The 144,179-nt window shown below is 38.8% G+C and overlaps 4 protein-coding genes and 1 long non-coding RNA gene across 12 annotated transcripts; 2 read left to right on the top strand and 3 right to left on the bottom strand.

The window, feature by feature from the left end:
• The first annotated feature begins 87,939 nt into the window (after positions 1-87,939).
• On the top strand, positions 87,940-104,604 carry LOC107798569 (MADS-box transcription factor 23). 2 transcript variants are annotated; one of them, XM_016621582.2, is made up of 9 exons: positions 87,940-88,082; positions 88,625-88,877; positions 90,456-90,534; positions 101,913-101,974; positions 103,533-103,632; positions 103,726-103,767; positions 103,848-103,931; positions 104,074-104,228; positions 104,338-104,604. In XM_016621582.2, the coding sequence occupies exons 2-9, from the start codon at positions 88,696-88,698 to the stop codon at positions 104,351-104,353; spliced, it is 720 nt and encodes a 239-aa protein (XP_016477068.1). In that variant the 5' UTR covers positions 87,940-88,082; positions 88,625-88,695; the 3' UTR covers positions 104,354-104,604. The 2 variants fall into 2 exon arrangements, with proteins under 2 accessions (XP_016477068.1, XP_016477069.1); XM_016621583.2 differs by lacking the exon at positions 87,940-88,082 and adding an exon at positions 88,143-88,316.
• Positions 91,579-108,423, bottom strand: LOC107798570 (uncharacterized). Of its 7 annotated transcripts, XR_012707032.1 has the most exons (8): positions 108,236-108,420; positions 105,704-105,801; positions 104,065-104,237; positions 95,599-95,734; positions 95,069-95,468; positions 93,689-93,756; positions 92,421-93,216; positions 91,579-92,289 (listed from the first exon to the last, which is right to left on the bottom strand). It is a non-coding gene; the product is annotated as an uncharacterized LOC107798570 (long non-coding RNA). The 7 variants fall into 7 exon arrangements; XR_012707028.1 differs by having other exon boundaries at positions 93,689-95,468; positions 108,236-108,423; XR_012707029.1 differs by having other exon boundaries at positions 92,421-93,756; positions 108,236-108,421.
• Positions 108,424-110,740: 2,317 nt separating this feature from the next.
• Positions 110,741-118,639, top strand: LOC107798573 (uncharacterized). Its single transcript, XM_075248561.1, has 10 exons — positions 110,741-111,134; positions 111,552-111,653; positions 111,799-111,958; positions 112,064-112,246; positions 112,725-112,859; positions 113,163-113,245; positions 113,478-113,571; positions 113,763-113,929; positions 115,921-116,637; positions 118,202-118,639. Exons 1-8 carry the CDS (start codon positions 110,782-110,784, stop codon positions 113,850-113,852), a joined length of 1,200 nt encoding a protein of 399 aa, XP_075104662.1. The 5' UTR covers positions 110,741-110,781; the 3' UTR covers positions 113,853-113,929; positions 115,921-116,637; positions 118,202-118,639.
• LOC107798572 (oligopeptide transporter 4) lies at positions 114,510-123,892 on the bottom strand. Its single transcript, XM_016621585.2, has 6 exons — positions 122,774-123,892; positions 122,123-122,220; positions 117,052-117,615; positions 116,468-116,720; positions 115,941-116,123; positions 114,510-115,260 (listed from the first exon to the last, which is right to left on the bottom strand). Exons 1-6 carry the CDS (start codon positions 123,272-123,274, stop codon positions 114,646-114,648), a joined length of 2,214 nt encoding a protein of 737 aa, XP_016477071.1. The 5' UTR covers positions 123,275-123,892; the 3' UTR covers positions 114,510-114,645.
• A 9,958-nt stretch (positions 123,893-133,850) lies between these two features.
• On the bottom strand, positions 133,851-139,956 carry LOC142178808 (uncharacterized). Its single transcript, XM_075248529.1, is given in 8 exon segments — positions 133,851-134,281; positions 134,369-134,738; positions 134,844-135,484; positions 135,542-136,078; positions 136,081-137,050; positions 137,183-137,327; positions 137,510-138,299; positions 138,489-139,956. Coding segments are annotated over 8 exon segments (5,352 nt in total).
• Positions 139,957-144,179: the final 4,223 nt, after the last annotated feature.

Raw genomic sequence — 144,179 nt, 5'->3', positions numbered from 1 at the left:
TATGTTAGTCGTACCTTAGGTGAGGCCGAAACTAGATATCCACACTTAGAAAAATTAGCGCTCGCTTTAATAAGCGCCTCTAGGAAACTAAAACCATATTTCCAATGTCATCCAATATATTTTGTAATAACTTATCCTCTTTGAAATATTTTGCACAAACCAGAGCTTTCGGGTCGATTGGCAAAATGGGCCGTAAAAATCAGTAGGTATGATATTGAGTATTGACCCCGAACCGCCATCAAGTCTCAAATATTGGCGGACTTCGTGGCTGACTTTACGCCGGCCTTCGTACCCGAGATTGAAATAGAGCTACTGATAAAATTGGGTACATCTTCGGGAGTTTGGACCCTCTTTACGGACGGTGCTTTGAACGCGAAGGGGTCCGGACTAGGCATCGTGATAAAATCACCCACATGTAATGTAGTTAGACAATCTATCAAAACTACAAAATTGACTAACAATGAGGCCGAGTATGAGGCCATGGTTGCAGGTCTTGAACTAGCTAGAAGCTTGGGAGCGGAGGTCATTGAAGCTAAGTGTGATTCTCTCCTCGTGGTAAACCAAGTTAACGGGACTTTTGAAGTCCGAGAAGATCGAATGCAGAGGTACTTGGATAAACTACGGGTGACTTTACATCGATTTAAGGAATAGACCTTGCAACATGTACCACGAGAACAGGACAAAAAGGTCGACGCTCTTGCAGACTTAGGTTCATCGGTCGAAGAAGACGAACTCAACTCGGGGATTGTCGAATAACTCATGAGATTGGTAATTGAAGAAGGTCATACCGAGATAAACTCCACAAGATTAACCTAGGATTGGAGAAACAAATGCATAGAGTACTTAAAGAACGAGAATCAGATCCAAAGGAGTAGAGAGCTCTGCGCACAAAGGCATCACTGTTCACTTTGTCCGAAGATGGAACGTAGTTTAGAAGGACATTCGATGGACCATTGGCAATATGTTTGGGACCGGGAGATACTGACTACTTCCTACAGGAAATTCACGAGGGCACTTGTGGAAATCATTCTGGTACCGATTCGCTGGTCCATAAAGTAATCAGTGCAGGGTACTATTGGACTGATATGGGCAAGGATGCAAGAGAGTTCATTCGAAAATGCGACAAATGCCAAAGGCATGCGCCCATGATTCATCAACCTGGGGAACTACTCCACTCGGTCCTGTCCCCATGGTCCTTTATGAAATGGGGAATGGACATCGTTAGCCCTCTCCCGCCGGCCCCAGGTAGGGTTCAGTTTATTTTGTTTATGATTGATTATTTTTCTTAAAGGGTTGAAGCACAAGCTTTCGAGAAAGTCAAAGAAAAGGAAGTCATGGACTTCATTTGGGACTACATCATATGTCGATTTGGGATTCCCTCCGAGATTGTATGTGATAATGGAAAACAATTCATCGGCAGCAAAGTAACTAAATTTCTCGAGGATCACAAGATCAAAAGGATCCTATCAACACCTTATCATCCCAGCGGGAACGGACAAGCCGAATCGACCAACAAAACCATCATCCAAAATCTTAAGAAGAGATTGATCGATGCCAAAGAAAAATCGAGAGAAATACTACCTAAGGTTCTATGGGCATACCGCACAACATTGAAATCCATTACTGGAGCAACACTATTCTCGTTATTTTATGGAGCTGAAGCTCTGATCCCGGTCGAGGTCGTAGAACCTAGCATGAGGTTTTGATACGCAACATAGGAGTCGAATAACAAGACCATGAATACGAGCCTAGAATTGTTGTACGAAAGACGTGAAGCCGTTTTTGTCTAATTGGCCGCCCAAAAATAGCCGATCGAAAGGTACTACAATCGAAGAGCCAATCTTTGACATTTTAGCATCGGGGACTTGGTGCTAAGAAAAGTCACCCTCAATACCCAAAATCCGAATGAAGGGAAACTGGGTCCGAACTGGGAAGGACCATACCGGGTTCTTGAAATTATCAGAAAAGGATCCTACAAGCTTGGTACGATGAACGGAACAACTGCCGAGCAATTGGAACATATCGCACCTAAAAGGATACTACAGCTAAGGTACGGCCCCTCCCACTTTCATTTATATTTTAAACTAACCCTTACAGGTGTTAGACCTGAAACAATGATGGATTCTTCGACACGAAGCCTTTAGGTCTGAAAGCACGCGTTGCACTCTTTTCCCCTTAGATCGGTTATTTTTCCCAAATGGGTTTTCCGATGAGGTTTTTAATGAGGCAACCATTTATCGTGCTAACTTAGAACAATTCAACAGTATCCGAGGCTTCTTTACAATCAACCTCGAATACTGGGGGGCATTGCCCTCGAATATCAACTTTGATGCTCGGAAGTTACTTCATGGCAGCAGGGTCTCAATAGAAAAAATTTGTAAGGGCCAAACGGTCAAACGAACCATGCATGCATAGTTTGCTCGAGCCTTGGCTCAGAACATGTACATATGTATAATCATTTATAAAGAGAAGTATTTTTCTTTAACGATATCTCGTGCCTTAGAAATACTTTTCTACTTTACAATTTCATACTCCCGATCTATTATGTTAACACGCTTAAGGGCTGACCATGACCAGAGTTCGGATGATTACCCCCACGTTCGGGGACTGCCGTCCGAAAAATAAACCAGATCAAATTATTAAAACTCCGAGATCATAATACCTTATAGGCAACCCTTGATTTCTATAGGCCATGGCCACCTCATTCCGGGACTGACACTTCGGGCAAGCTCGAAGTAAAACGGGAAAATAAGCCCAAGGGGCAAATCCCGAACTAAAGAGGCTACGACTGAATTAACACGGGTCGGAGACGTCCGAATTTCATAACAAAATAGGCCTTCGAATTCTTTCATAAACCGGTTAAAAAGGTTATCCCCGGCAAAATCATAAAAGGCTTCGATAATATCAAGCCTCGAAAACTCTAATGAGTACGAAATTGTTCGAACTCTCGAACAATTCCTTATTTCATGCTAAGGCATTACAAGTTTAGCAAATACAAATGATAAAAAAATCTTTTCAAGCCAAAAGAGAAAGCCATAAACAATATTTTTACAAAAGCCTAAGGGCTGTTTTTTGCTATGAGTTCGAGAGACCATCCTCGCTCAAATAAAAAACCTAAGGGTTACCTTACTTCGAGTTCGAGCAAGCGCTCACTCGATCGTAAAGCCTAAGGGCTATATAGTTCGGTTTCAATCAAATTGTCTAGACCTCGAACATAATTTTATGCTAAGTCATTTTTGACCTTTGTAAAATACAGAAAAGCAAAGGATAAACACAAGAACCAAAAGGGCAAGAAAATCCTTATATTTAGATTCAAAAGTTTTTACAAAAGGCCGAATCGTCCCCAGAAAATATACAAAAGAAAAAAAAGATACCTAATTTCCTAAGTGGCTTGATATTCATCGGAGGCTGCGTCCTCGGGATTTTTTTCGTCTTCGGATTCGCTCGAGCTCTCAGAGTCTTTTTCAGGGAAGGCCAGCCTTCGGGCTCTGGCTTCTCCGCCTTGGCATTTTCAATTTCGGCCACAACATCGAAGCCCTGAGCACTGACCCTCTTAAGAGCTTCCCCCCGATCCCGCCATTTAGTATGGTCGACCATTCTCTTGGCCTTGGCTTGGCTGACCTCAACATCGATCCTGAACTGAGCCAATTTAGAATAAGCTCTTTTATTATCCTCGGCCACCTCATATCTGGCTACGACCACTTCGGATCTGGCTACGGCCACCTCGGATCTGGCCACCTCGAGTTCATCGGCCAATCTTGCCTTATCAGAAGTGGCCAAATCCAACCGATGCTGAAGCTCTTTAATCTTCTCGATCCGCACCGAGGCATTTTCTTTTGCAACCCGGAGCTGGGCCTCATTCAACTCCAATTACGCTTGAACGACCTTCTTTTTCGAGGTGAGGATGTCCATATGCTTTTTGAATTTTTCCGCCTTGGCCAGTAGCTCATCTACCTGCAAAATGAGTCGTCCAATCTGTTCGAGCCTCTGCCGAACCTGTAGAATCGGATCGTTAGTGGTTATCTCCAATTCATCTTCATTATCGTGAAGAATTCAGAATACCTGCTCTGCCAACTCCTCGTGCTCATCCCGATCCATTGCCAAATCTACCCGAAGCTTCTTACTAAGAAGTTTGTAGGAGTCACTCTTCTCAGTGAGGTTCCGAACTTCAGCCTCATGCTCCTCCCGGATTCGGAGAAAAGCCTCATGGTGCAACACTGAAGCCTACATACATGGAAAAGCATGTTAGAATTATCTACAACTCTAAGTGTAAAAGAAACAACAGAGATTCCATCGAAGATACCCGATTCAGAGCATGTTGGGCCTCGTTGAAAAGGCAAGCGGGTCCTACCGCATTCATCATGGCTTAATCCTCTTCGGTCACCAAGGACCGAAGGTAACTATAAATCCCCACGGGGGGGGGGAGAGAAAACTCGGGCATCCTCTGGGACAGAGAGTACTATTTTCCGCCTGCGATCGGGATTAACACTCAGGGCCGGGAATCGTTCCGCAAATTTTGGGCCCGATAAAGATCCGACAACACCCGGGCATGATGTTTTCTTTGGTATCGATAATCCACCGAACCCGGTAATATCCTCTGAATCAGCGGACTCGAGCCCATCCAAAAAGCCATGGATATCAATCAAATCCTGAATACCCTCTTAAGATCGACCTTCCAACATATTGGCCTCACGGATCATAGCATCCGAAAACCGAGGGGAACCAGTAATATCGATTATCCTGAGCTCGTCCCTCGAAATATATTTTGCTGCCCGAGAAGTCTTGCCCTCGGTTTCTCCTTTAACCATCTCAGCTCAAGACAGAATAGTCTCGGCTTTTCCTTATTCAGGAATTATGGCTAGAGCTCCCTTATCTACCTCCGCCAATTCGAAGGATTGTTGTATTATAACATTAGCCCATACACAAGCTAATTCCTCTTCTCCTTCTTTGGGCTCATCCTTTAATCGGCGGATTGAGTTCGGAGGCATGATACTGGAGCCCCCCGGGCTTGATTTCTTCGCCGGTTTTTTCTTTTCTAAGACCGGGGAACTCGGAGCATATTTTCTCTTCCTCTCTTTAACCTGCTTCGGGCCAAGGACCTCTTCATCACCAGATGGGGGCATCATGGCAACGTCCTTTCCAAGTCCTACAAAGGAAAAGGGGGGGGGGGAAGAAAGTAAAAAAGATCAAACGACAAACAAACTAAGATAGAGACTTACCATGACTGTGGGCCTCCTATCAACCCTTTGATAGTTCCATCTAAGCGCTCGAAGTACGGTTTCTGCAGCACCAGACCTTCAACCCATTGTTTAAGTTCCAAAATCAGTTCCGGCTTCCGAGTCACAACTGTAACAAGAAAGAAAAAGTGGATCAAGGAAATGAAAGGCAGAGTCACAAATTAAACACTTGAAGGGAAATAATACTCACGGTTCATATTCCATTTCTTAGGAAACGACATGTGATCAGCAGGGATCAGGTCCGAGGTGTTGACTCGAACAAATCGGCTCATCCAACCTCGATCACGAGTCTCATCTATACCCGAGAACGGCGCTTTGGTGGCTCAGCAAGCAAGCTTGATTAACCCTCCTCGATAGAGTCGGGTACTATAAAGGCGCATAAGGTGATCGAGGGAGAAAAGACACCCCTCGATTTTGCTCGAGAAGAATCGGAGGAGAATCACTATTCTCCAAAAGAAGGGTGGATCTGGCCAAGGGTCACGTCGTATCTCTTACAAAAGGCGACGATGATAGGGTCTAATGGACCCAACATGAAAGGATAAGTATAAATACTTAAGAACCCTTCCACGTGGGTAGTAATCGATTCTTCAGGCGATGGACTACCACGTGCTTGTCTCCCCAGTTGCATTCTTATTTTACTTTATCGAGAATTTTATCGGTGATTGTACACTGGTACCTCGAGATCGGCTCACATCGGCCTGGTACCGAAGAAGATTTTTCAACCTTAAAATCGATGATAGTTGAACACCCTACCAGAACGAATTCCTCGGGGCGAGGCTCCATCGCATCCTCGCCGCCGGTGGGTCGTGATGAAGAAGCGGCCTCTTTTGCGGTACCGTTTTGGAGGTTTTTGCCATTGATGAACAAAGGAAAAGAGAACTACGGTTGTATGCGATGTAAAATGTATGAAGTAAAGGGATTTTCTGAAGAAGATGCAAGAATAGAGAAGAACCTTTTGAGTGAAAAGTTTGAATGAGGATGAAAGTTTGAATATTTATAGCCTGGTGATGACGGTTCAGAATTGGTAGTGGCCGACCAATGACTGACAGGCATTTAATGCCTTGGTAACTGGACCGACGGAACGTTTGTTATATACGTCATAATCAGGCTTATCATTGACATCATCATCCACCAAGTCGGAATTCGGAAATTCACATCGTTTCTCGTCATCTTCTTTCAAAGAAACGGGGGGACTATCTGTATATGGTCAAAACCGAATTTTCCTTTCGTATGACTAATCGAGATTGGAACGTGATGGTCCGAGGTCCATCATTGTAATATCGAGCCATGGTGCGAAGTTAGGTTGTCGAGCTCGAGCCCCAGAGACCGATCAAGATCGAGATCGGCCAAGACCGAGGTCGAACAAATAGGGACCAATCAAGATCGAGATCGGCCAAGATCGAGATCGAACCAAGAAACAAAAAAGCCGTTATAGCCGCAATTAGGGGGAGAATTTCGGCGGAAATTACGGCGCAAATCAAGAAGAGAATAATTAATTAATCTATCATGGGATCCCCACTATGTATTTTTAATTATATCCAAAATAGAATTTCTCCATTATATTAAGGGTTGCTATTATTTGTAGAAGGGAGAGAGATTCATTGAGATTTATAGAACATAAAGAAAATACTATCTTTTCCTGGCTTTGATATTTAGTCGGATTATTCTCCTATCAATCACTCTCCATTCAATTGGAATGTGATAAAACTTAAAGGCTTAGGTTAACTAATTCATTCGATTTGCATTCATTTCTTTTATAACTAATTTCGATATTCATTTACTTATTTTTTCCAATTTGCACCAAGTTATACCATGTATCCTTATAATTTCGTATAAATTCAATTGCTATCCGTTTTTCGGGTAAACAAACTTAACATTGCATAAATCTTGTGCTGATTTTTTATTTTAAGTGTTATGGTTGTAAATATTATACAACATAAATACAATATAATGCCGATAACTGAAAGACGTAGATGCTTCTTTACTCGATTTAAGTGATGAATCGACATATCCTAATATCATTTTTCTCGCACAACTAAAAAATTAAAAGAAATTCTCGAACTAGAAATTGACATGTTGCCAAGATTTCATAATATTCCAAAAGCAACACTGATTGTTGTTGAAGAGAATTAGAGTGACACAGTTGTGGTTAATTTCCCACTCCATTATACTCAAGGGTTAATGGAAAAAGTCAAAGATGCCAAGGAATACATCCTTAAGACTGTCGCCAAAATAGTGAATGATAACACAGAAAATAGAGAAACTCTCACAAGCTATTTTTTATGACCAACTAGTTAATTTAATTTGTCTGCTCTTCGCGCGATCATATAAGTTATTTAAATGTGCCTAAATAGCTACATTGTACGAATTTATAATTAAAAAGATCAGTCTTTATGTATACGGTCAGGTCTCGGCCCTTGCGTGACTAATCGAGACTGAAATATAATAGGTTAAAGTTCGACCTCAAATTATATCGAACCGAGGTGCGAGATCATATCGTTAAGTTCGAGACCCCAGAACCAAACTTAATCGAGATCAAGCGAGATCGAGGAAAATTTGCCTAGCCGGATAACAGAAGGACGAAATATCTGTGATCGGTTATAGATCACGGTGAAAATCTCGGCACGTACCAAGGATAGGTCGATTAATTAGTTAATCATGAGATTTCTTACCTCATATAGAATTGTATCAAGAGTAGGACTCCCCTACTATATAAAGGGGGTCTGATCATTTATAAAACATAATACATAACGCAATATAAAGCAATATACTGTCATTTTCTAGCTTATCATCTTGTTATTCTGTTCATACATCAGTTGAGACATCTCTTGGTTCAAGGGCGATCGAACTCGAGGGCCAAGGCTGTTCGATTTGTGTGGTTTGCATTTATTCTTTTATCGTCAATTTGAATTCTAATTTATTTCCTTAATTTGTATCAAGTTATATCACGTATCCTTAAAACTGCGTATAAATTTAATTGTTATCCGATTTTTAGGGTAAACAGTTTGGCGCCCACCTTGGAGCTAAGGATAATAGTGATTACCTGGTACAAGCTTCCATAACACACACTATTTTATACTTGTTCTTTTAAGTATCTTTGATTCGAGGATCAAAATGTCAAACTCTCAGTCAGCACCTGTACATGTGGACCATGCTTTCGGTCACCACGACGAAAATGATAACATAGCACCATGGAACGACATACCTCCAGTTGTCCTCGATGGAGTCTCGGTTGTAGATCCAATCTACGTCATCTCGCATGTAGCCATCAATGCAAATTTGGTCGTCGATCCCGAGAGCAGCATCCGTAGGGATATTCGATCAACCGCTCAAATCACACATGGAGGCGAAGAGGGAGGGATCAGCCTTCGGGTGATCTTTGAAATGTTGTAGGCTCAACAAGCAGCGATAGCCCAGCTCCAAAAACAGAATCATCCACCAAGCAGAATCGAGCCCGAGCCATCCCAGGAAGTTGTCCACAGGTTCGAATCAGTTTCAAGGAAATTGAACGAGAACGAATCGGGGGCTGATCTTGCAATCTTGAAGATGCTCGAAGAACTAACAAAACGAGTTGAGTCGGAGGAAAAGAAGATCGAGGCAAACGACAAGAAGGTGGAAACTTACAACTCCAGGGTCGATCAAATCCTTGGGACACCACCAATATTGAAGGGTCTGGCTTCCAAAAAGTTCATGCAAAAACCCTGCCCCCCGAGCGCGGCTCCAAAAATGATTCCCAAGAAGTTCCGCATGCCCGAGATTTCTAAATACAATGTAACGACCGACCCGAATGAGGATGTCTCCTCTTACACATGTGCTATTAAAGGGAATGGTTTGGAGGATGACGAGATCAAATCTGTCTTGCTAAGAAAATTCGGGGAGACCCTGTCAAAGGGAGATATGATATGGTACCACAATTTATCGCCTAATTCTATTGATCCGTTTGCTATGCTTGTAGATTCTTTTGTAAACACGCATGCTGGGGCCATCAAGGTCAAAACTAGAAAGTCAGACCTTTTCAAGGTAAGGCAGAAGGATAACGAAATGCTTAGAGAGTTCGTGTCTCGATTCCAAGTGGAACGAATAGATCTACCACTGGTCGCCGATGTCTGGGCTATTCAAGCTTTCACCCAATGACTCAACGTACGAAGCTTAGTGGCTTTGCAGCAGTTGAAGCAGAATTTGATAGAATACCCCGCTATTACTTGCGCCGATGTGCATAATCGGTATCAATCAAAGATCAAGGTCGAAGACGACCAGCTTGGGGCTCCTTCTGGGTCCGTTTATCCTATCAGGCCCGTTGATAGAATCAGAAGGGACATTGATCGAGAACCAAGGTTGAAGAGGGATCGGTACCAGCCGTATAATGGAGATCATAGGAGTGGTGGATCTAGGTGGAATCCTGTACGAAATGAAAGGAGAAGTGATTGAGGCTAGAGCTCTCGAGGGTTCATGAGCAATAATGGCTTCGACAAGCCTATCAGACCCAAAGAAGCACCTCTATTATGAGAATACAACTTTAATATTGACGTAGCCACCACCGTGTCGGCTATCGGACGTATCAAAGATACTAAATGGACTCGACCTTTGTATTCCAATCCAGCCCAGAGAAATCCTAACCAAATGTGCAAATTTCATGGCACACATGGCCACATAACGGAAGATTGTCGACAATTGAGAGAAGAAGTAGCCCGGCTATTTAACGACGGGTAACTTAGGGAGTTTCTAAGTGATTGTGCCAAGAATCATTTCAGAAACATGGATTCCAATAAACAAAACGAGCAAGAAGAACCTCAATACATTATTTATATGATTATCGGAGGGGTCGATATTCCCCAAGGGTCGATGTTAAAATGCACCAAGGTATTGATCACTAGGTAGAAACGAACTCGGGACAACGTACCAGAAGGAACCTTGTCTTTCAACGACGACGATGCGGAAAGAATCATGCAGCCCCATAATGATGCACTGGTAATATCTGTACTCATGAATAAAACTCGAGTTAAATGTATGTTAATTGATCCAGGTAGTTCGGCCAATATCATTCGATCAAGGGATATAGAACAGCTCAGCCTACAGGACCAAATTGTGCCCGCAATCCGAGTGCTAAACGGATTCAACATGGCTTGTGAAACTACTAAGGGGGAAATAACGTTACCAGTAAACGCAACCAGGACCATCCAAGAGACCAAGTTTTATGTGATCAAAGGGGACATGAGATATAATGCCATGTTCGGGAGACCGTGGAACCATAACATGAGGGGTGTGCCCTCGACCCTTCACCATGTGTTAAAATTCCCAACACCAGAGGGGATCAAAAAAATCTATGGGGAGCAGCACGCCGCGAAGGAAATGTTTGTCGTCGATGAATTGATTCAAATATCGACACTCTCATCGACAAAGGAGTCAGATTCAAAAGCAAAACAGGAATCCAAATAGCAATCACATACGTCGGCCTCGACCCAACTAGGTAAGCAGGGGACTGACGAAGATGATGATTATGGGGTTCCCCGATCCTTTATAGTTCCCAATGATTCCGATGCTATCAAATCAACGGTCGAAGAGCTAGAGCAGATCATACTGATTGAATATCTACCCGATCGAAAGGTATACCTGGGCATGGGGTTAAATCCCGAGCTTATAGCTAACATGGATTATTTTCCTTGGTCCCGTTTCGACATGACAGGAATTCCACCAGAGATCACCAATCATAAACTGAGCTTGGACACGAAATTTCATCCGGTGAAGCAGAAAAGGAGACCCCAGTCCGAGATCAAGCATCCCTTCATCAAAGACGAAGTAACTAAGCTCCTTAAAATAGGGTCCACCCAGGAAGTAAAATACCCCAAATGGCTAGCAAACATAATAGTAGTCCCTAAGAAAAGGAACAAACTAAGAATGTGTGTGGATTACAAATATTTAAATAAGGCATGCCCCAAGAACTCTTTTCCTTTGCCTAACATTGATCGTATGATTGATGCCACGGTCGTCCACGAGATCCTCAGTTTTCTCAATGCCTATTTCGGATACAACCAAATACAAATAAACCTGGATGATCAGGAAAAGATCTCCTTAATCACTAAGTATGGCACGTACTACTATAACGTAATGCCATTTGGATTAAAAAATGCTTGTTCCACTTACCAACACTTAGTAAACCGGATGTTCGAAGAATAAATAGGGAAATCTATGGAAGTTTACATTTATGACATATTAGTTAAGTCCCTGCGAGTAGAGGACCATTTGAAGCATTTGCAGGAAACCTTCAGTATATTGAGGAAGCATAATATGAAATTGAATCCAGAGAAATGCGTGTTCGGAGTCGGGTCAGGTTAATTTCTCGGATTCATGGTATCCAACCGAGGAATCGAGATCAACCCTGACAAGATCAAAGCTATCGAGGATATCACAGTAGTGGATAACTTGAAGGCCATGCAGAGGTTAACCGGCCGCATAGCTGTCTTGGGGCGATTCAACTCGAGGTCCTCCAATAAGAGTTATCAATTTTCTCGTTGATGAAGAAGAAAAATAACTTCACATGGACTTCGGAATGCCAACGAGCCTTGGAAGAACTTAAGCAATACTTTTTGAGCCTGCCACTGCTTTATTCGCCGAGGGCGGACGAACAACTGTACTTATATTTAGAAGTATCGGAGATAGCGGTAAGTGGAGTCCTAGTTCGAGAAGAACAAGGTACGCAATTTTCGATTTATTATGTTAGTCGGACCTTGGGTGAGACCTAACCAAGATATCCCCACCTAGAAAAATTAGCGTTTTCTTTGTTAAGCGCCTCTAGGAAACTAAAACTGTACTTTCAATGCCACCCTATATGTGTTGTGACAACTTACCCATTGTGAAATATAATTCATAAACCCGAACTCTCGGGACAATTGGCCAAATGGACCGTGGAAATCAGCGGGTACGTTATCGAATATCGACCCCGAATAACCATTAAGTCTCAAATCTTGGCAGATTTCGTGGCTGACTTCATGACGACCCTAATATGCTGAATGAGAGTTTTTGGTAAACTTGGGAACATCCTCGGGAATCTGGACCTTCTTTACGGACGGTGCATCAAACGCAAAAGGGTCTGAACTTGGCATCGTACTGAAGCCGCCCATGGGCAACGTGGTTAGACAATCCATTAGAACTGTGAAATTCAATAACAACGAGGCCTAATAGGAGGCCATAATTGCAAGTCTCTAGCTAGCCAAAATCTTGGGGGCGGAGGTGATGGAAGCTAAGTGCGACTCCCTCCTTGTGGTGAATCAGGTTAACGGAGCATTCGAAGTCAGAGAAGAACGAATGCAAAGATACCTAGATAAGTTACAAGTAACATTACATCGGTTTAAAGAATGGACTTTGCAGCACGTGCCTCGATATAAAAATAGTGAGGTTGATACCCTCGCAAACTTAGGTTCATTGATCGAGGACGACGAGCTCAATGCAGAGGCCGTTGTGCAACTCACAAAGTCAGTAGTCGAAGAAGGTCACGCCGAGATAAAATTCACAAGCTTAACCTGGGATTGGAGAAATAAATATGTAGAATAATTGAAGACTGGGAAATTTCCCTCATATCCAAAAGAATCGAGGGCCATGCGCACAAAGGCAGCCCGATTCACCTTGCCCGAAGACGGAACCTTATTCAGAAGAATGTTTGATGGCCCACTAGCAATATGTCTGGGACTGGAAGATACCGAGTATGTTTTGAGGGAAGTTTACGAGGGCACTTGCGAAAATTATTGATGCGCTGAATCATTGGTTCAAAAGATAATCAGAGCGGCTATTACTGGATCGACATGGAAAAAGAAGCGAAGGAGCTTGTTCGAAAATATGACAAATGCTAAAGATATGCTCCAATGATTCACCAACCCGGGGAACTGCTGCATTCAGTCTTGTTACCATGGCCATTCCTGAAGTGGGAATGGACATCGTTGGCCCTCTTCCATGGGCACCTGGTAAGAGGGTTGAAGCACATGCATATGAGAAGGTTCATTTCATTTGGAACAACATCATATGTCAGTTCAGGATGCCATCCGAAATTGCGTGTGATAACGGGAAACATTTTATCGGTAGCAAAATGACCAAGTTTCTCGAAGATCATAAGATCAAATGAATGTTATCGACACCTTATCACCCTAGCGGGAATGGGCAAGCCGAATTGACCAACAAAACCATAATCCAAAACCTTAAGAAGAGGTTAACCAACGCCAAAGGAAAATGGAAGGAGATCCTACCCGAAGTCCTTTGGGCATACCGTACGACTACAAAATTCAGTGCCGGGGCTACTCCGTTTTCATTGGTTTATGGCACTGAAGCCTTAATACTGGTTGAAGTCGGGGAACCAAGTATCAGATACTGATATGCAACAAAGTTCTCAAATGGCGAGGCCATGAATACAAGCTTGGAACTATTGTATGAAAGGCGTGAGGCCACCCTTGTTCGATTGGCTGCCCAAAAATAACGAATCGAGAGGTACTACAATCGAAGGGCCAACCTTAGATACTTTAATGTCAGGGACTTAGTGCTAAGGAAAGTCACCCTAAATACCTAAAATCCGAACGAAGGGAAATTGGATCCAAACTGGGAAGGACCGTACCAGATTCTCGAGGTCACCAGGAAAGGATCCTATAAGCTCGGAATGATGAACGAAGAACAACTACTAAGCAATTGGAATATATCCCACATAAAACGACATTACTACTAAGGTATGACCCCATTTCATTTCCTTTTTATTTTGGTCTAATACTTGAAGGTGATCAACAAGAAGCGGCATGAAGTTTTTAGGTCTGAAAGCACGCGTTGCACTCGTTTTTCCTTAGACCGGTTTTGTCCCAAATCGGTTTTTTGGCAAGGTTTTTAATGAGGCAATAATGGATCGTGCTACCTTAGATTCAAGTCCGAGCATGAATCGGTATCGAAGATCAATTCAACAATATCCGAGGTCCCTCTACAATCAACCTCGAATACTGGATGGGGGTGAGGGGTATTACCCTCGGATATGCATTACCTTCGGATATCAACTTTAGCCAGGAAATTTCTTCATAAAGGAAAGCTCTCGATAAGTAGGATTTATTGTAAGGGACAAACGGTCAAACGAACCATGCCCACATAGATTACTCGAGTCTTGGCATAAAACATGTACTCATGTATGACTGCTTTGCACAAGAATAAAGAGAAGTACTTTCCTTGCAATAATCTTATGCTTTAAAACTTTTCCTCTTTACATTCCATAAAGAGTTTCATACTTCCAATCTCCTAAAAATAACGAGCCCAAGGGCAGCCTATAACCAGAATACGAACGACCACTCCCTCACTCGGTGACTGCCGTCCGAAAAACTCGAACATGCCCAAGTCACTAGGCCTCGGGGGCATAAGATCTATTAGGCAACTCCCCGGTTTTTAAAGGCCACAACCACCCCACTCGGGGACTATTATCTTGGGCAAGCCCGAATAGCTCGGGAAAACAAGTCCAATGGGCATCTCCCGAACTAAAAGGCTATGGCCAAATTAACACGGCTCAAAGACGTCCAAAACCTGTAACAAAAACTAGGCCTTCGAAAAAGAAAGTTATTCATAACCAGTTCTAAAGGCTACCCTCAGCAAACTACAATATCGACTACCTACTTAGGGAAAAGGTTCCGGTAACACCGAACCCCCAAGACGCCTTAAAACAAAGTAGGGCAAAGGTAAGGTTTGTTTGAACTTTCGAACACAACCTAAATAATTTAAAGACAAAGTGGAAAGAAAGCCTTGTATATATAATCTTTTTACAAAGGCCAGAATGGCCCGATATAGAAATGTACAATGGCCAAAGCAGCCTCAAAAGGATGCAAAAAACAAAAAATATAAACATCTAAAGACCTAAGTGGTCTGGTCCTCATCGAGGGCAACGTCTTTATCTTCGGGATCTTCCCTACCTTCATATTCAATTAAGCTCTCGGACCCTTCCTCGGGAAAAGCCAGCTTCCGAGCCCTGGCTTCTTCTACCTTGGCATTCTCGATTTTTGCAAATATGTCAAAGCCCTGAGCATGGACTCCCTTGAGGGCTTCCCTTCGAGCTTCCCACCTTACATGATCCACCATGCTCTTGTCCTGTACTTGGATAGCCTCAATGTCAACCTTGAATTGGGCCACTTTAGCATCAGCCTTGGTATTGGCCACGGCCACCACAGATTTGGCCACCTCGAGCTCCATGATCAGGCTCTCTTGGACTGAAATAGCCGAGTTAAGTTCAGATTGGAGCTCCTCGATCCTCTTGGCTTGCACTGAGATCTTCTCCTTTACAGCCCGATGCTGAGCCTCGGCCGACTGTAGTTGTGCTTGGACAACATCCTTTTTCAAGGATAAGAGGTCCATATTTTTCTTGAACTCCTCAGCCTCAGCTTGTATCGTATCTACCTGTGCCTGGAGCTGCCCGATCTGTTCAAGCCTCTGTCGGACCTGCAGGGTCGGATAGTAAGCCACTATGCCCTTTTCATCTTCATTATCATGAAGTACTCGAATTATCTGCTCGGACATATCGGCACGTTGCCTCCATGCCGTTTCTAACTTGGCCTGAAGCTTCTCACTCAGAAGCTTATAAGTATCCCTCTTCTTGGTGAGCTCCCGAACCTCAACCTCGTGCTGGGTTAACTCCTCCGGGATTCGGAGGAAAGCCTCATGGTGCATTACCGAGGCCTGCAGGCGTAAAGAAAGGTGTTAGGATTATTTACAACATCAAATTTAAAATAAGTAATGAAGTAATGCTCTAAGTACCCTATTCAAAGCATGTTGGGCCTCATTGAATAGGCAAGGCGCTTCCACCGCATCCATCATAGCATGGTCCTCTTCGGTCACCAAGTAACCGAGGTAGCTAGCAACCCCCACGGGGGCAGAGAAAACCCGGGCATCCTACAAGACAAAAAAAATTATTGAGCGCCTGCGGTCAGTGTTAACAATTGGGGCCGTGAATCAATCCACCAGCATTGGGCTCGATAAAGACCTACTAGCACCTGATGAGGCACACTCCTTGGCACCGGCAAGTCACCTAGCTCGGTGACATCTTCTTAGGCAATGGACTCTAACCCATATAAGAAGTGGTGGATATCAGTCGCCCCCTGAGGCCCCTCATAAGAACGTCTTTCTAACATACCGGCATAGCGAATCATGGCATCTGAAATCTAAGGGGACCCGATAAGGTCGATTGCCCCAAGCTCGTCTCTTGGGCCACCTTCCTCTGTTCGAGAATCGCCGGCCCCTGTCTCTCTCTCAATCCCCCTAGCTTGGGGCGGAGTTGCCTCACCCACTTCTAGTTTGGGAACTTCAGCTAAAACTCCCTCATCGACCTCCTCATGTCGAGACGGGTCAATTTCAGCACTCGCCGGTTCAGAGGGCCCTTGTATCATGACACCTGCCCGCACGCGGACCACAACTTGGAATTTTTTTTTCTTCTTCTTCTTCTTCTTCTTCTTCTTCTTATTCTTCGTACTCATCCCTTAGCTGGTGGATTGAGTCCGAGGATAGAGCGTCGATGTTTCCCTTGGGCTTGCGCGACCTCTTCTTCAATTTTTTCTTTTTTGAGTTCGGGAATCTCGGCGCCCTTCTTCTCTTCTTTTCATCACCCTGCCTCGGAGCAGGGGACTTGAGAGGCATATCCGCATCACCGGATGGAGGCGTCATAGCAACGTCCTTGGGAGATCTACAAGAGAAAATAGATAAGAATTCAACAACGAAAGGAGGAAATCAAACGTTATTACATCAGGAAGGAAAACTTACCATGATTATAAGGCCTCCCATCGACCCTTCGATAATTCCATCCAAGCACGCTTGGAATATGGCCTCTGTGACACAAGGCCCTCGACCCATTCCTTGAGTTAAGGAACTACGCTCGACATCTGGGCCACAGCTGCGACACCAAAAACATCGATAAGAAAGGAGATAAGAGGGAAAACAACAATATTAAATCTTCAAGGCAAAGTACTACTTACATTTCATGTTCTATTTCTCGGAAAATGGCATGTCCTCTGTAGTGATCATGTCTGAAGTCTTTATTCGAATAAATCGGCCCATCCAACCTCGGTCCCAAGCCTCGTCTATACTTGAGAACGGGGCCCTACTGGCCTGGCGAGCAAGCTTGATCAGTCCTCCATGATAGAGTTGGTGACTCTAGAGGTGCATAAGATGATTGAGGGTGAAGGGACATCCCTCGATTTGTTTATGAAGAATCGAAGGAGAGTCGCTATTATCCAGAAGGAAGGGTGAATCTGGCTAAGAGTCAAATCGTACCTCTTGCAGAAGGCAATGATGATCGGGTCAAAGGGACCCAACGTGAAAGGGTAAGTGTAAACACTTAGAAAACCCTCCACGTGGGTAGTGATCAACTCCTCAGGCGAAGGCACCACCACATTCTTGTTGGCCCAGTTGCAATCCTCTTTAACCTTGGTGAGGAAATCATCGGTGATTGTACATATGTACCTCGAGACCGGCTCGCATCGACCCAGTACCGAGGAAGTCTTTTCAACCTTAAATCGGCAACGGTCGGGCACCCTGCTGGAACGAACTCCTCAGGGTGAGGTTCCACTGCAGCCCCGTCGCCGGCGGGTCGTGATGAAGAGACGACCTCCTTTTGCGGTACAGTCTTAAATGTTTTCGCCATTGTTGAACAGAAGAAAAGGAAATTAGGAAGGTGTGCGGTTTGTTAAAAGTTCAAGAAATTTGGGTGCAAGAGTTGCAAAGCAAAGGGATTTTTAAAGAACAAGACTAGGAGGAGCTTTGAACGTAAAGTTTCAATGAAGGAAAGTTAGGGTATTTATAGCTTGTTGATGACGGTTCAGAATCCGTAGTGGCCGACTAGCAACAGACAGGCATTTAATGCCTTGGTAACTAGGCAGACGGGATGTTTCGATACCCGTTTGTCGCTTACGTCATAGTCAGGTGTCTCAGTGACCGTTCATCGCTTACGTCATGGCCCATCGAGATGGGATTTTGAAGTTCATATCGTTTCTTGTCATCTTCTCTCCGAGAAATGAGGGGACTATCTGTATACGATCAAAATCGGGCTCGTCCCTTGTGTGATTAATCGAGACTGGAATATGATAGGTTAAGGTTCGACCCCGAATTATATTAAACCGAGATGCGAGGTCATATCGTTAAGTTCGAGACCCCGGGACCGAACTTAATCGAGATCAGACGAGATCGAGGGAAATTTTCCAAGCCGGATAACAGAAGAACGAAATATCTGCGATCGGTTGTAGATCACGGCGGAAATCTCGGCATGTATCAAGGATAGGCCGATTAATTAGCTAATCATGATATTTCTTACCTCATATATAATTGTATCAAGAGTAGAACTCTCCGACTATATAAAGAGAGTCTGATCATTTGTAAAACATAACACATTACGCAACATAAAATAATATATTATCATTTTCTAGCTTATCATCTTGTTATTCTGTTCATACATCAGTTGAGATGCTCTTGGTTCAAGGGCGATCGAACTCGAGGGCCAAGGCTGTTCGATTTGTGTGGTTTGCATTTATTCTTTTATCGTCAATTTCAATTCTAATTCGTTTCCTTAATTTGTATCAAGTTATATCACGTATCCTTAAAATCGCATATAAATTCAATTGTTATCCGATTTTAGGGTAAATACTTATCAAATAAGTGGCTTAAAATTATTTACACATAAAAGATATTAAAAGTCATCATCAAGATTGAATAAATAATATAATACTTGTATTTTGATATATTGTTCTTTGATATAATTACATTTTCAAAGTTAATTGCTCTTTTCTAAATACCATTAGTTCTCGCTTTCTCTCTCTTTTTCAATGAGATTCAAATGTATAGAACCTTTAATAGCACGGTATACAATATAGTCTTTCTTAGGATCTCATTGATCAATATGAAAACTTAGGACGCCATCCAAAACCATGATATATGGAAATGAAATAAGATAATTAATAAAGATAAAATATTTTTTCGTCAACAACGAATATTAACTATTGACTTTGGTTATACCTTATTGTCCCGTTTGCCTTATTTGGATAATATCTTGTATCTTACCAACAAAATGATACTATCACAATTAAGCAATTCAATTTGAAAAACAAAAGAACTAAAAATAAACATCATGTTACTTTGTAAGACACTGAAATTGAAAATTCAGCATAACGTATAGTGTTTATGTATTTTTATTATATTTTTGTATTAATATAATATAATGTTATTTTCAAGATAATAAAAATAAAAAATCAACACAACATACAGTTTTACATATACTTTTTAATATATTTATACATTCCTTCTTTTGGTTCTCTTTCTCTTCTTTTGTATTTTAAGATTTTTCTATTTTTAAAATAAGGTATACGCTTAAGGAAAAATGAGAGAAAATAATACTTTTAAATACAAATGAACATTGTAAAAACATTACCTTTTTAGTATTAGTAACAACAATGAACATAACATTTTGTTCTCTATGTACTTCTGTAATATTTTGTGATATTATATTTATTAGAAGAAAATTAAATCTAAAAAAAATTGAAATCATTCATTCTTTTACAATAGAGAAAATCTTTTTTTCCATTTTATGATATTTTCAGTTTCATTCTTAGCCAAATTCTCTTTTAAATTATTAATGCTGAAATTTTCGATCAGAAATTTCAAAAGAAATACAATTTTTTTTTATCGTTTTCTTAAAAGCTGAAAAAAAGTTTCCAACCTTTTTTCTTCTTAAGTGACCATCTTGAATGTCAACTAATTGGGTTCAAGTTCAGGTCATATGTGTGGGCTTTATAAACTTTCAGCGGTTTGCTCAAAAGAAAACAAATTGTAGGAACTCCGGAGAACGGAGTACATGAAAGGGAAAAGAAACAGCTTTTTTATTCCGTGGAAGAGAGAGAAGAGATAGTAGCGTCTCGAATTGTCGTGAAGAAACGGTTTTGATAGGTTATGTGCCTTATAATGTTTTGATGATCTAACAAATTTAATAATAAAAATCAGATCGAGAATCTGTTATACATCCTCAAAGTACTCAAACATAACAAGTCTCAAGTCGGGCACAAGTTCCAACAATTCCAACAACTAGAGTCAAAGAGACGACATTAGTTCCCTTGCTGACTGTATCAGACAACTCCCCACGGCTATAAAGTCGCTGCAATTGTTCCTCTGCACACATACAACAGTGCAAACAATGCAACAGTCACTTTATGGGGAATGCCTTGTACCGGATAATTGCTTGCATCATCCAAGTGACATCACTTGTATATTATCAACATGAAGCAAAGAAAAAATATAGAATTGAACATCCAAAAATTGATCAAGTTTTCTCTCTCAAGTGTGCTACTATCTTGCAAGTGACTTCAAACCTTCAAGAAAAACGAACAATAGAACAAGGACCGGTTTCCAGCATTAAGTTACTATATGTCCTTATTGTGTTGTACCTTTGTTAGAGCGATTTAATTATAATTCCTGCTTAGCTTAGCTAGAAGCATTGTGTAGAAAATCAGTTGTAAAACCATAAACCTTGTGTTTGTGTCTTGGCTAGAGTTAGTCGAGTTGTGAGCTTTGTAATAGAATTATTACAAAGAGACTTGTAATAGAGTTATTACAAGTGAGTGAGGGATTAAAAATTTAATTCCTAGGTTACAATAGTGTGTAATCTGAAGTTTGCTCAGTAGTGAAGTTGAAATCCTACAAGTGTAGGTCGTGGTTTTTAATCCCGTGAGCTAAGAGTTTTCTACGTAAAACTATGTTGTGTCATTTGCTTATCTCTTATTGTGTGTGTTCTGTGGGAACTGATAGAGAACCAGGTTCTCTATACAGTTTGGTGGATCCTTAGTTTCTATTAAATGGTATAAGAGCATGTTTTTTCTATCAGACTAACACTTAGAAAGGATCCTCATCGCTGCTCTACCAAACTTTGAAGTAGGTCAATCTACCTACATACCACCAAGATTCAATGGACAATACTACGGATGGTGGAAGACAAGGATGAATGATTTTATTATGGCTGAAAATTCAGAGCTCTGGGATGTTTCTGCGATGGACCCTTCGTCCCTATAAATACCATTGATGAACCAGCAGTGATAGTTCCCAAGACAAGGAAGGAGTACAATGATGTTGATCGCAAAGATCTAGAGAAGAACTTCCGAGCAAAAAGATCCTCGTATGTGGTATTGGTCCAGACGAATACAATAGGATCTCTGCCTGCCAATTTGCCAAAGAGATCTGGGAAGCTCTCCAAATGACACACAAAGGAACAATACAAGTCAAGCAGTCAAAGATCATCATGCTCACCACTGAGTATGAACTCTTCAAGATGAAGGATGATGAGTCCATTCAGGACATGCACACTCGATTCACCTCCATCATCAATGAGCTTCACTTTTTGGGAGAAATCATTCCAAGGAACAAACTTGTTAGGAATATACTGAGTGTACTACCTGGTTATTGGGAAAGCAAGGTCAATGCTATCATAGAGGCAAAGGATCTGCAAAAGTTGACCATTGATGAACTCATTAGAAATCTGAAGACATATGAACTGAAGAACAAGAAGGACCATGAAAGAAGAGAACCCAAGAAGAAGAAGAACCTGGCCCTCAAGGCTGAAAATAATAACTCAAGTGGCGAGGATGCTGACATGGCTTATCTAACAAAAAGATTCCAGAAAATGGTGCGCATATATGGAGGCATTCCAAAAAGGGGTAGCTCCAGCAGACCAAAAGGTTATGACTTGTGTCATAAATATGGAAATCCAGGATATTTCATCAAAGATTGTCCTTTGCACAATCAAGATCAGTACAAGCACAACACAAATAAAGCAGCCAAGAGGAACCCGGTTCCTGACAGAAGATTCAAGAGAAAAGATGTTGCTGACAATGTTGTGAAACAAGCTCTTGCTACATGGGGAGATCCTCCACTGAATCTGAAGGAGATGATGAACAAGGTGATACCTCAATGATCGTCGTTGAAAGCAAAGCAGCTGAGTATGACTCGATCTTTGCCCTGATGGCAAAATCTGATGATGATAAAGACGATGATGACGATGAGATAAACTTTCTGGACGTTCAAAGAAATTTGAAGTCCTATTCTCAAAAGAAGCTTGTATCCTTGGCAAATGTTCTAATTGATACATATCAAAATCTCATTAATGATAAAAATATGATAAATATGGAACTAGGAGAAGTAGAACATGAGAGAGATGATCTAGTAGTCGTAGGGGTCGAATTAAAAGAAACTATTGAGGTTTTAAAAAGGGAAAATGATGCTTTAACTGAAAAAATTGCAAACGTAGAGCATAAGAGAGATGACTTGTTGGTAGTAGTTGTGGACCTAAAGGAAACAATTGAGGAACTAAAATGGGAAAGCAGGTATGGGAACACTCAAAAAGGAAAGGAAGTTGCAAGTGAGGCACACCTTTGAATTGAAAATGAGCTAAATTCAGTGAAATCTAGTCTGTCTGCTGAACTTGAGAGAAACAGACAACTTCAGGAAGATCTAGGCAGAGTTAAGAATGACCTAGAAAAATCTCTTAAGTGGACATGGTCCTCTGATGCAATCACTGCTATGTATAAGAACAATGGGGAGAACATGCAGGGAATCGGGTTCCAAAAGGAAAATACTCATTACAATCCTCATAGAAAGTACGTTATTGTCCCTGATAACTGGTTTTGCACTCACTATGGTAACACTGGCATTTTAAAGAAACGCGTAAAGCTAGATTTTAGTCCCAACAGAAAAACAAAGGTTTGCTAAAAAAGTAACTACTTCTAAAGAACCCGGTACCTCAATTAAAAAAAAGTGTGATGCCTGCTTGGACAAGAAGCAGTTTGATTGACCCTTTTCCTCATTACAAGGGACCCAAACTTGTTTGGGTTCCTAAGTCTAATTCTTGATTTCCTCGTACAGGGAGCAGTGAAAGGAAGAAGCCAAAGATGGTATATGGATAGTGGATGCTCTAAGCATATGACTGGAAGCACATATGATTTTCTTTCACTCAAAGCCCTGCAAGGAGGGAGTGTGCCCTTCGGCAATGGCAAAAAGGGATACATTATGGGAGTAGGTAGAGTTGGAAAGACACTCACTCATTCAATTGAAAATGTGTACTATGTGAATGATTTGAAATACAGCCTACTGAGTGTCTCTCAAATCTGCGACAAAACAAAGTGGAATTCTTATCAAAGACTTGCACGGTTACAAATCTTGTAACTCGTAAAGTGGTTTTGTTGGTAAAATGATTCAAGAATATCTATATTACTAATTTTAAGTCTTTGAACAATGGAGATCTTATATGCTTTAGTGTTGTTGATGATAATGCTGAATTGTGGCACAGAAGATTGGGACATGCAAGTTTTACGTTGCTGAACAAATTGGTCAAGAAGGACCTGGTTCGTGCGCTACTTAAGTCATGTTTCAAAGATCACAAGGTGTGATGCATGTGTAAAAGGAAAGCAAGTCAGGTCCTCCTTCAAGACCAAAAAAGAAGTAAGCACCTCAAGGCCACTTTATCTCCTCCATATGGATTTATGCGGACCTATAAGGGTGACAAGTATAGGAGGAAAGAAGTACATTTTTGTCATAGTGGATGATTACTCCACTTTATCTTCTTTTCCAGTGTTGGCTGCTATTGTGAAGAAGATCCAAGTGAAGATGAGCCATAATGTTGTGAGTATAAGATCTATCATGGCACAAAGTTTGACAATGCAAATTTTGACGAAGTATGTGTTGAAAATGGAATAAGTCATAATTTTTCATCTCCAATAACACCCCCAACAAAAATGATGTTTTGGAGAGGAAAAATAGGACTCTTGAACACATGGGAAGGACAATGCTGATTGATAGTGGTGTTGCAAAACGTTTCTGGGTAGAGGCAGTTAACACTGCGTGCTACTTGGTGAACAGGTGCATGATCAGGTCCCTCCTGAACAAAACTCCGTATGAACTACTGAATGAGAGGAAACCCAAGCTAACACACTTGAGGACGTTTGACTACAAATATTTCGTCCTCAATTATGGTAAGGAAGCACTGGAAAAATTTAATGCCAAAAGTGATGAAGGAATCTTTCTTGGCTATTTATCACAAAGCAAAGCTTACAAGGTCTACAATAAAAGAACTCAATGTATTGAGGAAAGCATACATGTGATCTTTAATGAATCATACCACCTATGTGGGAAAGATCCACATGACAAAGTTGATTAAGACGGAGAGCAGTCAAAGGTTCCCAGTGAAGTCATTGATATGGTAAATGGAAAGGATAACATGATGAATCAGGTCAAGGAATCAAATGAAGATGGTGCATCTGAATCTCCAACTGATACAGAGGAACCTGGTCCCTCAATCACAATAACTGAAGCAGAGAACAGAGTTGTTGATGCCGTACAAGGAACTCCTAATGCTGAGTTGAGAAGTGGCACTCATGTCAACGATGAATCTTATTCAGAGGAACCTGGATCATCTCACAATGAGATTCAGGTGTCTAATTGGAAACACAAAAGTTCACACCCTCTTCAAAATGTAATCACTCCTCTTGACTTAGGAATTCAAACCAGATCAAAGTCAAGAAACTCACTTGCCTTCTCAATCTCCTTCTCTAAAATTAAGCCCATATTTATCAAGGAAGCATTGAAAGATGTCGACTGGATTATTGTTATGCAAGATGAACTGCATCAATTTGAGAGGAACAACGTATGACACCTGGTTCCTCGACCCTCAGACAAAACTATTATAGGAACTATATGGGTGTTCAGAAACAAACTGGATGAGTTTGGGAACACACTAAAGGAACAAGGCAAGGTTAGTAGTTTAAGGCTACAATCAAGAAGAAGGGATCAATTATGATGAAACTTTTGATTCAATTGCTCGAATAGAAGCCATCGGAATCCTTATTTCCTTATGATCTCATATAGAATTCAAATTGTTCCATATTGATGTCAAAAGTGAATTTCTGAATGGATATCTAAAAGAAGAAGTCTTCATCAAACAACCACCGAGTTTTGAATGTCATGAGAATCCTGAGCATGTATTCACACTTGACAATGCATTATATAGAGTGAAGCAGGCCCCTCATGCATGGTATGAAAGGTTTTCCAAATTTCTCCTTCAAAATGGCTTTACAAGAGGAAAAATCGACAACACCCTATTTTTGAAGAAACGGGGGAGGAACCTTCTCATCGTGCAAGTCTATGTTGACGACACCATCTTTAGTGCAACAAATGATTCCTTGTGTGAAGAGTTTGCAAAGCTCATGGGAAGCGAGTTTGAAATGAGCATGATGGGGGAATTGAATTATTTTCTTGGGGCTGCAAGTTAAGAAAACTCCTAAGGGCACGATGATAAGTCAGCAGAAGTACATTAAAGAGCTCCTAAAGAGATTTAAGATGGAAAGTTCAAAGATCATTGATACCCCTATTGTCACTGCCATTCGTCTGGACATGGATGAACCTGGTTCTCTTGTGAACGAAATCATGTATAGAGGTATCATTGGTTCACTCTTGTATCTCATAGCTAGTAGACCTGATATCGTATTCAGTGTGGGATTATGTGCTAGATTTCATTCTAGTCCAAAGGAATCTCATCTAAAGGGTGCCAAGAGAATTCTAAGGTATCTTAAAGGAACGTAGGACCTGGTTCTCTACTACCCTTCATGAGACAATTCAACTTAATTGGGTATGTTGATGCTGAATATGTTGGTTATCTGGTGGATAGAAAGAGCATATTTGTCATGGCACATTTTCTGGGATCGTGTCTGATTTCATGAGGTACAAGGAAACAAAACTCTGTGGCTTTTTCAACTGCAGAAGATGAGTTTGAGGCAGCTGCCTCTTGTTGTGCTCAGCTGCTGTGGGTCAAGCAGCAACTGGAGGACTTTGGTGTATTTTCTGATTGTATGCTATTACTGTGTGATAACACCAATGCTCTCAACATGGAAAAGAACCCAATTCAGCATAGGATAACAAAGCACATTTATGTGCGACATCATTTTCTCAGAGATAATGTTGAAAAAGGTCTTATTTGCATAAAGTTTTGCAAAATAGAAGACCAAGTAGCAGATATCTTCACCAAAGCACTGAGCTGAGAGCACTTTGAAAAGAATTGATTAGTATTGGGGTTGATAAAATCAAACTGATCAACAGGTCCCTCAAGGATTGGCTATGAAAGAATGAATAAGTAAAATAGCTAATCCTATACCGTTACAGGTAGACACGCATGGCAATTATAGAGCAAACAAGCAGCTAATGTCATTGTATCTTGGTAAAAGGATGAGGCTCACACTTATAAAACTAAGTTAGGGAACCCGGTTCCCTTGACTTAGTTAGTAGTCCCTTTGTACTCTCATGCACATCTTTTTAACAGATGTAAAAGTGACACATTATTAAAATTTCAGTTTCTCTTCTTCAGATTTTTAGAACCCAAACGTCATACCCCTTACTAAATGACCCGTCTACCTAGCAATCTATACCCATTTGTAATCGGTCCCCTCATTTTCTCTAAATAAACCCAAACATTGTCTCTTTCTTCACTATCCACATCAAAGCCAAAAATTCCCTCTTCTCTCTCAATACCAAACATTTTTTTTCTTGTGTTCTCACTGCAAATCTTCACTATGTCCGAAAATCCAGAAGTCTCAAATGTTTCCAGTATAGTCCCCACTAAGTCTTCGTCTCACGAAGCATAGGAGCGAGAGTGTGAGTCCTCTCTGTCACCAGTCAAAATCCCATACCAAACCCCCAACCACTTACTACTTCCTCTCCAACCCAATCGAGTTTTGGTTCTCAACTGAGTCATAAGACTTAGAACCCCAAAAGGTTTTTTGTTGCGACCTCACCTTCTGCCTCGCCAGAAAAAATGGCAGAAGGAGAAATAGTAGACGAAGACGAAGGTGAGGAAGTTTCTAGTCAGAAAGTTGGGGAGAGTGTTGAATCCCAATAAGATATGGTTCATAGTAGTGAAGGTTCAGCAGCGACCATTCCAAGCTTCAATTTGAATATTGCCAACCCTACGAGTAATGTTTCTCTTGTATCCTCTAAGTCTACTTTAAGGGTAAAAGAATAAGAAGTCATTAATAACATGTTGTTAATCGATACAGGGGGAGGTTTTGTTGGTGGTTATGAGGTTGTTAATGAGACCATTGGTTCTCAGGGGGTAGGTGAAGGTCATCAGGAAGAAGGTAGGGAACTGGTGCCCCTCGAAAATCTGGCACCTAACAGTACTACTTGGGAAATAATTGAGGGGCCTGATCCCTCAGCCCAAGAGGAGCGCTCTGCTCCTACTTTGGATAAAATTCCCTGCTCTTTGAAAGAGCCCCAGGTCAATACTGATCCTTCTCCCTCTCCTCACTTCAATGCGGAGCCATTAAACATCGTCTTTCCTGAGATGAGATCTCTTTCTGAGGAAGAAAATGAGAACAATGAGGAGAATTACGACCATGTGTCTGTTGCAAGCTTTATTGCCGCTAGGAGTAGAAGGGAAACTATCAAAGAGCCCACTCTTAAAAGACCTACTACTAGACTACAAAAGAAGGAAGCCATTGAGTCAGTTTTGAATAAAAATAAAGAAGAGAAGAATAAGAGGAGGTTGGTGAAGGGTGGAAAGCTGGTGAAAGAATAAGAAGTGCCTCCAACCCTTATTGTTGATGTTTATGAAGGGGAGAATGAGGAACCTGATTTCTTAATTCGTAAGTCCTCTAAGAAACCTGCAGTTCCAAGACCTAGGAGAGAGTCATCTGTGAAAATGGTAAAAGTGAAAAAGTTTGAGGTACAAGAGTCTGGTGAGAAGGTGTCTGAGAAGTCTGGTGAGAAATTGTCTGAGAAGTCTGCAAAGAAAGAGAAAAGTGTGAGAAAGTTTGTGAAAAAAAAGGATGGTGACAATGAGGAACCTGGTTCCTCCAAGAAGGCCAAGGTGGGTGTGGCCAAGGATATGGTAAAAGAAAACCTGAGAAAATAGAGAGTGTTGTGGAGCAGAGCATTTTCTCATGATATTCTTGACATGACAGGGATGTGCCAACTGGTTGATATTTGTGAGTTTCAACAGTGGACATTCTTGTTCACTAATGAGAGCCCTAATATGAATGAGGAAGAGGTGCGTAGTTTCTATGAATACATGTTCACAGTGGAAGAGAATAACATCTGTTTGAAGGTCAATGGTGTAGACTTTGTGATGGACGAGGCTGTGTTGGGAACATTTTGGGAGTGTCTACTGGAGGAATATCATCCATTGACGGGACTTGTTCTCCAAATTTTAAAAGTCTCATTCTGAAGGATGATGTAGTGCAGCAAGGGGAACGGGTACACAAGAAGGCCCTACTTCCAGTGTATCAACTGTTGTTCGAGATGGTGAACAAGGTTTTGCTTCCACGGGTAGAAAGGCGTTCTATTACGTCAAGAGAAGACCTATTCCTAATGGAAGCACTGGATGCCTACACCACTATTAATCTACCTGGTCTCATGATAGAGCATATGAAGAAAGTGACAAATTTTAAGGATGGCAATCATGGGTTGCCTTGCAGGTTCTTACTCACTAAGGTGTTTAACTTCTTCAAAGTCCCTTTGGAAAAAGCAACAGTGGGAACTCGCAAGCAAACCTTATCCAAGATCACCTTAGAAGAGTATGAGTGCATTGATAAGAAAGGAGGGGTTGGCAGCAGTTCCACTATCTCTCAATTGATTGAGGCTTAGAATGCTGCCAATGAAGAGATAAGGAAGTTGAAGGCACAAAATGTTATTTTTGAGGGACAGCTTAGTCAGGCCCAGGAGGAACCTTGTTCCAGCAGTGCACAAGGCACAGAGGTTGCCCGTCTGACCAAGGAAAATGTTGATCTCAGGAAAGAGGTCGAGGACTTGAAGGAGAGGTTGTTTAACGAGCAAGTGTCGACAAATGCTCGAATGGATATCCTCTTTAGAACCCTTTTCTCTTCATCTCTGCCTCCCTCTTCCAGTACTCCTTAAAATAGTTCCCTTCCCAATATCCGGTTAAAAGCTATATGTCCTATATCTTGGTCCCTTTGTTTTGTTTTTTTTGGTAGCTGGTATTTTTTAAGGTTTTATTTTGTGAATGGTTGTGTAACAAATGGTACTGCTAATTTTTTTCTCTTTTATTTAAAATTAATGAGTATCCTGTTCTTTTACAATGCATGCTATACTCTTATGCTTTGTTTTTAGCCATGTTTGTGTGCACACATGTGGCATGAGTTAACCCTGCTAGACTTATTTTTTCTTATTACTTGTGAATAATCTTTTTATGATGCCAAAAGGGGGGAAATTAATTGAGGGGGAACAGGTTCATGGGAATACAACAAATATTATATGGTAATCTGGTTCTCAGGGGGAACTTCAATTACAAGTTTGTCATCATCAAAAATAGATAAATTGATAGGTTATGTGCCTTATTATGTTTTGATGATATAATAAACTTAATGATAAGAACCAAATCGGGAAACCTTTACACTTTCTCAAAGTGCTCGAGCACAACAAGTCTCAAGTCAGGCACAAGTTCCAACAATTAAAGTTAAAGAGACGATAGAGGGAACATATGGACATCAGTTCCCTTGCTGACTGTACTAGTCAACTCCCCACAGCTGTAAAGTTCTTGCAACTATTCCTCTACACACACGTAAAAAGGCAAATAGTGCAGCAATCACTTTATTGGGAATACCTTGTACAAGATAGTTGCTTGCATAATCCAAGTAACATCATTTATATATCATCAACATGATGCAAGAGAAAACAAGTCACTTGAACACTTAGGAAAATTATCAAGCTTCTCTCTCAAGTGTGCTGCTATCTTGCAAGTGACTTCAAACCTTCAAGAAAAAAGAACAATAGAACAAGGACCAGTTTCCAACATTAAGTTACCATATGTCCTTAGTTGTGTTGTATCTGTGTTAGAGCGATTTACTTGTAATTCCTACTTAGCTTAGCTAGAAGCATTGTGTAGGAAATCAGTTGTAAAACCATAAAACTTATGTTTGTGTCTTGGCTAGAGTTAGTCGAGTTGTGAGCTCTGTAATAGAATTATTACAAATAGGCTTGTAATAGAGTTATTACAAGTGGGTGAGGGATTAAGAGTTTAGTTCCTAGGTTACAATAGTTTGTAATCTGAAGTTTGCTCAGTAGTGAAGTTGAAACCCTACAAGTGTAGGTCATGGTTTTTAATTCCGTGAACTCGGAGTTTTCCACGTAAAACTCTGGTGTGTCATTTACTTATCTTTGGTTGTGTATGTTCTGTGGGAACTGATAGAGAACCAAGTTCTCTATACAGTTTGGTGGACCCTTAGTTTCTATCAGGATTGGTAAAAAACAGATGGACTATCACTGTTTTGGTAAACTCAAAATCATTCTTTTACATTAGAGAAAATCTATTTTTTTCATTTTATGATATTTTCAGTTTCATTCTTAGCTAAATTCTTTTTTAAATTATTTACATCTTAATTCTTAAAAATTGAAGGAAACAAAATCAGTTCATTTTGTATGGGTCGAAATCTGTCTCAGTATTTGGTGGGAAGTAACTTCGAGAAAAGAGTCAGCCGAGGTCGACCAGGAGATGGTGAAGCTTGTGGTCGAGATGCAGATGCAGGTTGATGTCGAGCACAGTGGAAAGAACCGTAACGGCTAATCTACTAGGGTAGGATATTAAAGAGAATATATTTTTGGGTATTCTTTAAACTTGTTTTATTAGAGTTTATTGGGGGTATGCCCCATATAAATAGGAAAAAAGACAACGAATAGAGATATGTGATATTCACTTGATAAGAATATTTTTCAGAAGAAGAATCTCTCTCTCTCTCTCTCTCTAGAAAAGATACAAACATTACCTTTTCATCACGATTCTTGCTCATATTATTCCATACTTTTCCATCAGATCCGAGAATAGTTCGAACATTCTAGGGTTTATTTGTCACACATCATTGTAAGGAGGAACAATCATCTAACTCATTCATTATTGGGTGAATCGTTCCCGTCTATTTACTTAAATACCATTTATTGTTATTTATTGCTAGTTACTGCTCTATTATTGCTCATACTTTTAGAATATTTAATGCACGATATTATTAATCCCCCACTGAATCAGCGCCACATTATTCGTATTTTCAAGATCCATGTTTAGGAATATTATAATTAACTAGGTTTAACCCAACATTACATAAATATAAAGGTTTAACCGAAAGTTATACTTTTTTATCATATCGAAGAAATGATATCAGGAGGGACCTCGCAGCTCCACAACTTAACAGGGAGCGACATCTACCATATGTCAGAACTGCCATTGCATCATCTTCCAACCACGAAGAGGGCCCACCCCGATCAAGAGTAAGGACTCACCGGAACGAAAGAGGTATGCCCCCTATTATCCGCTCACAATTTTTTTTTGTCACCTACAAAAATAGTCTACGCCTTGGAGAAGCTCGAAACTAAGATGAAGTGGCCACAAAAGATGAGGTCAGACCTGAATACCAGAAAATCAGATGCCATTTGCGAGTTTCACCAAGAGCGAGGACACAAAACTAAGGATTGCATCACCCTAAGACAGGAGGTCGTAAACATGCTACGATAAGGACACCTTAAAGAGTTGTTGAGCGATCGAGGAAGGACCAATTTTTCCAGATGACGTGAACAAGGACCACCGAAACCACCTCGTCAAACCGCACCGTCCAAATTATCATTGGCGGCAGCGACGATGTTTCTCTCAACAGTCTGAAATTCATGACAACCCACAAGCTCAAATGGTCAATCACCCACGAACAGTATGACGAACTCAAAGAAAGTATCATCTTCGACAAGTCGGATACTAACGGTTTGGCTTTCCCTCACTATGATGCCATTGTTATCACTTTATGAATTTTAGATACCGATGTGAGACGCATTATGGTAGATGAAAGCAGCGCGTGCATTATCCACCCTCGAGTACTTGCACAAATGAAACTCGAGGATAAGATAGTACCGCACTGCATCACGCTAACAGGTTTTAACATTGCAATTGAGCAAACATCCGGCAAGATCACACTCCCCGTCCTAGCCGGTGGCGTCACTCTAGAAACCACATTCCATATCATGGACCAGCACAGCATACAACGCCATAATAAGGTGACCATGGATACACACCATGAGAGCCTGATCGCATTCAATTGCACACATCAAAAGAGGTACGAAACGGTCGTTTGCAATAATAAAACCCAACTAAGAGTCAGGGTCGAATCCACAAGGAGCTAAGATGAGAGTTAGGAGTATATATTATAAGGCGCGTGATTGAATTATATTAATTTGCACTTCCATAAAAAAAGTTTGTTTTTCTTTTTCAAATTTTACACTAAAGATTACAAAATAAAGAAAGAAGACTAGGATAACTGTTTTTGAGGTTTTTCAAATTAATAAAAATCCTAGGATTGTGACCATTACCTAGGTGTTTGGCTAATGGGATAAAGACCTTAATGCTTGTTTTGTTGATCGGGGTGTATTATAGCTATCAACTCTCAATTACCCACCCAATACCTCTTGATCAGAGAGTGGTTGTACCCAATTTGGCTTTCTCAAGATCAAATGGGTATCACACAAAATAGTTGATAAAGGCTCAAGTCAGATTATTACTATCTCTAGGTTTAACCCTTTAATTGGTTTAATCAATCTCTCGATTGACCCAATTCCTTGCTAGCCAAGTTTTCCTAGATTAACTCTCTCTTTCTCAAGTAGAGACTAAGTCAAATAGGCATGAATTAATGTTTTCAACCATTAATTCCACAAATTAAAGCATGAACTATGCTAAATAATAAATATCCAATCATAAACAAGCACTAAATTAGATACCCATAAGATTTACACACTAGGGTTGGGTCACAGCCCTAGCAGAAATCTAGCTACTCATGCTTGAGGTTGAAGAAAAAGAAGAAGAAAGACTAATTAAACTTATAATGTAAGCTTAAAATAATGAAATCTATTGTAAAATACACAAAAATATAGTAAACTTCCAAAAGAGGCAAAGAAAAATGATTACAGTAGTTGTTGATGTCAAAACTTGACCTAATTTAGTAAAACTTTTCTATTTATACAAGTCTGAAAATATCGGACAAAAATGCCCCTCGAGAGGTTCTCTGGCTGCACAATTCCATGTGCGGTCTGTAGACTTCTTCATCTGGTAGGAGTTGGGATCCTGCGGCAGCACAATTCTGAATTGTGGTCGTGAGGCAACATTTTTGCGGTCCACCGATTATGTCTACGGTAGCAAACCAGTCTTCTGTGGTCCGCACATTTATGTCTACGGCCGCACAATTCTTGTGCAGTCTGCAATTCACAAGGACTCGGGACTTGGAAATTTGCACACTCTCTGAAATTTACACAATTCTTCTGCAACCGCACGGCATTGGAAATTTGCAAACTCTATGAAATTTGCACAATTCTTGTGCGGTCCGCAATTCACAGGGACTCGGGACTTGGAAATTTGCATAATTCTTCTGCGGACCGCACGTTGCGTGCTCTTGTGCCCTTTTGTTGACTAGTGCTTGGACTCCTCCTCTTTGAGTCGGATTTCATCTCGGGAGCCCAACTTCTAGCATTTATGCAATTTTATACAAATTCATCAGTTCCGGGAGCATAATTCAATGCTTTTAAACTAAAACAAAAGTTAAAAGGCACTAATAAGTAGTCAAAATCCCCACTTATTAACTCCCCCAAACTTAATTCTTTGCTTGTCCTCAAGCAAATAATTTAGTTTCCACCTCCAAAAGTTATGGGTCATTTCAATGAGTCGAAGGTGAGCCATCCACACCTCAATTGGGACCAACAATTACCCACACTACTTATGTATTATCAATAAGGTGATAATTTAAACATTTATGCACATATAGTTCTAAAGTGACATTTGAGCATCAAACATTGTCTTTACTCATCAAGGACTCTTTCTCTATTAGGTACGTCATTGTGGATTCTAAACTCTTCCTCCTCTCATCTCCGCTTGCCTGGCTCACTTAAGAAATTTAGCACTCAATTCAAAGATTTATGAAAGATTCACTCGTCTCTCTCAAGGGAATGTCGCAAGTATGGCTTCAAGTACCACAGGATTGTCCCTCATGTAGATCGCCACTAACGTAAGCTCACTCGGCTTGAATCAGGTAGGACTTCTTTCGGGATGTAATGAAGGCTTTTAGATTAGGATTTGATACAATATGGGTAAGTGGTTACACCTTCTTTAAGCACTCCATCATTAATTTATCGGCTCACACTTTGCCAATTCCTTGAGGCACTTTCTTGATCACTCTTCCTTGGGGGAACTAGAGATACTTAACATCACTCTTTCTTGATCATTACATTCATATTTCTTCATGTTTGGTATCATTGTGTTTCTTTGAATCCCTTCAACTCTTCTGCTTATTCAATTTGTTGCATTTTTCTTTTTGTTATTTTCTTTTCTTTGCCTTTTCTTCTCATCATTTCTTTTTCTCTTTTTGTGCCTTGATACCTTTTTTAATTTTCTCATCTCTCCCCCAAACTTATATTTAAGAAAAGCTCGGGTGCCAAGAGAGGGTCACAATAGAACAAGTAAAGGCTTGTAACCTGGTTTTCAAATGAGAAAGGATAAAGCCTCGAAGAGATTGATTAGGGATGACATCATTGGTAGGGAAGAAAAAAGTTAAACAGACCAAGGAAAGCCTATAATCATTTCTCAAGTCTAGCAAAACTTAGAATTTTTCCTTGAAACACATTCGGGGCAAGTTCTAGACCTTTCGCACGGGTACTCGGACTAACAACAAAGCAACTCACCCCTTACATAACTGGATTGTTAAAGAGGATAGAGTTGAGGGCCCACAATGACTACATTCAAGTTTGAAAATCACTATGGTTCAATTAAATCATTCGATGGTTGTCAAAGTCAATACAAGAGTTACAAAGTCACTAACTAGAGCTATTTCTGTTAAAAACCTTGTTTTTAACCATAAGTACATGGTTAAGTGTGTTGGTACTAAATGAAGCATGATTGACTCTTTGAGCATGACTCCATTAGGTCTTTTTATTCATTACTACTGCTATCATTACCAAAATACAAAACTGACTCATTCCCTTAAGAAGGTTGTCACGCTATCCATCGCTGGGATGATTCACCCGGTTCACACAATAACTACATTTGGAAAGAACCATGGCATTAAAAATACCAAAGGATTATTATCTACTAAAACATAAAATGAAACTACTAAATTAAATACTAACTAATAAGAAAACAAACATAAAGAAGCTACAAAGCAAAAACTATCGAAAGCATAATGAATAAATATAATGAGAGAGAAAGAGAAGATATTTATAGAATGAGAGAAGAAGAAGAAAATAGTACCAAGTTATTACAAACCAAATGTATTAGAATCATCAAATAAACTCCACCCCACCAACCATCCCCCGAATAAAAATAAGCATTGTACCAAATGCTTAACAAAATAAGAGTAAAGGAAGGGAAAGAGTGAAGAAAAACTCCCTATGGCTCTTTGGACATCTTTGTGTCCACAGCAACGTCACCGCCCTCAGTCTCATCCAACTGGAGAGCATCATCCCCAACTATAGGAGTGACTGAGTTGGTGAACATCTGACACACTACCTCGGTGGTGTCGGTAGTATGGTCTGGCTCCCTAGACTAGCCAGATGGTGTCACCAGTGCTGATGGTGTTGCAGGATCTGGGCCTAAAGGGTGTGGGTCAATCACCATGTCAAATGGAATATCTCCGGCTTTAGCAAGCTTGGTAACCTGTCTCTGGATCTTGTCCACTGACTTCTTGGAGGCCTGGGACTTTCTCATCTCCTTTACTTCTTTTTCCAGCTCTTCGATCACTGACTCATGTTGTACCAAAGTAGCCATGATGGTGTTCTGGTTCTCCAAGAGCTTCTTCAATATTTCTTCCACAGTCGGGGGAACCTAAGGTGCCTGAATAGAAGACTGTGTTGTAACAGTACTGGATAAGTCAGACATCTTTGCAGTGGCTATCTGCATCTAGTTCTTGAGGCTCGCCAATATCTGGGAGACTCGCAATACAGAAAGTGGAGTAGTAGGTATGGGAACTGGCTTTAAATCCGAGGTGGAACCTGTGGCAGGAACTGCAGTTGGAACTGAAGATGGTGGTGGGGGCATAGTTTCGGCACTAGATGAAGGCTCGGCCAAAGTGGATGGAATATCATCTGCCTCTGCAACTGCAACTGATGGCTCATCAGACTGGCCTGTGGTGGTAGACGGCTGACCCTTTTTGTTGGGGTTGTGTGTATCTATCTATGAGTACCATGAGAAAGGCTTCTTTGGCCCGCACCTTTGTATCAAAGTCCCTCGGCTCAACCCTCGCATCAGTGAGATACTCTATAATCGTGTTGGGATACGGGTAGGACGTGTCAGCTTGTCGAGCGATCACAGAGATGTTGGTCGACATCACGGCACCTACATTGATAGGGTACCCAACCATGATAGAAGCAACTAGAATCACCTGAGGAATCGGGAGATAGGTCTCATTATGGCTCGGTTCTATTCTGTTGCAGATAAAGGTTTTCCACCCTTTTGCCTCAAAACTCAAAGTGTTCCTGTGAATAGAAACCACTGATGTGATCCATGGTGGTGGTGGCATAGGAGCTGCTAGAATCTCTACTAGCCAAGGACGAGCATCATCCCCAAATTTACACTTCTCTAATTACTCTGTGGGCTCGACATCATCAAATCCCAAGTATGTGTTCATTGTGTCCTGATCAAATCACACTTTGAGGTTTCTTACTTTCGTCACCTTTGTCCCTTTCTTAAGATGCGCCACATTGGCGTAAAATTCCCGAACAAGGTACTCCTTAGCATCCACCACGCTCTGAGTAAACCACACCCACCCTTTGTGTTCTCTAAACTGTCTCAACACTGTCGGGTTATACTTCTCAAGAGTGAGTGACCTCACTGCCACCACTGACGGAACCTGGTGAAGGCTGCCAAAATGACAAACCGGTCCTCCTAAATCTCCTTTTTCTTTGACCTTTCTAGGCCGGTGACTATAACATCTCCCCCTCTACCATCATCGGGGATGTCCTGAACTGATGTCTCTGGTGCCTCAGGGACAGGTGTAATGGAAGGCTCAGAAGCCTTACTAGAACTTTCCGAACCCTCAGAAGTGTTGTGTGATGATGACGGCTTGACCCTCAGTTGAAACCTCCCTGATGGCGTGGACTGTACTACCAGTTGTTCCTGAACAGAGGCTGAGTTTCCCTCTGAAACGTCCCTAGACGGGGCAAATGAACGTGTCTCAGAGAGGTCTGCACCTCTCTCTCTCCTGGCTGTTGTTTTTTTTCTGATTTTATGTTGTTGGACACTAGGTAAGGGTCTATTCCCTCGTCTTCGAGAAGGGTCGCCCCTTCCTTTCGAAGTGTCATCTCTTCCTCTAGATCGAACCATTTTTAGTACCAAGCAAAGGTGATTGTTAGTTGCAGTTTAAGTTCAGACATGCAATGAGTTTAAGTTGAAACTGCGGTCCACACATTTTTCATTGCGGACGCAGATTTGGCCTTGCTGACCGCATAATTCTCTTTTGCGGCCGCAGATGAGGATTGTCGTCCACATAATTCCTATTGCGGCCGCAAAGCAAAAACCAAAATTATTCCAACTCACTAAAGACAGAGAATTGGCTGATGTGTGGCCGCAACATGTTTTCTGCCGACCGTACATTTTGTCTTGCGACCGCACATTGAATCACAAATATGCACACTTCTCTTAAGACAGTAGAATGTCTATTTTGCGGACGCAATGAAAATTCTGCGGTCCGTAGAAATTTCCCTACGGCCGCAGACTCATGCTTGAATAAAGGTTCCCTAAACCCAACTTCTGCGAACCGCACAATTTCTTGTGCAGCCGCAGATTTCAAACAATTACGAACAGATAGAATTTCTAACTAGGGCTTCCAATTTTCTGACATGTTAACAACATCAAAGCATGAAAATACATTTACCCAGTCCCCAATTAGTAAGTACTAGTTGACTCACTATAGATTTACCCCCACAAGTATGTACAACTAAACCCAACATATAAATGGCCTAAAATTTGACTAAAAATCAAAAAATTAAAAGAAAAAGATTAAAAAGATTGTGAAACATACCAAATGAATGAATGTGAAGAAATGAGTGATCAACAGTTGCTAGATGTGTGGGCAGATGATTTAACAAGAGATTTTAAATTAGTATCAGTTGTGTGCTCCGAGAGGGAAAAGGGGAACAATGGCCCTAGCCTCTATTTATACTTATCGATTGCCCAAGGGGAGGAGAAGTGAGTGTAGCCGCAGAATTCCAATTGTGGTCCTCACTATGTTACCTGAGGGCTTAGGTGCCCTTTTGTTCTGCGGTCCGCATTATTTTATGTGCGACCGCAGATTCCTTATTGCGAACCGCAGATTTGTAGTTGCGGTCGTAGATCGACCCATTTTCTAACGGACTAACTTCAGATAATTGGTATTTTTCACATTCCACTTATGCAGTCCGCAAGATAATTATGTGGCCACAGAGCACTTTTACTGCAACAACTGGAAGTGTGCGGTCCGTACAATTCAGCTGCGGTCCGCATAATTTTGCACACCTAACCATATTTCTGTCCACCATTCCTGTAAGGCACACTCATTCCTGTAGCACACTTCAAATCAAGTTATCACAAAAATAAATCTTAACTACAAAAGAAACAAAGAAATGAAAAGCACATGGGTTGCCTCCCAAGAAGCGTCTGATTTAACGTCGCGGCACGACGTAGAATACTATCAGTTGAAATGAATCACCGCCACGACGTGGCCATCTCCAACTTTTCCCAAATAGTGTTTGACCTGTTGACCAGTGACTCGGAATACCTCATTGTTTTTGTTCTTCAAGTCCAATACACCAAAAGGTGTCACACCCACAATTTCAAAAGAACCACTCCTCAACCTCGAGTTGAACAACAATACAAGATCATCCACCTTGAACTATGAAGAAACATCGTTGCTCTAGCAAAGTTAGCATCACATTGGTGATTTGAAAGTTGCATGCCCTAATACGGGGAATGACTATTGCACTTGCATATCCGTCGTTGGGTAACACCCAGTGTGGAGTCGTTTGTGGTGGACGTGGGGGTAGAATGGGCACATTTTCATGTGGCACTCGGCCTCTTCTATTGGCTTGAGGTTCAAAAGGAACCTCATCCACTTGGTCATCCTCAATGTCTACATACCCCAAAGCAATATTTCCGAGCTCATTGTTTGCCATGGTTGCACCTACAATTTCTCAAACAAGTTAGTAACAAGTAAGGAAAAGAATATATTCCATAAACACACCCAAATATATAGCTAACACCATTTTAACTCCCCGGTATTGGCGCCAAAAATGGATCGCGTCCAATTGCACACATCAAAAGAGGTACAAAACGGTTGTTTGCAATAATAAAACCCAACTAATATTCGGGTCGAATCCACATGGATCTAAAACGGGAGTTAGGGTTATATATTATAATGTGCGTGATTGAATTATCTTGATTTGCACTTCCACAAAAAGGTTTGTATTCTATTTCTAATTTTACACTAAAGATTATAGAATAAATAAAGAAGACTAGGATAATTGTTTTTGAGGTTTTCAAATTGATAAAAATCCTAGGGCTCTGACCATTACCTAGGTGTTTGCCTAATGGGATAAAGACCTTAATGCTTGTTTTGCTGATCAGGGTGTATTAACGCTATCAACTCTCAATTACCCACTCAATACCTCTCGGTCAGAGAGTGATTTTGCCCAATTTGGCTTTCTCAAGACCAAATGGGTATCACACAAAACAATTGATAAAAGCTCAAGTCGTGTTATTACTATCTCTAGGTTTAACCCTTTAATTGGGATAATCAATCTCTTGATTGACCCATGAACTAACGTTTTCAACCATTAATTCCATAAATTAAAGCATGAACTAGGCTAAATAATAAACACCCAATCATAAACAAACACTAAATTAGATACCCATAAGGTTTACACACTAGGGTTGGGCCACAACCCTAGTAGAAATCTAGTTACTCATGCTTGGGTTTGAAGAAAAAGAAGAAGAAAAATTAATTAAACTCATAATGTAAGCTTAATATAATGAAATCTATTGTAAAATACACCACTATATAGTAAACTTCCAAAATAGGCAAATAAAAACAGGTACAGTAGTTGTTGATGTCAAAACTTGACCTAATTTCGTGAAACACTTCTATTTACACAAGTCTGAAAATCTCGGACAAAAATTCCCCTCGCTAGGTTCTGCGGCCGCACAATTCCATGTGCGGTCCACAGACTTCTTCATCTGGCAAGAGCTAGGATTCTACGGCCGCACAATTCTGAACTTCAGCCACGAGGCAACATTTCTGTGGTCCACAGATTATGTCTGCGGTCGCAAACCAGTCTTCTGCGGTCCGCACATTTATGTCTGCGGGCGCACAATTCTTGTGCGATCGGCAATTCATAGGGACTCGGGACTTGTAAATTTGCACTCTCTGAACTTGAGTCCTAGCCAGCTCTTGCGGCCGCACAATTTATGTGTGGTCAGAAATTTGCACAAATATCTACTGAATTTTTCTTCTTCTTTTTTTGCGACCGCAGGTGGAATTCTGCGGTCCGCAATTTCTTCTGTGGACCATACATTGTGTACTCATGTGCCTTTTATTTCCTTGTGCTTGGACTACTCCTCTTTTAGTCGGATTTTATCTCGGGAGTCCAACTTCCAGTATTCCTGCAATTATAAATTTCATCAGTTCCGTGAGCATAATTCAATGCTTTTAGATAAACAAAAGCTAAAAGGTGATAATAACTAGTCAAAATCCCCACTTATCAGAGTCATCCCCGCCAGCTTGTACCAAGTCATCAAATTCCCAACTCCATAGGGAATATTCAGTTTACGAGGGGAACAACGCACATCCCAGGAATGCTATCGCATCGTTCTAGACTGGACAATCACTCAAAAAATGAAGGACAAAGAAAAAGAGGCATAGCAATCAACAGGGTCGAGGTCCAATGAGGACGTCATCAAAGACCCTGATATGGTTGAAGCCGCGAGATCGACCATAGAAGACCTCGACCCCATTCAATTAGATACCAATGACCATAGCAAGAAAGCTTACATCGGTTGCAAGCTTTAAGAATCAGGTAAATTTCATCAATTCTTAACTACTAACGCAGACTTGTTTTCTTTTAGCTATGCAGATATGACAAATTACCCGAAGGAAATTGCCATGCACAAGTTGAACGTCGACCCATTCCACCCCCCGGTAAGGCAGGTTAGGCGTAAGTTCAACTCCATAATAAATGATACGGTACGCGAAGAAGTCAAAATATTATTGGAAACGGCTCCATCAGGGAGTCAAAATACCCCCAACGGGTGGCCAATGTAGTCATGGTGAAAAAGAAGAACGGGAAATGGAGGATGTGCGTAGATTTCATAGATTTGAACAAAGCATGTCCCAAAGATTCATTCCCGTTACCTCACATCGACCAACTCATTGACGCATCGGCCGGGCATGAACTACTGAGCTTCTTAGACGCCTACTTAGGCTATAATCAAATCCTCGTGGAAAAAGAGAATCGGGAGAAAACCATTTTCATTACCCATCAAGGGGCGTACTACTATAGGGTCATGCCCTTCGGGTTGAAAAATGCAGGGGCAACTTACCAAAGTTTAGTGACGAGGATGTTCAAAGACAAACTCGGTAAAACGATGTAAGTCTACATAGACGACATGCTGGCTAAGTACAAAAGGAAAGAAGATCACATCGACCACTTGAGAGAAACCTTCGATATACTCAGGCAATACGGAATGAAACTGAACCCGGAAAAGTGTGCATTCAATGTGGACTCAGGAAAGTTCTTGGGCTTCCTAGTGTCATAGCGAGGTATTGAGGTCAACCCTGACCAAATTAGAGCCATCGAAGGGATACCACAACACTTTCCCACTAAACAATAGGTTCAGAGGTTGACTGGCTGTATCACCGCCCTTTCGAGGTTCATTTCGCGATCATCTGATAGGTGCCACAAATTCTTTGGCATACTCAAAATGGATAACGACCTCCAATGGACCTCTGAGTGCACCCATGCCCTGAAGGAGTTGAAGGCTTACTTGTCATCACCACCATTGCTTTCAAAACCAGAATCGGGGGAGCGCCTCCTCATCTACCTCGTTATATCCGAAGTAGTTGTGAGTGTGGTCCTAGTCCGAGAAAATAAAGGTACGTAATCTCCTATATATTACATTAGCAAAATATTAGTCAACGTCGAGACGAGATACCCTCACCTCAAACAACTGGCGCTGGCCTTGGTCGTAGCTTCCCGAAAGCTTAGACCATGCCACCCCATCTCGGTAGTCACGACTTTCCCCCTAAGAAGTATTTTGCATAAACCCGAGCTATCGAGCATGATATCACATATCAACCACGAATAGCAATAAAGTCACAAGATCTTGCTGACTTCATCACCGACCTCAGCAAAAAATAATGCCTGAAGTCGAAAAAGAAGCAGCCCACGTTTCTCTCCAAAAACAGGATCTCTGGGTCCTGTACACCGATGGCGCATCTAACGTGTCAGGGTCCGGATTGGGACTCGTACTTGAAGTTCTGACTGGCGAAGTGATTCGCCAGTCCATAAGATGCCCGAACATGACTAACAACGAGGACGAGTATGAGGCCGTAATTGCAGGGTTAAAGCTGGAACTCAAACACGGGGCAAAACAGTTAAGACTACGCTGTGATTCCCAACTCATTGTCAACCAAGTCAAAGGGACTTTCAAGATCAAAGAACAAAGGTTACAAAAATATCAAATCGAGATCTGTAAGTTGTTGCAAGAGTTCGATGAATGTCAACTCGACCAGATCCCCCGAGCACAGAATACCGAGGCGGACAGCCTCGCCAAATTAGCAGCAGCCACCAAAAACATTACAATCGAAGAAAGAAATATGGTCCACCTCCTCAACTCATCGATAGATCAAATCGAGCTAAGAATCATAAATCTAACTTGGGACTGGCGTAACTTTATTGTTACATATTTGCAGGATGGCGTACTCCCAGATGATAAAAAAGAGGCCAAGAAACTGTGAATGCAAAATCCAGATACAACACCATTCATAACTATATGTACAAGAGGACGTATGGCGCCCCTCTAGCGAAATGCTTAGGCCCAAATCAGACGCGGCGCGTCATTGAAGAAGTCCACGAAGGCCATTGCGGAGCTCATTCCGGCAATCGAGCTTTGGTCAGATGCCTCATACGAGCAGGATATTACTGGCCCACCATGAAAAAAGAGGCCACAGATTTTGTGAAAAAGTACGAGCAATGTCAAAATTATGCCCCAATGATTCACCAAGCAAGCGAACACCTCCACTCAGTCACCTCCCCTTGGCCATTCATCAAATGGGAAATGGACATCATGGCCCCCCTCTCGGCAGGGCGAGGTAACGTACAATTTTCTAGGATTTAACTGACTATTTCTCTAATTGGGTAGAAGCAGGAGCATTCGCCCAAATACGCGAACAGGAAGTGATCGCCATCATATGGAAAAACATCATATGCCGGTTCGGTTTCCCTAAAGAGATCAGCTGCGACAACGGACCACAATTTGCAGGAAAAAAGGTCGCTAATTTGTTTGAAAAATGGCATATCAAAAGAATACTTCCAACGCCATAATACCCCATGGGCAACGGACAAGCGGAGTCCTCCAACAAGTAAATACTTAACATCATGAAGAAAAAACTCTAAGATGCCAAAGGGCTGTGGCCAGAGATATTACCAGAAGTACTCTGGCCCTACCGAACAACGCCAAAGACAAGCACAGGAGAGACGCCATACTCATTAGTCTATGGGACTAATGCAGTAATACCGGTCGAGGTCGGGGAGCTTAGCCTAAGATACTCCCACGAAAGCAGACCCCGAAACGATGACGGCAGAAGGCAGGAGCTCGACGAAGTCGAGGAACGAAAAGATATGGCCTACGTAAGAATGATCACCCAAAAGCAACAAGCTGAATGCTATTATAACAAAAAGGCAAAGATCATGCCACTCAAAGTCGAGGACTAAGTGCTTAAAGCTAAAACAGAAGCAAGCAAAGACCCACAGGAAGGAAAACTAAGAACAAATTGGGACGGCCCTTACAAAATCACGGCAACAGTGAATAAAGGGTCATTCCAACTAGAAACAATGGAAGGAAAGCGACTACCAAATAACTGGAATATTACACACCTCAAGTACTTCAACTTTTAAAAGATGAGGCATCCCCAAAGTCATACTCTTTTTTCACTCACTTGAGTTTACTCCCAATTGGGTTTTCTCTAAAAGGTTTTTAACGAGGCAATGAAGGGGACACTTTAGGATTGAAGTGCGCACAGACGAAGGCACAAGGCAGTTAGTTCATTGCTCGACCTCTAAATACTTCTCCAGGTTGACCAATGAAGGGATTAGATAGACTAGGAGATAGACTGAGACTGCCAACGCCCAAAATTTCTCCAAGTTTATGAACAAAGCACAAATGCATGAAGTTTATTTCTATTTTCTCCAAATGTACAACCAAAGCAATGTTGCCTTAAAATCATACCGCCAACAAATGCCACACCTAATCGGCTCTCGGTCATAATCAAGCATATGTTATATTCGACCTCGTTTGAATCAACACTTAATCGGCCCTCGACCATAATCAAGTACAAGTTATATTCGACCTCATTCGAATCAACACCTAATCGTCCCTCGGTCATAATCAAGCATAGGTTATATTCAACCTCGTTCGAATCAACAATTAATCGGCCCTCGGCCATAATCAAGCATAGGTTATATTCGACCTCGTTCGAATCAACACCTAATACGCCCTTGACTATAATCAAGCATAGGTTATATTCGATCTCGTTCGAATCAACTTCTAATCGGCCCTCGGTCCTAACTAAGAATAGGTTATATTCGACCTTATTTGAATCAATGCCTAATCGACACTCGGCCATAACTAAGTATAGGTTATACTCGACATCGTTTGAATCAATACCTAATCGGCCCTCGGTCATAAATAAACATACGATATATTTAACCTCGTTCGAACTAACATCTACTGGCTGTCGGCCATGATCAAACTTAGGTTTTGTTCCGACCTCGTTCGACCCTACTCGAGCTAAGTTATTACGACTAAGGAAACCAAGGAAACCAAGCAACAAAATCAAAAAGCATACAAACTCGAACATAAGAAAAAAATGAGGTACAAATAAAAAACTGGTATTTCATACTTAGAATATTTTTTATAAAGGCTCGAAAAGACGCCTACAAAAGAATGCACAAGTCTGCGGCAAAACAAAAGAAAGAAAAAGAAAAGCTACTAATCATCGCCTGGCCCGGCAACGCCATCGGCCTGATTGTCTAGGCCATCCCCATCTACCCCTTCACCATCACCATCGCCATCAGGATACTCATCCTCATACCAGGCATCCTCTTCAATCCGATCCACGCCCGCATCGTAATTGTCATCACCAGCCTCCAGTATAGCAGGATCGTAGCCACAAGCGACCCGAGGTCTACATGTCTTAACACGAGCATCCTCGAAAACAGCTTCTGAAATGGTTCCCGCCCTCATCAGATCTCTAAATATATCCAGTTAGGCCTTGGCGTGAATCCACTAATCATACAACTCTCGACGAACATCAGGGAAACTAGAAGTGCGGGAAGAGGATGGTCGAGCCAGTAATTGTGCCTTCTTGGCCTCGAGAGCAGTGACTCGATAACAAAGGCCAGAAGCCTCTTTCTCTAATTCTCCAATATGTTCATTAAGCCGCTATTCTTTGAGCATGGCCGTCTCCAAGGCACTCTCTCGCTCGGAACAAAGAACACAGATTATGATCTCCAAAGCCTCTGCCTTCCTCATAGCCCTCGACCGAGCTAACTCCGCCTTCTCGAGATCAACTGTCTTCTTGGTGAGCTCTCCACTTAAAGCATCCGTTTTGAATTCACACTCCCCGAGCTCGGCGCACAACAAGACCACCTGGGCTTAGAGATCGCCGCATTGGGCTTCGACCCCGTACTAACCTCAAGCTCCTCTTCTTTATCTCTCAGCGCCCCCTCAAGAACGCTGCATTTTTTGATGACCCTCACCAGCTCACCATCCTTTTCCTTCAGTTCGTCTCGAAGAGCCTGGAAATTGCCGCTTTCACCAAACTGCCTACAAATCTCGTGGTGCTTGCTATGGTACTTTTCCTTCATCTTCAAAAAAAATAGCTTTACGCCTCTCCTCTCTTCGGGCGCTTTCAATATCCAAAATCACAGTCTAAAAGAGAAAGACAAAGAAAATGGAGAGTAAGAATGAAGCCTAAACGTTGAACTTGACAAACAAAAAATAGAAGAAATCGAGAAGCTTACCCTGAGAGCGAGGCCGGCTATGCTCCTTGATAAGGTAGCGTCATCTAGGTTTTCAAGGGTTTTACCCTTCACGTTAGAACAAAGGGGATCAAGGGAAGGAAATATGTTCTCCATATTTACCAACAAATCTCGATCCATGGGGATCGCAATAGAGCGTGTGGACCCCTCCAATCTTACTTCAAGTTGGGTAAAACCCTTCCCTATTATCCTCACCTCATCGGCATCAATATTAGAGCATGTCTCATAGCCATCCTCGGCAATATTTTTTCCTTTTCTGTCGACCAGCGAAGAAGGACCATCAACTGGTCGCGAGGCCGATGGCTCATCTTGCCGTGAAATATCAGAGACTCTCACAGACGGCCTTTCAGCTTCTATCGTGACATCGGGAAGGGAACGCCCTCTGCAGCCTCAGCCGATGGCAGAATCTCAGGCGGCGACTCGATGTCATCTTCGAGCACTATTGTCATCGTCTCACGGATGACAAAATTGCCCCTTACTGAATCCATAACCCAGGCGACCCCATCACCCACGTCCACCGATCTTCTCTTACGGGGAACAAAATTCCCACTGTTCGGCAACGACTCTTCCTCCCCATCCACTAAATGACACAAAGGAGAAGTCGGGAGCTCTCCTGTCGATATACCCGCAGGCGGAGAAGAAATTGATACTTAGGCATCAGTAGTTGTGGCCAACAAACGAGTAGACCAAGCACGGCAGAAGAATGAACAGAAGCAGATGACCGAGCAGGCATAGTCGCAGTCACAGTAGGTACAGACTCCGAAGAACAAGCAGCCTTCCTCTTACGAAATGCAGGAAGAGGAGCCCTCGGCTTCCTCGAAGATCCTCGAACTGAAAAAGAACGACTAGAGGTTGTCACTACCGATAATAAACTATAGCGAGCAAGCGACCATGAGGTAAAAACAGTAAAAATAAAAAATAGATGAACTCACCGTCCAAGGAAGAAGCAGGCCTGAAATTCTTGAGAAAGCCCGGCCATTCACGAATCCCCACAATGTGAGGCAGAATCCGGCCAACCCAGTCGGAAATGTCCCTCACCAAAGGAGGAGGCACAACCTTGGCTGTACAAGGAAGAGACAAAATGTTATAGTCTACGACTAGAAACAGACATATCAAATACCTTTCACGAAAAATAGATACTTACAAGCGTGATTCCAAGTCTCCAGAAAGTCGTCCGTGTTGGCTACCACGTCTTTGGTTATGAAAAAAATAGTTGCGCCGGAACTGACGATTTGCTTTGTGTCTATCTTCACCACCAAGAATTTACCTCCTCGGTGGCGAAGGTGCAATGTCGTCCCCCTATAAAAGCTTAGGGTGAAGAGATGCATCAGATGACGGAGTGTGATCTCGACCCTAGCCAACTCTGCGAATTTTATGAGCATCCTAATAAGCTTGTAGATATACGGAGAGAGTTGGGCCGGGCAAACACCATAGTACCGGGAAAATGCTTCCGCCAATGGGAGAAGGGGAGAGTATAGCCAACCTGGAAAGGATACACATAGAACGCGCAATATTCGGGGTGGTGGATTTGCACCACATCACGCCCTGCTGGAACCAGATTGATGTGGGCAGGAATGTTGAATTTTGCCCTAAGCCCAGCCATATCGGCCTCTTTCATCACTGACTCCGAGACTTCGGGCTCACCTTCAGGCGCCTTCGAAAAGTCGGATCTAACTTTCTCACTACGAGGGATTATTTCCTCCACCGTAGGAAAATTCCCATCCTCAATGGCGACAGAGACACTATCAGCATGAGGGGGCATAAGCACCGCTAAAGGGACAAGGTCAGTTGCCATACCGGAACCAGAGGATATATTAGCCATGTTGTTAAGAGAGGATATTCAAGCAAGGAAGTGTTAGAAGCAGCGAGAATCACTAAAACCAGTAAGAAGATACGCGACAATAGAGGAAGGAGAAGAAGAAGGCAAAGGATTTTGATAGGAAGAGAAAGTAGAGGGCAAATAAATCAAGAAATTATGCCATCATTACCTGGCACTGGAGTCAAAACAGCAGCCCCAACTGACAGTCGCATGGGAAACGACACAAAGCATCGGGAAAAGGCGCCATAATGACGCACGATGTCATGACGTCATTCTGGTGCGGAAGGGACACCCCCCAATAGTGCGTTCACAACGATGTCATCTCGTCTCGACTCGCTCGTCCAAGTCTGGCCAACCACAACAAACAGAATCCGCCCATTAAGGTCGCCCGAGGCCGGCCTTAATAAGCGGAGGGACTAACTGTATGGGTTGAAATCTATCTCAGTATTTGGTTGGAAGTAACTTCGAGAAAAGAGTCAGCCGAGATTGACCGGGAGATGGTGAAGCCTTTGGTCGAGATGCAGACGCAGGTCGATGTCGAGCACGATGGAAAGAATCGTAACGGCTAATTTACTAGGATAGGATAAGAAAAAAAAAAGGCCAGCCCGGTGCACTAAGTTTCCGTTATGCGCGGGGTCCGGGGAAGGGCCCGACCACAAGGATCTATTGTACGCTATCTTACCCTACATTTCTGAAAAAGGCTTTTCCCACGGCTTGAACCCGTGACCTCTTGGTCACATGATAACAACTTTACTAGTTACTAGGATAGGATATTAAAGAGAATATTCCTTTGGATATTCTTTGTACTTGTGTTATTAGGGTTTATTGGGGGTATGTCCCATATAAATAGGAAAAAAGACAATGAATAGAGATACGTGATATTCACGTGATAAGAACACTTTTCAGAAGAAGAATCTCTCTCTCGAGCAAAGATACAAACATTATATTTTCATCAAGATTCTTGCTCATATTATTCCATATTTTTCTATCAGATCCGAGAATAGTTCAAACATTTTAAGATTTATTTGTCACGCATCATTGTGAGGAGGAACAATCATCTAACTCATTCATTATTGGGTGAATCGTTCCTTCTATTTACTTAAATGGCACTTATTATTATTTATTGCCATGTATTCCTCCATTATTTCTCATACTTTTGGAATATTTAATGCACGATATTATTAATCCCCCACTGGATCAGCCCAACATTATCCGTATTTTCAAGATCCACGTTTAGGAATATTATTATTAACTAAATTTAACCCAACAATACAAAAATATAAAGGTTTAACCGAAAGTTATATTTTTTGGTCAAACACATTTCTCTCGGTAACTACGTGTAACATTTCACGACTTCCATCCTTCATGTGAAGATCCTGCAGTGCAATATCTACACATTTATGATATTAGCTCTTCAATAGTTATTGTGCTAACTTTGTTTGTTTTTTTAAAGTAAAAAATGGTAGCATTTGATGTATATATCTTTTGAAGGTTTATTTTGTTAGGATTTGTTATGGTCTAAGCTTTAAACAGGAGAACTTTACGAACATTGTTATCACTTGTTGTACTTTTTTTCTTAATATTATTTTTCAAAAATGGAAAACGTCCTTTTTGTCTTTTTAGTTTCTTTTTTATCTTTAATGTGTTTAAGGATGATCATACCCAATATACATACAAATATTATATTTCAACAATTAACGTTCATGAGGCTTATATATAATTTAAAGCAAAATCACATAAACATATATTTTGTTAAAGTGAAAGAGAATGGAGAAGAAATAAACCATACAAAATGTCGTGCGAAGTTTAAAGCGGAAAGAGACTTCTGGTATGAGATGCATAGTACAGGAAAATACATCATTTGCCCAATAAATCATAATATATGCCAAAACACAGAGAAAGAGTAAAACAGATAAAAAGTGAAAGGTAATACCCTATTGAGATGCCACATCACCTCCTCATATCCCTCTTTCGTGTGTATATATATATATATAGAGAACCCATAGGTATATATATATATATATATATATATATATATATATATATATATATATATAGATTGAGTTCCTTGATTTAGATTTCTTTTATATGGGTTCCAAGTGATTTGTTTTCATTTCTGTCACGACCCCAAATCCATTAATCGTGATGGCACCTAACCCAACCCGCTAGGTAAGCCAACTAGTAATTATCTGATTCTAATGATATTAACAAGACAAATAAACGATAGTAATTTACTGAATTTTATACATTTTCCAAGGACTGGTAGTACAAATCATGAGCTTCTTAGAATAGAATTTACAAAGCTGAAATGATATAAATACATCATTTTTTTGAAAGGTACATAAACAGAATTTTATAGATCTAAAGCTACCACGAACAAGGGGCAGCTACAACCGGGACGCAGGTACATCTTCAATCCAGCTCTCATCAAACACAGCAACATCAGCAACCAACATCTGCACGTAAGGTGCAGAAGTGTAATATGAGTACAACCGACCCCATATACTCAGTAAGTAACAAATCCAACCTTAGGTGAAAAGTAGTGACGAGCTAACACAAGGTCGGGTACAATACTAATATTCCACAACAGTTCATAACAGCATAATATAGGTAATAAAAGAGGTATCTCAGTGAAAACTCAAATCTTTTACAAAATATGCCAAAATACGAGTAAGTTTAAAAACTGTGATTTTTCCCAAAAATCCTTTCAACAATAAGTAAGATGTTTCATTTTTCAAATAGCATGAGGAAAGTACGTCTTTATGCCTACATGTCAAGATACAGGTAAAATCATAAATGTCCCAAAACTAGGTAGCAGAAGGAAATGCATCTCTATGCATGTATCTCAAGTACGCATATCAAATGCAATGCATCTCGATGATGAGCTCGTATACTCACACTCTCATAGTACTCAATCTCACTGTCTCGCATCCTCTTTCACTATGCTCAATGCTCAGCATACTCAATCACTCAGTGTTGTACAATACCCGCTGCGACGTGCAGCCCGATTCACATATTTATAGTCGACCGCGCTCACTAGGGGTGTGCAGACTTCAGAGGGGCTCCTACAGCCCAAGTGCTATAATCCGCACGGGCAACTCACGTGCCATAATATCAATATCTGGATCCGCGCGGATAACTCACGTGCTGCACGAACAACTCACGTGCTATAGTATCAGTATCTGGATCCGCACAGATAACTCACATACTGCACGGATAACTCACGTGCTATAGCATCAGTATCTGGATTCACACGGACAACTCACGTGCTACACGGATAACTCACGTGCTATAGTATCAATATCCTCACAAACAGGCCCCCGGCCTCACTCAGTCATCAATCTCTCCAGTCTCACTCACGGGCTCACAATGTCATAAAACTAGCCCGACAACAATGATATGATGTATCAATAAATAACAACTGAGACTGAGATATGATATGAATGCATGAATATGACTGAGTACGAAATATCAATGAAATCAGTGAAATGACAGCAAGAAACGACCACTATTATATCGTCATAAAGCTTATCATGATATCTAGCATGATTGACAGCTCAATTAATTTATCACATGGTGAAAATACGGACATCAACAAAGTAAGACCACTATACATTGCCATAAAAGCAACAGAGTCTCAATTCGCATGGTGCACGCTCACACGCCCGTCATCTAGCATGTGCGTCACCTCAATACCGATCACATAACACATATTACGGGATTTCATACCCTCAGCACTAAGTTTAGAAGAGTTACTTACCTCGAACAAGCCAATATCAATACCGAGCAAGCCAAGCGATGCTCCAAAGATGCCATCACACATGTAGCGACCTCCGAACGGCTCAAAACTAGCCAAAAAGCAACTCAAATACATCTAATAATGCCCAAGGAAATAATTCCAAATGATAAAGATCGAATCTTTAATCAAAACTCAAAATTGGACAAAAATCACACCCGGGTTCGCGCCTCGTAACCCAACAAAACTCATAAAATCCGATAACACATTCAATTACGAGTCTAACCATACTAGTTTCACACAAATCCGACTCCAATTCGATGATCAAAACTCAAAAATTCATATTATGAAACTTTAGGCCAAAACCCCCAATTTCCTCTTTAAAATTCCCAATCCAATTACCAAAAACAAAGGTAGATTCATGAAATATAACCAAACCCGAGTAGAGAACACTTACCTCAATCTTTGTGATGAAAATTACTCCAAAAATCGTCGCAATCCGAGATCCATAGCTCCCAAAATGAAGAAAGAACCAAAACCCTCGATAATATAGCTTCTGCCCAGTGATTCCGCATTTGCGGATAACTTGTCGTATCTGCGGCCACCGCTTTTGCGGTAAAACTTTGCTTCTGCGAAAACAACTGACCTAACAATCCCTCACACTTGCGGTCTTTAAGTCGATTCTGCGATCGCGCTTCTGCGCTCTTGAACCGCATCTGCGGTTGCGCAGGTGCGTCCAAGCACCCGCACCTGCGATCCTCATGCCCATCTCCCCTTCACGCTTCTGCGACTCCTCTGTCGCTTCTGCGATCATCGCACCTGCGCAAACCAGCCGCAGGTGCGATCACACTAAAACCAGCAGCTTAGCAAAAATCCAAAAATGCAATGAAAAGATCTTAACCTCGTCCGAAACTCACCCGAGCCCCTCGGGACCCCGTCCGAACATTCCAACAAGTTCTATAATACAATACGGACCTACTCGAGGCCTTAAAACACACATAACAATATCAAAACGGCGATTTACATCTCAAATCTAAATCTATGAACTTTGAAGTTCAAACTTCCACAACCGATGTCGAAACTTATCAAATCACGTCCGATTGACGTCAAACTTTGCACACAAGTCCCAAATGACATAACGAAACTATTCCAATTCCCGAAATCACAATCTGAATCCGATATCAAAAAGTTCACTCCCGGTCAAACTTTTCAAAAATTCAACTTTCGACATTTCAAGCCAAATTCCACTATGGACCTCCAAATCACAATCCGGGCGCGCTCCTAAGTCCAAAATCACCCAACGGACCTATCGGGGCCATCAAAACTCCGTTCCGGGTTAAAATTTACAAATAGTCAAACTTGGTCAACTCTCCCAATTTAAAATTTCAACAATGAAATCCATTCTTCCATTTCGATTCCGAATAACCTGAAAATCAAAACCGACAATTCACATAAGTCATAATATATCATACAGAGCTACTCATGCCCGTAAACTACCGAGCAAAGTACAAATGCTTGACTGGTTGCATCGTTACGGTTTCACATGTTCAGACTATAACGATTGGTATCAGTCACAAAGATCGGTATTTCTTAAAAGGAACAATTGTTATGAATCAAAAGAATCCTCAATCATGGATTGCAAATAATATTGTTGGTATATATTAGGTTATAGGTTGAATTCGAAAGGAAAAAAAGAAGTTATAGATTGAATGGGCTATGCTATGCACTTTCATGTTAGGTTTGTAACGGAAAATGATGAATATCGATCCTGTCAAATGTTTTCATATTTAAATTTAGCCAAAGTAGCAAATAATTGTTTTTATAAAAAGTAGTACGTCTCACGTCCTACATAAAAATAAAATGTTGTTAGGTCTGGCTTTTGCTTCTTTCTAGCAACTTTAGGTCAGAGAACAGGGTTGGGAAGCGGCTAAAATGATCCAAAGATACTCTTAACGTGATGTGATATTATTCATTTTGGGTCAAGCCCGTACAATTTTTCCCAGAAAGTCTCACGCCATTAAAAGTATCAAACTCCTTATAAGTAGCTTCTTTTTCTTTTTTACTTTCCGCGTGGTATTTTGTTCACACACTCACAACAAAGACTGACCTACATTAAAGCATCGAATAGACAAATACAAGATCACATGAATATGTTGTTTCTTAATATAAATGAAACCAGAAATAGGTCAACAACGGTAGTTTTCCATGGTTCATTATGCCTACCAACCATAGCTAAGAGTTCACTTCTACAAGTTAAAGCAACTCCTTTTAACTCAAGTCAAATTAGTCTGGGGTATCTACTTGGCTAGCTAAAAAGGATAAACATGCAGAATAAAGCATGGATGTATCATAAATTATTTTAGTTAATTTGAGGTTTGCATTTTAATATATTAAGGCTGCGTGTGTGACTTTTGCAAAGAATGATCAGTCCTAAGTTTTGAAAGAGGATATCAAATGGTTGATAATCACTAGAAAATTAATCTTACAACGATATGAATTAAATCATTAGGACATGTCTAGCCTAGGCTCACCTGAAATCAATTGGATTTTATGTAATGGAATGAAATACGGATACAGAGAATTCACATAATCAACACTAACTAATTTTGGATTAAGGTTGTGCGTGATTATTGGTTGGTCAATTGAGGTCTGCATCGTAATCAAATGTTCAAATAAAATATTTTCACAGCCACCTTTTGGTACTTACAGTCATAATTTAGTATGAGAGCCTTATGTTATTCAAGTATTTTGGTTAATTCTGAAAACTTCATTATCGCCAAAACAGATTGTATTTATATTTAGTTGACTGTAATTAGGGGTGTCAATTAATGGTTCGATTTCGTCGGTTATTTTATAAAATTTGTACAATATCAATTTTTCGGTTATTCTATTATGTATAACCAAAATTAGACTTTTTGAAACCGTCACAATCATGTCGGTTTCTCTTCGGGTTCGGTACGGTTCGATTAATTTTCGGTATTTTTTTAAATATTATATAAATGTCACTAGTAGAAGTAGAATTCAATAACATACGTACTTTTATTGGACTTAGCAAAACTCTTTAAATATTTTTACAGTTTAAAAGGTGTTGAATTATGAAAATACGAAAGATGGCTAGAGTATAGATCCATCAGTTATTCTATATCAGCGTAAAAGAAACTAAGCAAATACAAAGAAAATATAAATCACACGAGTGGAAAGATATTAACCAAGATGGGATTCAATAATAAAATCTATAGAAGATTAAATATTTAAAGAGATAAATCTAAATTGTCACACCCCAAACTCGCGGAGCGCGACCGGCGCTCAACCGAGTGAACACGGACGAGCAAGCCTGTTAGATTTTCTTCTACCCAAACTTATCCATGAATAAAGAGAAAATATATCTCATTAATTAAATACTGAGGGGATTTCATTAACAACCCTAATTTTCCATTTCCATTATTCAAAAGAGATTCAATTACGATTTCCAAAATATTACAAGTTCATAATTATAATGAAAAATATGTTTGCCAAATACCAGAATTTCTAGTTCAATTTTCCACATCAAACACCATCCACAACCTGTCTACGAAGCCTCTAAGTACAACAGAAGAGTAGTATGGAAGTGCCGCAACAAGACCCTGGCTATACCTCAAAACAAATGTACAACTCAAATGACATCAAGCCCGGAATAGAGTAGGCTCACCAAAACCTGCTGAATAGAGAGTGACTGCTAACGAGGACCAAAGCTGCTTGCTGATGAACCACCTGCATCCATTGAAGATGCAGCGCCCCCGGCAAAAGGGGCGTTAGTACATATGGAATAGTACTAGTATGTAAAGCTAACTGTCCTCTTTCAAAATAGAATGCCAATATAAGAAAGGGAAAACCATAGAAGCAGCAAGTCACAATCAACAATATCCATATGCCTAGTTAAAACATAACAATTTTCAAAATACGAAATTAATATATATTTTGGTTGGGAGATCTTTAGCACCAAAATACCACCATTCACAGTACCAATATTCACAATACCAATATCACACACACACACACACACACACACACACACACACACACCACCATTCGCATTACCAATATTAACAGTACTAATTTCACCATTCACAGTACCAATTTTCACAATACCAATACCACCGTACTTTTAGCACGGAGTCTGATCACGACCCGGTCGGCTAGGCCATCTCATTAGAGACATCAACCACAATCACTCTCAATACCAATACCACCGTACTATTAACACAGATTCCGATCACGACCCGATTGGCTAGGCCATCTCATTAGAGACATCAACCACAATTACAATTTCAAATATAATTTCCAGCACAATCACCAGCATGTGTGCGGCATGGTGTCCGATCACGACCTGATCGGCTAGGCCGTCTCACCACGATGCCATGTGGATCGACATCATCTTTTTCTATCAATTATCTCATCCCAGTTAAGGAGAATAATTTCATCATATCAATCCCATCCCAAATAAGGGAAAGAATTTTATCACATAAATCTCATCCCAAATAAGAAAAATAATTTTATCACATAAATCTCATCCCAAATAAGGAAAATAATTTTATCACATCAATCTCATCCCAAATAAGGGGAATAATCACAATCCATTCTTACACCGGCGCATGTAGTTTCGGGGTTAGGTTATTTCAACCTACCCTTCCTCGTTGACTATAGATACTCCCAAAAATATTTTTGATTTGCATATAAAGGAAACAGCAATACAAATGCATTTACCTCATAACCTTTCACACCATTTATAACCTCATTGGTATTTTTATCCACTTACAACATCATTATTTCATTGGCTCTCTTGGCCATACATATGAGTCTTCATTCATGGCACAATGGCTGTATTTCATATTCCATACTTTCATATCTTTCCTTCTCATGGATCATCATCATAAATATCAACAAATAGAATATTCCGGAATTCACAACTTTAAGTTCATTAGTAATGAAGACTTTAAACACAATGGATTTCTTTCCAAGAAATGAAGTAAAATAATTGGTAATCGAAGCACAAGTTAAAATCATAAACGAGTAACATATCATTTACTACTTTTCCCCAAAAAGGGCAATACACAATTTCAACTCATGAATATATAAGAACGCAAAACACATTGAAAACACTCACAAAGCATAGCATTAGTTAAAACAACCACATTGGGGCATGACTTGAGTACATAAGATTTTAGGCAAATCTACTTTTGAAGTAATTTTGGAACAGTTGAATCAAGGCTCATTTCATAATCTTTCTCACATCATCTCATTTCATTGGCACCTCTAGCCACAAGTATAACTTTCATTCTTGGCACGATGGCCACGCTTTATATCTTCAACTCACTTCTTTCACTTTCGAGCATATTTATAGATTATCAACAACAAGGTATTTTCAATCAAGATTTTAGGTACACATATGAGAAATTAAGAGTCTTAAGCATATTGAGATTTTCTCACACAATTTGGCATCATAACCTTCATTTGAAACACGACTCAAAGACATAGCATTTTATTACACATATCATTCTTGAACATATTCCCAAAAGATAACATAATGTGATAGAAACATTCGGAACATATTTTGAATACATAATTATCGACACTTTGCCTATTCGAGACAATCAAATTTATTGGGAATAACTCGGAACATAAAATAAGGAACTTGAGACAACCATACTTGAAACTTACGGGAACATCATGGAATTCAATTCTAAGAGAGTAGTTTAGCCAACATACCTCAAATTTGTCCCTTAATGATTATACAATGATCCACTACACTAAGCAACTTCAATCTACAATAACAACATCCAATAGGACCAATATTAGTAACAAATTTTATAATTTAGGTCATTTAGGCATTTTATCAAACACCTACTAGGCATGAATCTCTACGCCTCTTAACCATAGAATTAGTTCATCTAAATACTATCATTTACCAATAATTTATCCCTCTATCATTCTTAAACAATTCATAACTTCCAACATCACATACATGACCATCCATCCACACCCAACTAACAAAATTCCATCAAATAATCACCTTTTAATCTCTACAATGGTTATGTATTTAAATTGGGAACTTATGGCTTCCAATCACCATATGATAATTTAAAATACTTGATTCATACTCATATTCCCATAATATATCCATACATTTAAGTCTAAGGGTGTAGGATTACCTTTTGGAAGAAACCTAGCAAAACCCTCCATTGAGTTCTTGAAGAAATTTGTTGAAGATCTATGTATTTTTTTGTGTAGATTTCATCAATACTAGTGTAGATATGATGGAATTTCATACCAATATAATGGAGATGACTTACCTTGAAGAAGGGAGGAGTTGGTAGTCTTGAGAGAGTGGAGAAGAGCTCCAAAATTTGTCCAAATGAAATGGGGGAAATGAACCCCGAATAAAATCCCAGATTTCTGAATTTCGGACGCGGCCCTGGATGCTTCGCATCCCCACTTCACTCCTCTTTGAAGCTCGGATGCGGACCTTGATGCTGTGGCAGCACTTCACTGCCAACCTATCTTTCGAACGTGGCCTCGGATGCTTCGCATCCGCAGACTCCTCTGCCAGCCTTTGGTAATTTGGTCATAACTGCTTGTAGGATTGTCCAAATGACAAACGGTTTGAAGCGTTGGAAACTAGACTCAAAGGGATTTTATTTGATAGGTATATCACCTCCTAAGTCTTTATAGTTTGGTAGAAGAATACGTTTGAAGTAGGATGTTGTGCGAATTGAGACATCCTTTCCACTTAATGTATCCAACTTGTTCCACACAAGTTCTTGCCATTCACAAAACTCCTTAGTATGTTCCAACACACCTTAAACATATATTTTCATTTCAAAATGATGTGGTTCTATCCCTTGGGTCTTCTTTAATACTCGAATTCGTTATTCCCAAATATCGTTGACACACTTTAAAATCTTAAATCATTAGGAAATTTTTAACAGGGCCTTACATTCTCTCCCGCTTAGGATCATTCGTCCTCGAATGAGGAGTAGAGTCCGCCCCAAACACCTAACATAACTCGACTCTTCTTTCAAACATTTCAAGCCCCCAAATTTGACTAACTCCCAAACTTTTCAGAATTTTCAGCAGAATCTCCCTTGTAATTGGGCTTATTCACCTGCCAGAGAATCCAAAAACCAGCCAAACAACATATCCATAACTCAACAAAGCATCACAGTATATATCAACAACATTGATCTCAACATTAAGGGCATTACATTAACAGAAGTGGTATCTAGACATGAGTTGCACATATTTAAATCATAACACATAACAAGTACCCTTTTGAACCATAACCATTTGGTTATACAGGAAAGTGAGAGTATCCTTTACTTTGACAGAAGCAGATATCAATTTTCGGACTTATCTAATAGGAATGACGACTAGGTATCTCTTATAAGCCAATTATCCATTAACTTCACCTTCAATAGTTTCCACCGGAACGATAGGCAAAGGATTTCCAATAACCTTCTGGAACCTAGATACTGTATGCATCGGGTGCATGGAGGACAACGATGGGAAAACATCATACTCATAGTTTGGCCTATTTCCTTTAATATTCCATAAGGCCTAATGTGACTACACATACTTTACCTTCCTTAACAATTCTCTCAATATATTCATAGAGAAAATCTTGAGAATAACCTATTCACTTTCTTCAACTCTAAATCCCTACGCCGAACACCCAAACTAAACCTTTGGCGACCTCCAAAAATTACTCTAAGGTGTGCTAGGTTGAATATTACCATAAAACTTCCTACCCAATATATTTGATCACGGGATGATACTTCTTCTTTGACATGTTTGAACCTTCAACCCCTGACATGTTTGAACCTTCAACCCCCATAGGTTACTATAAATAGGAACAACGAGGTCCGAGATCGGGCTAGAATTTTTTCAAGATACCATCAATGTGTTGAGCATGGCATTTCAGGAGGTTATATCCTAAGAGACATGAAGGTTACTACCAATAATGTTGGAATTTATTAATCATTGTGATGACATCATTGATTCGACAAATGAGGCATAGAGTTGCCTAAGCATTGATAATGTAGGGACCATGTTCATGATTATGAGATTTAAAAGAAATGAGTCATTTTAAACATGTGACATATGGGAGGCATGCTCGGGAGGATAAAGACATTAGCGTCATTTATTATTGGAAGACTATGAGCCATGAAAAGGACATCAACAATTGTTTCATTCCATATGTGCTTTGTTCGGCAATAGAAGGTCTCAAAGAGAAATAGCCAAGTACGTGACACCACTCGCCTCTTGGAATGTAGGAAAATTCAGTTTAACTCGAAATGAGAATATTCTGGCACCCTGAATATGATATGGGTTTCAAAATACATGTCACGACCCCAAATTCCCTCCGTAGGAGGTCGTGATGGCACCTAGTCTCTAAGACTAGGTAAGCCTATCAATGTAGAATAATCATAAATATTTGAAATAAATAAACTACAATTTAAATAATTACAACTCCCAAAACCAGGTAGAAATAAGTCACAAGCTTCTAAAAAATTTATTCTCAATGTTTCTATGTATCAAGGTCTAAAGAAAAATAAGGAAGCAGCATAAAATGATAGAAGGGGACTCCGGAGTCTGCGGACGCTGGCAGATATACCTCGAAGTCTCCGTGCGCAAGCAACTCACTGACGTCTAGACTGGTAAGATGTACCTGGATCTGCACAAAAAGATGTGCAGAAGCGTAGTATGAGCACACCACAGCGGTACCCAGTAAGTGCCAAGCCTAACCTCGGTAGAGTAGTGACGAGGTCAGGTCAGGCCCTACTGGAGATTAGATAATGACATGGAAAAATATTTAAACAATTTAATAAGATAAAATGACTATGAAAATGAATCAGATAGTATGTCACATTTAATGACACCAAATAATTACAAATAATATCTCGTGGAATCAAAACAGAATTCCTTTCAACTTTATGAAAATCACAACAATTAATCGAAGGCAACTATGGCCATAAATCAATATCAACAAGGGCACTACCGAGATACCGCCTCGTAGTCCCAAATCATAAATAAATTCACAATATATCATTTTCTTATCTCACCGCGGGAGCCTTCACAATTTATTTTAAAGAAAATATTTTTTCCGAAATAGCATCCCGCGTTTTAGCCATCCTTATCACACCGCATGACTTCTAGTAATTTCCCCTACTAGCCACACGTATCAAGCCACCCTTATCTCAGCGCATGCATATCAATATCACAATATATCATAATTAGCACCTCAAGTGCCCAAATATTTCAAATTGCCAAAATAATTCAACGATATTTTCCATAATAAAGAGCTCACGGCTCCATCACAATGAGTACAAAAAATCTTACAAAAATATTCAAGAATAAATAATTTAGCAAAATAATATTTTAAATCTTTAATACGTTGCTTCAATACCAAATTTAAAAATATCGAATACTTCATATTAATAATATTTAAATTTAAAAAAATCAATTTCAGGTAATGCACAGAATAAAAGAAATCAAGTTTCAACCAAACAGGTAAAACAATTAGCAAGAAAAGGTCAAGCAAATTTAAAGTATACAAATCAAATCAATGATGGAGAATATAACAAGATTTAATAAATTAATTAATATGCAATAGTGATCTTCACAATTTAAAAATATAATCCTTCACATTTAGTCTGTGTACACACTCGTCACCTCGTGTACACGACTTTCATCACATTATAATTAATACCAATCCTAGGGAAAATTTCCCCCACACAAGGTTAGACAAGTCACTTACCTCGACTTGCTCCAATTTAACCAAGTAGTATATTTTTTCCTCGATTTTCCGATTCCGGTCAATTCGTATCTAGTCATAATTAATTCGATACAATCAACAAAAATTATAGAATTAATTTTGTAAGAAATTACTATATTTTTCAATAAAAATTCAAAATTAACTCAAAAATGGTCTGTGGGGCCCACATCTCGGAATCCGGCGAAAGATACGAAATATGAACACTCATTCAACCACGAGTCTAACCATACTAATTTCACCAAAATCCGACATCAACTTGATTTCCAAATCTCAAATTCTCATTTTGAAATCCCTAGGCCCAAATCCTCTAATTTCACCTCAAAAAAACATATAATCTATTCTAAATATTAAATAATAATTTAATATAATTGACTAACAATGATCACATGTGACTTACCTCAAAATTTTTCGTGAATTCTCGCTCAAAAATTGCCTCACCCGCTTTTGGAAATGTCAAAAATGACAAAATTTCTCGGACCCTTCTGTTTTGTACAGTGTCCAGTGCTTTCGCACCTGCGGACAAAATTCTCGCACCTGCGGTCCCGCATCTGCGGTGAAACGCTGCATCTGCGAAAATTAGTCAGCCCCGCTGCCTTCGCATCTGCGAGCCTTGGACCGCATCTGCGCCTTCGCAGGTGCGAAAAGTTCCATCGCACCTACGCCCTTCCTCACGCTTCTGCGCAACAAGAGTCGCATCTGCGACATCGCACCTGCGGCTAATTTCTCGCAGGTGCGATTACACCAGGAGACATAAATTTTCCCAAATTTCTTCTAAGTCCGAATTTGATCTGTTAACCATCCGAAACTCACCTGAGGCCCTCGAAACCTCAACCAAATATACCAATAAGTCCTAAAACATCATACGAACTTAGTCGAGCCTTCAAATCACATCCAACAACACTAAAACATGAATCACACATAGATTCAAGCCTAATGAACTTTGAAATTTCTAATTTCTATAATTGACTCCAGAACCTATCAAATCACGTCCGATTTACCTCGAATTTTGCACTTAAGTCATAAATGACATAACGGAGGTACTCAAATTTTCAGAATTGGATTTCGACCCCGATATCAAAAAGTCAACCACTCGGTCAAACTTCCCAAAAATTCAACTTTCGGCATTTCAAGCCTAATTCCACTACGAACTTCCAAATAAAATTCCGATCACGCTCCTAAGTCCAAAATTACCATACGGAGCTGTTGGAATCATCACTTTTAATTTTTCATCAAAATTTCATATCTCGGGCTAGGGTCCTCGGAATTTGATTCCGGGCATACGCTCAAGTCCTAATTCACGATACGGACCTACTGGAACTGTCAAAATATTGATCCGAGTCCGTTTGCTCAAAATGTTGACCAAAGTCAACTCAATTGAGTTTTAAAGCTCTAATTCATATTTTAATCCATTTTTCACACAAAAACTTTTCAGAAAATTTTACGGACTGCGCACGCAAGTCGATGAATGATAAATAGTACATTTTGAGGTCTTAGAGCACATAATTAATTATTAAATTTAAAGAAGACATTTTGGGTCATCACATTCTCCACCTCTAAAACAAACGTTCGTCCTCGAACGGAGTTAGAAAAAGTACCTGAGTTGGTGAATAAGTGTGGATAACGGCTGCGTATATCATGCTCGGTCTCCCAAGTCGCCTCCTTGACCGGATGACCTCTCCACTGAACCTTCACGGAAGCAATGTTCTTTGACCTCAGCCTTCGAACCTGCCTATCTAAAATAGTCATTGGTTCCTCAACATAAGATAGATCTTTGTCCAACTGAACCGAACTGAAGTCTAACACATGAGACGGATCGCCGTGATATTTCTGAAGCATAAAAACATGGAATATCGGATGAACTGCAGAGAGACTAGGTGGTAGCGCAAGTTTGTAAGCCACCTCTCCATCTCTTTCAAGAATCTCAAAAGGCCCAATATACCTAGGGCTCAACTTGCCCTTCTTCCCAAACCTCATCAAACCCTTCATAGGCGAAACCCGGAGCAATACTCGCTCACCAACCATGAATGCAATATCATGAACTTTTCGATCCACATAACTCTTCTGTCCGGATTGGGCTGTACGAAGTCGATCCTGAATCAACTTAATCTTATCCAAGGCATCCTGAACCAAGTATGTACCCAATAGTCTAGCCTCTCCCGGTTCGAACCAACCCACTGGAGACCGGCACCGCCTACCATACAAAGCCTCATACGGAGCCATCTGAATGCTTGACTGGTAATTGTTGTTGTAAGCAAACTCCGCAAGTGGTAAGAACTGATCCCAAGCACCCCCAAAATCTATCACACACGCACGAAGCATATCCTCCAGTATCTGAATAGTGCGTTCGGACTGCCCGTCCGTCTGAGGGTGAAATGTTGTACTCAACTCTACCCGACTACCCAACTCATGCTGTACTACCCTCCAAAACCGTGAGGTAAACTGTGTACCCTGATCAGATATGATAGATACTGGTACACCGTGAAGTTTGACAATATCGCGAATATATACCTGAGCTAGCTGCTCTGAAGAGTAAGTAGTAATCACAGGAATGAAATGAGCTGATTTGGTCAGCCTATCCACAATCACCCAAACTGCATCAAACTTCTGCTGAGTCCGTGGGATCCCAACAACGAAATCCATAGTGATCCGTTCCCATTTCCATTCTGGAATCTCTAACTTCTGAAGTAATCCACCCGGTCGCTGATGCTCATATTTCACCCGTTGATAATTTAGACACCAAAATGCATACCCTACTATGTCTTTCTTTATCCGCCTCCACCAATAGTGTTGTCTCAAGTCCTGATACATCTTTGCAGCACCCCGGATGAATGGAGTACCGCGAACTGTGAGCCTCCTCGAGAATCAACTCACGCAAACCATCCACATTAGGCATACATAGCCTGCCATGCATCCGTAATACATTGTCATCTCCAATAGTGACTTCCTTAGCATCACCGTGCTGAACTGTATCCTTAAGGACAAGCAGATGTGGGTCATCATACTGACGTTCCCTGATACGATCATAAAGAGAAGACTGAGAAACCACGCAAGCCAAAACTCGACTCGGCTCGGAAACATCCAGTCTAACAAATTGGTTGGCCAAGGCCTGAACATCCAAGGCTAAAGGCCTATCTGCTACCGGTAAATATGCTAAGCAGCCCAAACTCTCCGCCTTACGACTCAAGGCATCGGCCACCACATTGTCCTTCCCAGGATGATAGAGAATAGTGATATCATAATCCTTAAGCAACTCCAACCATCTCCATTGCCGGAAATTAAGATCCTTCTGTTTAAACAGATGTTGTAGACTCCAGTGATCGGTGTAGATCTCATAATGGACACCGTACAAATAATGCCGCCAAATTTTTAAGGCATGAATAATAGCTGCTAAGTCCAGGTCATGTACAGGATAATTCTTCTCATGCACCTTTAACTGTCTGGACGTGTAAGCAATCACCCTACCGTCTTGCATCAACACTGTGCCGAGACCAATACGCGATGCGTCACAATACACAATATAAGATCTTGTACCTATAGGTAATACCAATATTGGGGCTGTAGTCAAAGCTGTCTTGAGATTTTGAAAGCTCTCCTCACATTCTTCGGTCCACCTGAACGGAGCACCCTTCTGGGTCAATTTGGTCATAGATGCAGTAATAGAAGAGAAACCCTTTACAAATCGGCGATAATACCCAGCCAAACCAAGGAAACTCTGGATTTCCGTAACTGAGGACGGTCTGGACCAACTCTGCACTGCTTCAATCTTCTTTGGATCTACCTTGATCCCCTCGCACGAAACTATATGACCCAAAAATCCCACTGAATCAAGCCAGAATTCACACTTTGAAAATTTTGCATATAACTTCCTTTCTCTCAAAATCTGAAGCACAGTCCTCAGGTGTTGTTCATGATCTTCTCCACTCCGGGAATACACCAGAATGTCGTCAATAAACACAATGACGAAGGAATTAAGATAGGGCTGAAATTCACTTTTCATTAAGTGCATAAATGCTGCTGGGGCGTTGGTCAGCCCAAAAGACATCACAAGGAACTCGTAATGACCGTACCGAGTCCTAAAAGCAGTCTTCGGGATATTTGGCTCCCGAATCTTCAATTGATGATAGCCTGAACGTAATTCGATCTTAGAGAATACTCTAGGACCCTGAAGCTGATCAAATAGGTCATTAATATGTGGCAATGGATACTTGTTCTTCACGGTAACCTTGGTCAGCTGGCAGTAATCAATACACATCCGCATAGAACCATCCTTCTTCTTTACAAATAAGACAGGAGCACCCCAAGGCGATACACTGGTCCAAATAAAACCCTTATCAAGCAACTCCTGTAACTATTCTTTTAATTTTTTTAACTCTGATGGGGCTATATGGTATGGTGGAATAGAAATGGGCTGAGTGCCCGGTAACAAATCAATGCCAAAGTCAACATCCCTTTCAGGTGGCATACCCGAAAGATCCGCTGGAAATACATCAGGAAAATCCCTTACTACAGGAACTGACTCTACAATAGAAATATCAATACTAACATCTCTCACATAGGCCAGATACGCATCACATCCCTTCTCAACCATTCGTTGAGCTTTAAGAAATGAAACAACCCTGCTAGGAACATGATCCGAGGTACCTCTCCACTCTAGCCGTGGTATACCTGGCATAGCCAACGTCACCGTCTTGGCGTAACAATCAAGAATAGCGTGATAGGGCGATAACCAGTCCATGCCCAAAATAATATCGAAATCCACCATACTGAGCAATAATAAATCAGCTCTAGTCTCAAAACCACTGATAACAATTAAACACGACTGATATAAACGGTCCACAATAATAGATTTACCCACGGGTGTAGATACATAAATAGAAGAACTTAAGGAATCACGTGATACACTCAAATATGGGGCAAAATAAGATGACACATAAGAATAAGTGGAGCCTGGATAAAATAAGACTGACGCATCTCTATGACATATCGGAATAATACCTATGATAACAGAATCGGATGCAACAACATCTGTCCTAGCAGGAAGGGCATAATATCTGGCCTGGCCTCCCCCTCTAGGGCGACCTCTATCTACCTGACCTCCACCTCTAGCTGGATGTGCAGGTGGAGTGGCAACTGGTGCAGTAATCATGGCCTGAGAAGCCTGAGGACCCTGTGGAATAGGTGGGGCCTGAGAAATCCGTGGAGGTGCACCCCTCCTAAGTATGGGGCAATCCCTCATGATATGATGAGTGTCACCACACTCAAAACAAGCCCTCGGAGGATGTGGCTGCTGGGACTAGCTTGGGCCTGATCGACTAGACTATCCGCTGAAAGCACCCCGTGCAGGAGGTACAGAAGACACTGGTGGTGCATAATATGGAACCTGAGGTCTGGGAGTAGTCGAAATACCCCTGGAAGATAGAAGTGCTGAATGAATAGGACGTCTCACATAACCTCTACCATGACGGGCTGCAACTGGGGCACGAGAATTATTATATGTGCCAGAATCCAGGGGTCTCTTAGCTTCCCTCTCTTCCCTCTCCCTAGTCCGCATACCTTCCAATCTCCTAGCAATTGACACCATTTGTTGGTATGTGATATCCATCTCTAGCTCTCAGGCCATACTGTATCTGATATTAGAGTGAAGACCCTCAATAAATCTGTGAACCCACTCTCGAACAGTAGCAACTAAGGCTGGTGCATGCCTAGCCAAATCACTGAATCAGACCGCATACTCTGACACGGTCATAGAACCCTAGCGCAACTGCTCAAACTCTGTGCGCCATGCATCCCTAAGACTCTGAGGAACATACTCCCTTAAGAACATATCCGAAAATTTAGTTCAAGTGAATGAAGATGCCTCAGCGGGACTATCCAACTCATATGCCCGCCACCACTGTTAGGCTGCTCCTCTAAGATGGAATGTCGTGAAAGAAACCCCACTTGAATCCACAATACCCATAGTACGAAGGATACGGTGACATTCCTCTAGAAAACCCTGAGCATCCTCTGAAGCTAAACCGCTGAAAGTGGGAGGGTGGTACTTCTTATACCTCTCGAGCCTGAGCTGTTCCCCCTCTAAAACTGTTGTCCTAATCTCAGGTTGAACTAGGACAACTGGCTGCACTGGTATAACCTCTGGGGCATGATCAACTTGGGCCCGTGGTTCTGGAGTACGGGCGGCGGGAGTCTGTGCTCCTCCCCCGGCCTGAGATGTGGTAGAAGCAAGTGGAATTAACCTTCCCTGAGCTAGAGTGCCAAATATGCTCAAAACCTGGGCAAGAATCTCCTGAAGTGCAGGAGTAGTAGCAGGCATCTCAGGGGCCTGTTCTCCAACTGGAGCTACTGGTGGCTCTGGTGCAGCAGCTCGTGCAAGTACTCTGGCTGCACTACGTGGTCTTCCTCGGCCTCTGCCTCGACCCCGGCCTCTTGCGGCTCTAACAGGGGGCGCGGGTATCTAATCATCAGATCCAGTTGTGCGTGTCCTCTCCATCTGTGAGAGAATAGAAAGACAATTGTTTAGAACTTTGAAATCAACAAAGGCGCACGATAAGGAATCAAGGAAGTGAATATTTCCTAACAGTTCCATAGCCTCTCGAAGATAAGTACAGACGTCTCCGTACAGATCCGCAAGACTCTACCAAACCTGCTTGTGACTCATAACACCTATGAACCTAGTGCTCTGATACCAACTTATCACAACCCCAAATTCCCTCCGTAGGAGGTCGTGATGGCACCTAGTCTCTAAGACTAGGTAAGCCTATCAATGCGGAATAATCATAAATATTTGAAATAAATAAACTACAATTCAAATAATTACAACTCCTAAAACCCGGTAGAAATAAGTCACAAGCTTCTAAAAAATTTATTCTCAATGTTTCTATGTATCAAGGTCTAAAGAAAAATAAGAAAGAACCATAAAATGATAGAAGGGGACTCTGGAGTCTGCGGACGCTGGCAGATATACCTCGAAGTCTCCGTGCGCAGGTAACTCACTGACGTCTAGACCGGTAAGATGTACCTAGATCTGCACAAAAAGATGTGCAGAAGCGTAGTATGAGTACACCACAGCGGTACCCAATAAGTGCCAAGCCTAACCTCGGTAGAGTAGTGACGAGGTCAAGTCAGGCCCTACTGGAGAATAGATAATGAAATGGAAAAATGTTTAAACAATTTAATAAGATAAAATGACTATGAAAATGAATCAAATAGTATGTCACATTTAATGACACCAAATAATTGCAAATAATATCTCGTGGAATCAAAACAGAATTTCTTTCAACTTTATGAAAATCATAACAATTAATCGAAGGCAACTATGGCCATAAATCAATATCAACAAGGGCACTACCGAGGTACCGCCTTGTAGTCCCAAATCATAAATAAATTCACAATATCTCATTTCCTTATCTCACCGCGGGAGCCTTCACAATTTATTTTAAAGAAAATATTTTTTTTCGAAATAGCATCCCGCATTTTAGCCATCCTTATCACACTGCATGACATCTAGTAGCTCCCCCTACTAGCCACGCGTATCAATCCACCCTTATCTCACCGCATGCGTTTCAATACCCAGATCTTATACTACCGCATGCGCATTAATATCACAATATATCACAATTAGCACCTCAAGTGCCCAAATATTTCAAATTGCCAAAATAATTCAATGATATTTTCCACAATAAAGACCTCATGGCTCCATCACAATGAGTACAAAAAATCTTACAAAAATATTCAAGAATAAATAATTTAGACAAATAATATTTCAAATCTTTAATACGTTGCTTCAATACCAAACTTAAAAATATCGAATACTTCGTATTAATAATATTTAATTTAAAGAAAATCAATTTCATGTAATGCACAGAATAAAAGAAACCAAATTTCAACCAAATAGGTAAAATAATTAGCAAGAAAAGGTCAAGCAAATTTAAAGTATATAAATCAAATCAATGATGGAGAATATAACAAGATTTAATAAATTAATTAATATGCAACAGTGATCTTCACAATTTAAAAATATAATCATTCACATTTAGTCCGTGTACACACTCGTCACCTCGTGTATACTACTTTCATCACATTACAATTAATACCAATCCTAGAAAAAATTTTCACCACACAAGGTTAGACAAGTCACTTACCTTGACTTGCTCCAATTTAACTAAGTAGTATGTTTTTTTCTCGATTTTTCGATTCCGATCGACTCGTATCTAGTCATAATTAATTCAATACAGTCAACAAAAATTATAGAATTAATTTTATAATAAAATACTATATTTTTCAATAAAAATCCGAAATTAACTCAAAAATGGCCCGTGGGGCCCACGTCTCGGAATCCGGCGAAAGATACAAAATATGAACGTCCATTCAACCACGAGTCTAACCATACTAATTTCACCAAAATCTGACATCAACTTGACCTCCAAATCTCAAATTCTCAGTTTGAAATTCCTAGGCCCAAATCTTCTAATTTCACCTCAAAAACATATAATCTATTCTAAATATTCAATGATAATCCAATATAATTGACTAACAATGATCACATGTGACTTACCTCAAAATTTTCCGTGAATTCTCGCTCAAAAATCGCCTTACCCGCTTTTGGAAATGTCAAAAATGACAAAAATTTCTCGGACCGTTCTGTTTTGTACACTGTCCAGTGCTTTCGCACCTGCGGTCCCGCATCTGCGGTGAAACGCTGCATCTGCGGAAATTAGTCAGCCTCGCTGCCTTCGCATATGCGAGCCTTGGACCGCATCTGCGCCTTCGCAGGTGCAGAAAGTTCCATCGCACATGCGCGCCTGCCCGCACCTACGCCCTTCCTCACGCTTCTGCGCAAGTGCTCCTGCGAGACAAGAGTCGCATGTGCGACATCGCACCTGCGGCCAATTTCTCGTAGGTGCGATTATACCAGAAGACATAAATTTTCCCAAATATCTACTAAGTCTGAATTTGATCCGTTAACCATCTGAAACTCAGCCGAGGCCCTCGGAACCTCAACCAAATATACCAAAAGTCCTAAAACATCATACGAACTTAGTCGGGCCTTCAAATCACATCCAACAACACTAAAACACGAATCACACATAGATTCAAGCCTAATGAACTTTGAAATTTTTAATTTCTACAATTGACTCCGGAACCTATCAAATCACGTCTGATTTACCTCGAATTTTGTGCACAAGTCATAAATGACATAAAGGAGGTACTCAAATTTTTAGAATCGAATTTCGACCCCGATATCAAAAAGTCAACCCCTCAGTCAAACTTCCCAAAAATTTAATTTTCGGCATTTAAGCCTAATTCTACTACGGACTTCCAAATAAAATTTCGATCATGCTCCTAAGTCCAAAATCACCATGCGGAGCTGTTGGAATCATCATAATTCTATTCCGGGGTCATTTGCACATAATTCGACATACGGTCACTATTTGAACTTAAACTTTTAATTTTTTATCAAAATTTTATATCTCGGGCTAGGGACCTCGGAATTTGATTCCGGGCATACGCCCAAGTCTCAATTCACGATACGGACCTACCAGAACTGTCAAAACACTGATCCGAGTCCGTTTTCTCAAAATGTTGGCCAAAGTCAACGCAGTTGAGTTTTAAAGCTCTAATTCATATTTTAATCCATTTTTCACACAAAAAACTTTCCAGAATATTTTACGGATTGCGCACGCAAGTCGAGAAATGATAAATAGTGCTTTTCGAGGTCTTAGAACACAGAATTAATTATTAAATTTAAAGATGACATTTTGGGTCATCACAATACATGTAGTTGCATTACGCTCTTAACATTAACTAACACAAGGAATAGATATGCCACAAGCCCATGAGGTTGAAAAAAGAAGTTGAACTCTTGTGAGGTTATTATCATTTTGACAGCTTAACCCTTACCAATAGTTGATCCTAAATGAGAGGACTAGAGATACGACAAACTTGTCTTTTAAAACAATATGCTCATGATATGTGCCAAAATCTGAAAGCATCTAATTTCAACCTTTCACGAGTGAAACCACATAGCTAGAAAATCTTAATATTGGGGTGAAATCATGTATTGGTTAGAGAGAATGAACACTTTGGTATGAGCTAGACATGTTTCTACCAATACAACTCTCAAGTTGCGATACCAGGCCACTTCATGGGCAACAACAATACTAGGAACAAAGGGAGTTACTCACTGAGGCATGATCTAGGTGGACATGAAAGTCATACTGAGATGGACGAACAAAAAGATCTTCATGTAACGAATTTGCGAAAATCTCAAATTTCCCAGAATCTTTATGCGGACAAGTGACCCCTTTCAATTGAAAGGTACATATATGATAGGTTCTGAGATATGCTCTCATGTTACTAGACAGTGAATAGATTCATGATAATATTCACAAAGGAGTAAAGTGATTGTTCCAACTAAAGGAGCCACATACACTAGAGAGAGAAAGAGTGGCTCAAGAAAGATCTCAACACTAGGTTGCTTTACATTGGATTTGATGCCACATAGGTAAACTTTATGAAGGTGCATGCATAAGCACAAGTGAGTAGATGTTATCCATTTGAATCAAAAGGTTCTATGAGAAATTAATGAGGTATAGTCCTTTGTTGAGAATTTAGGAAAGCAAGTGGGTAGTATTAGCCTAGGATTATAACTCAATTCAAGGAAAGTATAGAGCTCAATTCCACAAGAGGTTGTAAATAAGAGAATTTGTGATAGATTGACTTCATGAATAATGCGTCCCATTCAAAGAGTAGGTACATGCATTGTTTTGTGATCCAGTATCTTGTTAAGACCATGTTTATGAGAGCTCTTCAATATGGGTGCACATATACAACATGGAAAAATCATGCGGTGTTCATAACGATACAGCAAGGAATGACTTACTTGGTCACTTTAGATTGACAGAGCAGTACCTTACTTGATTCCCATCCACTCCAAAACCACAATATATTTCAAGAGTCATTCAACACATCCACAAGTGGCGTTTCTTACAAATCAAACAATCTGGCTTATTAGTACAAACAACCCTATTTCGTTTCTTAGGTGCCCTTACCACATGATCTGGTGGCACGATAACATTAATATGGACAAGGACACTTCCCTTAGCAACTGGTTCTTTCATTCCCTCCTTGTTGACTCGAACTCGTGGGTTACTCATATGGAAAATGAGACATGACGATGAAATTAGCTTCCTATCTTGAGCTCTATGGCACGATCTGGATTATCAAAGAAGGGTGAAGTTCCTAAATGTCCAAGTAGCCTCCTCATTATAGATGTAGTCAACAACACACCGATAAGAAGGACTCTACTAGACACGGCTCTGAGACATCTTAGGACACTTCAAAACCTTAGGCTCTGATACCAAGTTTGTCACGCCCCAAAATCGAGGAGCGCGACCGACGCTCAATCGAGTGAACCCGGCCGAGCAAGCCTGTTAGATTTCCTTCTACCCAAATTCATCCATGAATAAAGAGAAAATATATCTCATTAATTAAATACTGAGGGGATTTCATTAACAACCCCAATTTCCATTCCCATTATTTACTCCATTATTAAGTCTCAAAATACATACACTTTCATAGCGGACATGGAACAAGTGATTCAAATACATCATGATAATTTTACTTCAATTTCCCACATCAAACACCACCCATAACCTGTCTATAGAGCCTCTAAGTACAACAGAAGAGTAGTATAAAACTGCCGGCAACAAGGCCCGGCTATACCTCAAAACAAATGTAAAACTCAAATGACATCAAGCTCAGAATAGAGTAGGCTCACCAAAACCTGCTGAATAGAGAGTGACTGCTAACGAGGACCAAAGTTGTCTGCTGATGAACCACCTGCATCCATTGAAGATGCAGCGCCCCCACAAAAGGGACGTTAATACATATGGAATAGTACTAGTATGTAAAGCTAACTGTCCTCTTTCAAAATAGAATGCCAATATAAGAAAGGGAAAACCATAGAAGCAGCAAGTCACAATCAACAATATCCATATGCCTAGTTAAAACACAACAATATAACATAACTAATACCACCGCTCACAATACCAATTTTCACAATACCAATACCACCGTACTTTTAGCACGGAGTCCGATCAGGACCCGATCGGCTAGGCCATCTCATTAGATACATCAACCACAATCACTCTCAATACCAATACCAATACCACCGTACTATTAACACGGAGTACGATCACGACCCGATCGGCTAGTCCATCTCATTAGAAACATCAATCACAATCACAATTTCAAATATAATTTCCAGCACAATCACCACCATGTATGCAGTATGGTGTCCGATCACGATCCGATCAGCTAGGCTGTCTCACCACGATGCCGTGTGGATCGACATCATCCTTTTCTATCAATTATATCATCCAAGTTAAGGGGAATAATTTCATCATATCATCTCATCCCAATTAAGGGGAATAATTTTATCACATCAATCTCATCCCAAATAAGGGGAATAATCACAATTCATTCCTATACCGACATGTGTAGTTTCGGGGTTAGGTTATTTCAACCTACCCTTCCTCGGTGACTATCAATACTCCCAAACACATTTTTGATTTGCATATAAAGGAAACAACAATACAAATGCATTTACCTCATAACCTTTCACACCATTTATAACCTCATTGGCATTTTTATCCACTTATAACATCATTATTTTATTGGCTCTCTTGACCATACATATGAGTCTTCATTCATGGCACAATGGTCGTATTTCATATTTCACACTTTCATATATTTCCTTCTCATGGATCATCATCATAAATATCAATAAATAGAATATTCTGGAATTCATAACTTTAGGTTCATTAGTAATGAAAACTTTAAACATAATGGATTTCTTTTCAAGAAATGAAGTAAAATAATTGGTAATCAAAGCACAAGTTAAAATCATAAACGAGTAACACATCATTCATTCTTAACTCATGAATATATAAGAACGCAAAACACATTGAAAATACTCATAAAGCATAGCATTAGTTAAAACAACCATATTGGGACATGACTTGAGTACATAAGCTTTTAGGCAAATCTACTTTTGAAGTAATTTTGGAGCAGTTGAATCAAGGCTCATTTCATAATCTTTCTCACATTATCTCATTTCATTGGCACCTCTAGACACAAGTATAACTTTCATTCTTGGCACGGTGGCCACGCTTTATTTTTTCAACTCACTTCTTTCACTTTCGAGCATCTTTATAGATTATCAACAACAACGCATTTCCAATCAAGACTTTAGGTACACATATGAGCAATTAAGAGTCTTAAGCATATTGATATTTTCTCACACAATTTGGCATCGTAAACTTCATTTAAAACACGACTCAAACACATAGCATTTTATTACACATCATTCTTGAACACATTCCCAAAGGATAACATAATGTGATAGGAACATTCGGAACATGTTTTGAATACATAATTCTTGACACTTTGCCTATTCGAGACAATCAAATTTATTGGGAACAACTCAGAACATAGAATAAAGAACTTGAGACAACCATACTTAAAACTTACGGGAACATCATTGAATTCAATTCTAAGAGAGTAGTTTAGCCAACATACCTCTAATTTATCCCTTAATGATTCTACAATTATCCACTATACTAAGAAACTTCAATCTACAATAACAACATCCAATGGGACCAATATTAGTAACACATTTCATAATTTATGCTATTTAGGCATTTTATCAAACACCTAGTATGCATGAATCTCTACACCTCTTAACCATAGAATTAGTTCATCTAACTACTACCATTTACCAATAATTTATCCTACCATCATTCTTAAACAATTTATAACTTCCAACATCACATACATGACCATCCATCCACACCCAACCAATAAATTTCCATCAAATAATCACCTTTTAATCTCTAAAATAGTTATGTATTTAAATTGTAAACTTATGGCTTCCAATCACCATATGATAAGTTACAATACTTAATTCATACTCATATTCCCAAAATATATCTATACATGTAAGACTAAGGGTATAAGATTACCTTTTGGAAGAAATCTTGCAAAACCCTCCTTTGAGTTCTTGAAGAAATTTCTTGAAGATCTATGTAGATTTCATCAATACTAGTGTAGAAATGATGGAATTTCACTCCAAGATAATAGATATGACTTACCTTGAAGAAGAGTGGATTTGGTGGTCTTGAGAGAGTGGAGAAGAGCTCCAAAATTCGTCCAAATGAAATGGGGGAAATGAACCCCGATTATAAGCCCAGATTTCTGAGTTTCGGATGCGGCCTTGAATGTTTTGCATCCCCACTTCACTCATATTTGAAGCTCGGATGCGGACCTTGGATGCTATGGCAGCACTTCACTGCCAGCCTTTCTTTCGGACGCGGCCTCAGATGCTTCGCATCCGCAGACTCCTCCGCTAGCCTTTGATAATTTGGTCATAACTTCTTATAGGAATGTCCAAATGATGAACGGTTTGAAGCGTTAGAAACTAGACTCGAAGACCTTTAAGTTTATATGTCATACATCACATAACTGCTTATATATATAGATATGCTCGTCCAAAATTTGGTCTTGTGCGTACTCATTCATCATTTTCACTTAATGTATCCTACTTATTCCACACAAGTTCTTGTCATTCACAAAACTCCTTAGTATGTTCCAATACACCTTAAATATATATTTTCATTTCATAATGATGTGGTTCTATCCCATGGGTCTTCTTTAATACTCGAATACGTTATTCACAAATACCGTTGGCACACTTTAAAATCTTAAATCATTAGAAAAATTTTAACGGGGACTTACATAAATCATACGAAAGGAAACATATTCAATACATTGTAGTTTGCTATTCATGATCGCTACAATATACCTTGTGTCTTGCTAGCGAATATGGTGGAAATAATTTAGTTTCAATAGGAGTAGCATAATAGGTTTGGGAATTAGGATTTTGAGTTTAATTACTTGTTGGCTTGTAACTGTTTCATAGGCCCGAGAAAAAATTTAATAATTTATTATTTCTAAACATAATATATAAATATATTTTTCACATTGTAAATTTATTCGGTACGATTCGGGTTTTTTCGGTTTATTTTTATAAAATAAAAAATCTACCCTAATTATCAGTACGGTTATAGATTTATATAAAAACCTACGATTTTATTAAAATAAATCTAAAATTGATTTGATACGGTACAATTTAGTCGATTTAGTCGATTTTTAAATATCTATTAACACCCACTATTGTAATTGTTGATTAACTAACGACAATTCATTTACTCCAAGTACGACTACTACTTGTGACCTACTTCTAATAATGTACTTAATTTGGACTTAAATCTTCCACGTGCAAACTTTTGACTATACACTCTCGGAAACTAAACTACTATTACTCAACTCAATATAATAGTAGAAAAATGAATTTATCGATATTATGGACCGTAAGTAGAAATCAAAAATAAGCTTGCATAATATTAGTATGAAATAAATTTAATTTGGTAAATAATAATTTATTATGGATAAGAGTTACTACTACTTAACTTGTTTAGAATCGAGACATATTAATGTTTTATGAGAGATTAATTCTTTGTCTTCTACTCTCTCTTTTTTCCAATAGAAAAAGTTGGAAAAGGTGAGAAATCTTTGACCATATTGAGAAAGATTTAGGCATCAATAAAGTTTGGACATGTTAGTTTTTTTGGTTTCTCACCGAATATTCGGTATACGTATTAAAATCCGATTAAATTCAATTTTGCGCCGAAAAGTGTTAGATTGAGGATAAAATTATCATGACCCAATTTAGGATCATGGCCGGCGCTTAGGAGCAAGTACTCCCAAGTAAGCCTCAATGCTATTTTACAGAAAATCGGACGCAGTTTTCCCTATTTTAGGACTGTCCAAAAATAAACATGTCTTAGAAATTAACAACACAACCAACCAATATCCACCAAACAAGTTATAATCTTCATCAACGAAGTACTCCTAACACAATAATACTAACTCCATCTCCAAAAATACGATCGAAAAAGTCTAATACGAGTCACAAGTCTATATCAATAAAAGAATACACGTGATACTCATAAAAATGACTATGGAGTGCCTCTAAGAGTATCAAGAAAGAGACTATAACACATAAATAACAATCCTTTCCCACGCGAATAAATGCAAGGCTCACCAGAAACTGTCAACTCGTGTACTCTAATTAACGGAATACTCGCATGCGCCTATTGCTGCCTCTGTAAAAATAATAGCAGGGAGTGAGTCGCTAGCTCAGTGAGTAATAACACTTAACCACAACTGTTTTTAATTAGGGACAAGTCAGAAAACATGCTAGTATATTATACAGAAAATATCTTAAGAATGTCATTTGAGAAACAATAAACAATAATCAGTCTCATCATGTATTTCCTGTAACATAAATCAATTTAACAATTCGGTACGTACTGTCTCATAGCAAATCTTTATGTTTGGGAGGTTTCCAAGAAAGGATCATGTAATCTATATCACTCTGTGGACTCCTTCGTAAAAGGAGTCAAATATAACTGTAGGTCACATGACATAAAATTTCGGGGTTTCATACCCTCAAGACCAGATTTAAAACTGTTACTTACCTCAAACCGCGTAATTCTTTATTCCGCTATGCCCTTGCCATGAGAATTTATCTCCGAAAGCCTCAAATCTAGTCACAAATAATATATTTCAGTCAATAAAATTTATTGGAATTAATTCCATAAGAAATACTAATTTTCCATAAAAATCTGAATTTTAGCTCAAACATCGCATGTAGGGCCCACATCTCGGAATCCGACAAAAGTTACAAAATATAAACGCTCATTCAACCACGAGTCCAACCATATAAATTTTACTCAAATCCGATATCAATTCGACCCTCAAATCTCCAAATTAAACCAAGAAGGTTTTCACAATGTTTCGACTTAATTTACCAACTAAATATTAAAAATAATTATAGATTCGGGTAATTTGATCAATATTGAGTTAAGAACACTTACCCCATTATTTTTCTTGAAAACCTCCCAAAAATCGCCTCTTCCTGAGCTCCAATCCTTCAAAAATAGAAAATGGGACGAAAGTCCCATTTTCAGAACTTAAACTTTCTGTCTATACCTCTCTTCTATGCGATCGCGGACCAAGTCACGCAATCGCGAAGCACACATTTCCACTGCCATCAATGAACCTCCTAATCCTCTCCCTATCAGTGGGAACCAACCAGACTGCGTTACGAGCCAACTCAGAAAATCTCATCTCATACTGCGTCACAGATATGCCATCCTGACGTAACTACTCAAGCTGTCTGCGCAGCTCCTCTCTACAAGACTGCGGCACGAACTTCTCCAAAAATAGAACGGAGAATTCTTTCCATGTAAGTGGTACTGCACCAACTGGCCTGCGCCTCTCATAAGCTTCCCGCCATCTGAATGCAGCCCTAGAAAACTGAAAAGTAGTGAACGAGACCCCACTGGTCTCCAGAATACCCGTTGTCCGAAGCATCCGCTGACACCTATCCAGAAAGCCCTTAGCATCCTCTGACTCAGTAGCGCTAAATGGTAGAGGTCGAAGCCTCTCAAATTTCTCAAGTCTCCTCTGCTTATCATCTGCCATAACAGGAACTACCGGGGCCTGAGCAGTTGCAGCCGGCTGGGCTGGTAGTGCCCCCGGTATGTGAAGTCCCTGTACTACCTATTCTGGAGTACGGACAACATGGGTATGAGTACCTCCCCTGGCCTGAGAAGTGACAGGTGCGGCCTGAGCCGAAACCACCTGAGCAAGACCAGTGCAAGCTGCCAATATTTGGGCCAAAGTCTCTGAAGGCCTGGAATTTCAATAGGCATAGTTGGTGCCTGAGCTAGTCCTGTCGGCTCAGCTATATCTAGAATCTTCTCCTGAGCTGGAGCAACTGGTGGTATTACAGGTGCTGGCCCAACTGTGGTACGAGCTACACCTCGACCTCTACCTCGCCCCGGCCTCTACTACGGCCCCGGCCTCTCGCGGCCCTAACTGGTGGCACTCGTGGCTGGCCGTCCGATCCGGTAGTACATGTCCTCACCACCTGTGAGATAAGAGAATAACAGAAACTTAGTTTCCGGAATCAACAATTTCGCACAAAAGAATACAAGAAATTAAAATTTTTCTAAGGATTCTGCAACCTCTCAAAGATAAGTACAGACGTCTCTGTACCGATCTGCAAGACTCTACTAGACCTGCTCATGACTTGTGAGACCTTTGTCACCTAAAGCAAGCCGACAATCTCAATAAACTATAATTTTTCTTTAAGTTTGAAAATATAATATTTAAATACAATCCACAAATCCTACAAATACCGATACAACCACTCCCAAAACCTGGTGTCATTGAGTACATGAGCATCTAATATGATTACAACTCTAGAAAATACGGTCCATAATAGTCTGAGTAAACAAGGAGATAGGGAAAGAGAGGAAAGGTCTGCGAAGCACGGCAGCTACCTCAGAATCTCCGTAAAATCAGTTGTGCGAAAGAATCAACACCTGTTATGTCCGGGAACATCTGGATCTGTACACGAAGTGCAGAGTGCAGTATGAATAGAACCAACTCAGCAAGTAATAATAATAAATAAAGAACTGAAGATAGTGACGAGCTACACAGTTATAGTTCACTTTCAGTAATTCCAACAAAGAATAGACATGTTTTCAAATCCGGAAGTTTAAGTCAAATCAATTTTATACAAGTTCAAATTCATGTAATCCGGATATAAATATTTCAGAGATTTCACAACAATGATAGATAGCAACCGAGTGCAACAACAAATGCAAAACAAGTACAGCCTCTCAGACAACAGTCACTCAACTCATCACAACAGCTCAACCACTCGGCTCTCGGCCCTTAGCACTCACACTCAATGGGTAGCCGCGCTCACTGGGGGTGTACAGACTCCGGAGGGGCTCCTACAACCCAAGGGCTATAATCTGCACGGCCAACTCACGTGTTGTACGGACAACTCATGTGCCATAGTATCAATATCTGGATCCGCACGGCCAACTCACGTGCTATAGTATCAATATCTGGATCTGCACGACCAAATCACTTGTTGCACGGACAACTCACGTGTTATAATATCCCGAACGGACAACTAACGTGCTATAATATAATATCTCACAATCAGGCCCTCGGCCTCACTCAGTCACAAATCTCTACCGTCTCTCGGGCTCTCAATAATCATGAAATCAGCCCAAACAACAATGATATGATGCATCAATAATGAACAATAGACACTGAGATAAAATAAACAAGTAAACTATGACTGAGTACAAAACAAAAATTAAGCAGATAGTTCAACATGTGCATGCCCTATGTGGGTCCCAACAGTACCATCACATAGTCTAAGCATGATTTCTAACATGATTTGCAGTCAAATTTCTTCAACACATAGAGAGCATATAGCTAACAACAAGTTATTCAACTTTACAGTTTCACGAGACGGATCAAGTCACAATTCCCTCGGTGAATGCCCACACGCCCGTCACCTAGCATGTACGTCTCCTCTAAAATAATCATATGACACAAAATTCTAGGGTTTCATACTCTCAGGACCAGATTTAAAACTGTTACTTACCTCAAACCGCGTAATTATTTTTTCCGCTATTCCCTTGCCACAAAAATTGGTCTCTGAAAGCCTCGAATCTAGTCACAAATAATTCGTTTCAGTCAATAAAATTTATTGGAATTAATTCCATAAGAAAATACTAATTTTCATAAAAATCTGAAATTTAGCTCAAAAATTGCCCGTGGGGCCTACATCTCGGAACCCAACAAAAGTTATAAAATATGAACGCCCATTTAACAACGAGTCCAACCATATAAATTTTACTCAAATCCGACAAAAACTCGACCCTCAAATGTCCAAATTAAACCAAGAGGGTTTTCACAATTTTTAACTTAATTTACCAATTAAATGTTAAAAACAATCATGGATTCGATTAATTTGACCAATATTGAGTTAAGAATACTTACCCCGTTATTTTTCTTGAAAATCTCCCCAAAATCGCCTTTTTCCGAGCTCTAATCCGTCAAAAATAGAAAATTCAAAACTTAAACTTTCTGTCCAGACCTCTCTTCTATGCGATCGCGGACCAAGTCACCCGATCGCGAAGCACAAAAGAGACTGCCCCCAAATTTGGCCTTTTGCGAACATGGTTGACCCCACGCGAACGCGGAACACTGCCTCTCAAACCTACCTGAACGCGTTCAGACCCACGCGATCGCGTAGAGTAATTTCCTCCCCTCATCCACTGCTCAAATCCTTCTACGTGAACGCGACCTCATCCATGCATTCGCGAAGCATAGCTTAATACACATACGCGATCACGTTCCTTCCTATGAGACTGCATAGAACAAAAATATCCCTGCCCCAAATAAGCTTACGCGATCGCGGGTTGACCTATGCGATCGCGTATAAGGAAACCAGAGGAAGGCAGCAGCAGATATCAGCAATCTCACCAAAGCCAAAAATGATATGTTAATCCCCCTCCCCCTCACCCGAGCCCCCCGGGACCTCAACCAAATATAGCATCAAATCCTAAAATATCATATGAACTTAGTCGAACCCTCAAATCACCTCAAACAATGCTAAAACCATGAATTACACCCCAATTCAAGCCTAATAAACTTTGAAATTTCTAATTTCTATAAATGACTCCGGAACCTATCAAATCACGTCCGATTGACCTCAAATTTTGCACACAAGTCATAAATAACATAACAGAGGTATTCAAATTTTCAGAATCGAATTTTGACCCCGATATCAAAAAGTCAACCCCCCGTCAAACTTCCCAAAAATTTAACTTTCGGCATTTCAAGCCTAATTCCACTACGGACCTCCAAATAATTTTTCGGATACGATCTCAAGTCCAAAATCACCATACGGAGCTGTTGGAATTATCAGAATTCAAATTCGAGGTCTTTTATATATAGGTCCACATCCGGTCAATTTTTTTAACTTAAATTTTCAATTATGAGACTAAGTATCTCATTTCATTCCGAATTCCTTCCGGACCCGAACCAACTAACCCGCTAAGTCATAAAATAATTATAAAGCATAAATTGAGCAGTAAATAGGGGAATGAGGTTGTAATACTCAAAACGACCGGCCGGGTCATTACAGAGATCCTTCAGAGTCTCCTTACATTTATACTCTTTCTTGTAAACAGTAAATACTTGTACAAAAGCATTTTCAAAATAATAAAGGGCATATCATTTCTTATCAAATCTTGAAATTTTATTTCGTTAACAGTAATTATGTCTGAAGTAACAGTACAGCATGTCTAATAACAGTGAGAATAATTCAAATGACTATAACATCTCAAGTAACGGTAAAACATATCTAGTAACAGTAAAAATATTTAGATTAATCGGTAAACATCTCAAGTAAAATGTTCGGTACCATATCAAGTAAAGGACTTGTCCCACATGAAATTTCAAAGCATCGGTAATACATTTATTTTCAAAATCATATATAAACCATGCAGGTTATGAAAACATAAATTGTGGTAAGATTACTACTCACAGTACTCGTGCAAGAATACCAAACACGTCACCTCGAGCACTTTGTTCAACTTCTTCAGCTACCTATTTGTAACAAAATCAATCTATGTATTAACTTCGTGAAGTACCAATATAATTGGTCTATCCCTATCATCTTTAATTAATTTTCGTGTTTTCATTCCTATGAAATAGGACAATTGATTCTCTGCTAAGCAATTTAGTAGTACTTAATTGGATAGAAACTATAGGTCTATGTTTGTTCTTATATTTTTATTTGAATCTTTTTCTCATTTAGCACTTTACATGTATTGCTAATCCGTACATTAGAGTTCTTGGTATAAACTAATATAATATATTCTTTTTCAATCTTCATGCGGAATTCATGATTGTGCTAATAAAAAGAACACCTTAAGTTTCTTGTTTATTTCCATTACAGTGAAATGCCAAACTAAATCTTAATATAGTAATTTATCTCAAATCTGATAAAGATCAATATATATACATGTTTAAGTAAAAATAATACTACTACACTATTTGTTTTTCTTTAGATATGATTCTTTTTCTACTCTAAGAAATGAGCCAAAACCAGAAAAAGACATTAATTTTTCATAATGATTCTCATAGGTATTTAATCTTTCAGTACCCAATATGATGTTCGTGAATCAGAGAACAAGAGAAAGAACATTATCAAGAACTTACCCTCCTTAAGCCGAAAGAGATCTGAGACAATAAAAGCTTCTTGCTTCTCTATTTCAATTGTTTGAGTATGCTTAGAATGTTTGTTTGATAAAAATTCTATTGCACAAAACTCTTTGTTATTTTCTATGTTTAGCATGAAATCTAAAGCTCTGTTAAAGTTTTTCCAATTTTTTATTCAATAATTTCACTCCTAAAAGATTAAGGACCCTAATCCTTTTTTTCGTTTGGTTTATTTTTCCTTATCTGATATATTAATGAACAATACAATTTTATTTTATTTTCATCACATAATGCTTTACAAATACTTATTATCCTTACACTACAGTGTTTGTTATACTTATGGAATATTTATTCATCTAATAAGACTTTCTAATTGCTATACAAAATACATGTTTTTTAAATAAAGGATAATATTGATAAAAGAAAATTACATCGTCATTACATAGTCCCTGTGGACATTAGCATTGCCAAACTTGGTGAGTTTGTTACAAACGCTATACAGAATACATTAAGTTCCCTTTTCTTGTCTTTGCCCTTAGTTGGAGAAAATAATAACTGTTCATAGGCTTAGTATAGAGAAAATTCGATTTTTACCTTGTTCTTCTCCACGTAAAGAAATCTAAGGATGCACAGGAAATCCCTTGAATAAAGAATCACGGTATTGGAGCTTCAAACTTTGAATTAACTGATTCTAAAGTTTCCTTCTCTCCTAGAAAGATTTTTTTTCTTAGCTTCTGCTTCAATCGCAACATATGTGTTGCGTTCCCTTCCCCCCAAATCCCTTTAGCTTTTGTTTTATTTTCTCCTAATGCCCTATCACTTTGCAGATGGGTTAAGGCCCGTTTACATACTCTTTTTTTAGTTGTTATCTTCTTTTCTTTTCTTTTTTTGTAATTTACTTAACTACCCCTGTTTTTAATAAGAGGTATTACATTCTCCCTACCTTATAAAATTTAGTCCCCGAATTTAACTCAACTATGTACTTGTAGACCGAAATAAATGAGAATATTTGACTCACATGGTATCTTCCTCTTTCCATGTAGCTTCTTCAACTGTATGATTTCTCCATAAGACTTTTACAAACATAATTTCTTTTGACCTTAGCTTTCTTACTTATTTATCAACAATAGCCATCGGCTCATATCGTAAGCCAAATTCTCATCAAGTGGTATAGTTGGTGCTTCAAGCACTTGAGATGAGTCTGATATACGTTTTCTTAGCATGGAAACATGAAACACTTGATGAATAAAAAAATAACTCAGGAGGAAGTGCCAACGATAAGCCACAGCTCCCACTCGATTTAGTATCTCATACGGTCCTATAAACCTGGGGCTCAACTTGACTCTTTTCCCAAACCGCACCACACTTTTCATAGGGGAAACTCGTAGGAATACTTTTTTCCCAATTATGAACACTAAATCTCTTCTCCTCTTATCTGCATAAGATTTTTATCTGCTTTGAGCTGTGAGAATAATCTCTGCCTGATTAATTAGACCTTGTCAATAGCTTCTTACAACTAAGTTAGGTCCAATAAGTTAGTCTCCCCAGCTTCAAGCCATCTGATAGGAGAACGCTATCTTCTACCATACAATGCTTCGTATAATGCCATTTGAATACTGGACTGGAAGCTAATATTGTAAGCAAATTAAGCTAAAGGTAGATAAGCCCCACTACCTCCAAACTCAAGAATGCAAGCTCTCAACATATCCTCCAAGATCTGTATAATACGTTCAGACTGCTCGTCTGTATGTGGATGAAATGCAGTACTAAGATCTACTCGTGTACGTAACGCTTCTTGAAAAGCTTTTCAAATCATGAAGTGAGTTATGATCCTCTATCAAAGATGATAGACAATATAACCCTAATGAGTCGGACAACTTTCTATCCATGTATATGTATGCATATTTTTCCTCACTGTAAGAAGTTTTGACTAGCAAAAAATGTGCTTACTTTGTAAGTCAATTTACTCTTTCCCCGCACATAATCTTACCTCTAATGATTTAGGTAATTCAGTCATATAAGGTATTATAATTCTATTGTATTTCCAATTGAGAATCTTGAGTTGTTGCAGTGGGTCTGCGAGTCGCAAGTGCTTGCCTTAACATGCTGACTGTCAAATAGTTAGAAATAAAGTTAACGAATTCTTTCATCTTTCTTTTCCAATCAATCCATTTTTCTTCTAGTCACGGTATATCTTATGGACCTGAGATGTACAGTGTATCTAGAGTTGTGAGCTTCATCACGTATAGCCTATCTCACTCATATATGTTTACTACACATAACTGATTACCTAGCCGGAGAATGCCATCACGATTAACGATCATATCCTTGCTTTTACCAACTAGGGCCTAATCTCGGTACTTGAACAATCACCCATCCTCGTATTAATTCGTTATCTCAAACTTAACTATCTTTAATAGCAATTGAGGATAACTTGGCGGGAAGATAACAATTATGTACCCATCAATATGTTAAATAGACCACATTAAGTAATATCAAGTCAACTAGGATATCTTTATTCTCAACTTGAAGACAAGATTGTTAAATATGTTTAATTAACTCAGATTCTCCCACATAGCAACAACCTGAAAGATTATTCAATACCTCACAACCCATGTTTCAATTTTTGAAACTTCATTAGAGAAATTATTTCTGTGCTAGACCTAATCTAAATATTTGAGGCCTCTGGAGCCCTTTGTTGTTTCCCATTCTTCTTTTGTCTATCTATTGTATCAATCGAGATCTCAATTTTCATGCAGTAAATACTTTTGTAACGGCACTCTCCTGGTGCTATAGTGGTGAATCCGTACTAATTTCAAGAATAGACTCTATTACACTTTTAGCGGTAAGGCTCTCATTGTGAAAAAATAGGCCTTTCATTGTCTGCTACTTCCGTCACTTTTCGCTGTTAGGAGACAGTTGCCTATCTAGTGGTAACATTTAATATCTTTGAACTTCTAGCTAAATTCACTTATCGGGTGATTGATCTGCGTAATACAGGAAAAGGATAACGATGTCAGATTCAATTGTTTGAGCCTAATCGCCACACACGTACAGAGGAATAAGAAAGAAAGACAAGACACATCCTACTACTCCACCACAACCTTTGTTGGTAAAGGTTATAGCCTGTTTGGCCAAGTTGAAAAAATCAGCTTATTTTGAGAAGTAATTTATTTCAAAAGTATTTTTCTCAAAAGTACTTTTGGTGAGAAGCAGTTTTGGCTAATTAATTTAAAAAATACTTTTAAGTATCAATTAGTATTTGACCAAACTTTTAAAAAGTATTTCTAAATGTATTTTTCTCAAAAATACTTATCAAAAAAGTTATCATGAGAAAAAACTACATTTTCTCATTTTCCAAAACTAGTTATGCTTTTAATGAAAAGCAAAAAATCGCATGGAGAAACTTGGACGTGTACAAGTAATACTAAAAGGTCAATGAACAATTAAACGACCCCCAAAATGGCCAAAAGCCATTGTCATGTCGACACATGTCAGTCAGCTATACGTCCCAACGACCTCAAAATTTCTATTAAGCATTTCTTCAATCAAAAGCGTTCTGAGACTCCGAGGATACCATTTTAAGCCCATTCTCTCGAGTACAGAACTGACTGTACTCGCCCTGTGCTCTCGAAAGCTGTGACCAAGTGGCAAATCTGTAAATCTATTAGGCCGTCAAAGCGGTTGAAATGATCTTTCTAGACAGGTGTCAGCGAGTGGACTGTTGTTAAGCACTCGCGAGATTGGGCAAGATAAATTGATAAAGTGGTTTTAGGTTGTAAAACAAGCTCCTGGTTTCTCTAGAAAAAAGAAAACCATCATTTAGCTAAGCTTTCCATATAAAGCTTTCAATTAACAGTTCATTTAAGAAAAGAACTCAACCAGTATTTCCCTTCTCTCTCCCTGTCAAAATCCCTCAAATTAGTAAGCCACTCTTTTCCTTCTTTTACTTTTGTCTTCTATTTACTTTTTTTGTCAAATTCATATGCTTTTGGATTTATTTCCATTTTTGTGGCTCTTGATTGTTCATAAAACTTTCTAATTTTAGCTCAAGTTACCGATGATTAATTTCTTCAAAAATTGTTTCCGTCAGCTTCTTGTTAATATTCTAGCTCTTTGTGATCCCATTTGATTGATCTAGCAGAGGAGAGAAGCAAGGTCAAAACCCTAGATATCATTCAAAAAGAAAATCGAAGAAACTCTATCTATAGTTTCCTATCAAAAGCTCAAAATTATTAGCTATTGTTTGTTTTCTCTTTTTCTTTTGCCCATTTTCTCTTTTATCAGATTCCTAAATTAATTACGAATGTATTTTTCTTATACCTCAAATGCTTTCTAATTTTAGCTCGAACTATATCGATAATTTCTTCGTATATATACTTCTACCCTTTAATTAATTTCATGTTTTATATAAGTTATTAATAGTCTGAGCTCTATATTCATGACCCTTTTCATTAATTTTGCAGAGAAAAGAAGCAAGCTCGAATTAAAGTAGATATAATTAGTATTATCAAAGTATATATTAGAATTAGAAAAGATGGGGAGAGGAAAAATTGTGATTCAAAGGATTGACAATACAACAAGCAGGCAAGTGACTTTCTCAAAGAGAAGAAATGGGCTGCTGAAGAAGGCTAAAGAGCTAGCAATTCTTTGTGATGCTGAAGTTGGACTCATTATTTTCTCCAGCACTGGAAAACTCTATGAATTTTCCAGCAACAGGTTAGTTATTTTTACATTTTTAATTTTAATTTTAATTTGGTCCTAAACATAGAGATATATAATTTTTGCATTCTTCCTTTTTTTTTTCCTTTTTCTTTGGGAAAAGTTTGGACTGAAATATGGGATTTTTTCCTGCTGTAGAACTGCCTCTATTTCATATATTCTGTACTTCTTGCATATCGTTTTATGTAATTTTTTTGTTTAAAAATTACCAATTTGGTACCTTTCCATTTACTGCTATTTTTTATTAAAAATTATTACCAAGTTGGTATCTTTCCAGTTTGTACTTTGTATGTGAAAAAAGAGTAGTCAGATCATATCATGGATTAACCTTTGTTACTGCATCAAGATTCCAACGTGCATATTTATAAATGCATGCTACGTTACTTTCAGTTGTTTTTTCTTTTCTTTTTTTTTTCCAAGTATATTGGGAGAAATCTAAAACTAGCTTTGCTTTTTTAATCCAGGGATTAAATTTGTTAATCATGCACGAGGTGTTTTATCTAGCCTGGCCCATTCTATACAAACCTAATTAATGTTGAAAAAATGACTCGAGGAACAACATGCACCAATCCTAAAGAAAACCTAATAGGAGTAGTAATATTTGCAAATCTGAAATCTGTCCGCACTTTAGAATTTGGTTTAAAGCCCTGCAGTGATAAATATCTCTATTGTATTCTATTTGGTGCAAGTAAGAAATAACTCTTTAGAGCACGTTTGGATGGGAAACATGTTATACCATCATTAATTATTCCGGAATTAGTTATCCCGAGATTAGTTATTTACCCTTACAATAGGGATAAACAAACACTACAAATCTACAACCCCGGGATAATTATCCCAGGATTAATTATCCCATATCCCTCGATATTGTTATTCTCTCTTCAGTCTTCACATAAACCCTAAGGTGTCATTTGGTTTAATGATTAGAATAAAGGCATATGAGATTTAATACAATTCGTGTCCTTGATCTTATTGAGTTAATCCCACATCAGTGAATGCAAACATTATTATGCTGCCAAATATATTATTCTACTAAACTAACAAACAGGATGCTCCTTAATTCTACGTATGCATCCAGAAACTTCTGTCACTCTTTTGTGGCCCTCAGATAAACTCACATAAGTAGCTTCTCACATAATTAGAATACTTTGTACTACCTTTCTATACAACCTTCTTTAGACGCATGCATAATTTACATTAGAACTTTTAATCTTTTCATCAAGATATACTTGTGATCACTTTAATTATGTGTATATTTTGCTTCGAAATTGCCTAAATAGAATTTCGTCTTATGGAATATAGACTCACAAGTGCAGAATCATACGTATAGTTTAATATGGGGCTCAGATAACTAGTTTAACACATGAATTTGACTCATACACTAACAATGTAACAATTTATAAGCTGTTAGTGTATTTTGGCGAGTTACCTGTCTTATTACTCCTACTTATTATGCATCATGGATAATTACCTATAATTATCTTTTAGGTGATTTGATAATGTAAAGTTTAAATTCATTATGTTAGTGTGAGAAGTTAAACTCTTGACACAATTATATATTTGCTATGTTACCAGCATGAGGGCTATAATTGATAGATACAACGAGATGAAGGAGGAGCATCATAACCTCATGAGTCCTATGTCAGAGGTCAAGGTATAGCTCTTTAATTATATTTAAATCTGCTTCAGAATTGCCTAAATAGAATTCGTTTGATGGAATAATGGACTTGCAAAGGTAGAATCATATGTATAGTTTAATTTGGCACACAGATAACTAGTTTAACACAGGAATTTAACTCATACATATACATTGGTTATATACATAAACACCACCGATTTTTGTTTTCACAAGTGGTTGTTAATAGAGAATTGCGAGTGTATGTAATGTCCCTTTTTGGATGTTCTTGTATACTAGACTAGATGTGTTACATCGTACTCAATACCTTGTGAGAAGGGATTTAGGAAAAGTCTGCTCTCATTCTATGTCAGAGAATCTAAACTTCCAATTAAAAATCTTTAAGATAATGGATTAAATATTCTTTGCTATTTAACCTTTTAAATGATCTTGTATATCCATTGTGGGATATATATATATTGAGTAACTCATCAAATGTGGAGCAGATAGGCTCGAACTAAATGTTATAGTTGGAAATTTTCAGGTTATTATTCTTATCCTTCAACCACGCGTGTGGACCTCTATGGGAAACATTATCTATTTAATTTTTCATTTTGGTTAGCTCAAATATATTCTGTCGAAATCTCAATCAAAGATAGTATAAGGCCAGAATTTGAAAGATGATTCATTTTTTAAAGTTCCACGTGATATCTTTATAAGCTAAATATGAATGATGCAAGCTTTCAGTCAAAGAGATTGAAACAGTCATTAATCAACTATGGCACCCCTAAGATTGACCTCTTTTTTAAATGAACCTCTTACCCTGGCCTCAACAATAGCTTTTGAGAAAATTGATTGCTAAATGATTTCATATTACTTTATGTTACAATTAATTGACAAGTACTTTGATTAAACAGTAAATCGGCGAAGGATCAGATTAGCCACAATGACATCGACAATTTTTTTCTTAACAGTGCTGTAACAGAGAAGCCCAGAAAGAGCACTTATAGTCTCCATTATAGAACAAGAGCTACACCATTCTGTTTGACAATAGTTGATGATGGCAAGTTAGCTGTAGCTTCATTTCCCTTTTGAGGTAGGAATTGTATAAAAGGCTTGGAATTGTAAAAATACAAAAATTTAAAAATGCAAATTAATGGAGAGTTGACTAACTCCCAAAAATAGATTGCTATGGAGAGAGAACAGATGTGAATAATAGCTCTTGATCTTCACACATGGTCAAGGTGCGACTAGATTAAAGCAAATACAAATTCTTCAAGAACAACAAAAGGTTTTTAAGCAGGTTTTTTCAAGCAAGCTCAGTTGAAGGCTCACAGTGGAGTTTAGGGAGGGTCAAAAAAGTTTTCATGATGATCAAGGTCATCCTTTGGCCCAAACTAACTCCATATTATGTTATCAGCCTTTTCCCATTCCTTTATTCTCGAGTTCACCCCGTCTTTATCATGGCTCACGGAAGTCTTGCAAAAAGTTTCAAGACCGCAGGATCCACCTATGTGAATTTCGTGTATGCATTAAGAATTCAGTAACAGTAGGCATTCATCTGAAGTGGCTGCTCTTTCTGGGCATCTTGCCCCATTCAAACTTTTAGCTATGTTAGCGTGGTCAGTGTTCTTCCTCTGGCGCCAAGGATGGCTAGGAAATACCAATGGAACACCTGAACTGGGACAATCCACCCACCAGGTTTTGGTTGGTATATGTCAGATTCGTTAACTGACTCCATGGTAACTTCTGGTAGGTATCTTCTCAACATGGTTATGAGAGAGATTCAACTTACTAGAAAAACAGAACACGATATTAGAGAGCCAAACAGTCAGAAAAGTTAATGACATATAGCAAAAGCTAAAACACGAAATGTAAATCAGCAAACTCATAGAGAAAGGATAAACAGAATCTTTGCTGTGCACCTTAGTGACTGGGTGAGGAGGGGGAATAATCCTCACTTTGTTGATGTTCTGGTTGTTTTTGCTGCCTTTACTGCTTCATTTTTCCTCTCTGCCTGCTGGGGAATTTCATCAACTTTTTTTTTTATTAAAAAAAGCTACCCATTATAAGACTTCACACATTCTTGTGGTGCAATGCTACACTTCTGGAAACTTCCATGTGTTGGTTGGTACTCTTTTATCTTTTTCCACTTCCATACTCTTCTTGTACATCCTCTCATGTATCTTCTTCCATGGTTCTGCTATCTTCTTGTTATTCTCCTTTGCCCTCTTATTCCTGCTTATTAATTGTTGGCTGATTCCCTGAATAGATGCCTATCTTGTTGTCCCTTTTTTCCTTCTCCCCCTACTTCATGTTCGGTTCTTATGCTTGCTCGAGACAACAACCTGCTTCCTCCTAATTGGTCACTTCAAGCATCGATAGTTACCATTGACTGTTAACCTTCTTCCAATGCAAATATATCTGACTCATTAGTTCTATCTATGATGTGTTGTCAATTGATGTTGATGAGATGGTTTAGTAAACATAAAGGGGGATGGAGTCCCTGTTGGAGGTGTTTGTGTTGAAAGGCCTCTAGTATCATTCCCTCGCGCTATAATCCCTCTCCCTGTTCCTTAATCTAGGAAGCTCGATAAACCTTGGGATTAACTCCAGTCAAATACTTGATTCCTGTTCTTTCCTTGGAGCAGTTCGATCAAGTGGAATCAAATCCTACAGGCTCATATGCTAACACTGCCACTCAGTTACTCTATAAGATTTCTATAAGCATGAAGAGAATTTTGTGTCAAATGCTGTATCTCATGACGATGTAAAGAAAGTTAAATGGTAAGCTTATTTTGAAAAGGATTTTGGAATCGTGCTTTGATCCCAAAAGGTGCTGCCTTCCTCTATTAGGGTTAAAGCTTTATTAGCACAAATTGGGACTTCTGTTAGGGTTTGTTCCGGTGCCAATTAATTCGTAATTGTGGCCTATTGTAACCTAACTACACGCTCATTCAGAGTTCCAAACAAGTTTTACTTTATCAAATCCAAGGATCGATTCTTGAATTGCAACACCTACGCTATTATATGTCATACTAGTGAACTACTTTGATGGAACCTAAACAAATACAGTAAGTCATCTATAATCATCTATAAGATACTGAAAACAGAAACCCAACCTAAAATAACTAACAAGGTCTCTTCTCAAAGTTGAGTGATCCATAGTTACCTCCATGTTTCCACTACTAACCTGAAAAATCCATGAGCTGTGTAGAGAATTCCCTTAAAGCCTCCACTACACTCTGGTTCCTGTATTGTCTGCATTACAAAATAGCAGGTTTGAACCTGTTTCAGGAAGTTTTTCCTACCCTCCTTCCCAATAGTAAGCATAGTCCCATAAGTGAAAGGAAGCAATAAGTATCAACTCTTAATCAAGTGGTAAATACTATCATCTTAAGAGTTATCCAGCATGATAGATACTTATTATCCATCTACATAATATACCACTTATCATATTTGAATCAGGTCATCATCTCCAGAGACAGTTATAGATTCTGGCTGATGCAGCATTTGTTGTTCCAACAAGTTCTATATAAGCAGAAAGCCAAACCACAAGAAATACCATATCAGATCAAACAGATGCATGTTGGAAATTGGAATAGTTTATCCCAGACAAATAGTGCAGGAACAAACTGATACCGGTTCTTTTTCCCAGTTTATGTTGCACTAGTTTTGAGACCAAAAGTCAGCCATCAAACAGTCATGATGCCTGAAATAAGGGAGGTCACCGGAGAATAAGGTGGCGACAAAACTAGTAATGCTCACCCGTTACAGTTTAATTCCACTCCACCATGTGCACTGACAAGAGAATATAACCTAGGGGAATCTGCCTGCAGATGAGATAATTAGGCTAACAAGCAGAAGGAATACGATGGTCTTGACATGATAAGCCGGAGTTTAGAGTTTGTTTATCTCTGCATAAGCAGAATCCATGATCTAATTAATCAACTAAACCATAATCCAAAATCAGTTGAGGCCGGCTATATGTTCCTATATATCCATTCTGCTCTGAAACTGGGATCTAATGCCTCTTTAATTTGCATTTGCAGAAATGAAGTGAAATCCCAAAAAGACATCTGCAATGCTAGGTTGAAGGTCCAGATGAGACACTATTTTAACAAATTCCATTAGAGGATAGTTCGTTTGTCTAACAGAGAATGCTTTAAAATTGCAGATCCCTATATCAGAGGAGAGGATGGAGGATGTCTCAACCCCACCTAAATCGATATAGGATCTACTCTCAGAGGTAAGTAATATAAAATTTTCAAAAAGGAAGTCATTCCACAAACACAAAATATAAAAACTCAGTTGGATGAAATGTCTACACAAGTTTAGCGATTGAAAACCCTACCAAAGGTCCTACGTGACACATTATGACAATTTGCTCAACATCGCAACTATTTATAGATTAAATTAGATGGAAAACCTAAGTTTGAATTCCTATCCATGGATACCGTAATTAAATTATAAAGATAAATAGTCTTCCCCATCTAGGGAGCATAGTTCATGGAGCAAATTCATGTGATAATTCAACAAATGGAACCTAACATATCTAATAAATAACCTGAACCTGAGTGTCCTGGTCTTCTGTCTCAAACTAGCATCTATTCCTGGTATTGCATCTCAAATATGACCAAATCCTTCACTGGTGCTAAATCCTACTTTTGTGCTCTCAAGTTAGCATCTATTCCCTTCGTTAGTTTACCCACTGTAACTGACGGTCACGTCCAACGAGAGCGTGAGCATCACACTATTCTTTCTTCTCATGGAGGCATTCTACTAGCAAAGAAGACTCCTATAAGTGGTAGCACCTTGTTGGGGCTTTGTGGTATAATTCTTTGCCGAAAGAGGTCTCTCCAGTGTTGCATGTTTATATCTACGACCGATCCCTCACCAGAGCTGACGGACATCTCAGGTAACCATCCTTGACTTACCGACATGTCAATGAGGATAGCAAAAAAGGTATCCAACTGGGAAGAAGGCAGTGAGGGTATAAGTATTATCAGAAATTTCAAATGACAAGAAAGTAAAAGTTCAGGTGCTCCATTAAATCCAAATCATATATGTCAATGACCAAGGGCATGATTAATCAAAACATACCATGGAATATGGATTCATGGTTTTCTAAGGCTGGAGGCAAGCAAGGACATTAGGAAAATCTTGCAATGATTCCTGAAGCAGTCATTCCGGTTGGAAAAAAACACCCTTGAGGCCTTGACCATCCGAGGAGGATAACCTGAGAGTAAATGGACATGAACACAGATGAAAATATTCACATACATATCAAGTTCATAATCCATCCACAGGAGTTCTCTATATTCCTCCAGGACTTCAATCTCACTACGAATCCGTCATTAAATTGTCAATGGTAAAAGTTTAAAAATTGCATCCTTCCAGCCTGAAAGACAATATCAACCCCAACCAATGTATGTGCTATCTTCAGACGTTCATCGCTAAAGAGTTTGTTTCTTATTGCTATGGAAAAACTGAGACACGATACATTTTTGCCGTACATTGTTTACCACTAGTTGATCTCTATTATCAAACACGGGTGTCAAGTTCCATTTTACCTGTTCAAAAAAAGGGTGTCAAGTTTCCTATTTAGAAAATTGGGCAGGGAGCCTACAGGTCGAAGAGATGCACAATTACAATCTCAGAGATCCAACTGTCTAAAGAGTTGACGCACAATAGGGGTGTACAAATGAAACCGACAAACCGCACCAACCAGATAATCCGAGTCAAACCGGAAAAAAAAACCGCCTATAGTTTGGTTTGATTTGGTTTGGTGTTGGAAAAAAAAATCCGACCATATTTGGTTTAGTTTTAACTAAAAAAAAGTCAAAGCGAAACCAAACCAACCCGACATTATATGTGTAGAAGTTTTAAATATATTTAATGCATAAAAATATTTATTGTAGTGTAGTTTATAAATATTTCTTAAATTTTTTCATAATTTTATCTTTTAACGTATTATTTCAAACTTGACTTATAATTTTTGGATGCTCCAATAAATTTTATAGTCCATAAATGTTAGTAACTCAAATAAATCCTAAACCAAAATCAAATCAATACTAATGCTAATAAAAAACATTCAATTCAATTGTACTATGAATGAAAATAGTGTTGGATATCTATTTTTAAGCTTATTCATGATTTAGATAAAATGCATAACTTATTTTTCTTTTATAGTGTTTAGTCATGTAAATAATAGTATATAGTCGTAATTTTTAAATTATGTTTGTTTTCATTATGGCTTATTAATAATATTTATTTTGTGCAATTTTATTATCTTTATTATTGAATATTTTAGTACAATGCCATAACTCATCCAATATTTATGTTATTTTATTGAAAAACACCTTATATAGTTCTGTCTTACTAGATTAAAGAAATATTTGGAGCAAAAATTCTATGTTTTGTGCTATGAAGACTTTATGAAAAAAATCCGGAAAACCCGAAAATCCGAAAAATCCGAGAAAAAACGAGACTAAAAAACCTGACTTTTATTGGTTTGGTTTGGTTTTTAGATTTAACAATCCGATACAATTGGTTTGGTTTGGTAATTAGAAAATCCGAACCAACTCGACCTATGTACACCCCTAACGCACAACAATGCAGATGGAGTTCGGGGTGCTTATCGGGTGGATAAAATTACGCTTAACGGTTATCGGATTATAAATGTTGTAATCCGCTAACCATCCAATAAGATAATGGGCAGATTGGTATCGAATTGACAATTATCGGGCAGTTTATCGGCTAAACAAAATAAAAAACTTTTGAACAATCAAGTACATACAAGAACTACTGATAAGGAAGACATAACAGATACGAGCTAATCTATGCTAAACATGAAGAAAACTAGCTTCCTCCATCTTACTACAGATCTACCTAACTTTATTGAGCTATAATATGAGCCAACGGTACAAATCCAACAATTAGAGCCCGTTTGGATTAGCTGATTTGAAGTAGCTGATAGGCATTAGGTGCTGAAAAGCACTTTTAAGTGCTGAAACTGATTTAATAAATAAGCAGTTACGCGTTTGGATACAAGTGCTGAAATTGATAATAAGCTGCTACAGTATTTGATAAAAAAGTGCTGATAAGCTTTTTTCTGTTAAAATGACTTAAATAACCTTATAAGTATTTACACCTATAAGGGCGTAATATCTTCAGAATTTTAGATTCCAAATCGATCCAAATACAAAATATTCTATTTGTCATTTTATTTTAAATACAACTGTGCTTCGATAAGATAATTTTATGATAAATATAATTTATTTTATGACAAGCATATAATCATAAGTTATAATAATTAATAAATTGATAAAAGTTTCTCAGTAAAAAATAAACCTAAATAGGACAAAATATTTGAAGAGAAACAAACACTGTCTTTATCAGCACAACACGTAGAAAGCAACATACCAAAAATTTGATATGTCCTCATTTATTATATACAATTCAAAGATTAATACACAAATCACATAGATATAAATATGCAAAGGAATAGAGAATTTGCTTATCTTAAATAGTCAATGAGCATTGCAGACTTGAAGAGGCGGAGGGAGGGGGTTAGGTTGAAATAGTACTCGAGGCATTGAGTATCGATGCAAATAACATTATACGTGTTTACACCTATAAGGGCGTAATATCTTCAAAATTTTAGATTCCAAATCGATCCAAATACAAAATACTCTATTTGTCATTTTATTTTAAATACAACTATGCTTAGATAAGATAACTTTTATGATAAATATAATTTATTTTATGATAAGCATATAATCATAAGTTATAATAATTAATAAATTGATAAAAGTTTCTTAGTAAAAAATAAACCTAAATAGGACAAAATATTTGAAGAGAAACAAACACTGTCTTTATCAGCACAACACTTAGAAAGCAACATACCAAAAATTTGATATGTCCTCATTTATTACATACAATTCAAAGATTAATATACAAACCATATAGATATAAATATGCAAAGGAATAGAGAATTTGCTTATCTTAAATAGTCAATGAGCATTGCAGACTTGAAGAGGCGGAGGGAGGGGTTTAGGTTGAAATAGTACTTGAGGCATTGAGTATCGATGCAAGAGTTTTGTTCTAAAAAAGAATATTTTAAAGATAAAATAATAAAAATTTTGGTCAAACTTAAAGTGCTTATAAGCTAAAAATTTATAAGTTGGGGGTTACTAGCTTACGGCTTATTTTTTACTTATAAGCACTTGGCTTATAAGTACTTTTAACTTTACCAAACGCGTAGATAAGCTACTTTGACCAGCTTATAAGCTTAGCCAAACACCCTCTTAGCCGTTTAGGGTTTCAATAGTACTTTATATACATAGGGGAAAAAATGTAAATATAAAAATTCTTAACGGGTTAACGGTTTACCCGATAAGAAATTTGAGTAATCTGCCCCAAATCGTTAAGCCGTTAATTATAAAATCTCAATCTGTTCACCATCCATTACCCCGATAATCCGATACCAATAAGCCAATAAGCCATCGGTTTGGTTGGTTAACGGTTTTGGTTTGATTTTGAACAGCCCTAGATGGTGTTTTTGGCTAAGAGATTATTTCTACAACCAAGCTCTGCATTCGTAATAAATGTTTTTTTCTCCCTGAAGACCAGGGTCCGCTTGGTACATGGATTGCGCATATGATAGGATATGTAACTTCGTATGCATGTATTCTCGACAAGATTAATTAACTCAATCTGGTGAGGACAAGATTATTAATTAGGCAGGTACTCAATAGAGAATTTGCTTATTACATTCTATATAATTCATTGCTCATTATTCCACATAGTCATTCCTAGGGCATTAAACTTCATAGTTACCCGTGATAATCACAGGTCCCCAATAGATGATTAGTTGACCAAAGATCCCAAATGTCTAAGGTGCTGAAAGACCAAGAATGCATATGTAAATTTTGTGAGAAGTTAATTCTTAAACCATGTTGAGCAATTGTAACAGAGGTTTCTTTCTTGCTTCCTGAAGATTAGCTGTCATTTCTTACACAGACTGCTCACCTGAAAAGGTTTACCTCCCCCAGTTTTTAGCTAGGTACATTAATCTTAATCTTAAGAGACTAGAAAACTGATCGGCAGATAACTATTAATCTAGGCCAGCAATTAGTATAAGAGGCAAAAGGTTCACCATACAAATAGAGGATAAGCCCTTCTTTCATTTCTTTTCCTCAATCTCCTCCTCTTAATCCTTTCTTCCAGGTCCAACTTCTGCTTTCCCCAACCCACCCACCCACACGTCAGTCCTTGACCGTCCACATGCACCTTTTTCCCCCCAACCTTTCCCACTATGCAATTTCAACCCTCACCCCTTGGGAACTAGGGGTGGGCATTGGTCGGTTCGGTTTGGTTTTGTAGAAGTTCGGTTTAGTTTATTCGGTTTTCGGTTTGTGATTTTAATAACCAAAACCAAATCATAATAACTTCGGTTTGGTTCGGTTTATTCATGTTCGATTCGGTTTTTCGGTTTCAAGCCATGGCAAAAATAGTATGAAACAACGAAAATAGATTACTTGTGAGAGAATAGCCAAAAAGGGTAACCAAAAACATATTGAGTGCTTATAAATATTCTCCATTTATTTTTGTTAGACTGCATTAATGGTCATATAATATAATGAAATTCTATATATATCCAATCAGTGAAATAAGTGAATGATTAGCATGCGAATTCAGATGATACGGAAGAATGAATTGTGCGAATGAGGCTTTGTTTATTTTTCTGTAGATCCCATTCACCCGTTACTAAAATTCAAATACGAAGAAGGATTACATCAATTCCGCAATATCCGTTGGGGTTAAAATTCTTGTTGTATTTTATATTGTTCTTAATTCGGTTATAAATAATTCGGTTTTGGGTTTAGGCTAAAAAAATTCGGTTTTTCGGTTTAACCGAAAACCGAACCATTAAAACCGACCACCGAACTTTTTAAAACTATAAACCGCAAACCGACCGAATAAACCGAAAAATCGAAACCGAATAAACCGAAATTTTCGGTTCGGCCGATTTTTTCGGTTCGGTTCGGTCGGTATTATGCCCACCCCTATTAGGAACCCAATTATTTTTGCCTCTCCTTAACATGATCCTTCTTCTTTCCTTCCATGACATCATTCCCTCCTCCCTCCACCCATCCCTAACATTTTACAAACTATCGTGGCATTAAAAGTATGAAGCATGCTATGAAATTTTGGAAAAGAGCGATAGATCATAAACTTACGGACACCATAAAAGTAATGTAGAACCATTTTGGGGTAGATATACAACGAAGGCTATATGCTAAGAAGATTCATGAAAATTTATTGCAAGAGGAAGAATCTACACAGCTTAGAGAAAGCGAATGAGAAGAGTGCCAAGAAAAGCTTTTGGTGGGTAATGAAGAAGAAAGGAACTCATATTAAATATATAATATCATAAATGATATATGAAATAGTTGTCACTAGTGTGAGAACAGTAGTACGAGATACAAAGAGTTTCCCATAACCATGTTTTTACACCCAGAATAGGCATTGAGCCTTGTTTACCCTACTTATGGATGAGCTAACTCACACTATATAGTTTGAGGTTACATTGTACATGCTATTTTCAAATGGCATTGTGCTAATTGACGAAACCATCAAGGATATCAACCAAAACTTGAACTTCTGATACGCACTCTAAAAAGTTGAAGTTTTAGGATAAGTAAAAGTAAGACATGCATTACAAGTTTAGCCCGCATAAGAAGAGTGAAGTTGAGGTCAGACCAAACAAGATTGCAAGGTTTAAAAGCAACCAATTCATATATCTAGGCTTGATGTTCGAAGAGAACGGCACAATAGATGGGGATGTTACACATCCAATCAAAATAGAGTGGTTTAAATGGACATTTGCTACCGGAGTATTATGTAATAGAGGGATAACTACCAAAGTGAAATGCAAATTCTATAAAACGATTGTAAGACCAGCAATATTACATACATGGGAGTAAATGTAGGTCTCTAAAGGCTCCAAGTATCCACAAGATAAGTGGCGCAAAGATGAATGATCAAGATCCAAATTCAGATGAATGTATTTACTTTCTATAAACTTTCAAGTTACGAAAAAGTGCTACATAGATAGGTTTGAACAAATGAGAATAGATATCGAGGATTCATATAGTTGAGCCCGTCTAGTTTTAGATTGAATCGTAGTTGAAACAAAACTAAGAACGTTCTACATCTAATATGTGGCTCTCATCATCCTAAAGTACTTTTCTTGTATGGTTGAATTTATCATGGGTTGCAATAATCATCAAGCACTACAAAGAAAGATCAAAGCAATATTTACCTGATTTCATCTCAGGAATTATTTAGCCTTCTAATTTCATCTTCTAAGCACTATACTTATTTTTCTTTCTTTCCTTGGTTTTGGCTAGTTTTGGCAAAGGGAAATAGCAAGTTTGAGGCAACAACTACATTACTTGCAAGAAAATCACAGGTAAATTGATTTGACAAGGTATATCTTTTACATGCCTCTTTATGCCACAGGATCTTTTATTGTACACACTATAGATTGAACAATGTGATACCTTTATACACTATAAATTGAGTAATTTGATACCATTTAATATATTGACTTGTGTGAAATTTATTATAGGGAATATTTTTTAGTTAAATCTTAATACGACCCTCACGTGTCAGTTTTTCTTTTTCTAGTGGATCGAGTACATAAGAAATCATTCCATGAAGGATAGCGATGAGACTCGAATTCAGGATTGTAAATTGTCAAAACTCAAAACTACCTCGCCTGAGTTAACTGCTAGGGAGCAAACATTTATATTTATTTATTCTAGTTCTCCAAGATAGATTGTTAAGTCATTTTTTTTTTTTTGCCTACTTTGTATTCTTATAAGTTTCTATGCATAAAAAAGTTAAAAATTTTATTGGAGATAAAGTTTTAAGTAATATGAGCACTTGACAAATCCAATCAACAATCAAACCCATTATTACTTTTACTTCATACACAAACAAATGCCATTTTGGGTAATTAACCAGAATTTCTAAAACATCATCAAAATTTCTTCATCATGTTTCCGAAAATAGTTATGATATTTTGACCAATCACATTTTTTTATACAATAATCTACACCTACTTATCCCCAGCTGTTGCTGGTGCTTTCAGTTGAATATGCAAGGACTTTTAGGGGCTCTTTTCTAGTGTTTGAAACAGTTTAAGGTTTCTCAAAGCTTCTTTTTTTTCTTTTTTTTTTTGAGTAAGGTGACAGGTTTCTCAAAGCTTCCTCTTATCATAGTCTTTACACTTGGGGCCATTTAAGGATTGGAAAACAGAACAAAAAAGGAAAAAGATGCTGCATACTGATTTTGTTTTAAGGTTCATTTCTCACAAGCATTAGAGTAATTCAGGTTTCTTGAAGCTTTTAGTCAAATTTATGGTTTAGAGCAAACACTGGGAAAACAGAACAACACAAAGATGCCATGATTATTTAATTTAGAGGTTATAAGATACACTCCTAGCATCTCTTGGGCACAACTGAAGTTAAAAGTGCCCAACAGAACTCTAAACCGAGTAAAATAATTTTCTACAGCTGAAGTTGCTAGCGATTGATTGCTAGTAATAAGAAGAACTATAACAATAAATGTAGACACCAAAATTTAACTAAAAAGCCAAAAACCTAGTCAAACTCAAATATCATAAAATTAAGTCGATCAAGAAAGAACTTGCAAAATGCCCAAAAACAAAATTTTTAAAAAATCTAAGGATTACTAACGAAAAAAGACATCCAAGACTTGAATTTGCAATGTTTTCTTCCATGTTTTTCTGTGAACAACTCCTGGAGGAGGGAAGAATAACTATAAAAAATATTAAGATGAACATCCCCTTCTTTTGTAGCAACGTATCGGAGCTTGTCGGCATGCTTAACATGCAATTAAATAACAATAAAACGTGTATATTTCAATGTCTGAGATCTAGCTTAGTAAGCTAAGCTGCTAAGGGAGAAATATTTTAACTAATCCCTTTCTTTTATGAACCACAGGCAGCTTCTGGGTGAAGAACTTTCTGGACTCAGCATCAAAGATCTAACAAATCTTGAAAACCAACTTGAAATGAGTTTGAAAGGCGTTCGAAAGCAAAAGGTAAAATCCACACTTTTAAAATTCTTTTGTGGTCATGAAACTTATGTTTATATAGTCTACAACTTATCCTGAATGTATTACTTTTTCTTGCAGGAGCAGATTTTGACTGATGAAATCAGAGAACTAAATCAGAAGGTTCTACTAGAAAAACCATCAGAACTTCCCATATTCTCTTGTCTTTAAAATTACCCGGATGATTAATATTGCTTCTGCAGGGCAATCTTATTCATCAAGAAAATATAGAACTCTATAAAAAGGTAAACCTCATTCGACAAGAGAATACAGAATTGAAGAAAAAGGTATTAATTTAGAGAGTATTGCCTCCACTTGTTGTTTCAAGATGTACCATAAAATTTTGCTTTTACATTTTAGTCTTCTACCACAAGCATAGATATCCTTGAGACCTTGACCTTAATCTAAAGGAGAAGTTACCTATGCCAGGTTTCTGAGCAAGGATGTGGAAGTGAACCAAATGGGGGTGTTCAGGCCACACATGCAATCAGCAAAGGATATGATGTACATGCACCAATCAGTCTCCAGCTAAGCCAGCCACAAACACAGAAGAGTGTAACATCAACAAGCGTCATGCAGCTTGGGTAAATTCTCTATCAGAAGAATTAGTTATGCTTCAGTCTCTAGCCTCTCTCCACAGAGGGCAAAAGAGAAAATGTGACACTAATTCTACCACTATATCTTTCAAAACAGGCTACAACTGCACTAGACAGAAGACTGACAGCTCTCTGTTTTCTCAACTAGCCCTATAGCTAAGAGATACTTCTATGAATCCCATTCTTGATCAAGCTAGAAGAAAGAAGTTCATCAAGCCCCAGAGCACATTCAGCTCTGCCTAGATATTGGATAGTTTTGTGATTATTGATTGCTGTAAACATGCAGAAGTTATCTATGTAAAGTAATGTCAACTTAAACTAAGAATAAAAATGTGGCAATTATCACATATCAGGGTTTGCTTCAGTATGCGTGTTAAATGAGCCTGTGATTAGTGCACATATCAGGGTATGCGTGTTTTGTGATTATTGATTGCTGTAAACATGCAGAAGTTATCTATGTAAAGTAATATCAACTTAAACTAAGAATAAAAATGTGGCAATTATCACATATCAGGGTTTGCTTCAGTATGCGTGTTAAATGAGCCTGTGATTAGTGCCCATCCAGGATGACTCAAAATAAGATATGATCTCATGGAACTGTACAGGGATGCATCAAGCTCAGAGAACTTTTTTGGGTTCCACGGCTAACTTCGATACTCAAAAGCCCCTTAAGATAATGACTCTCTAGAAAATTTTGAACTCGATAACTGAAAGATAATCAATTTATTTATGAGAATGCTCATCTTCTGGCTTAATTAAGGCAATGATCAAACAAAGAAGGCTTCAAGATACTAGTAATGCGCTAATTTTTCTGTCAAACTAAGTGAAATAGGAAATTATTGCTGAAAAACACAAAATATGACAGAGGAATATTAACATTAGGTACATTCCATAAGTATTCATGAACAAGTTTCAATTATGATAAGGACTGACAGTGCCTACATGCAATACATCAAATTCACCTATAATTAAGCACATGAAGCTTTAAGAACCTCTGAACCCTGTTAAATTGGGAAGTAGGACAAAATATAGTAATTCACCACACCTTTTTTATGTCAGCCAATTCAGACTAAGAAGAGTAGTAATTTTAACTCCAGACATAGACTCTACAGTAGAATAAACTTTGAAAGAGTAGAAACTAACAATAAGCTTAGACATGTTTCTACTTTAGCTAACTCAACCTTAAGCCTGCAGTGAAAATTGGCTATCACTATCCACTAAACGGCTACATGCAAAGTTGCTACATTTGGCTAACTGAAACTTAGGCTGGGAGTTGAGTGCAATTACAGAAAGAATTATCAAAATTTTCAGTTCACCTAGGAGGAAAAAATGAGAAGGAAAAGAACGGGAAAAGAAACTCTAATGAATGTCATTAGTAAATTCAACTGCACGGCAAAAAGTATATCCAAAACGAAGTTGTGATCAAATATATAGAAAAGGATCACCAGCAAAGGAGGTTTTACCTTTTGGGACATCTATACAATATACAAACGGAGCAATGGCAGTTTTAATGCAAGTTCTCTCATCCCAAAGTTGCCCTGCAAATTGAGAATCGAGAATTCTGCAAAAGGAATACGCCAGATTTGGAAATGCTCTGACCTCAAATTGAATAAGAAATAGAAAAAACCCACAGGTCCTAATTTAGTCAATATTTAAGCATCTCATAGAATTACACATGATTTCTCAGATTCCAAGGATGCCTTGACTGATTTAATCATGTAACAAATCAAATTTGGAATATGTTCGTATTATGAGAAAATAAGTGTAAAGAGGTAAAATAAATGTACTATTTTCTTATATACTAAAACTAAAACAAGAGAAGTGACAGCATTTGCCACCTAACGAGAGAATTTTCCATTTTGCCGCCTTTCTTTAAAGTCCACCTCGCCTATAGCTTGCGTATCTCAGGTTCGGTGATAAAAGCAACCATCTCGGACCCCAAGGCGACAATGCCTCAAGATTGAAGTAAGAAAAAGTTAATGGAAAAAAGATAAAAGGATAAAAGAGTTGTGAGCAAGAGAAGTTAGGGTTTTCCTACCCAACATAGTGTTTTCCACCCAACATTTCTTTCCAATAAAACCAGTTTATTCTTAACTGTTAATCTTCATGCTTATACGTTGTATGAGCCAAATATATCTTGCCATTCACTGGACACAAACAACCACCTCTCATCCTCCCACAGCTCATCCTTTCAATGCTCAGGCAAAGGACCACTCACGAAGCCAAAAGTAATTGGTCATGATGGTGCCCTCAAGATTCATGTTCAAGCAAGAGTTTGCAGCACTGATAAAGTGACCTTTTAGTAGACCTAAACTCTGCTTAAACCACCCAATCTGATCCACTTGGAAGAAATCTAGAACTCATTTAAATTTGGACTTGACAAACATCCACCACTCCCAAACCTCTAACTCACAATTATACGACTATTTGAAGTACACTTTCAGCTAACCAGACTTGTTCTTCTCCACCATAATAACAAAAACAATTCATTGCACATTATAGTTGCATGATATGTTAACCACCAAATTAAATCGAGAAAACAAGCAAAACTCTATAGTCGGCCTCCTCACCAACACATTAATCAAGATTAAGAAGGAGCTTGAAAAATCAATTAATATTCGCGGGTACTTGCTACAACATGTGTTGGCAGCTTAAAGATTATCCACTAGTTGTATAGTCAAACCTCTCTATAGGCTATAACAGCCTCGTTTGTTCTGAATATTTTTGGATGTTATAGCGAAGTGCTGTTATAGAGAACATATATTATAACATAACATAAAAATTGGTTCCGAAAAAGCTTGACTTTTATAGAGAAGTGTTGTTATATAGGGATGCTGTTATAGAGAGGTATGACTGTAGTTGCTTAATGTGGTTAATAAACAAGTTTCCCGAAGTCCTTGACTTTGGAGGAGTGATTAATCATAAAGTTATGCATATATCATGTATACTTTCTGTGCGATACATCGCCTCCTTTAGGTCTTAAAGTTTTCCAAATTTTCAATTGGACTTTTAATGATAATCTAACTGGCCAATGGATGCAAATATAGTAATAGCTGATAGGCAATTTATATCTTCAACATGATAAGCTAGAAAAGAATGAAAATGTTAATACCATGATGTGAAACATGGGACAATAAATCTATAGAAAAAAAAACTTAAAATATATCAGTAACTATGCAAACATGACATGCTCACGGTTTCAAGAACAACAAAATTGTCTATCATTGTTGGATATCCCAGCTTTCCACGAGATATATAACGTTCCTGAACTCATTTGCTTCCTAACATAACTCCTATAAAGAGCAGAAAAGCTGATAATCCTGAAACCTAGCTGAAGGTCAACAGTCTAGAAAGCGTATAAAGCAATAAGCACTACAATTAAACGAAAAGAAATGACATCTCAGCTTCTTTAAGTTTCTTTTGGTTCAACATGTATTAGCAAGAGAATCAATTTCAGTAGGAAAAGGCAAAGTATAGGACCACTCCCTGATTTTAATTCAGAATCAGATGTACTAGCATAGGAAAAATGACTATGTGGTCATATGGGCAATAACATAACCAATACAGCTCCATATCAATGATCATTAAAAGCTATTCAAAATAAAGCAGTGAATTTAAAGAACGTGATGTTTGGTCTTGCTGCTGGTAGTATTAGCGTTCCAACAATCAATGACTAGGATCCAAGAACAAAACTAATAGACTTCTTTATCTAAAAACTACTTGCATCTACAAAAAGATCCAACTTGCAACAACAGGTGCCATCTTCAAAACAAGAATTATACTCCAGCATTAAAAAAAATGAAAAAATACAACCGATCCGACTACACCCCTAAAGACAGGAAGAAAAATAGATTGTCTAAGAGGGCTTGTTAACATGTTATGAAGCAAGAAATTCAGCACCCATACGAAGAAACAAAAATTAAGAAGATTCAAAAGCAAGAAAAATGAAAGATCGCTGCTGTGTAATGCATGTAATTTACATTTTACAACCGTACCTGTCGTCGACGTCGTGCCCAAGAAGAGAGCTAGTTGAACACACAAACAACAAGGAATGGCCTCATTCTGGACGCTGTGGCATTTGTGAATGAATAAATTTGGTAGAAGAAAGTGGAAGAAGGGAGGAGAGAGAAGAAAATATCTGGAGGATCAATTCGACAGAGGTATTAAAATATTGCAGAAAAAAGGACGGTTTTTTTTCTGCTCATCAGCAAGGGGTTCTTTTGTCATTATAAAATCTCATCGTACATCTCATTTTTAAGGCGACGGAAAATGGCCAAAAATACCCTTAGAATTATAGGTAATAAAGCAACCAGGGCTGTGAATGATTTAGTAAATATCGAATTACCGTACGGAAACTAAAAATTTTGGTATTCGATATTCATATTTTGGTATTCGGTATGGTATTTGGTTTAAGTTTTTTTAAAAAAAATTGGCATTAGGTATGGTATTTGATATTTTAAAATAAAATATCGAAATACTGATACCGTACCGAAATATATATTATATTACACAATACACATTTTATTAATTATAACATAAATATAAGAAATTTAAAATTTTACTTTCCTTTATTTTCTAAGTTCATCAATTAACTCTAAGCAAGTAACAAGATATTTCTCTAAGTTTTTTCTATCTAGGTTGGTATTTGCCATTTTTTGACAGAACTCTTGTCAACAAAGGTTTTTAGTTTTGTACTTTTGAGTACTTTAATTAAGAATATTACCGTCTATGACTCTATGCACTAGTTAGTATTCAAACCGAAGCTACCGAACCGAATAAACCGAAATGGAAAGGAGAAAAACCGAACCATACCGAATTTAATTAGGTACGGTATTGGTATAACATTTTACGAAACCGAATATTGAAAATACCGAACCAAAATATCTAAATATCATACCGTACCGACCGACGAACAGCTCTAAGAGCAATAATGCCCTCCGTTCGATTTTGGGCACAAAATTATCCCTGCCCTTAGTCAAATGGAGCACATATACCCATTTTCCCTAACAGACCTCCAACTCAGATTTGACAGGATTTTAAAAAAAAAATGCTGAAATAAGCTCCAGCTCGGACAAAGCCCTGCCTAGCCCCACTGACTAGATTAAAAACATCTCTCTTTCTCACTCTCTCGTTGCTGAGCAAATAGAAGATTTGCTGATAGTTGTCGGTGCAGGAGTTCCTCCAGGGTTCTTGCGGCCATTGGAGCCAATTCCATGCAAAAGAAAATGAACACTTAACGAGCCTGTAGCCAAAATATATGGCACTCATGTCTCTGTTTTCGTTTTTTTAAGAACTCTGTTTTACCAAGTTTGCTTTTGTAGATTGTCTTGTGTCATTTTGTTTGATTATGATTTATTTGAATATTTTATACTATTTAAATCAATATTTGAATGTTCTCGTAATTAGGTGCATTTTTGTTCACTCAATTATGTACTTGTTGATAGAAATACTATGTTTTCTAATAGAGAACCTTTTAATGTCCTTGTAGTTCTTGTATTCACTTTTTTATAAAGACTTTTTATAAATGTGGTTCTTAAGCTAGAAAACACAGCGCATTATTACTCTATTTTGTATAGTTTAAGGTCAATTTTGGCCATTTTCCGTTAATGCGACATATATATTCGCGACATATATATTCACTATATAACACCTGCAAGCGAAAAATCATTTACATCCCTGAGTTTACTCTAAAAATAAAATTCATCTTCTAACTTTAAACAATTGTCATTTTCATCTTTTTATCTTACGCAAGGTCTATTTTACCCTTAATATTTTCAACTCTCCATATATATAATATATTTTTTAGATATTTTTAATGCATGTATTTATTCATAAGTTAAAAATATTATATAATTTAATCTAAGTTCACTAACATTATAAATAAAATAATTATATTATAATTTTTTTATAAAATATATTGCGACTTTATTATTATTATTATTTTAATATTATGTATATTAAAATGCATATAACATATGTAGGTGTGTGTGATTTTAATTTTTACTTTTTATTATTCTCTACGTGTATATACATTTTTGAGTTTTGATTGTTATTACTAGATTTTTTCTAAATTATAATTAAAGTTTATGTAAAGTGTATATAGATAATTTTTGTAAATTTATTATAAAATTTACCTCTATTTTACCCCATTATCTTTTTTATTACATGCATTGTATAATTTATTAAAAAATTACTCTTTTTTATTCTCAGTATTGTAAATAGATTGAGTTTTGACCGCTATTAATAGAATTACCGATACACATAAATGATTTATTATAACTTTTTATTTATTTTTATTTATTTTACTATAAAATATTTTTAACTGATATGCTTGACTACTGCTTCTCGTTCTTTTCGAAAAAGTTTTTTTAGTTTGTCTATGGGTAAGTTGAAGACATAAATTAAAATAAAAAATATCATTATATTAAAGAATAAAAATAAGAGATAAATATTGTAGAGGGTAAAATACGTATTTTAAAAAGCTACCTTAGAATGATAATCGTTAAAGTTTGATGATGAGTTTGATTTGTCGGGCCTGTACATGATTTTTACCCAAAACAAAACACTCCGCGTAATTATTGAGCCAAACGTGCACCTTCGGGTAAAAAATTCCTCAATCTCAGTACAGATTAGCCGCTCTTGCGACGGCGTAATGGCACTGTCAATTTGCCGGTACCGGAGTTACGGTTTTGCGCCGCCGTTAATTCGGTGCTTCAGGTCACAAGCAGCATTGAAAGCGTTGGCTAAAGCATCGGAAGACAAAATACCAAACCTCATACTCTACAATTATCCTTCATTCTCCGGAGCTTTTGCTGCGCTTTTCGCACACCTCTTTCACTCTCGTCTCAACCTCCCTTACCTCGTCTTGCCTTTCTCTTCCGTTGAACCCTTCAGGTACCTAGTCGGCATATGTGAGCTTCACAAGGCTTAGTCGTAAGTAAAAAAACGAAATAAAGGAAGAGGAATGCTGGAAAATGACCTAAAATTTAGTTTAACTATGATGAATCATTTAGGTACTACCTGAACAGAGCAAAATGAATAAAGAGGAATCATGCATTCAATCCTAACTAATTCTTGATTGAGGCCTAATTGATTGAGTTTGATTAATTGAGCTAAGCTGTTTGGTCTAGGTCATTTGCATTGCAGGCAGGTTTAATTGCAAGTAATAGCAGGAGTTTGCTTTTGCTCATAGTTTAAAAGGATAATCGAATCTGTAATTTTACCCAGGAGTCTCCTTTTATTATTTATTTCAACACGTCTCAGCGGTTGAGCATGTAATTTTGTCCTTTGTTTGTAATTCTTTTTTGATAGAGTTGAAGACTTGTGTATTGACGGGCTGCAGAATTGCTACTTTCTTGATTTTGTTGGTCCTAAAGGATTTGCAGTGGAGCTTGCTCGTCGGACCTCATGCCAGTTAGTTTCTTTTTTTCTTTTTTTAATAAATACAGATTTCTTCAGATGCTAGCTGAGTAGCTGCGCTGTTGGTTTTGACTTTGATAGTGGTTCTGGAAGTTGGAGACGGTCTATGAAGTGATTTATTTTTTAAAATTTTAATTAGGATAGTAGGGTTTGATCACCGGAAGTCAGCACTTTTGGAGCTCCCTATGAGTCAAAGTTCTGGTGGGAGTCTCGCATTTCATGTCAACCTTGAGAAATCTAGTTCTATTGCTGTCTATGAACATTTCTCTTCTAGGCTTTCAGAGGTTGGATCCAATAAGGTACATTCTGTTGTGTGCTCACCGACAATACTTATTTTGGGTTAGATTGTTTTTCAAAGTGATTAGCTCCTAAAGTGGTGATATATGTGTTTGTTTAATGCACAGGAGGGTGATGCTATCAGCTTGCTAAACTATACTTTTCAAGATCAAGTTAAAAATGTTCTGAAATATATTGAGAATGGAGATCTTCGCAGGTGGAGTTTGCCTGATATTACAGCCTTTGGTATTGGAATCAGCCAGTGGCGTTCAAAACTGAACTGCATCACTAATCCACATATGTATGAACAGGTTCGCAGTTAATTCTCTTTGGGATTGAGTGAAACGTGCAACAACTAAGAGATAAAAATTTGCTTAAATAGCTGTAAATCTTTGCGATTAAAGTTCGCCTGTGGATAATACCTTCCGGTTAAACTTAGATGTATGTCTCTTTTCCCTTGCAAAATGATATCAAGGAGGTAATCAATTTTTCATGGTTGTACTCCCCGAGCCATATTTGATGAGGGTTGCATACATTTTGCTTTTCCATATGGCCTTTTTCAAAGCAATATGTGCAATGCAGTAGCCTCTTTTGGTATAATAAGATTTCCTCTTTTCCTTTTCTTTTACCGGAGATAGTAAAGTACGCATTTGATGCTATGTAGATTTTCTATTTTATTGCACATATGGAGAATGAACTAGATAAATTCATGTTGCATTCCCGTTCACATAATATGTCTTTCCTCGGTAAAGTATAACAGTAATAATTTTGTTTTACTTCCTAAAACAGCTAATGGGGATTACCACTGGCGATTTAATTGCTAATGGTAACTCCCATATTTCAAAGAGACTGGCTGCTGCACAGAAGTTGCTGGATAAGTTTTTCAAAATTCAGCTGGGGAGAGGACTTTATGGTGAATGCTTGGTAAAGAATAATTCTTTATGACGTTTTCTTTATGTTGGCAAATTCAATCCATAACAATCAATATACTATGAAGTCCATGAGAGCACAGCTGAATGTATGTCAGGGTTTAGAATACTTAATTTCAGCTCTTCATAACATGTTGTACAGTTGTCTGCTTAACTTGTTTCAATCTTCTATAGGTGTTCCATATGCCAGGTTATTCATGCTTAGCAATGCTACATCTATGTCGTTTATAATTGTAATTTTTGTTTCCCCTTCTCAAGATGACTAAGTTGAGTATCTAAATTCTGTTTTATCTTTTAGGGGATTAGAGCTGATGGAAATTCAGAATTAAGTGATGAAATTGGCAAGGAACTAAGCAAGAAAAGCGCTGCAGCTGGACTCAGGTTTCTATGTTTATTTATCTTTTTCTTTTCTTTAACGTGGTGCATGGGCAGCGAGACCTTTTAATTCTTTCTTTTCCAACCAGAAAGATATCAAGTTCAGTCAAAAATTAAAAGCTTCATGATCCACATTCATGACTATTTATGTGGAGAGCATATCTGAGGTTATTTGATGCTTTTACCTCAATTCTGTACATAGAACAGCTGCATTTACTTTAAATCTTTTATACCCCAGGCCTATAGGAGCAGTCATATACCTTCAGCGGAAGAATCTCAAGATGTGTCTGAGGACTGTAGATGCAGCTACTGATACTTCAGAGGTTGCCAAGGTGTGCATCATGATTCACTTCTATTCATCTTGAAGATATTCCTCACCACTAAGCGAGACAGCGACTCCTTATACTAACTGTGAAAATTATGCTGCCAGCTATGCTCTTCCCGGCCACCCTCCTACATACAAACACAGTCTCGTACTCTTTACTTGTCATACCCACAAATGTTTTGCTTCTTTAACATGCAGGCATATGGTGGAGGTGGTTCTCCTAGTTCCAGCTCATTTATAATTCGGATGGATGAGTATAACCAGTGGCTCACAGTGCATTCATCTTGAGTGGGGTACAATATGAATTCCCATCCTCTTCATAGTTAAGCCAACTTATACCAAGATTATTACCAAGATTATACCAGGTTGGCATTCCTTTTTAATGTTTATTTGAGATAGATGCACTCCCAGTGTAATCATTTTGCTTAGGCTTTTCCATACCTGTTGAAATCATGGAATTATCAAAGAAATAAAAGTAGTGTTGTCTTCATCTCACTCTTAAAGGATTTCCATTCTTACCTATCAGTGCTGTATCTTCCTGCCCTTTAATGATTGGAATGAGCTGCCAAATAATGTTTGGTAGCACAGGGCTGTCTATATGCATCTGGTAGTTGTTCCTCTACTTTAGACTAATGGATTCATAATTGCTTTCAGTAAAACCTTGTTAGTGAATTTTGAGTTGCTTATGGTAGCTCCCTAGTACTACCGTGTTTGTGCACATGTAGTGTTCCTCTTTCAACTTCAGACTGATGGGTGCATAATGGCTTTCAGACTCGGAGAGTATCTTCGCAAATCGCAAGTGCATGAATTTCTTTTCTATAACCAAAATTGGAGAAGCCATATGGGGAACCATTTAATTTCTTCCATGGCAAATGCTTTGACTTTCTTTTTTCTCCAAGAATGTATGTCATTACTTACAAGAGAGAATTTAGGTGGGAGAAATAGTACAGAGAACCTGAACATGCATTAAAGTGATGATGATTTTCCAGATCTAAGTGTGTAACTTCTGAATACTATTTAAGAGAAGATAGAGATAATTTTGGGCCCTTAAATACATATAAATTGTTCTAAATATATCCAGTTATCTAGCTGGACACCCATCAACAGCTATGCCTTTGGCTGTGGGACAAGTTGCCAATTCGCAGTGTTCCCCATTAGTACCCCACCAAGTCAGTCCTTTATTCTCCATTCCCAATGAGAAATATAGTAGGACTGCCATGAAAGCTACTCCTGCATCCAGCGCCGCGGATAGGATATAGTTGTATCTTTGCCACCATTGCTTTCGGTAGCGGAATATGAAGAAGTTGAAAATTGTGCCGACTATTACCCATGCGTTATAATTTAATGGTGTTGCTGGTGGCATGGCACCTGTGGCTCCCAGAAGAACTGGAAGGTTAATCAGGGGAATCCATGATTTTGTTGGAAACACTTTATGCAAGAGCCACACTATAACAGGTCCTACTGCGCCTCCGAGGAAGAACCAGTTCATGGAGCTGTAGTTCCCAAGAGATCCAAAAATCCTTTTTGGTCCGACCAAACCCCAGATAACTGATGCATCAAAAAACACACGATCTCCTGGGCATGTCCATGGACTGTCTGGTGGGAGGAGATCATCTTGACATATGTTCTCGATGGAGTTTAGCAGCCACCACGCCACAGATATGTTGATAGTTCCGGAAATTATTGTTCCTAAAAACTGAAATTTAACGTACAAGAATGAAAAATATTCTTTTACTCTGGAATTTACTGTGGAACACTGCTATTCTAGTTGCTGGAAAACATTGACTAAGCCTGTTAAGTAACGTGTCTCAATAATTCCAGATGAAAGAGATAAACTGCTAAATTCTTGTGTATGTTGATAGATTATGAAATCCTAACTTTGTATTACTTGTTTTACTTGTATGCTCTATTGATTCTACCCTTTATAGCTGCTTTTAATGAGCATTGCACACATAACTTAGCATGCATCTGATTGGAGTAAAATCTACTAAAAAGTGAGGTAAATGCCCTTTGGTGCTTTCCGTGTTTTTTTTAAGAAAAAAGTTTGGGGTTGGAGGATATTGGGATTTGAATGATGGATTTGGAAATGTAAACACGGTCCATAGAAAGTGATCTTAACATCCATACATCTATCCTGTGATCTAATGTTTTTATTTCGTTCACTCATTTATATCTTGGCACGTAAAGCATGTTGTTTCTTTCTGAATTAAAATGCTGGTGATTATCCTGGATGTCTTAAAGACATCGAGAAGCTTCTTCATTGTGGTTTCTCTACCTAGGAAAATGCCAGTGCTAATCTCTACTGTATACCAGAAGCTCTGAGTTAATCACTGCTGTATTTCCAATTTATTGGCAGAAACAGTAAAGCGAATCTACCTGAACCAAGAACATTGATCGAGGTGGGATCTTCATGTAGTGGCCGAGTTTGAAGTCGCTGAGGAAAGAGACAGCCTGTGACATACTCATGTACCCATAGACTTTGAAGCACACATTGGCTATTGGTCTTCCTGGAAGTATAATTCCCATGACATATTCAGTGATTATGTTCAAGCCTGGGGTCTGCAAATTAGCATCATAAATAAGAAGCTTGGAAAGAACTCTATTGAAATAACAAGGGTGATGATCTTGGATTTGTTCTTGTAATAAATCCTACTAGTTTTAAGGTATCAGATTCTGATTGGGGCATGCATATTGGTATGTTAAACAAAGAGTGAATGTTAATCGTTTAGTAGTGTTTACAGCTTCTACAAGCTCCAACAAATCTACAGTAAGATTTCTTTTGAAGGTTGATGTAAATAGCTTTTGCAGGATAACAGACTAGCAGTTCAAGCATGCTAATCAATCTGATAGGAAAGACATGCTTGGTGGTCTAAATATAGGTGTAAATGTGTGTGATTTATCACCTGGTTTGTTGTAGCTGTTATGATGCTGATTGGAAGTGTGAAGATAAAAGCAATAGCACTTGCAAATAGAAGCCCCCACCATGGCATCTGAACTTGGTTATTCAAGAAAATGCAGAGGATTAGGGAGACTGTGAGTGTCACCAGAAGCAATGCATTAAACCACCAAGAAGGTATGTCTTTGTATTTCCTCATAAGTCTTGTGTGAATATCCTCCTTTCCCTTGTATGAAGCGCGGAATCTTTCATAGATTTCCCTACAAATTGCAAGTAGACAATAAAGACAATCCTTTACCACGACTGTTGTAGTTATTAACAAATAATTCTCATCCATATTCATAGTTCCATTTATTTATGGAAGTTGCTGCTAAACAGCTGTAAATATGTAGCAGTTGAGATGTCAAAAGTTTGGACAAGTTTAAAATAGACTGACAAATCAACTTTTGGGACGATAAAACATGTATATTTCATTTAAAAAATTACTTGTATATTTTAATTTCCTTGTCTGGGCTCTAGGTTGTAAAACATAAGGAGCAAATTTGACAAAACAGTAGTACTGTGTCTTGATATAGTTAGAGTGTGTTTTACCTTCCGTAGAACAATGCCACGTGTGTAAGAGTGGATGCTATAGTAGCAAAACCAAAACCGTAAGTGAGAGCAAAGAACATGCTTATATGTATTCTCCCTTGCTCCTCATACTTCCCTATATCTAGCTCAAACTTGTCATTCACGATGGCTGATATATCGTACTTCTGACCTTGTGCTGTGAATAAGTGTGACGAGAAAATGGGAAATTTTTTAGCACCATACAAGTCAAACCCCCAATATGCTATTGGGATCACCATGTATATTATCAACATGTACCCTGCAAAGACATTGACAATGGCAAAGAAAGGGCAGATGAGGGGACTGAACAAGAAGGATGCCACAGCAGACCAATCCAGGGTTATAGCTCCAAGTCCAAGGCCCCTCATGCCTGATCCAATTTGCTGAGCTGTCACTGATTTGGAGAATGCCCAGCAGATCCATGAGATGCTCGTGAGCGTTGAGAAGAGATATCCTGGTACTAGATACCAGCAAAAGCTGCATACTAATGCAATGAGGAAAAATTTTGCTCGTGACATGCGCCGATCATCTTTCTCATGCAAGGCCCTGCAAAGATCAATCTGTGTTAATGATTTTCTGCACCTTTGATCCGTTTGAGAAAGAAAAGCAGTTCAGTTGTTTTATATGAGAGTGCACCTGGAGAAGCTTTTAAACCATCAGATAGCTTGAAATGAACGAGAAAATTTGAAATAGTAACAGAAAACTTATAATGAAGATTCATATAGCCGACCTTAACTTGCTTGTGATTGAGGTGACGTTGTTGTTGTTGAATAGAAACTTACAAAATGATTTTGGGAAATTTAAAATAAAAATTGGATTTGTGATTCGTCTGGTCAGAAATTCCTGCGAAGAGGGTGCAGGGAAGAGAGATACTAGACATTCTTTTCCAGCTATTGTCACGATAAGCAGTAGATAGAAACTAAGTTACATGCATGTGCGAGTACGTTATCACAAGAAAAAAAAAAATTACAGCCAGGTGGGAGATTCTTATAGCTTTAACTGTATATAAGTATGACTACAATAATCCATCCTACAAAAAGAAAGGCTGTGTTCTTGTTTCTAATTGCATGATATTTATCAAGAAGATGAATTTGTGAAACTTGCAGATGTTTGACTTGTTTTTATGATTCAGGTAGGATTTTAAAATGGATTATTGAGGTCATTGCTAAATATGTGCTATACCATTCAAGGGAATCAATGTGGTTATTTCTCCCGGTACTTTGCTCCAATCATGCAAAATAATGGAGTTAGACTAGAGCTAAATTGGACTGTCTTTTTCTGATCCCAGAATGACTTGAATTTGGGAGCCTATTTTAATCTTCTAATACAGCTTAGAGATGTCAGCAGGTGAACCATCTTGGTTATCGATTGGCGCTCAACAGTGAAGGTAAAGGGATGGCTTCAGATTTCGTCCGAAGTTCCTTTCCACTATTGAAATATTATCATGCAAAATTTTCAGTATGCATAGGTTTGTAAATCTAACACATTGTGAAAAAGTTTAATTCTACTAACAGCAAACTGTGAGTACTATGAAAATATTCAATGTACAAATGTAAAATTCTCTCTTTAACATGCGCCACCCCATTTTCTTAGTAGCCTGTAAGTTGTTTCCTGTTTGGTTTGTCATCCATCAGTTATTCTCAGATTCTGGTTTTCCTGATACGTTGCAAGTGTGTTGATTGTGTTGATTATAGTACTCTACCTGGAAAAGAGACTCTTTAGCTATCTTTTACAGGACCAGCAAATATTTTGTATTTTTAGTCCCTCAGTTATTGACGAATTTCGATGTTGATCTTGTGCTATCTTGTCGAACAAAATAAGCTTCAATTGATTGGAATGTGCATATCCTTCCCCTTATGAATCTCCAGAAATTTAAGAAAAATATTACTCCAACTGTTACCATTTAGCTATCCATGTGTCATGTTAAATAATGTTACTCCATCTCTGAGTGTAGTATGATTCTAAATATAGTCTGAAACATACCCCCTACATAAAGAGTATAAAAGGCACATTTTGATTAATGAAGATTAATTGTGTTGGTTAAATAAGGATCAAAAATAAAATCTATATATTAATCTAAAGGAGGGACATGAAGGAGTGATGTGGCATCTCTTAACAACTAGGAAGTCTATTTACTCCTCTTTTTTGTCCTTTTTTTGCCTGTTTCATCTATTTTCTTAGTATGAAAATCCAAGAGTCTTTTTTAAAAAAAAATGACATGTCAAGGGTCACAATTATAGTCACAAATGTTCCTAAACGATGTCTAAGAAGGTGCAAATTCTTTTGTTCCCGCACCGTACATGTGAAGAGTCACAACTATAGACACAACTATTTCTAAAAGATGTTTAAGAAGGTGCAAACTCTTTTGTTCCCTCACTGTACATCACTCCTCTTCAAACTAATCTAATATACCCAATTTGAGAATTAAACCCATAGGACAACGACGCTGAATTGATCTTTTCCTCTCCATTCATTCTATTACATTTGGTGATTTATTGAAGCTCCTCACTGGCTTCATTGACGACGGTTATGACAATGGCTTGGAGATGCTGCAGACTGTTGGCTCTGCAACAACAGGGACAATGGCTGCAAGACATGGCGCTCTTTTAGTTACACAAGAGCCGATGACAAGGTTATTGCTGGACATTTTCCTATTCGGTGGAAGGCTTCGGTTACGCATTGTTCTTTGGCCCTTTAATTTATTTTCTCAAGAATATCATACATATCACCCTTTCCTCCCTCACCGTCATAATGAATTAGGTTGAAACTTCCTACATGTCAAAAGTTGGTCGGATTTGTTACACTGGTTGTGATGCTATCGATCCTTCCGATGATGGCAGTGATGAAGAGAAGACGAATAAAGAAAATATGATACACAAAATTACGTTTGAAAAAAAAAAAAAAAAGCGTTTTGTGGGAATGTGGAGAAATTATCAAATTTGAACAAGCACAAGATGGATTTGAAAGAAAAGCGAGAATGTTTAGAAATTTTGTTGTTTTAGGTAGAGACATGGATTCAAGATCCAGTTTAGAAAACTTGAATTTGGTTTGAACTTTTGAAACTGCTAAAGAAGCTAATATAGTTGATATTCACTTTTAGATCATGAGATCGGAAAGTTTCTGTTTCCTACCTCTGTTTTGAGGCACAATAATAATAATGTCTCTGGTACAATTATAACAATGTTGTTCGTAGTGGTACTACAATTACCAAAATGATCAAAATGAGTTTTTGCTAAATATCATTTTTCCATTAATGAATCAATGTTTTCTTAAGGATTTTTTCTATTTTCGGTTTTCTCCGTTAATGGATGATGTATTGTCAAGTTTTTGCGATGAAATTGACTTTCAGAGGTGAATTAGATGCAAAAAGTAATTTGGAGTCATGTACGTGGGGTGTCAATGATTTTTGGGAAGATACGGAGAAAAGGATTAAGTAAATAGTATTATATGTTTTTATTTTGAGTGATTGATTAGAACTTTTTAATCTTTCCAATAACATATAAGGAAATTCTTTAGTGCATAACTGTGATTTTGGTATATACTCCATCCCTTTCATCATTAGTATTTGCTTTTGCTTTTTAATCGTTACAATTTTCAGGAATTATCCGAAAAACAAAATATTTTGCCCCCCCTCCCCCAAAAAAACCCACTTTCTTCTAAGATTTCTTTTCTTTTAGTTTTCCTCATTTTCATTTTTCTTATTTTAAAATTTTCAAAAGTTTAAAAGAGTAGTTACTAATAAAAATTGGAGAATCAAGATTATTAATATTTTTATGAGCAACATTTAAATATGAATAGAAGAAGAGAAGACTTATGTAAGACCAAAAGTCTGTAATTATGATTAACATTAATGACCTCTAAATACAGTCACAATTGAGTACTATATATTATTACTTGCAATAATAATATTATTTTCTATCGTCTAAATAGAGAGGAAAGTCAAGAGAACTTACATTACATATCTTTTATGAGTTACTATTAATTAACTTCTCTCTAATTAAGGTATGCGAAACTTTTCTTTGAATTTTTCTATTTTATATTTTCCTTATATGATCCATTTCAAATTATTTCATATGTATGTCTTAATTATATATATTTTTAGTTATCTTTTGTATTTTAAAAAGTTATTCCTTCCATATCGGCAAATTTTTTAAAAATATGTCTCGCCGCGCGATCTATTTGACTAGTTTATCAATAATTGGGGGACCAAAATGCAGCTATGGGGATGTGTTCTCATATCTTGCATTATGCTACTTGTGCAAAGAATTATAAGTTGTTGCATATCAAGAATTTAATTAAATTATTTTGAATAGATAGTGAGGAAGAACAAAAATATGTATATTATTTCCAGAGGAAAAAGCAAAATTTTCGGTGTGTGCCGTTGTTTTGAGTTCCATGCCACTTTGGGGTCGGCCGTCGGCAGGATCTATTAGGGTCTTACTAGGGAACCATAAGCTGTCCATCATTTGTCTTATTTAAATAAAAAATAATTATTGATCATTTTCCTTGAGAGTTGTGTTTTTTAAAGTGTTATAATGTAGCAGCAAATATAACATGCTCAAAGTATTGATAGCACATGGTGTAGCAACTGTAGAATCAGCTATCCCTTCTTATTTAGATAATAACCTTTTTAGACTAGAGTAGATCTAAGAAAAGTTTGACTTGAGTTATTTAGTTTATAGAGCATTGTGAACGAGATTTTTTTTGTGTAAGGAGAGGGATCAAACGGAAGCACGATTGACAAGAAAAAAGGTATAGTGAATAAGTCAATTTGAGATGTTAGTTAAAGGTGTCAAATCGAAGTCTATTTTTTGGAATATTTCGAGAGAAACTCGCAGGTGATAACCTACTCACTGTGCAATTAGTACTAGTTAAATAAGTTTGAAGACGTAAATAAACAAGCAGTTTCTATTAAATTAGGATCTAATTAAAATAGCTGTTCTCCTATATTTGAGGACTAATCTATTGAACTAATCCTGTTCTACTGCTTCAGAAATACCCCAAAATAGAAAAGTAGTAAAATGGAACTCATCAAATAAAAAAATCACATTACCGGAAAAGTGAAACTTGAACCAGAGTACTGGGCCACCACATGTGCGCAGGCTCTACTACGTACTTCCTTAAAAGCCCAGCCCAACCATATCCCAAAACCTGCAAAACGACAAATTACGAACTCACTAATTTACGTAAATTGTTACACTTCCCATTTAATATGAGCTTACTTATGATATCATCAATCTGTCCAGTGGCGGACCCAGGATTTTGTGCAAGCGGGTTCAATCTTAGAAGTACATAACTTTAGTCGTAAAATAGTAGTTGTCAAGTGGGTTCAAATAAAATATTTATACAAAATTTATGCAGCTTTAATCGTAATTTATACATATACACAATATTATTTTTTGACGAAGCGGGTTCAGTTAAACCCGCTTTCCACCGTGTGCGTCCGCCACTGTCTATGACGGAGGGCGAGCTAAGGGGCTGGTCACAGACTTATAGGGCGGAGCCACAATGATATTTGCGGGTTCGGCCGAACCCAGTCGTTTTTGTTCGAACCATGTGTTTGTATTAAGAAATTCAATAAATATGTACAAAATATTAATTTAGAACCCAATAACTTAAAATGATTATAATCTCGAACTTCAAATCCTAGCTCCAATTTTTTGCATGTCACGTAAGAATATATGGATAATGTGAAAATTCTTACCTGAGTAGTAATAATAAGAAGCCAACCAGCTAAAAATGATATATTCCTGTGATAAAAAGCTTTGATAATGGTCACAATTCCAACGGCATAAGCTGAACCATTTCCAAAAGCACTTCCAGCATTTGCAAATATAGAAATAAGCACATGCTCTTTCATGTTAAACGGGCCAGGATTCAGTGAAAACAATCTGGATCCGAATCCAGGTAACCGAAACTTTGTCGTCGGCAAAACGGTAGCTAAGAAGTGACCAATTGGAAGAGTTGCTACTTGAACTGTGATTTGTGTGATGACTAATGGCTCCGTTCGGTATGAGAAAAATTGGTTGAGAAAAGAGAGTAAACAACAAGAGAAAAGGCCCAAAAACCACATTCTAAATGTCCATACGGGTAGGGTCGGGTCATCGGTGTTGGTCACCGTTAACCGGACTTCTTCAATCGGTGATTCGTCGTCATCGGCGACTCCGGCGGGGTACGGTGGTGATTCTGGCCGGTAAGTTCCCATTGTGAAACAAGTTGGCTAAAGAGAATGTGAGAGCTAAAGTACAAAGGCAAGGATTGGTCCTATTTAATGTCATGGGGATGCAATTATTTTAATTGAACAACATGGGCTGGAATTGACTTACCATTTTCGACGCTAAAATTCAGCGCTACTAGGTGGAGTGAGGACAAATAGAGTGTGAATATATGACGAAATGATATTTTCATTTTGGGTATTTTGCGCTATAGGGCATTGACTACCAGACTAGTTGATGAAGATAAGAGGATTAACAAAGCATTCTACTGTCTGATATATAAATTATTTCCAGTGGACATCAATATTCAAATTCCAACAGGAATTAAAAGTATTGAGAAATTAATTTTCACTTGCTTAATGTTTGGTGGGCATATATCAAATAGGATAGTTGAGGTGAGTTCAACTTAGTATGAACTTTGAACATTACTCAATACTCGTATTAAAAAAATTAAAAGGGAGATGACTAAATAAAGATAAAGGCCAAATTCATAAAAAGCCACCTAAATTTGCCCGGAATTTTCACTTATTAGACGCTCAAACTAAGCTTATGACCTATTGAACATTTAACCTAGCCAAAACTGTGTCAATTTGACACAAGAAGCTGACATGGTGTGTGCTTCTCGCTCAAATTGAGTGTGGGAACACATTTATGTTAAATTTGTGTTTAATAAATATATTTAAGCATAGATCAAGTGTTCACTAAGTCATAAAGTTAGCTTAAGTGCATAAATGAAAATTCCGGACAAGTTTAGGTGGTTGTATATGTATTTAACCTAAAAATAAATAAAAAGGATCATATTAATTTCTGTACGTACTTCTGCCATTTTGGGCATTCATTTACTTTTAGATGAAGAGATAACAATAGACATTGACAATCATCTTTTGGATGTTCAAGACCAGCCTTTCACTCCTAAGAAGTGGGAATAGGAGTCAATCGATGACTGAAATTTCTTAGAAAGATTGCCTTTCTTACCCTGCCTTTGGATTCGTATTTTGTTCGTACACAATCAACGGAGGCCTTCCCGACATATGTTGCAACGTCTCCAATAGCATGCTCTTACTTCGTCTTTCCCTTAATAAGTCATCAAATTTGGTGCTTTTTGATCCCCAGTTGCTATGGGGAACAAAGGACGAAATACAATCAGGAATGGCGGGACGCTAAAGAGAGGGCTATGAGACTAGTGCAATCAGGTAATCGACCAAGTAATCCACATACATGATAAAAGAGCATTCCAGCCCTAGTGTACTTATCCACTGGCATTGAAGGAGAAGAATGACAAGGTCTGCTTCCACAGTAAGGATTGCCGCTTAGTCCAATCCAAGAGCAAACAAGAGGAAAGCCCTCTCTCGAATTCGAAGATGTAACACAAATAATGACTCTCTTCGCCGGGATGTCAGCAGGTTAGGCAGCTCTAAGGTTTTTTATATTCGGTGGTCGTACTTCCTCTTCTCCTTCTCTTCTTTCTCTCCCTGCCGAGCTTGTTGGAGTGCCATTGCCAAGATCTAGTGTGGGACAAAGAAAGCTCTACTTCGGGTAGCTGGGTGCATCAACCTCTTTCTTTCACAGGAGAGGGGACAATACTTAAGGAGCTTGGGCTACTCAACCGATAGGAATAGGGGCTTGTTTCCACAACTGAAAGAGAATCTGAAGCAGGATCGGAAACAGAATAAGATTGAGGAGCGGGGTAAAACCATTCTCAGAAGGAGCAGGTTTAGCGGTCAGTAGTTTTGGGCAACGGGGATCAACTTCCAGGACAGGAAAGGGCGATCCATCTATTTATTTGACTGAACCTAGTTCACGAGAAAGAGTCCTAGGGTTCCAAACCTTTGTTTTGCACCGAGAAGAAATCAATAGAATCGTCTAACGAATCGTCTGATACTAGATGAAGAGGTACCCCGGAAAGCAGGAATAGAGGAGGCACAGGCCTGCCATTAGAAGAAACCAAAGGCAATTAGTTCATCTTTGAATAGGTAGCCCGGTTAACCAGACAAGCTGGAGGGACTTCCTGCCATAGAGGAAAGGAAAGACCTGGGACCTGTACTCCCCAACTTGGGAACTCAGCTTATAGCGAAGGGAAGGAGCCGCTTTTTATGCGACACTACTATGGTGAAGAGTGAACCGATCAACGGATCAGGAAGAGCTTCCCTTGATGTGAGCAGAACTATCTATTTGAATTATTAAGAAAGCGGCCCTGGTAAACTACTCGGGGCTCCCCATGGTTTAGTAAAAGGGAGGGGATATTTTTTATTCATCCGGGGGTTCATTCATTATGAACTAAAAAGTGGTTGGCTGATTAGTGAGGTCTTAAAAACGTCATAGAATTCATGATCGGCCATTCCATTTTTGCTTTCAGCAAGTAGGCGACGCGAATCTATGCTTTCTATCTTTCAATCGGATACCAATTGCTTGGATGCGTTTGAAAGCCTCGAGATGACTTGCAGAATAAATTCTTTCTAGGTTATGGGGAACAAAGGACGAAATACAATCGATTCCTCCATTTAAGTGGTTCTCGCTTCTCCTTGTTCCTGTTCCTAACTCCTCCCCGGGTAGTTCCCAATGTTTGGCACTTTTCGGGTCCATTATTTAGATGGTCACTCAACTATCCGAAATTATTTACAAAAGTCATCTTTCTTTCGTTTCTAACAACAAAATCACTTAACTATGCCAATAGTACTCACAAGGTCACTCAACTAGACTTCTCAAATTTTTGATCGCCAAATACCTATTTCACCCTCTAAATTATCAACTTTTATCTTCTTTTAGCTGTTACTATAATATTTTTTTCTCTTTTTAATTTATATTATGGACTTACCTTAGAATAAATAAATTATATTTATAAATTAAAAAAATTAAAATAGTATTTAAGCATGTACAATGTTGGAATAATAAAATATTGATCATAGTAGAAAGTTAATTAGAATAATTTATTCGTAATAATAATTTTGATATTAACATAAAAAAACTCAAAAAATATTTACACAATTGAGAATGACAGAAAATAAAAGTTTTAAAATATATATTCCATGTACGTACTATATAAAATAATTATTTAAAATAAAGGTATTTTTGTAATATGCATTACATATTCTTGAATATTATGCTCAATTATATTATTATTTCGACATTATATACGCTAGAAAAATATTTTTTTTATTTTTTATTTTTAAATAAAATATTTTTGTTCTATAGGTAAGTACATAATATTGATTAAAAAGAGAAAAAAATCATACAAAGAAAAATAGAAGATAAAAGTTAATAATTTAGAGGGTAAAATAGGTATTTGGCAATCAAAAGTTTAATAAATCTGGTTGAGTGACCTTTTGAGTGCAATAGGCATAGTGAAGTGACTTTGTTGTTACAACCGAAAGAAATATGACTTTGGTAGGTAATTTCGAAAAATTGAATGATATCTGAGTAATAGAATTTGTATTTTTCTCATCTCATTTACTAACAACTATAAGCGTAAGTCCCAAACATTTATGCTAAAAGTGGATGGATAAGAGCTATCGGTCATGCGAGAGACTTTTGAGTTCCAGCGTGCAATTGTAAAGTTCAGTTGACCAATAACATATGTAAAAGGCAAGAGTAATATTTGACTACATTAACCGGAGAGTATATACTTTAAGTATGGTACTGTGTATCCATGTATGTAGAGGGCGGAACACAATGTCGGCTACAGGTTCGGCCGAACTTAGTAGTTTTAGTTCAAATAATGTATTTATTTTATAATTTTCATCAAATATGTACAAGTTATTAATTTAGAACTCAATAACTTAAAATGATTAGTATCTCGAAGCATAAACTTGAAATCCTTGCTCTGCCTCTACATACTGCATGTATCATGTATGTACATCTCAAAGTGTTCGACCGGCCTTGATTGCCTAGCTAATGTTGCGTATCGTTGTTCTGTCCGGCTAGGGGTGGATCATTGTGGAAGGCAAAGGAAATCCTCCTGATCACCGGGGAATCTTCTAAGAGTGAAGCGAGGCTTAACGAGTTTTATAAGATCGATCACTACATAAGCTGTCGGCGGAGAAAGTCTTCTTTGAACTCAAAAACAATTTTACTTTAATTCTTCCCGTGAGTTATTTTTCGGCGTGAATCAAAATAAGTCGGGTAATAAAATAAATACTGAGCTTTGGGTGGAAAATGGAAAATAATGTATTTTACATCGGTATAACCCAATGACATAAAATTTGACTAAAGTCAGATATAGAAAGCTACTACAACACTTACGTACGAAGCAAACTTAACCTTGCAGGCTGATTTTTTTTGTAATAATATGACTAAGTCATTGGCATGATGTGTTTCTATATTTTTACTTAATGATGCATGTTTTCAGGGATCTGTTCATTAACATAGTTTACTTCTAGCTGTCTGTCGAGGAAACCTCAGCCTCGTTTTTATCAAAAATGAGTTGTAAAACCTTAAGGATGCAATTGTTCCATTTGACTTAGTTTTGAACCTTTAAGCTGTCATGCGAGTATTGGAAAATAAGTGTTCGAATTAATTGGTTATTGAATTGTCATTTCAACTATGTCAAAAAACTTTCTGGATCTCAGTAGGATAAATTCAAATACTTGAGCAGAATTTGAAATCTATTATTATGAAGTTAATAAAATCAAGCTCTTAATCCCATCAAATTGGACACAAAAGTGTGATACTATGACCCTGCCGTGTGAACAACTCTTTTATTATTGTTCAAGAAATGTGTATGGCACCAATATCTAACAAACTAGGAATCAATGAGATAAGGATGGGAGTGGATAATATAATTGCCATCGTCTCTCTTCTCACGTAACAAACTGAACACATGTTATAAAATAAAAGCAACTTAGTAAAATATGAACAAGACATGTTGTTATGAAATAAAAGCAATTTAGTAAAATATGAACAAGAAATGGAGATAGAGAGAAGGAAGAGATTTTCTTCTTCAATTGTGTGTATTTTCCTATCTATTACAAGGCCTTTATATAGGCATGAAAAGTGAAGAAAAATATGTCATTGAATATATCATTAAGCATAGAAATATGTCATTGAATATGTCATTAAGCATTTGAGAAGATCATGGAGTAAGAGTAGACATCCACCATAATTTAATTTTTTTATAACACTCCCCCTTGGATGTCTCATAGATAATGTACCTCGTTAAAACCTTATTAGAAAAAAAAAACCTATGGGAAAAAAAATCCTAGTGAGGGAAAAAGAGTACACATATTTAGAAATACGCCTTTTGGTTGCCTCGTTAAAAACCTTGCAAGGAAAATCCAGTGGGACAAAACCTTGTAAGGAAAAAAGAGTACAACGCGTATTAACTCCCCCTGATGAGAGTATCAATTCACATCCTTGAGCCTTCGCATCCCAATCTTGTACACTAGTTTCTTGAAGGTTGACGTCGGTAGAGATTTGGTGAACAAATCAGCCATATTATCACTTGAATGGATCTGTTGCACATTGATATCACCATTCTTTTGAAGATTGTCACACCTCCTTTTTTCCGAACGAGGATAGGGGAGTTTTTTCCAATTTAAGTGACATTAATCGAGATGGGATTATTTATTAAATTTAGAGTCGCCACTTGGAATAAGTTATGGTGTCCCAAGTCACCGGTTTATTTTAAATCCCAAATCGAGGAAATTTGACTCTATTTATGGTCCGCGAATACAGAAGACTGGGTAAGGAATTCTGTTAACTCGGGAGAAGGTGTGAGGCACTCCCGAGTTCCGTGGTTTTAAAACGGTCGCTCAACTATTAATAATTGGCCTAATTATCTGATTTAATACATGTTTTAAAAGCTTATTGTGTATTTTTTACTTTTTAACCGCTTTTAATTATTTATGAAATTATTTCTGGAACAAGTCACGATGTCGTACACTTGTCATTTTGGCACACGTCGCAAACCGCACCACATGAAATATACCCGCGATTTACGACATGCTTATTTTTTATTATTGTTTGAAGTTGTGGTCGAGTCACGTGAAACGCACACTCGAATTGGTGTTGCGTATCATAACTATGCCACGGGAACCATACCCATAGTCACGACAATTTATTTAATCGCGCCTAAAACAAACTACGATGTTCATCAATTGCTATTTCTTAGAGTCTGGGATGGAACTGGCTAAAATTATAAGCCAACAAAGTTAAAATGCCTACATTCCAAGGACAGACAAAAACTCACAACGGTAGCTTATTCATAAAGACAAGACTAAATTATACTACAAAGTTATACTACTAATACTTTTCAAAAAATAAAATTTTCAAAAAAAACGAATGAAACAAGAAGCAGAAAGACTACTCTAAACTAAACATTTGGTCCAAGCATATTACAAGATATGTAACAAACATTAAGGCCAATTAATTAAACAAAGAACCACAAAATTATGCAATCATGAGAATTACACTCTGCTTATCATAGCCTTGAATGTATTGAATAGACATCAAACATTTAGAGCCAAAATCAGTCAGATTCAGATTCTTTTTTAAGAGTATAAAATCAATAATCCTAAATCTATCTTAAATGGCTCCCATTATATTTTATCACATATAGAGAAAACTCAATATTAAAGAGAAAGATGAGATAAACCTGAAGTTAGAGCTTTTCGATTAATTGAGTTGCGGCAATTACACGGATTGAAACGAAGCAACAATTACAGCCGAAAATTGACACAGCTTCAAACGAAATCAGCACAAATCGAACCGGAATTTCGGACTTAAACCTCTAACGGCAAACTCCAACACGACTCAAACTCAAATACAGCTCCAAACTTCAATTAAACTCCATATTTCAGAAACTAAGAATCGAATCAAGCATGAAGAAGACGAAGTATTTTTGTATTGTTTTTCGATTTTCTGAAATCAAAACCCAAAAATGAGGGGGTTGCGGCTGGCTTTTGGAATTTTGGTGATTAGGTTCCTCTTTGCTTTTGAAGCTAGGTGGTCTATTTGGCTCACCGGATTCCGGCAAGTTTTGGCAGTGAGAGAGACGATGGTTGTTCTGTCGCCGAGAGCTTTTTTTTTTTTTTTTTTTGAGAGAGTGCTCTCCCGTCCTCTCACTATCTATCCCCCTTTTTTGTGTTGGGTGAGTGTAAAATATATAGGTGTAGGTATAGGGATTAATTGGTGGCCAAGAAAAAGAGTGTGTATGGGCATGTGAGTTTGTTAGGGAGAGCATGTGAGTTTGTTGCAAAAGATAAGGAAGAATCTTGCCACATGAAAATGACTCATTGATTCTTGCTTTAATTAATAATAATTTTTTCTTTTAAGAGTGTAAAATAAAATACTAGCTAAATATTTTAAAATCAAGAACATATAATTTTTGTGATTTTTAATTTTCTTAAATAAAACCTACTAAAAATGAAATAAAGGTTAAAATATGTAGATTAAACTTAAAATTATTTACATACTAAAAAGTGTTGAAAAATCACAAGTATGGTAAAAAATTAGGTGCTTACAGCTGCCCCTCTTTGCTTGGAAACATGAAGAGTTTTCAGGCAAAGACAAAGTGAGCCGTGTGACTAATTTTTGACCACAACGTTATTCAAAAGAGGAAGAAAATAAAAGGGAAAAGGTGCAACCGAGTCCTAACTTTGGACAACCTACATATCCCGGGTTATAAGGGAATCAGGTCGCGTGTAGTTCAAGAGGTGAATGAAGGGATGGAGTGTGTGGAGAGGATGAGAGAGTCGAGTGAGGTGCCGTTCCGTCGAGGTTCTGGTCCGCGATCCTGTTATTACATCAAAATCAAAAAAATAAAAAAGACTAACTAAGCCTGTCAGCTATGAGTTACAAGATTCCTATCTATAAGTCTTCTGAAGCTTGATCTTGAGTCTTGAATGGTTCTTCATGCAGACTTTTGACTTAAACCTTGATGTTTGCTAGTTGCAAGTGCTAGTTCTCTCTTCTTCAGCTTTTCGGATCAAGACGGGACATGCAAAGCTTGTGACTTCAGCCATGTCTCGAGCAGTTCACATCTTTCATCGGCTTCTGCATTTTGGATTCACCCTTTTCCTTTTATTCTGGATTGAGACTTCTTCCTTTGGTTATCTCGGACTGTCAACTCGCATTCTCGAGGCGAACTTTTGCTACTTCTAACTTGGATTGAATTCTTAAGTGACTTCCCTCGTTCTCCAGGTGGGCGCCTGATGACTTTAAACTGAAATGAATTCCCTCGTTCTCCAGGTGGGCGCCTGATGACATAAAAACTTGAAATATATTCCCTCATTCTCCAGGTGGGTGCCTGATGAATTAAAAACTTGAAATAAATTCCCTCGTTCTCCAGGTGGGCGCCTGATGACCTAAAAACTTGAAATATATTCCCTCATTCTCCAGGTGGGTGCCTGATGACTTAAAAAACTTTGAAATAAATTCCCTCATTCTCCAGGTGGGCGCCTGATGACCTAAAAACTTGAAATATATTCCCTCATTCTCCAGGTGGGCGCCTGATGACTTAAAAAACTTTGAAATAAATTCCCTCATTCTCCAGGTGGGCGCCTGATGACCTAAAAACTTGAAATATATTCCCTCATTCTGCAGGTGGGCGCCTGATGACTTAGAAACTTGAAATAAATTCCCTCATTCTCCGGGTGGGCACCTGATGTTGACTTAAAGCTAAAATGAATTCCCTCATTCTCCAGGTGGGCGCCTGATGCTGATTAACACTTGAAATAAATTCCCTCATTTTTCAGGTGGGTGCCTGCTAACTTAGAAACTGAAATGAATTCCCTCGTTCTCCAGGTGGGTGCCTACAATCATGACAACACAGACAAAATAGAGAAAAGTTTTTGCCCCAGTTTGTACCAGGAACATTCATTGATTGTTAGTTGCATCCCATTATCCAGGAGGGTCCTGAAAACTTAAAACTAGATCCCATTATCCATGAGGGTCCTGAAAAGTTGAAATTAACTCCCATTGTCCAGGAGGGTCCCGGAAACTTAAAACTGAACTTATCTGGAACATGCTTTCTCATGGAGGATTCTTGGCAAAGCAAACAAGATTTCTTGCCCCTGCTTGAAACAAAGAAAATTTTGTCAGTTTGAAACTGTGGCGGTTAGTTTGTGGCATCCTTGCTGAAGGTGTCTGCTTCTGTCACTATCCCGCTTCACAAAGAATTGTTTGACCTTTCAATCGGACCTCGAACACAAAACCTCTGAATGACTTGAATCCCTTACACTCAACTCGCCGTATGGTACTTTCATTCTGACAACTGTCGAACCTTTGCATTTCCTACAAATTCACGAATCACTTGACCACCTGAACTTCAGTTACCCCCGCACTGCTAATTCTACATCATGTCACTTGGGATGTGCCTGGCCGAATTTCGCTTAGTGCAAATAAAAAGTTGGTAGTGGGCTTTGAAGTCCTTTCTTGCTTGCTTAACAACAGACTAATTTGACTGAGACTTAGAAGAATAGACCCAAAAGAAACGAAGCGAAGTGACTTCAAGAATTAGGAATAAAATAAAAGAAAAAAAAACAGCGATGACTATTTGAAGAAAAATGGAAAAGAGACTTATCTGAATGAAGCAACTGGCTCCAATGATCATGAAATGCATTTCGGACTGATCAGCCTAATCCATTCAACTAATCACATTTCAGTTCATGCCATGTCTTCATACTTCAAAACCGGGTTTTCCATAATTCAATTTCTTTGTAAAGTCATGAACCTGATTCAGCTTGTAATGCCCCGAGGGGTTTTCACCAGCAAACCTCTCTCATTTGCTCCTCTCTCAACTCATTGTCGCCTTACAGTGCCCGTAAGGGTTTTCACCAATAAGACTCTCTCATTTGAATTTTCTCTCGACTCACCATCGCCCTATGGTGCCCGTGAGGGTTTTCACCAATAAGACTCTCTCATTTGAATTTTCTCTTGACTCACCATCGCCCTATGGTGCCCGTGAGGGTTTTCACCAATAAGACTCTCTCATTTATTCATTTTTCCTTGTGCCCATGAACCAAGGTGTTACCCGTGATGTAAATCGCACCTCCATCTCATTTGGCTTGGCATCCTCAAAGTTGATCAGAAGGTCTTTCTTTGGACTATAGTGTAGGGTTTGGACAGGGTTAGAAATAAAGGGTAGCATGCGGGCTCAAAATAATTCAAGATGAAGGGGTTCAAAATTACAACTTTTGGAATCAGATCTTTTTACAAAACCAAAACTTCTGCCCCAGTTTCTTCGAATCTGGGGAATTTTGGATTTTTATTTTGATGGGACCGAACCGTGTAAGGCTGCCTACGTATCCTTAAAAGGAATCAGTTCGAACGTAGTTCAAGAATAAGAGTTTTGTTTTTGTTACTTTGCTTTTCTTTTTCTCCTTTCTTTGCTTTTCTCTTTTCCTTTTTTTTTTCTTTTTCTTCTCTTTTTTTCTTTTCTCTTCTTTTTTTCATTCTTTTATATTTCTAACACTGCTTATGATTCCAAAAGAGGGGTATGAAAGAAAATAAATAAGGCTCAAAAAAGGGTAACAAATGATAAAAGTGTTTGGGATAGCAGAATAAAATGCCTTCGTCATTCCAACTTTGAACGTGTCTAGTACAAAATGCGATTGAAGATAAGCAAAGAAATCATACATAATATCTCTTGACTGCATCAGAATTGATAGCCATATCCACACATTTACCTTCTATGTCTGTTAAATACAAAGCGCCATTGGGCAACACCTTTGTCACAAAGAAAGGCCCCTTCCAGTTTGGGGCAAACTTGCCTTTAGCCTCAGCCTGATGTGGAAGGATGCATTTCAATACCAGCTGACCTACTTCAAATTTTTGGGGCCTAACCTTCTTGTTGTATGCTCTTGCCATTCTTTTCTGATACAATTGACCATGACATACTGCTGCCAATCTTTTTTCATCAATCAAACTCAATTGCTCTAGCCGGGTTTTGACCCACTCATCATTATCAATTTCGGTTTCAACAACGAACCGCAGGGATGGAATCTCAACTTCCGCAGGTATCACTGCCTCGGTTCCATATACCAGCAAATAGGGGGTTGCACCTATTGAAGTGCGGACAGTAGTGCGATAACCTAGCAAAGCAAACGGTAACTTTTCATGCCATTGCCTCGAACCTTGCACCATTTTACGAAGTATCTTCTTTATGTTCTTGTTAGCAGCCTCAACAGCTCCGTTTGCCTTAGGACGATATGGAGTGGAGTTTCGATGCGTAATCTTGAACTGTTGGCATACCTCTTTCATCAAATGACTGTTGAGGTTAGCAGCATTATCTGTGATGATTACCTTGGGAATTCCGAACCGGCAAATGATGTTTGAATGAACAAAATCTACCACTGCCTTCTTGGTCACGGACTTAAAAGTTACAGCTTCGACCCACTTGGTAAAGTAATCAATGGCCACCAAAATAAACCTATGCCCGTTTGACGCTGCCGGCTCAATCGGTCCAATGACATCCATGCCCCAAGCAACAAAGGGCCAAGGTGCCGACATTGTGTGCAGCTCAGATGGCGGGGAATGAATCAAATCACTGTGCACCTGGCATTGATGACATTTGCGAACAAAGCTGATGCAATCACGTTCCATGGTGAGCTAATAATAACCTGCTCGAAGAATCTTCTTCGCCAAGACATACCCACTCATATGTGGGCCGCAAACCCCGGAATGCACTTCGGCCATGATAGTCGAGGCTTGTTTAGCATCTATACACCTTAGTAATCCTAGATCTGGAGTTCTCTTGTACAATATTCCCCCACTTAAGAAAAATCCACTAGCCAGACGTCGAATGGTTCTCTTTTGATCGCCTGTGGCATGTGCCGGATATACCCCTGATTTGATGTATTCCTTGACATCATGGAACCAAGGCTCACCATCAAGTCCCTCCTCAACCACATTGCAATAGGCATGCTGATCACGGATTTGGATTCGCAGAGGGTCGACATAAATCTCATCCGGATGGTGTAACATTGATGCCAGAGTAGCCAAGGCGTCGGCAATCTCATTATGAATCCTGGGAATATGCCTGAATTCTACCGACCTGAATCATTGACAAAGATCATGCAGACATTGTCGATACGGTATGAGCTTCAAATCACGGGTCTCCCATTCTCCCTGAATCTGGTGAACCAGCAAATCTGAGTCTCCCAAAACCAATATTTCTTGAACTCCCATATCTATAGCTAGCCTCAAACCCAGAATGCATGCCTCATATTCAGCCATGTTGTTAGTGCAATAAAATCGAAGTCGAGCTGTTACAGGGTAGTGATGCCTTGTTTCAGAAATGAGTACAGCCCCTATTCCGACACCTTTCAGGTTAGCAGCTCCATCAAAGAAGAGTTTCCAACCTGGTTTTTCATCATGATCAGCCCTGTCAACATACGTCACTTCTTCATCAGGAAAATAAGTCTTCAGTGGCTCATATACTTCATCCACCGGATTCTCGGCCAAGTGATCGGCTAGGGCTTGGGCTTTCATCGCGGTTCGAGTCATATAGATGATGTCAAATTCTGTGAGTAAAATCTGCCACTTTTCCAACCTCCCTGTGGGCATAGGCTTCTGAAAGATATACCTTAGAGGATCCATGCGAGAAATGAGGTAAGTAGTGCAGGATGACAGATAATGCTTCAACTTTTGCGCCACCCAAGACAGGGCGCAACATGTCCTTTCAAGAAGAGTATACTTAACCTCATAAGGAGTGAACTTCTTGCTGAGGTAATAAATGGCTTGCTCTTTCTTGCCCGTGATGTCGTGTTGACCCAACACACAACCAAAAGAATTATCCGTGACTGTCAAATAGAGGATTAAAGGTTTCCCAGGTTCTGGCGGGACCAACACAGGGGGTTCAGCAGGTAATTCTTGATCTTATCAAATGCTTCCTGACACTCATCGGTCCACTTAACCGCAGCATTTTTCTTTAGTAACTTAAATATGGGCTCACAAGTCGTCGTGAGTTGAGCAATAAACCTGCTGATGTAGTTTAACCTCCCGAGCAGGCTCATCACCTCAGTTTTATTCTTTGGTGGTGGTAGTTCTTGGATGGCCTTAATCTTTGACGGATCCAACTCGATGCCGCGTCGACTGACTATGAATCCCAACAGTTTCCCCGACGGAACACCAAATGCACATTTCGCCGGATTGAGCTTGAGGTTGTACCTGCGGAGCCTTTGGAAAAACTTTCTCAAATCCCCAACATGGTCGGACTGCTTCTTTGACTTTATGATCACATCATCTACATAAACCTCAATTTCCTTGTGTATTATGTCATGAAATATAGTAGTCATTGCCCTCATGTAAGTTGCCCCAGCATTCTTTAAACCGAATGGCATTACCCGGTAGCAATACGTCCCCCATGGCGTGATGAATGCTGTCTTTTCTGCGTCTTCCTCGTCCATCAGGATCTGATGATATCCCGCATAACAATCCACGAAAGACCCGATCTCGTGCTTGGCACAATTATCAATCAGAATGTGGATATTCGGCAATGGAAAGTTATCTTTTGGACTTGCCTTGTTGAGATCACGATAATCAACACACACCCTCGTCTTACCATCCTTCTTTGGTACTGGTACCACATTAGCTAACCAAGTGGGATACTGAGTGACCCGAATGACCTTTGCCTCCAGTTGCTTTGTGATTTCTTCTTTAATCTTCACACTCATATCAGTCTTGAACTTTCTTAACTTTTGCTTGACAGGAGGGAATGTAGGGTCGGTTGGCAATTTATGAGCTACCAAATCAGTACTCAAGCCCGGCATGTCGTCATACGACCATGCAAAGACATCTTTGTATGTAAATAGTGTTTTGATTATTTCTTCCTTGATTTGCGGTTCCAGATGCACACTTATCTTGGTTTCTCTGACATTATTTTGATCCCCTAAATTGATTGCTTCGGTTTCATTCAAATTAGGCTTGGGTTTTTCTTCGAAGTGGTTTAGTTCTCTACTGACTTCCTCAAATGTCGCCTCTTCATCGTATTCTGTTTCATCATCACCCTCTACTTCTTGGATCGTTGTTTTAGAATTAGATTGGCTTTTAAGATTTGGCTGAAAATTCCTCATGCATGTCATGTCATTGAAACCAGCATAAAAGGAACTGTACAGAAAGAAAAGCAAAAACAAAAAATGAAACGCTATCAGGATCAATAGAAAAACTGGAAATTGTAAAAAATAAAAGAATAGAAGGGTTTGTACATTGAAACAAACAAAAACTAAGACAAATCTGGGTTACAACCCTGGAATAACCCAGATGACAGAAAGGAAAACAAAGCAAACTACCAAAACTCCTTTCGGATGGGGAGAGGAGTAGCTTTCCAATTGCTAAGCTTCAAGTTTGGTCCGACAAACTGCACATCGGCATTACTGGAACCTTCCCCAATTTCGACCATATTGACCTCATTAAACAGACTCTGGAACCTCTTGATCAAATCTTCATCAAAGTCGACCACAGGTTTTGGGACCACTGACATTGGGCGTTTGGCGACCCCTAACTTGACGAAAGACTTGGAGATATGCGGAACAGGTTTAGGGAGTGACCATGCCTTTCCTTTCAAACTTTTAGCCCTTTTCACGTCTTTCCCTGTGAGTGTGAATCCCAAACCAAATGTACCAAAACTTTCACGTAGGCACAACGGGTGCACAATACCTTGCAGAGATGAACCCAGACCTTTGCCCGGTAGAAAACCATTCTTCAACATTTCATTTGCTACCATGACGGACGTGGATGGTATCTTCGGACCTGGAGTGCATTCCCCTTCGGGAAATTTCTCGACAGACACTGTTTCGAACATTTGGTAAACCCAAGGCCCTTTGTCATCTTCAACTTCAATAAATGGAACGATTGTGTCGTTGTAAGCAGATAAGTTCTGATCACCGTGCACAACTATTTCCTGCCTGTCCCATTCGAACTTTACCATTTGATGCAGAGAAGACGGGATTGCCTTGGCAGCATGGATCCAGGGCCTGCCCAATAACAAGTTATAAGAGACAGCCACATCTAGCACTTGGAACTCCAGAGTGAACTCAACTGGCCCTATTGACAAATTGAGCATTATATCACCGACAGAATCTTTCCCTCCTCCATCGAAGCCTCGAACGCATACATTATTAATGTGGATCCTTTCAGTGCCAATCTTCAACTTTTGCAAAGTGGACAGAGGGCAAATATTCGCACTAGAACCGTTATCCACCAGTACCCTTGAGACAGCAGAATCCTCGCACTTCACTGTGAGATAAAGAGCTCGATTGTGTTCTGTACCCTCTATAGGGAGTTCATCATCCGAGAAAGTGATCCTGTTTGCTTCGAAAATCTTGTTAGCAATCTTTTCCAAGTGGTTCACCGTGATCTTTTCAGGAACATGAGCCTCGTTCAAAATCTTTATCAGGGCTTTGCGGTGTTCATCGGAATGTATCAGCAACGACAGAAGAGAGATCTGAGCTGGTGTTTTCCTCAACTGTTCTACAATGGAATAGTCTTGCATTTTCATCTTTTTTAGGAATTCCTCAGCCTCTTCTTCGGTGACCGGCTTTTTTACTGGGATGTGGCCGTCCTTGGATGGCTTGGTTTTCCTCAGTTCTTCTGGGGTAAAACATCTCCCGGAACGAGTCAGCCCTCCGGTTCCATTGACTTCTTCCTCTACTTCTTTCCCTTTATACGTTACTATCACCTGTTTGTAATTCCACGGGACGGCCTTTGTGTCAACCATTGGCAACTGGGTCACTGGCTTAATAATAACGGGGGTAACACGAGCCCCTTCCACGATTATGACCGGCTTGCCCGGGACCCCTGGCACGATCACTTTTTGCCTTTCCTGGTTCGCTTCGACATCAACCGGAGGCCCTTTCACAACCAATACAGAAGGCTTCACATTGAGCGTGCTTGGCTTCTCCGACACCCCTTTAATCATCAAGGATATTGCTTTTGCAGAATCTAGCGCTTTGATTGGATTATTCTCGCTAGCCCGGATCATCATGACAGACTTGGAAGAGTTTTTGGGCTCCCCATCCTTATGAACTATCTCGATCATGTGTGTCTCTGCATGGGCCGGCAAAGGATTTTGGTTGATATTTGGCGCCTCCGGGCTCTGGACCACAATTTGATTTGTATCAATGAGCTCTTGGATCGCCCTCTTCAAATGCCAGCACTTCTCTATGTCGTGCCCCGGGGCATCGGAACAATATGCACATCTGAGGGAATAATCAAGGTTCCTTGGAGGCGGATTTGGTATCTTGGGCTCAATCGGCCTCAAAACGTCCAACTGCCTCAACCTCTGAAACAAACTGGTATAGGACTCTCCAAGAGGGGTGAAGGTTTCTTTTCGTTGTTGCCTTTCTTTTCTGTAATCTGGCTTCGGTCGAAAACTTAGACCAGTAGGGTTTTGGTATGGTTGTGGGGGTGTATAAAGATTTTGTGGAGTTGGAGCACGCCATTGCGGGTAAGGAGGGGGTTGAGCATATGACTGTGCGTGGTGAACATGGTATTGGGGTAGCTCGACAGAATATCGAGGGTCTTGTGGCGGGAGATAGTGCTGAGATGGATTATATGGAACTTGGGTGTAGGCTTGAGGTTGGGGTCGAGTTTGGGTGTACTGGTGAGGCGGACCCCTTGGGCCACGCCATGATCCAGAGACAAACATAGCGACATCTTCTTTCTTCTTTTTGCCTAACAGGCTTCCGGTGCCACTTTGAATTGCCTGTGTGGTCGCTTTTATGGCAGAGTAGCTCATGATCTTGCTTGACTTGAGTCCCTCTTCCACCATTCCTCCCATCTTTACCACATCGTTGAAGGACTTACCTATGGCTGAGATCAAATGGCCAAAGTAAGTGGGCTCTAGGGCTTGAAGAAAGTACTCGACCATCTCATCTTCCTCCATTGGAGGGTAGACTCGTGCAGCTTGTTCTCTCCATCTGAAACCATATTCCCTAAAGCTTTCATTGGGCCTCTTCTCTACCTTGGTCAAAGATAGGCGATCCGGGACAATGTCTATATTGTACTGAAAGTGCCGAGCAAAGGCCTGAGCCAAGTCATCCCATGTGTACCACCTGCTAGTGTCTTGGCGGGTGTACCATTCTAAAGCTGCCCCACTCAGACTCTGACCAAAATATGCCATTAATAATTCATCTTTCCCACCGGCGCCTCTCATATTGCTGCAGAAGCCTCTCAAATGGGCCACGGGATCTCCGTGTCCATCGTACGGGTCAAACTTGGGCATCTTGAACCCAGCGGGCAATTGAACATCCGGAAATAAGCATAAATCCTTGTAAGCCACACTTACTTGGCTTCCTATCCCTTGCATGTTCTTCAAAGATTGCTCTAGGCTCTTCACTTTCCTGAACATCTCGTCCTGCTCCACATTCCGGGATGGTTTCTCAGTTTCGACAAGAGGTTCAAAGCGAGGGGCACGGGAATAAGGATCCGCGACTTTGAAAGTTGGTTCCGAACCATAATATTGGGTATCTGGAGCTTGGAACGCGGGTTCACTAGAAGATCTGTGGAGGGTAGCTCGCGGAGGGGCTACGAAAATAGGAGCGGATGTCGGAGCAGGGTATGCAGTTGTTTTGGCTGGTGGAGCATGAAAGGTTTGGGACGAGGTACCAGGGTAGTGGTGATAAGGGGTAAAGCCTGGTGCGTGCTGAGGGGAAAGGTCAATGGTAATGGGATCTTGGGCTTGTGATAGTGGTGGAATGAAAGCGGGATTTTCCGAGTAGTTAGCGGGGAATGAAGGTGGGGGATGCCCCCTGACCCAGGCTTGATACATTTCTGCCATTTGATGCTTCAACCTGTAGACCTCTTCTTTCAATTCAGACTCCGATTCTACAACCTCCCTTGGCGGGTCGACAACACCCGTGTCCAATTCTTTGCTAGTCATGACTGCCTTGCACTTTGATCTGGTGTTATAAGGGTGACTTGCCAGGATGCCAACAAACTAACCACCTAAAACAAAACCTGTCTCTGTTCACACGCAAAAACTTGGTCAGTTTTAAAAGCAATTTACAGATAGGTAATCGCACATTGGATATGCAATGCACCTGAGCAGTTAACGTTCCTAAATGCTTTGCGACGGTTCGTATGTTTCATCCCGGCTTTTCCAAATTCTCCAAATCCTGACTTTTCCCTCTCTTATTCTTTCCTCTTTTTTTTTTTAGTTTGGCCCCTCTTTTCTTTTAAGAATATGATCGAATCCTATGGGGATTGCCTACGTATCATGACGCCGCATGAATCAGATTATTACGTAGTTCAGATCAATAGACGCAAAATAATTTATTTCATTAATAAAAGACAATCTTTTTGGATTTTCTATTACAAGGACTAAAGTAGAGATGACTGCAAAAAAGGAAAATCTACAGACTCGGCATAAAGTAATAGACAACTTTGACAAAGGCGAACAAGACTCAAAGAAAGTAAAACACAGACTACTAAAGGAAATCAAAAATACATAAGAGCATCCACTGGTACTCCGGAGGCTTGCGGGACATCAGCCGGTCTCCGCATAGGCCTGCAGGCAATATCTTCTTGGAGGCGGTCTAGGTCAACCATCACTTGTCGGACGAATGTCATTACAGAAGCAAAAAACATAGACTTGGTCATGTCTTCACATTCATGGCATTTCATTACAACATAATCAGCTATCTCTTTAATCCTCATTCTGATGACACCCTTTTCTTGCAGCAAACGTCCAATCTGCTGGGCCCGAGCCTCTAATACTTGTGTATCTGTGTTGCCTTGGTCTTGTAACTGCTTCAGGCTTTCTTGTAGTTGGTAAATCAGTGCATAGCAATGCTCTCTTTCTGTCCTGAAATCCTTTGTTTGCTTAATCATTTCATTTTCCAGAGCAACCAACTTTTCCTGCAAAATCGCTACTTCTTTGTCATATTTCTGCTTCAACTGGTGGGCTAATCTAGCGTGTTCTTCCGCACCTTTGGCCAGCTTTGCTTGAGCATTGAACAAATCCCCCTCGACCTTTGTCAAGTCAAAACCGTAATCATGCACTTTCCGCCTCAGGTTGGTTATAATTTTCTCATCTCTCTCACTTCTTGCTGGTGTCTCGGCGGCTATCTTCATTCTCTGAATTTGGGCTCGAAGGGCTTCATTTTCCTTGGCCAACCTCTTCTTTTCCCCTGCATCTTCAGCTGCCTGCAAACTACCATCAAATTTGATTTTTTCAATTTGCCCTTCGAGCTTGCTTATGGTAGTCCGGTACTCCCTTTCTTTGGCTAACCAAGCCCACTGCTCCTGCGATGCGTCAACAAATTCTTGGATATGAGGTCTTTTAGTTGGTCGTTTGGGTTCACCACTCATCGCGACTCTCTTTCCATACCAGGCAACATAACTAGGTAAGACCTCACCTTTAGAAAAATCACATACTCGGGTATTTGCCCCCAAATACTGGCATTCGCTCCAAATTTGACGAACCGCTTCTTCGGGAAATTGGGCATCAGGACGGATTTCGACCACATAAGTGCTAAGATCTTCATCTCTAGGAACTGTCTGGCATCTTCCAAGCTGTCTCAAAACCCGGTACGGAGCATAGGGTTGGATGCTTCGGAGACCCATTAGCAAGAAGTAGGGACCAGTGGCGGGCATATAAACAATCTCATCAATGGGAAGCCAACCCAATGTCCATTCTACCTGATCTGCGGTCGTAGATTGAAGGCGGGTAATCCAATCTTTGACCCCTTTCGGCATCTCGAATCCTGTTACTCGTGCACTAAACTCTTCAATACAGTTTTTTCCCGTAGACCCATAGTTCATGTATCGAGGACGATGATAGAGGTGTTCGATCATCCATACTTGCAACAACAGGTTGCATCCCTCGAAAAAACTGGCTCCGGCCTTACAGAACGTGAGGGCTCGGAATATATCTGATACGATCATGGGTGCGAGAGTACTCTTGGCCTGAGTAGTCAGAACGTGGACAACCCCGGCTATCCGCAAATCAATGTGCCCGTCCTCCCTTGGAAACACCAAAAGTCCTAAAAATACCACCATGAAGGCAAAAACATCTATGGGTCTCCCATTTTGATCGGTCTCCTTTACTGCAGAGTCCATTTTCAGGATCTTCGAATCCCCCTAGATGCCCGTATCGCTGATATAGAAAATGAAAGGTGGAAATTCCTCGTGCTAGACTTCCCGTCTTGATTTGTCTACTTATCTTTAATAAGTCCAGAAACTTGTGGGGAGTAACAGTCCTTGGAGATACCAGGTACTTGTGTCTCAGTCCTTCCGTGCTCCCAGTATAACCCGCTATTTCTTCCAAAGTGGGCGTAAGCTCAAAATCTGAGAAGTGTAAAACATTATGAGCGGGGTCCCAGAATGCCACTAATGCCTCTATCAGGTCCCTTCTAGGTTGAATTTTCAATAGTCCAGTGAGCGCCCCTAGGTATTGGTTGACCATATCTCGTCCTTGTTTTCCCAAATCCTCCCACCACATGTGGAGTGCCAGTGGAATCTGATCCATAACCTTCACAGGTAAGTTCTGAACGGTGCTCATTCTGCACATTTTAAATTAGGGTGACTAGATTAAAATTTTGTACAAAACTGACCATGAAAAGATTACTATCATTATAATTTTTGAAAAATATAACCGAAAACAAATCACGGCCACTTTTGCAAATACGGCCTTTCAACGCTTCGGAGGAGAAGATTTTAGGGTTGTGTTTGCGAAGTGGTCAATTTTTATTTTTATTTTTTTTTTTTTAAAAGAAAATATTTTTGGAATTTGATTATTCTGTTTTTTTTTATTTTATTTTTGAAAAAGCAAGACTTCTAAAGAAAAAAGAAAATATTTCTTTTTTTTTTGAATTTTGATTTTATAATTATTTTTTTCGGAATTTCGAAAGAAAAAACTTCTAAAAAAAAGGAAAAGGGAAATATTTTTGGATTTTAATTTCATTTGTCTTCTTTTTCTAATGAAAGACTCCTACAGATAAAATATATATACTTGTTTTG

The sequence above is a fragment of the Nicotiana tabacum genome, unplaced genomic scaffold (genome assembly GCF_000715075.1).
Source record: "Nicotiana tabacum cultivar K326 unplaced genomic scaffold, ASM71507v2 Un00001, whole genome shotgun sequence".
In the NCBI taxonomy this organism is placed as follows: domain Eukaryota; kingdom Viridiplantae; phylum Streptophyta; class Magnoliopsida; order Solanales; family Solanaceae; genus Nicotiana; species Nicotiana tabacum.
This window is presented reverse-complemented; position numbering and strand designations above follow the sequence as displayed.

Bases quoted from the DNA above. Each gene is read 5' to 3' on its own strand.
- LOC107798573 (XM_075248561.1), top strand. From the start codon at position 110,782: ATGATTTTTACCCAAAACAAAACACTCCGCGTAATTATTGAGCCAAAC. The intron at 112,247-112,724 runs GTTCGCAGTTAA...TTCCTAAAACAG, and splicing joins ATCCACATATGTATGAACAG to CTAATGGGGATTACCACTGG. The intron at 113,572-113,762 runs GTGTGCATCATG...TTTAACATGCAG, and splicing joins ATACTTCAGAGGTTGCCAAG to GCATATGGTGGAGGTGGTTC.
- LOC107798569 (XM_016621582.2), top strand. From the start codon at position 88,696: ATGGGGAGAGGAAAAATTGTGATTCAAAGGATTGACAATACAACAAGC. The intron at 90,535-101,912 runs GTATAGCTCTTT...GGTTTTGGCTAG, and splicing joins GTCCTATGTCAGAGGTCAAG to TTTTGGCAAAGGGAAATAGC. The intron at 101,975-103,532 runs GTAAATTGATTT...TATGAACCACAG, and splicing joins TACTTGCAAGAAAATCACAG to GCAGCTTCTGGGTGAAGAAC.
- LOC107798572 (XM_016621585.2), bottom strand. From the start codon at position 123,274: ATGGGAACTTACCGGCCAGAATCACCACCGTACCCCGCCGGAGTCGCC. The intron at 122,221-122,773 runs GTAAGAATTTTC...GTCGTTTTGCAG, and splicing joins TTCTTATTATTACTACTCAG to GTTTTGGGATATGGTTGGGC. The intron at 115,261-115,940 runs GTAGATTCGCTT...GTTAAATTTCAG, and splicing joins GATCAATGTTCTTGGTTCAG to TTTTTAGGAACAATAATTTC.